Here is a 144,179-nt window from a genome sequence, read left to right as displayed (position 1 = left end):
GGTCTCTATCAAAGTGTACTAAAAATGTCCTGGAAATCTTGTGCTCTTTGTAGGTATGGTGTTTATAGAAGCAATTAATTTTTGGTAACTCTGGGGATGTAATTTCATCAAGAATGCTGAAGAACACACTGAAGAAAATGCAGTCAAAAGCAAGAAAGTCTCCTGCATTCTGTGGAATAATTATTAAAGAAATTCTTGCAGACCATTGCCTGCATGTTACTTCTTCACATTTCCAAATTGTTCAGAGAAGCTGACAACTGGGATATAAAAAAAATACCAAGAAAAGGCCTACATCGCTTGGAACTTTTTTCCCTACAGTTCTTTGCCTTTGATGAAAATGAGGAATACCCACAAACTCTCAGAATCAAGATTCTTTGCCCTCTTTATTTCTTTTCCCCAATGAGACCTATGGACCTTAAGTTATGCTATTTACACTTGAAAGAAAAAAAAAAGGGCAAAGAAAAAAAAGCTAAAAGAAACTTACATGAAGCAGAGTCATGACAAATCTTAGAGAATAAAAATAAATTGCTTCATTGCAATGATAAGCTCCCCTTGTATGTAATGTAATTTATGAAAAGCCAACTGTCATGAAAATTCTTAATTTATAGTGTTCAACAAAATGCTACTAACTGAAAAGCATTAATCAACATTACCAACCTAATGTGCTTTGTCAAACTTCTCAGTCTCTTCTGCCAAAGAAGAACACTTTTGACTAGTAGATTGATTGGGTGAGCTAACAGTGTTTGACTGAGGGGAGAGTGTACAACAATAACCTTAAAAAAAGTTGTTAGCAGTAATTCTATTTGCTCATACAGAACCTGTGTACAATACTATTATTTTGCAAAATACATGTCAATAAGACTGGTAAATTATTATGTGGTTATAAGAAATTCTTTTTCAAATAGGATTTCATTCTCCTTGTGAAATAATTCATAAAGAGTGAAATGTACAACTGATATGAAAGGTTCCCATTAGACCTGAATAATAATCAACTACACTGCTTAGCTAGCTCAAGTGGTTTAAAAAAGTCATAGAGATTCTGGCTTTCAAGCTTAAGTAAGCAAAGTGAAAAATCATATACTTGCTTCTACTTTGTTAAGTGCAATAGATACTGAAGATAGAGAGCAGCTCCTTTTAAAAAGAAGGCTTAACTGGGAATCCCATACTTTCACAGGAAAAAAAACCCCACCATTATGTCTTCTTTTTTCCTAATTTTCAGGTATTTCATCTATTGCAACAAGACTTTTTTTTCTGAAAGGGGGTAGGAAGAAGGAACTAAAATTTTAACACAAAAGGATTATAAAAGGATATATTTTCCATTGAAAGAGAATGAAAAGTGATAGTTTTTAGAAGCAATTTTCACAGAAAGCTGAAATGCATATATTTGATCTTTTTTCTCACTGTAAGAGCAAGTAAGTTTAAATACTGCTAGACACTCAAGAGGAAGGCTTCCATTTATTTATGGGAAACACTGTTGATTAAAACCATACATATACCTAAAAAGAATAACAGTCCTCTAGCTTTCATAAATAGGAAATCAAACTATTCTCCCTTTCCAAAATTAACTTAAAAATATTTGATTTTAAACACTTGGGAGAACACTTGTCTTCTGAGGTTTTCTACCTCTCGTTAACTTGAACGGTTTTTTAAACTTCTCTTCTGAGAACGTCCTTAGGCATTGGCTTTAGGAATGAGAGGTTTCAAATTATTCATAATTGTGTAAGGCTTGCAATAATTGGTGACAGCAGAACTTAAAACAAGGCAGAACACTCACATTTCTCACTAGCTCTAATGGTCTCCTTTACTCTTTTCCAGTATCCTAAGCCTGCTAATAGTTGCCTAACATGATCTCCTGTGAGAGATGTTTCTGTTCCTCTTGGGTAACTTTGAGCTTTCCATTATGACAATATGTCTTAATTTCTTACAGAAACTCCCATCTCGCTAAGCCCTTAAATCTGCCATACAGACTATGTGGTTTAGGATTATTCCCGCCTCCATACCCAGCTCAGTCAAGGTATTTTAACATTTTGTTATTGCTGTTGCTATACGTTGTACCTTGTAGGCCTTTGAATGTTTCTGATGCTTTTGTTAATTGCTTGTACTTGGATCCTGTAGTGACTCAAGCTCTTGCTAATATTGATACTTTACCTGATGAATTCTTTCCTGAAATAAATGAATTAGTGTTGCATGCCGAAACTGTGTTACAGCCTTATGATTGTGATTCAAGGAAGAAAGTGCATGTATTGTGGGCCCAGCAGTATCTGGAATTAATCAGAGACTTCTTGGACACTACAACAGCTATAGGTAAATTAGCAGTTGCTACTAGACAATTGGATTAGGACAACACACCAGTGCCTTCAGGTTTAGATGACGGTATGGTTCCAAGAAAATTATGACGATTTATTTGATAGGTTATTAGAAGGTGCATGATCTAAAATTCCTAACATTTCAATACCTGCACATTTTAATATAGTGGCTGCAACTTTAGATAAAGAGCAAAGGACCTCAATTAATAGGGCTGCACATTTGCTGTGGTGGCATATTAATGCCATCACTTGGGGTGAGTCTGCTGTGGCAGAATATGTGGCAAAATTGAAGATGTGGTTATTAACTCCACCCGCCTTCAGAGGACGTGATGCCCCTATCATTGAAGCAATCACTAGGAGTGTTAGAGTGGTACCAACATCTCATTTTCTTAGGGACCTAGAAGAGAAGGTGGACGTAGCAGAAGAGGTAGACCAGAATATAGAACAAAAGTGGTATGAACTCAAACTAAAACCACCTACAGAAAGAAAGGAAATCTAAATCTAAATCAAAAAGCCCCTGTCAGAGACCTGCTACACCATCTCATAGAAGATCCCCCTCTCCTAACCAATAATAAGAATGGTGCTCATTCCCTGCAACCTTTGCAGGGGCTTTATAAACTAGCAGGGTGTACATTTAATCCTAATTGGAAAGTACCTGACATTACTACCACAGATATTGATGTTGAAAAAGTTAAACAAGAGATTCCTAATGTCAGAGTGTGGAGATATTTGACTCCAGCTAGGTTTGGCCTAAGGGCATCTCCTACTTTCCAAGAGAGGAAGGAGTTAAGGATAAGTACCCAGAGAACAAAAGCAAACATGCTGAAATTGTAGGTCAATATTTTACTAAGCTATTCAAGGCAGGAATCTTGTACAAGCAATTGACAAGATGAAAGGTTGCATTCCTGGGCAAAGTTCATAATCGGGAGCTACAATACCTTGCTGAACCACATGGGGGCCTCTCCTGTGAAATCAATGTCAGAAAGACGGGCAGAGGGGCTCAGGGGTCTACTGGCAAAACTCATCCCTACATTCATACCACCGGCCAAAGCATCACATGGCCAAAGGGATGGTTACTTGAGCAAGCCACTGCCTTCTCAAGGTTTTTTAAACCCACCTGGAAGCCTGCCCCAGCAATGGGATGTAGCCGGGTGGGAGGAAGCTATACGAAAAATAAAGCACAGAGACATCATCCTCTGCCCCACCAAAGGAGCTGTTACCCCTCACCGAACCACCAACAGGTCCATCTTCCATCGAACCACTAGAAGAACCCCTAGCCAGAGGACATCAGGACAAGAACACCAGGGTACCAGATATCAACCTTTCTTCCTCTCCTCCTCCTCCTCCTCGAAGGCAGAAAAGTGCTCGTGGAAGATCATGGTCACATCCTTGAACTACATCCTTGTTATCCTCGGAGGCCTACTGGCAGAGTTTTTCTTGTTGACAAGAATTCTAGAAACACTGCGGCAGCTAGACTTGTGGTGGACTTTTCTCAGTTCTCCAGGGGTAAGAATGCATTGTCCTTTCCAAAATACTTGGCACCAAACCTCACAGCATTGTCAAGGATATTGCCCATGGCAGTGTCCAGGATTTCTTTGGATGTGTCTCAGGCTTTTTATCGTATTACTATGTACCCTCTTAGTGCTTTGTGGCTTGCCGTATCTGACAGACAACATGTCTATTATTTTAGAAAAACTTCAACGGGGGTCGGTCTCAGCCCTTTTCTCCTCCATCTCCTCACAGCCGAAATTGCTAAAAGATTTAGCATTTGGAATTTCATTTATATGGTTGACTTCTTACTCTGCCACTCACGCCATTACTACCTTGTTACAGCTAGCAACTCTATATGCCATTTTCTCCAATTAATAGGCAAAAGAATTAATTATGATAAAGCTACACCTGAACCTGTTAGAGACATTAGATTTTTAGAATACAAGATCAATCAATCTGGATTCCTGATGAACAATGGACAAAAAATCAGAGACTTAATTAAGAAAATCAGCTCTGTCAAAGAATAGGATTGGAAGATTCTTCAGAGATTTGTTGGACATTTAAATTTCATTGTACAATTTACTAATCAACATGCTGTTTTGTTTCAACCAATGTATTGTGCAATCTCTGCAAAATGTAATTTTGTGTTCTCTAAAACATAGAAATTGTTGTTGTTAAAAATGTTGAATCAAAGGTACAAAATTAAGTTGCAACCTAGAGCATCAGTGTCAATTCCTCAAGTAGCAACAGATGCTTTGTTAGACATTGGAGCCATATCCCATATCACCAGCGGGTGGTCTCATGTCAGATTTAAGAAATTAAGACATATTGTCATAATGGAAAGCTCAAAGTTACCCAAGAGGAACAGAAACATCTCTCACAGAAGATCATGTTAAGCAATTATATGGCTATTAGGAGGCTTAGAATACTGGAAAAGAGTAAAGGAGACCATTAGAGCTAGTGAGAAATGTGAGTGTTCTGCCTTGTTTTAAGTTCTGCTGTCACCAATTATTGCAAGCCTTACACAATTATGAATAATTTGAAATCTCTCATTCCTAAAGCCAATGCCTAAGGACATTCTCAGAAGAGAAGTTAAAAAAACCGTTCAAGTTAACAAGAGGTAGAAAACCTCAGAAGACAAGTGTTCTCCCAAGTGTTTAAAACCAAATATTTTTAAGTTAATCTTGGAAAGGGAGAATAGTTTGAATTCCTATTTATGAAAGCTAGAGGACTGTTATTCTTTTTAGGTGTATGTATGTGGTTTTAATCAGCAGTGTTTCCCATAAATAAATGGAAGCCTTCCTCTTGAGTGTCTAGCAGTATTTAAACTTACTTGCTCTTACAGTGGGAAAAAAGATCAAATATATGCATTTCAGCTTTCTGTGGAAATTGCTTCTAAAAACTATCACTTTTCATTCTCTTTCAATGGAAAATATATCCCAGTACTTCTATGCGTAAGAATTAGGACAAGACCTCAAATATTAGGACATGGCAATAAGTCATATTGCTTTTTTAAGATAATTTTCTTAGTTTCAATATGATAATTGTAAAAGTATTCACAGTCTAGGAGAGATAGCTACATGAGCATAAGGAAAGCATGCTTCACATACACTATTCAGCATTTTTGATGTGTCTTCTGAGCTGCATCAAAAGAAGCATGATCAGCAGCTCAAGGGAGGTGATTCTCCTGTCTACTTGACTGTTATGAGATCCTTCCTGGAGTGCTGCATCCAGCTCTGGGGTCCCCAACACAAGAAGGTCATGGACCTGTTGGAGGGAGTCCAGAGGACAGCTGTTGATGTCCAGATGATCTCAGGGGGTTGGATCATCTCTCCTGAGAAGACAAGCTGAGAGAGTTGAGGTTGTTCAGCCTGGAGAAGCAAAGGCTTCAAGGTGACCTTAGAGCATCCCCCTGTACCTAAAGTGTGACTACAGGAAAGCTGGGGAGGGACTTGGACTTTTTACATGGGCCTGGAGTGATGGGAGAAGAGGGAATGGCTTTAAAATGAAAGAAGGTAGGTTTAGATTAGATATTGGAAAGAAATTCTTTATTGCGAGGGTGGTGAGGCACTGGAATAGCCTGCCCAGAGAAGCTGTGGATCTACCATCCCTGAAAGTGCATAAGGCCAGGTTGGATGGGGCTTTGAGCAACCTGGTCTAGTAATAGGTGTCTCTGTTCATGGAAGGTAGGTTGGAACTTTGAAGTCCCTTCTAGCCAAAACTATTCTACAATTCTCTGATATAAAAACATACTGGGAAAATATGGTAATGACAGGAAACACAGGAATTATTGTTTTACTTCACATTACTCTACCTGAAGCACCGTAAAAAGAAAATTTATTGAACTCTTTTGCCTGTAGCACTTCATACATCTTATTACTCTACACATTTTATGTTTCTTATAATACTCGAGGGGACTTACTAACTATGAAAAACACATTATCCTTAAAAACAAAGTTATGAAGTACTGAACATGTACAACTAAATATGGAGTTAAAAGTAGCAGCAAAGACTTCCTTCTTCAATCTTATATTTAAATAAGAACACCAAGTGGGCAGCAAGGAAGGATCCTGCAGTATCTTTAAAAGGGTAGAGCTTTCACAAAATTTTCGTGACTCACAAAATTACAGTATAGAAAAAAAGTAACCTTATGATTCAGACTGTAATTAGCAGCTTAGAAAATGCAGAAGAGAAAATGAGTCAAATACCACAGCCATTCAGGGCCTTCAAAATAAGGACAAGAACTTTAAAATCACTGCACTAAATTTACAGTAAGCCTGCAGTGAAGAGAATTTTTAAAAAGGAGATATTTATGGAAAAGAAATCATATTGAAGTTAGAGATGAGAGACTTTACATTGAACAAAAAATTTCTTTTTCTACAAATAATATGATCAGGAAATCCAGAAAAATAAAGCAATCCTTTCACTGAACTTTAACACTGTTAATGTTTACATTAAGACAGCAAAATCAGATATCAATAGTTTTTCCAGAATCAGCATTTCTTCTGCCAAACAAATACCATTAGGCTGCACAGAAAGCATGACACAAGAGTTTTATATTTGAACAAAAAGAAATTGTTTATTAAGGAGTGCACCTGTCATTAAAAGTCTGCCCCACTAGCAAAATAAGGATTGAAAGCTAAAGCAGATCATTGAATTGTCCAACTGAAGACATGCAATTGCTCAGCTCTACATCTGAGTCTGAGAGCATACACCCTTGAATGCTGTTTTGAAATCCTCAGCACTGAGAGGAGATAGGAAACCAAGGCCTGATGCTCACCTCATTTAAGAGTAGCAGTCTTTCTTCATTGCAAGGAAGCCGTTCCCTCAAGGCCCTTCACAGCCAAGACACAGAAAGAGATTGTCAACAAACAAACTAATGAAAAAGTGTCCTGCAAGCTCTTTCCCACTGCATTCTAGGGCTAGACCTAGACTTTTCTTTATAAGTAATCCAAACAGCACACTTCTGTGCCTGCAAAACTTTACACAGTCTTTCTGTACAGTTAGTTTGTCTGTCCCTGAGCTCATCTCCCAAAGCTTTGCTCTCCAACTTGTTTTCAGAGGGCATGAAAACCATTAATCACATCAAATAAACAAGGGGTGTTGTTAACTATGTAATCACTTGGCATATGTCAATTCATACAGGAACATGTAGGCATCCATGGGATGGGAAAAAGCATTTTCCACTGAGTCCTGATTTTCTATGCTAACTTATTCTTTAATCTGTTTCCCGCATCATCTTGGGTACTAGATGAACAGCAGAAACATTTCCCTGGTTTGCTATGAGTTGCTACCCTCTGCAACTAAAACCAACTATTAGTGACTACAAAATTAAAAAAAAAAACACCACACCCTTTTTTTCTTTTTTACTTTCTCTTTTCTTTAAAGATGTCCGTGTTATTATATGATATGCACTGAGCTAGGGGAAGCTGGTGATACTATTGCAATGAATTCCCTATAATGATGGATTTCTCTTCCTGAGACCAGACATTTCTCAAAAATCTTAGTACATTTTTATGGGTTTTTCCCAAACGTGACAATGCAAATTTAGCATAGCATCATTATATCAAAGAGAAATAAGAAACAGGGGTTTTTTGATACAACATTAGGCCTAGAAAATATTTCAAGAAAAGGAAGCTCATATACACAAAATGCTCCAATTTTCAGTGGGAATTTCTAAAGATATAATACAAGATAAATCTAATTAGCTTCAAGGAAATGACAATAAGAGATCAGAGGAGAGAGTAGACTGGTTAAATCTACATGAACTTCAAAAGATTCTCAACAGAAAAACCCAAGAAAAAGACTAATGAAGGAAATTAGCAACTGTGATATAGATAGTAAAATTCAAATTGGATTCGAGAATACCACTGTTAGGTTAATGATTTGTTGTATAGCCCATGCAGGGAACAAGGGTTTCTGAATATAAAAGGTCTAACATTTAGCTCAAAGCTGTTGTAATTACCTCGTGTATATGCTGCTTTTCCCCCTTCTGTTCTAGTGGAACAGGGTTGTGAATTTACCTATCTTGGTTCCTGCACCTGCTTATTAGCTGTATGCTAGTATTACTGGATCAAAACTGGAGCCTGGCATTTACAAAAAATATCCTGAGGAACCTGAAGAGCTCCAAGTTTAAACAGTGATGTGATGGCAATTCTGAAAACTTGTTAGAGATGAATGGCTGAGAATGATACAGATTAGCGTAAAATGGAAGATGGAACACAGTCAGCCAGGGAAAGAGTCCATAGAAAAGACAGAAGGATATAAAGGAAAGAAAAAAAAAGACATTTTTGCATGTTCTGCCTAAAGTAAAATATTAAAAAGTAAAACAAGTAACAAGTAAAACAATAAAAGTAGCAAGGAGAGGAGATAGTACAACATGGGTAAAAAATAGGATTGTTTATCAAATCTTACTTCAAAATTTAAGAAAAGAATGGCTGTTTCATTACAAAAGCTATAATGAGGACTCCTCTACAGCTATTATTTTGGGACATAGAGCCACTAATATAGGTCAGGCCATTCCATGGGAGTCCATTGCCATGCACTAAAATCTCATTGTTGTTTCTGTCTGAACAAAATGAAAAACTGGTCTTTCTTTTAAGTTTAAAATTCATATAATCTTCAGTCCAAGCAGTGCCTGAAGAAAATTATCCAGTTGCCTGAATCTGAATTGACATACAAGAGCACCTGAGTTTCAAAGTGCTAAATAATGAAGTAGAGTTATACTAACATCAGCATTAGTCAACTCAAATTATGAAAGTGGCTTTAGATTTTTGGTAGTGGTCTGCAAGCAATATTAAATTATGTGCATTTTACATATTCTGGACCTATCACATTCCCAGCTTTCCAAGGTGGTGCTGCATGCAGAGGCAACATGATCTAAGCAAAGGGGAGCACAGTGACAAAAGGAATGGCAAGGTGCGAGAAAAAAGGATCTAGAATCCTACATGGTGATCCCTGTCTTCAGCTCCTGGACAGGCTATAGCTGTAATTCGTCAAATCAATTTTTGATACCTGAAATCAATCCAACATTTATTATACTAAAGTAAAAGACAACCCTAAAAGTAAACATGACAAATTCTCTTTCAGGTGTAACCAAACAGTTAACCCAATGTGATTAACCATATCAGTTGTAACTGAAAGCCTGGGTGGAAATTTCCACCTTTCACTGGTGGCACAGAACAGCATAATATAACAGCTTATCCTGGAGAATGTCTCCTTTTAGCACCACGAAAGAGAAAGAAGCTCATCAGATGTACATTGGAAAATGCATATAATAAAGACTTAAAAATAATAGATAAATAGGCAATGCCAATTCATAACTGTTCTGGTAGACCATCATGGGAACAAAAAAAAAAAAAAAAAAGAAAAAAACTTTTCTGGAGTGAGATACATTTAATCTTTGATATATAGAGACAGCACTTTTTACCCCTACCAAACCTTGCCATATAAAGACAGAAAAAGTTAAAGACTCAAATATATGCTTAATTTTGATGGTACAATATTTAAAAACATACAGAGAATATTGACTCAGTATTGACTCAGTGCATGAACCATGAAATATCCCATGAAGCCATAGTATAATTGTATATGAGCTCTGTAGAAATGTCAATCAGCTGAATTCTGTGGAAGCTAACAGAGAAACTCTCTTGAATGTGCTATTAGAAGTCCTCAAGCATTAAAAAGTCTCTAAACCCCTCAGCTGAAAACCTGTCATGCTTGAATAACTGTAACAAGCACAATAATAGGTGTATAGTCTCTGAGGCTGTTCAGAAAACTACAAGATAATTTGTTATTCTTTTCTGTGGGTGATAAAACTCAAGTAATGTGTTGTAGGCTATTTTTACCACACATAAAACAAAGAAATCAGTTTAGGAACCATGCTTTCCACACAAGTCCATTAGCAGAGAATAGATGGGGAAAGACATAACAGACTCTTTATGACACTTTACCTGGAAGAAAAAAAGCAGTTTTCTGGGGTCAAGCAACTGCATTAAGCATTGAATAAATACAGACAGCCTTTTATTGCATCATTTTCAGAACACCACACACCCTGACCTAACTAAGCTTCACAGTTACTTCTTCAATATCTTTGGGCATTTAATCATTAGTTTATAAACACAGAACAGAGATATAATGCGGACAATATCAGTTTAGGAGTCTCAAATTAAAAAATTTTAAGACATCATGAAGGATTCAGAAACACAAATCTCACTGAAAGCCAGCCCCTTTCACTGACAAGCAACCATACTGTGGTTGTCTAGCTCATAGATATTTTATTGACATACTCCAGGCATGTCTTTTTGGATGCTGAAAGGTTTACAACAAAAGCAAGTAACTTTACCCTTTTGATTCCATGGTGTATTTCATTCTCAGGTACTACATTAGTTATAATACTGGTCTTAATAAATCACACGCACAGAATGACTAAGTTGGAAGAGATCTTTAAGACCTTCGAGTCCAACCCATGCCCTAACACCTCAACTAAACCATGGCACCAAGTGCCACGTCCAATCTTTTTCTAAACACATCCAGGGATGATGACTCCGCCACCTCCCTGGGCAGGCCATTCCAGAACTTTATCATCCTTTCTGTAAAAGCTTTTTCCTAATATCCAACCTATGTTTCCCTTGGCTCAGCTTCAGACTGTGCCCTCTCGTTCTGTCTGGTGCTGCCTGGAAAAAGAGACCAACCCCCACCTGACTACAACCACCTTTCAGGGAGTTACAGAGAGTGATAAGGTCACCTCTGAGTCTCCTTTGCTCCAGGCTAAACACTCCCAGCTCCCTCAGTCGTTCCTCACAGGGCTCGTGTTCCAAGCCCCTCACCAGCCTCATTGCCTCCTCTGGATGTGCTCAAGCATCTCAACATCCTTCCCAAACTGAGGGCCCCAAAACTGGACAGAGCACTCACATCTGTCACAAAACACAGTGCAACTGAACAAACACCTTTTACAGCTTCATTCAAATGCCCTGGATCATCAACACTGTGAATGAATTTAGAGGTTACTAAAATCTGTTTAACTGTTTAAAATCTAGCTTTAACCAAGTCAGAGTATCACATCTAATAAGCATTGGTTGTGTGTGTGAAGAGTGCTACAGAAGAAATACAATCAATCAAGAAGCTGTGATTTTTCAGTTTATTGTTCCTCTTCCCATTATGTCAGCTGCTCTGCAATCACAGAAGTGAATCACGTCTGTCAATGCAAGTGAAGTCTGAGCAATCATCTCAAAGCATCTGTCTGCAGCATTGCTTAAAGGTTGTTTACATATTTATACATATGATATCAGGATTAAAATTAGATTTTTGTCCTTTACAAACATTTCCTGTTGCATAACAACTTTTTCTCTCAGTATATCTCCCAGGATATAATGTGATGTGTTACAGCAACCAGCTGTAGAAACTAGAAGTTTGCATTGCTCCTATCCCTAATGTATTTTGTTCTGTAAATGAGAAAATTAACATTTCAGTAACAGTAATCTGACAAAGCTTTTTATTACTTCTATTACTGATACATGTAGTCTGGAACTGTAGATATGGATTAATTACACATTTTGGAAAAGCCAGATGCAGATACATAACCTCCCATGAATGAACACCCCATTATAAATGTTTAACATGATACAACCTTGTTCATAGTCAGCTTTTTACATTAGGATTAAAATTCTGACATGTCGCCCACCTTAAGTAATTTTTTGGTCTTTTTCAAACTGTGGGTCACATATAATAAATAGTTACTTTGGAATAATCACATGTTGGATAATGGGCTGTCAGCAAGATGTGCTGGTTCCAAGTAACTTACATCTCAATGTTTTCATGCCTACATTAGCACTAAAATCAGCAAAAGAGATATCTGGCCTTGCATAACTGACAGTAGTTTAAATACTCAGTATCACTATTTTACAGTATGGTTAGTTTCTTACATTTAAATATTTTCTTTTTCATAAACATTTAGGTTTTTTCAATAAAATTTTTACATATTAAGCTAGTGTCATGAGGGATGGTAAATATATAAAACTTTGCTCAGCTTAATATCTACAATGTACAAGTCCAACAGGAAGCTAATAGCTTGTTAGCACAACACTTAATGAGAGAGTAACAGATCTCATCCTTTCAAGGGGTTTTATTCAGGTAGTACAGGGAATTCAGTCTGTGTCTCCCATGCCCTATAAAGACTTTCAAACTGCTGTATTTCCTCTTAATATGATTAATGGAAAGTGTTTCTTTCTAACAGAAATACCCCAAGATATAAATTACTGTGTTAACAATCTTAATTACTATTCCCAAGCAAACAGTTAGGCCTATTTGGACTCATTAAGTATATCAATTTCAGATTAGTTCAAACCCAACACAATAAAGTAATTCATCTGCTCAAAGCTACCACAGACAACTGTAGCATTATAATAGAATGGACTCAATCCTACATTATTTTCTGCTCTGCATATCCAAGGCTTTTCAAGCTGAATAAACAAATCTCTATTGACTTGAATGATTTTCAGGTTACCAATGGCAAAAACCTTCTGTTAGATAACAATACTAAATTTGTATCCAATCCTGTTTTCCTAGAACCATTGCCATCAATGACATATTTCAGCCAAAGTTCATTTATAAGATTTTAAACTTTTAAAGATTAACCCTGATATTTCACTTGCTCAGATTTTATCCTGTACAGTACTTGCAAGCTTTAATCTAGAACATGATATGCCCTTATTTCCACTCATTCTTAGCATCTTAACATTAGTGTGACAGTAAGAAAAGAAGGAAAAAAACTACCAGTCCTAAATTAAACTTCACAATGTTTTAGAATGTAAGAAAAGAAGTAAAGTTTCCACACCACATTAAAACTCAGCTGGGGAGTTTTGCAAGTCTGAGCTCACTCATTTCACACACATTCCAACAGTTTAGCACTTTCCTCTCATACGTTATCTTTCATCAGAGTTTTTGCATGTACAAAAGTCAGGGATATATCCCACCTGTACTCTAGGCTAATATGAATGTTTATGGACTAAGGAAAGTGCTGGGAACCTACCTACTGTATAATACATACTACACCCTGAAAATCAAAAATAATTTCTATTTCCTCAGATCTGTGAAGCATTAATAACAGAGAATGAATAGCTACACAATTGCAAAAAAAATGCAGAAAGACAAATAATTATATGAAACATGGGATATAGGAGTTTCAGAACATATGTTGAGTTCTGATTATATTAAAATAATCAGATTTAATTAATCAGAATAGCTATATCATATATTATATTATATATATTATATTACCTATTTCTATATATTTGGAAAATGAAATTGGATGAAGTAAACAGAGGACTTAGGAGATAATTTTGGTGTGATTGAAGACTCCTGCATTTGTTTGACAGTCTTATTCTCACTTTGAATAGCATTCAAAACACATCTATGTTGGTCACACTTGCTTTGCTCTTTACTGCTATTTACTTTAAAAGAATAAAAAATTGTTTCCACCATACATTCTATTCCTTTTCTACTAATTTGCTTTTTTCAAAACATTTTTACTGAATTTCACTCCTTCATGGTCATTTTTCTTTGATGTTCAAAATTATCCACTGATATTTTATTCTTTTATTATATGTACAAACATTTTCCATTTAAAAAATTACTCTTTGTAATACACCCAGAAGTATCAAGACAGCCATTGCCACATAAAATTTCTCATAATTTCAAACTAAAAAACATTAACTAGTCCATGTTTATTGTGGCCCTCCAGCAACTCTCATGGGAGGTCATACAGAACTGCATGACAGCCATGAAATTATGCTGTATCATTAATAAATAACTTACTATAAATGTCAAAATCCCTCAGCTTCTAAAGACTGCTTTAGTAATTATGCTACATTAATCTTAAAACAATGACATTCTGTCCTTCCTTTCTTCTTTCCTGTACCTCTATTTGGTGGAATATCTCCTACTTATCAGCAATTTATTATGAATGAGACTACAGAGGTTTAAAATTGTTAATGCAAATCAAGTCACTTGATAGCTTCAGAGTGAACAAACACTAATATTTTTTTCTAATTGCCTAATACTTTCTCTTGAATAACTTGCAAACATTTGAAGCAAGCTTCTATCATTAGCATAATATAATCACAATGCTCCCACTTAATTACAATTTATTTGAATGACTAATCATCAGTTTCATGTTTTAAAATAATAGAAACATTTTACAAACTGCAATGTAGTATCTGCCTATCAAAGCATTAGTATAAAGGCAAGTGCAATACACATAGCTTTTATTAGCCATTGTCTTTAAAAATATTTTCTATTTCTTTTGCAACCTCTGTGATAGACTTTAAAAAAAAAAAAGTAAGTTTGATGCATGCCCATGAATGATGCAAAGAGAACAGTCTCCCAAGAACAATTTATCCAAACTGCTGGGTTTTTTCCAACCTATGCCACTAATAACCTCAGTTACTGGCATCGTCCCAGTAAGAATGAGTCATCTTAAATTTGAAGGATATCAACTGCATTTTTATAGCCATGTTGAAAGTGAAGGACTTTATAGTCAAACACAGCATCATTTCAATTGCATCTTCACTAATTTATTTAAATGATAGAAGAGTAGAACATAAAACATCAGCTAGGAGAAATGAAGGAAAACTGTCAGGATCAAACCTTCCATACTTTTCATTCAAGCTGTCACTTCTGTCTCATCTTACATGTGTGTTCATCAATGCTTGTTTTTTGCCACATATTCCATATGCCTATGTTTCCACATGCAAGTGAGAAAGAGCACTGCAAGTCAGCACTTTTTCCCCTACACCCCCTTTCTGTCACGTCCTTCTCTCTTCTACATTCTCATCCTCTTCATTATCACATCTGTGGTGGGACATGCACCAAGGAACTGTCAGCAAGCTTCTTGCTAAGAGAAAATGCCACTTGTAGCCTTGTTGTCAAAGCCAGGCACAAAGTCTGTTCATAGGAAAAGTTTACCACAGTGACTAAGGAAGCAAAGAATCGCATTTTTCTTATTTATCTAAAGATTTATGCATGTGAGAGAGAATATTAAAGAGTGGTGAAAAAACTCTCTCTCAGTAAGAGATTCAAATCCAAATCTAGAATCTCAAATTATTTGCTAAAAGTGAATATCTTTGAACAGAATACAAGCCAGAAGCCTGACTGTTATTCAAGGATCTTCCAAAACCTACAGTTGAAAAAAGACAGGTATCTACTATATCTTTTAAAACTACTTAAGCAGTTAGTTGGTGATAAAGACTGTCCTTGCTGCTGGTAAATATGATTTCAATGTTCAAACTCTCAACAATTTTTGCTACACAAATGTCTTTCCTACTAAAAATTAAAAATGGAAATGAATAATGGGTGAACAGTAGGAAAATTAAAGCAATTTATATACCTGAATTATATAGGTCCTCAATCACTTAATGTTATCTTATTGTGAATTGCTCATTCATACAACAAAGGCTGTAGAATTACAAAAGAGCTTGCTATAGTGCATTCTCCACTAGTAATTCAGACTATGTCCAAGCTTCAGCCATTACCATAAACTCTTTTAATAAATCTGCCAGTTCCATATGGCCATATGGCATCTATAGAGGAATAATGGTTTCCCCTTAAACACTACCAAAAAGCTATTCCTCTCATTCTTTCATTCTTTCTCATTCTTCTTATTAGAATTAAGATTTCTCCCCCCCCTTTTTTTTTTTCTTTTTTTTTTTTTTGTGGCCAGGAAAATTCTTATAGACAATTTTTTTGCTGGGGTAAATTTTCATATTATGCTTGTGTGATAAGCAAGGACAAACAAAGCTGGTTTTTTTGCTATCGATCTTTGTTCTGTTTCACTGACATAATTTAGTTGCTTTTTTCCTCATGCATATCCAGATCCAAGCAAAAGCTGATCTGGACTTCTCACTCACTCTCACCCCTCCTCTACTCCCTCTTTTGGTATATTTTTATTTTAAAGGCAAATACTAATAGTTCAGTAAATTAAAATGATAGCAATGGAACAAGAAGTTCTTCTAAAATAATTGAAAGTATTATTGTATCTGTTAGAATATACAGGGGCATTGTCCATGTTCAGAGATATAAAACTAGAACGAAAAATAAGCTAAAGCATGACAGCAAATGACATGTGTTAGAAACAGCAAAACAAGCCACTCCAGGTTCTTCAGACTCAGCTTCCATTTACATAGATTCTAGCAGAGAAATCTTCCCATTTAGATCTGATTGCAGCCAATACAACTGTCCTCTTTATGATTTTTGTGGCAATCTAGAACAACGAAGTTCTGGACTAAAACAATATTTTTTGTTGGAGGGTCATCTGGATGTTAGCTTCCTGCTCAAAGTAAGATCATTAAAAGATCAAAATTGGATCAGGTTGCTCAAGGTTTTGTCAACTTCTGATCTCCAAATATAGAGATGCAAGAATCTTTATGAGGAATTGTCCCTCATAAGCCAGTCTCATTGAAAAATAAAGGTAGGGATGATTTAGCTAATTTTGAGCATGTTTCTGAAGTCTAATGACAGTGTTCAAACAGTGTCTACTTTGGCACAGATATTTTGGTACTTACTATTCTTGTGGATAAATAAGAATGTGAAGCCTGTAGCAACTGGAAATAAACAACTATAATAGAGAAAATGGTAAGAGGAAAATACAGAAAATTGTACACAAAAGAGAAAAAATAGAAGAATAGGAAAGCAAAACCAACAAAGAACAGAAATACCATTATTCTGATAGGATAAACATATACAGAAAAATATTTTTATTGTTTAAGAGAAAGCAACAGCTGAAATACATAATCCTACACTGCAGCAAAAATATTTTATTTCTTGTGGAAACTTCCTAGAGCTTGATTTTATATTCAGGATATTTTAAATGTGTTGGAACAACCTGTTATAACCCATTGTTTGAGTCTGTTTCCCTACACTAGCCATACAAAGCAATATTTTTTTCTGATCCATTACAGAACCTTCCCATGGTCAATGACGTCACCCTCCCTACCAACCCAGTCACAAAACTCATCACTTATTTCCTAAAAGCCTAATTTTGAACTGCATTTTTTGCAATCAAACTCATTTGATTCCAGTATTTATCCTTAGCCTCCAGGAAGCCGTAACTTGACACAGAATGACTTTAAGTGTCTACCCTTAATAGTGAGATGCAATGCATGGCAGTCAAAGTAGCAAAATGGTGACTTCTCTTTCTGAGTGCCTATAGTACCTGTCCGAGGTGAGTGAGTATCTCTTTTGATGGCTTTGACAACTCTGATTTTTCCCTTCTGGTGTCTCAGAGATGCAAAAGCAAATCCATCCGATCACATTCTCCTTTGTAGTGCCATTGACTCTAATACCTTGTATCTATGTTTCTGCCATATTTGACTTCAAAAGACAATGAAATTGTACAGATGAAACGCTTCTACAAAGCTTCCCTCACATACCTTTTTTGAAGATCAAATCAAGCTCTAGGCATTAGTATTACAATTTTGATATACGCTACTTGCAAGAAATAATGGAAGAAAATCACCACTTCACTGTAATAGCTTTTTCCCTTTAAGAAAAAATAGCAGGTCTTTTGTTCAAATGAACATGGTTGCTTTTAAGTTTGAAATGTCAAACCAAATCTAAAATAAATGTATACACATCATGACAGGCCTCTGCATTAGCAGAAACTCAAATATTCCAGCCAATTTTACTTTTTGTAGAATTTGGCTTTCATGTAGTCACTATACTGATTGTATTTCCATAGCTACCTCTGCAGCCTGTGGTTCTGCCTAGTTTTTCAGAACAAGAAAGAGCAGTTTACATATTCTCCTAAATTCAGCTACAGCAATAAATACCTATGAGTAGGGTAAAAATAGTGAAGATACATACATATCTGGATTCTTTGAAGGAAAGGATCAATTTGAATTTTGGTTTAAAAAAAAATTTGCTTTTCATTTTTCTCATAGCTTTGTTTTGCCTCCCATTTTTCAGTCCTCATTTCTAATCTGCAACATTGCTGCTGCAACAGGACAAGCAAATTGCAACATAAATGTATATTTCACTTGGTAAACTATTCAAGTTGCAAATATGAATCAGTTTGTTAGTAGTGACATTTGAGGTAGAATCTCACTTCTGTGGATACAAAATATTTGTCACAATCATTAGATACAAAGCAAAGTATAAAAGTTTCTGATATATCTATTTGTGACATCTCATCCTTGGGTACAAAGGAATACCACCCAAGATTCATAGATGTTCATGGTTGAAAGGAACAACAAAGTCAAAGGGCCTGCAAAAGCTTTTTTTTAAGTTAAATACACACGTGGCATGGAAATTGGAATATTAGTTCCTGAACTCCTAGTATAACCAAACAACAGTGGGCTGTGGATCAAAGGCTAGGGTGAAAGAGAAAAAAGAAAGAAAATATTAATTAAAGATGGGGTAAGATAAAGTCACTGTATGAGGGATGGAGAGCTCTGAAAAAGAGTATTGCCTGTACAGCTGTAAACTAAACAAGTAGAAAGGCTATTCAAAGTCAGATTCTTCTTTCTGTTCGTTCAGACATGGGGGACTACTGAAATAATATTAAGTGCCAAAGAACACTGGATGTACCATTCCCCTCACAAAATGTAGAACAGCAATGACCTCAAATAATCCTGATCAAAAATAAACAGGCAATAATTGAGATCTATAATTGCCTTTAGTGGTTTGCCTTGTAACAATATGAAAGCAGGATAATTCACTCAAGAACAGGTAATGGGCTAAAAAAATGGTTAGTCACTTTAGAACGAGTAAAAGCCTGCCCAGCAATAAAATATTTAGAAATTAATGAAGAAACAAAAATCAGTGCAATCTTAGAAGGCAGAGATTTACATTCTGAAGCCATTAGCACAAAGATCCTGCTTCCTGCTGTGTGATTTCACCACTGAACAGAATAGAAAACTGCATTAGTCTACTCTGTTCAGATGAAGAAAAAAAAAAATTGCAGGAATCAGATACCCTGTTTAAAAAGAAGTCCAGTCAAAATAAAAAAAAAAAAAAAAAAAAAAAAAAAAAAAACCATGTGATAATGTTCTACCATCATCAACATGCTTTCTTGAAGAAACCAGTCATCATAGCATCATACTTTGGTGCTTTAAAAACTACTTCTATGGTACAGTCTCCTTCTAAGAGCTGGGACGCAAATTAATCTTACTTTCAAAAACCTCTGTCATTCTAACAATTTTGGGAACAAACCAAGAGACCTCACCTGCCAGCAAACTTCCATCCTTGAAATTGCTGCCGAAGATAACCAACAGTGACACTTCCCTGCTATTGTCAATGACAAAGTCAAGGGTCCTGCTAGAAGATGACTAGAGGTCATGCACTCTGTTACAGAATGACAATTCTTGCAGAACCCTGCTGCACATTGTAGATAAGTTCTGGATTTTTGCAAGTTGCTCCTCCTTTGTCAGTGTTAATTTCAGTTGAAATAGCATTAGACCAGTATGAAGGGCTTCTATAACTCTCATACATCAATACCTCACAGTTTATCTTGCTCTTGGTTCAGATGAACCTTACCGAACTCTTGCACTTTGTTTTTGTTTTTTTTTTTTCTTGTCCACTTCTCCTTCCATACACAATCTTGATTTCTGCCAACAGTAAAAAACTGCTCTGAAACTAAAGGTATAATTACAGAAATGTCCAAGCTGACTCTATTCTTGTGACCTCATCTGTATAATAAAATAGTAATGAAGTGTGCAATTTTTGTTCAGATGTGTTTATATTCAGCAGGATGTGCTGAATTGTGTTCTATATATTTCATATTTACTAGTAGCAAAGTAGCTGGACTAAAACTGGATTTAAATTGCCCAACCAACTGCAGGACTTACCTGTCCGCGATAAAAACAAACAATAGTTGTTTCTGGAAGCTGTTGAAACAATGGAAAAGAAATCCAGCCATCCTGACCCCTGGTAACATTGTGAAAAAAATAATTCCTGCACTGTGAAAAACGATTCAGAGTTTATTGGCTGTCATGTCATCCATTACAGCTTCCTATACCCTTCTAAAGATTAAAAACTTGTCCATTCCCATCATCCTTCTTTCAGTCAAAACATTTTACCAAGCCTTCATACTTCAGAACTATCTCTCCCAGAAATATAACAACAGCATAAATGTAGGGGGAAAAAAGCAGAGATTTGGTGTCAGTATAAATAAATGTAATAAAAAATAGACCCTTTTAGAATAAATAAATTTTAATTGCCTTATCCACATAAGGGACATTGCATAATGCAATTTTCCCAATTTTCACACTCTGAAATAGTTTATGAACACATATAATATCTCTTCATGTTTGTTGAGGCATAATCTTCTCAATATTAGGAACATTTATTTTAATTAGACTCCACCCTCCCAAAAATAGATTTGCTGTATCACATATTCCATACTGCATTTACAATCTCTTCCAATTAAATATTTTTTAATAAATCAGTGGTCTGATTTGTCATTATGAATAATACAATGCTGTCTGTAAAATGCATAGATCAGATTTATCTGCAACTTTATACATTTTGTCCTTTAAAACTCAGATAATTGCTACTCATATATGACAGAAAGATTGGTCTCAGCCACCAAAATGCATATATCTTTCCCTTAGTTCAACCCCTTTGTGTTCCCAGAGAATAGAAACAAGTTCCAAATGACACTGGTCACCAGTACCAAAACCTCTTCTACAGATCACTGGAAAGTCCTCTCCAAATATCCTCTTCATTTCAGATACAAGACCAACAGAATGACCAAACATGACTCCTGAATGACCTCGATAAATTTAATTTGAATGATCTCCACCGCCTTCATGTACAAGCTGCTTTCTATATCATTCAGATAGCAGAGCTGAAACTCTCCAGACAAAGACTGGGATGCATCTCACATTTCCTACTCTATGGAGTAAACTGCAACTCCATAGGAATCTACTGCCATCTTCCTCTCCTCCAGTTGACTGCAATCACTGTATCTAATCCTGCTGTTCATGTAATGATGATCATGTTTTCAATCCCATGAAGAAATAGGAAGAAAACCAGAGTTTCTGGATTGCAATTAGACTAAGGCATTAAGCCAAAAGCTTTACTATGCATCACTGCTAAGATTGGAGTTGTTCTGCAAATGTTTACAGGAACAGCCCTTGGAATCTGGGAAACTACTTGTGTCCAGCATTAAATGCCAACTGAGAAAACTCTTTCTAAAATTTGGCTTGAGGCATAGACATCTACCTCCAGTAAAAATTCTAGCCATTTTTATGCTATAGCAGAAGTCTGACTTGAAAGGCATGAATTTGTGTTATACACGTGATAATGCATCTGGAAGAACATGGCAAGCAAGTGGACAAGAAATGTACAAAGCCTGTACAGCAGAATAGCACAGAACAGGCTTTTTAGTAACACTAAAGAATAAACCCTCTTCGTTTGGCTGTCTTTACAAATACAGTAAATAGGACCTAAGACATCCTTATAGGCATCCCTTTCCTAAAACATATATGTTTACATCATCCAAGTAGTAGGTATGCACATTTAAAAATGTTGAGGCTGAAACTTCATCAGAAAAAAAATATTTGAAATTAAATATACATGATTGTTCACGCAACGTGTTTAGAATTATGCATATTTATATCCATCATCATTCATTCACATATATTTAGTGAATATTTATGGTACATTAGTTGCATAACAATACTGAGCATTTAACTCCACTTACATGATCACTTAGCTGTAAAAATATTGACTCATTTTTATCAAGCAGATCCTAATGACTGGCAAGAAAATGATGTATCATGAATATCTGCTTAGGAGACCTGCTATAACACCACCTGTCCATATTTATCTGATTTATCCAACACTTCTGACACCTGGAACCATGAAGCAAAACCAGAGCATTGTAAAAGAAAAGTTTATGATGCATTACAAAAATTCTATTCCTACCATTGTCCATCATCTACAAATAATTTGCTGGCTCAGTTGTGTTCAATTGTGAATCACTTCATCCACCAAAGGTACATTGCAAAATAGATATATCTAGGAGGATGACTGCAGATATTCTTATTCTTTATTCTTTAAATTAAATTTGTATACATCATTTTCCTCTTCATTTCACAAGAACTTCTAAAATACAAGAAACATGAGAAAGAGAGGTAATATTGTGGTCCACATATGCATTGCTAGGAATGCCAAGTTAAAATGAATGAAAGTGCTGGGAAAAAATATTGAAAACTACATTTACAGAAATAAGTACTTTTCTTTATATTTGACACCCTCATTTTTAAGGAATAGTCTTAATTTTTCTTGGAAGGTGGAGAAGGATATAGAAAGGATAGGCTCATGCTTATATGCTTCATTTTAAATACCATCATCCAAGGCCTGTTTAAAATATATTAATTTTCTTCACAGCATGTTATTTGGTATTCTCATTTATATCCTGCCACTGTGACGGCAATCATACTTGCTTTGCTTTAAGCATGTGACTAATGGAATTTTGTAGCTACTTAAGTAACTAAAAAGAATAAAGGATAAAAGACTGAGTCTTACTAGACTGTCATGAGAAAGGTAATACTAGTAATGGTGCTGAAAAAAATACAGTTAACTACTTAATATTAACATGAGCAGAGTTGAGGCTCCAAATCTCATTATAATTCTACTTTGTCTTAAAGCAAAATAAATAAAGTGGATAAAAAATTCAGTTATCTAAATAACCAACAAATAAGATGAAGAAAAAGCATGGTGCTGGTACTAGAACTGATCTCCCACAAAAAAAGCCATTCCCCTCTCCCACTATTCATGTAAAAGACCAAAGGAAAAGCATTTCCAGGAAGCTTAGTTAGAGTTCAAGTTCAAGCAATATTCTAAGTATTTTCTACTAATATGGTAGCACTTGCCCAGTTACTCATTTCACTTGAGTGTTTTGTGCTGCCTCAGAGCTTATTATCCAGTCTGGTCCCCTTCCTTTCTCTACCAAGAAACAGAGTGATTTGCTCAAGCAGCAACAGCAGCTAGGCTACTTTCACACTGCAACTAAAGGCAAAGTCTCAATTACCCAGCAATCATATAATTCTGCTCCCAGAGTGCTGTCAGTACCTTGCTTTTCCTGGAACTGCCAGAACAAATGTGTTGCATGCCCAATATAAACCTAATTCGTAGATATAAGCTCTGGAAACAACCCTCAAACAGAATGCAACTCTACATAAATCTAATTAATTTTCCTACAGAGAACAAAAATTACCTGTAATTGCCAAAATGAAGTCTGTGAATTCAGAACACCCAATAAAATTATATATGCAAGACTCTTATTATACAGTCTTTGCGCATATCAAAATGCAAAGAACAGCCTATCATAGGCAATCCTATTAAAATTTATTGGCATGTTGTTTCAAATACATTAGGTGACAAGGAAAAGCTCAGGCTATATATAAAATGTTTGAGACATTCATACAACATACCATTTTTCATTGATTTTGCAATTCCTAAGTGGCTTAAGCCACTGAGGACACACACTAACATGCCAGTGAAATCATGGCTGCATTAGTACTAATTGTGACTAAAGTGTGATCAAAGGATTTTTTAAATGGTATAGACAGTGAAATTGTTCCATAATCCCAGGATACATAAAGAATCTCTATCTTTAAATGCACTTTATACACACCAATGTGAAGGGACTGTCTGTTCACAGTTCAGCCATATTTCCTTCATATATCATATGCATGAGAAAAATCAACAGAAGGAGGAAATAAAGGCTTGAATTTGAGCACTGAAGTGAATATGCAAAAAATTTCACTGTTGGACAATACAATAAACTTCATAATTCCTAACAAAAGTATAAGAAATTTGTTACTTCTGGGAAAATTTACTTTAAATATCATTGCATATCATAATTTAAATATCATTTCACCTTATATTTTGGTCTGTCATTTGAAAAATTGAATTGACTATCCAGTAAAGCGTTAATGGGACTATTCTATCACTGTCTAAGTGTCTTTACTGATATAAAATGAATTTTGTACTGGATGCATAAACCTTAATTTAAAAGATTGGCAAAGATCTCAAACAATTAAACGGTCCAGACTTCATATAACATGTCTGGCATGCTTTCAATGAATCTTGCTTTGTTGTGCAGAGCTATGCATTTATCAAACACCACACACATGTTTCACCAGTTCTGTAAAAATTGATCTTGTCTCTTTGTTTTTGCTCCTAAGCATCTTCAGTGTATGCAGAATTAAAAGTTGGAAGAATCCAACCATAAAGACATATGCCTTGGAACTGAAAAGTAAGGAGCCAAATTGATTCTAATAAAAATCTAATTTAAAAAAATCTCCAGTAAAAATGTTATGCACTGTGCTTTTTAACTGCACAAGCTGAAGTTATCAACCATGGAAAGAAAAGGAGGGAGAAGTACAAAAGCAGAAGCTGCTGAAATTTGATGTTTACACCAGAGACTAATCTAAACCATATTACCTTTACAAAACCTGTTTTATTGTATTTGCATTGCCCGTAGACAAAGGAAGGAATGATGAATCTGACTCCATGTTCTCAGGAGGCTAATTTATTATTTTATGATATTATATTATAATTAAGAATACTGTACTAAAGAATACAGAAAGGATACTTACTGAATGCTAAAAAAGATAATAATGAAAACTTGTGACTCTCTCCAGAGTCCCAACACAGCTTGGCCTTGATTGGCCAATAAGTGAAAACAACTCACACCAGAAACCAATGAAACAATCACCTGTTGGTAAAAAATCTCCAAACACATTCCAGGTTGGCAAAACACAGGAGAATCAAATGAGCTAATAATTGTTTTCATTTTTTTCTGAGGCTTCGCAGCTTCCCAGGAGCAAAATCCTGGGTGAAGCAATTTTTCAGAAAATGTGAATGCCACACTATTTAAAAATTTTCTTTCCATTTTCATCAACATATTTAAACCTCCTACAAATTATAGGCATCTGGAGAAGTTATCATCCCAAAATAACTTTAGTTAGTGAATTTCAGTTACAGGGTGCTGGAGTGCTCAGACACCCACTAAATGCCCTTTAGTTTTAGCCTGTCTCTGAGCCTCTCTACTACTATGTCAGTTCAGAACAATGATTTGCCAGAGAGAGAGGGAGAGGGAGGGGAGAGGAGAAAGATTTGAGCTAAACAGGATATACAGTGATCATTTACTTCAACTGTCTGACAACTTCATGTCTGACCAAAAGTTGTAGCATTTTGTTAAGGGCATTGTTCAAATGCCTCTTAAACACTGTCAGGCATGCGGCATCAAACACCCCTCCAGCATTTCAACTCCCTCTCAGAAAAGGGGCAAAAAACACCAGTTCTGTAGAGTTTAAAAAAATGAAAGGACTGCTTGTGTAAAACTGCAGGCAGAATAGTGCATGATTGATTCTAAGCTACGGAGCTTGAAGCAATATAAAAGGTTTCACTTCAAGTGCCAGTGATGAATCATGCTGAGCCTGGCCTGGGCTCCCCATCTGCATGCAGGGGAGAGTTTGTGTTCCCTGTTCTGCAGAGCTCTTGTGTCATTTCAGCAGAGATCTGGTCTCAGAGATGGAGGAAAGACAGCGTTGTGAACCATGTCAGATTTGTATCTCCTGATGCTGCACTCAGACACCACGTACTGTCTTGAGGCAGACAAGGCTGCTTATTGTTACACAAGAGGTGTCTGTCAGAGGACAGGAATGTTAAAACTGACTCAGAGAAGTATCTATATAATTTTCTCTGATGTACTACAGTAATCCCTGATTTTCATTCAGTGTTTCCATGTACATGCAGGAAAAACACATGTTCCAGGCTTTGGGGGCACTTGGGTAGATTTGTGTGGCAAGGTTTTGGTAGCACAGGGGGCTCTAGAGATGGCTTCTGTGAAAAGCTGCCAGAAGCTTTCCCTGTGACCAACACAGCCAATGCCAGCCAACTTCAGGACCGACCTGCTGCTGGCCAGCAGCAACAGTGGTAACACCTCTGGGATACTGTGGCTAAGAGCCAAAACTGCTGTGCAGCAGCAATCACAGCTGGAAAGAGGAATGAGAATATGTGAGAGAAGCAGATTCCCCTGCAGGCCATGATGCAGATGATGGTGAGGCACCTGTCCCACTGCAGTCCATGGAGGCCCACAGTAGAGCAAAGATCCACCTGTAGCCCGTGGAGGATCCATACTGGGGCACATGAATGCCCAAAGGAGTCTGTGACCCTGTGGGGAGCCCTGCTGCTGCAGCCTCCAGGCAGGAGGTAGAGTAAATGGGGAATTAAGTAGAGCCCAGGAAGAGGGAAGGGGCAACTTTTTTCTAAGACTTGAGCTTTTTTCCCATTACCTTACTCTGAATTGATAGGTAGTAAGTTAAATTATTTTTTTCCCAAGTCAAGTCTGTTTTGCCTGTGACGGTAATTGATAAGTGATCTCTCCCTGTCCTTACCTCAGCCTTCATAAGGCTTTCATGGTATTTTTTTCGCTGTCATGTTGAGAAGAGGGAGTGATAGAGCAACTTTGGTGGGCACCTGGCATTCAGCCAGCATCAACCCACCACGGTCCTGTTAGTTAAAGCAGCAGCAGTTGCACAGAATTAGTATACAATACATTTTCTGGAGAACACACACACATACTCACAAAAACAGTACAGTCCCTATTCCTGGAAGTCTGCAATTAAAGGTTCTAATCCTGCACTTAGCTTTACAGAGACAAATCGTAAAAAAAAAAGCAGAAAACCTCCTTGAACTCAGCAGCACTCCTTGCAGCCGTGCAATTCCAGCCACCTGAAAATTGCTGCAGGTTTAAGGGGGAAGGCTGAAGAGGCTTCAGGAGTCAGTGAAATATCACAAAAGGAATTATATTTACAAATGTGACAAGGAACAACACAATACGATTGGAATGAGAGAGAAGACTGAGAATAATATTAGGTGTTAGAAGCCAAAAGAATACTGCACATAGGCAAAATGTAATGATTCCAAGGAGAAAAGATAGAAGATGGAAACCCCAGGGCATAGGAGATTATCTTGATAAAGTAAACATGTAGAACATGCACTGAGACACTACATCACTATGATATCTGGAGTAGAAAGAGAAATGAAAAGCTCAGGTTGACTGGTGAAGCTGTAAAAGGCCCAGAGGAGGTTAAGAGGAGAGCTACCAGTCTAGGCAGCAGGGAAAGAAGTGATGGAGAAAGACTGCTAGTTACCCTTTACATAAGGATGCTGCTGTGATAAACTGTGGGAAAGGGGAGCCTGCAGGGAAACCCTGGCAACCCACATCAGGCTGTGATGATGTTTCTAATGTTTCCTTCATTTCTATGATAAAGCAGCAGCAACAGAGTCAGAACTGCTGAGAATGAACATGAAGAACAATAGCATGTCACTGAATCTGTAATGGATCTAATGGGTCACTGTCATCACTGAAGGAAGTAACTTCACAAGAGAAAGAGCCCTTTATCATTCTGTTGTTCCTCCCAGCATCATCTCTTGTATGAACCAAACTGCATAGCTCAACACATTTTTGATCTAGCCTTACACAGCTAATCTCTTAAACTAAACGCAAACATCATAGGCTAATTTTTGAACAACTAAAAGGTGCACAACATAGACATGAGGCAAATAAAAATAACAACAGTGATCAAAGGAAAGGTTTCAAAGTGGAGGAAAAAGTCGACCTTCCCCCCTCCAAATGCTTTTTGAAGCTGAAATTCATCAGCTAAGTTAATGCAATGATAAATGTTTTCAAAGTACAGTTCATAGGGTGATGGAAATAAAAGAATGTTTGAAAAAACACTTTAAAAGAAGCTAAGACATAAAATGCTTATGACTATTCTACAATTTTACTCAGAATAGAAAAGGAATGAAGACTAAAACAGAAGAGACAAAAGAAGTATATTTTTCTTCAAAAGGTCATTATGGTATTTTGTTACATTTTTATTCAGAGGCAATTTCCTGAGCAAATAATAAGTTTTGTGTCAACTCCTTAGCAAATTGAATTAAAGTTCTTTCTGTAAATGTAGTTATTCACATTAAGTCAACTCATTACAAACACAGCTGAAGAGTTTCACTAGCAATGAAAACCATTTACAATGCCAAGTTTGTGAGCTGGGCTCAACCCAAAAAAATGCTACCACCCTAACTCAGGTATTTGCATTGCTTTATTGACATGGACACTTCCCCATACTAGCTAATGTTCAGCACCTGTGACACAGAATTGATAGGAAAGCAATTTGCTATCAACTGTAGCTGAAAACATTTCCTTCTTAATTCAAGAAATAATGAAAAAAAAAAGATCTAAATTTCATGAAGTGCAAGCAATGTCTAATGCCAGGACACTAACAGATGGTCAGATCTCATTACAGCAATGTAAGATGTTACTGCTCTCAGCTCTCTTTCCTTTGCTGTTGAACAGAAGCTAGATGGAGTTAAAGAATAAAGTAGGTGTTTATTAAAAGTCCTCAATGGCTCAACCTTGGGCAGTACAAAAGAACCCAACCAGGGCTACACCCAAGATGAACTCAAAATGGGCACAAAATGGACGACCGGTCATGAGGTCTCTCACTTTTATAAGTTCTGATCCATAAGCATATTGGAGTTAATTGTCCAGTTATAGCTTTGGCTTATTAAGTCCCATCGTTCCTTTTTTTGTCCCTTCAGTTCATGTTGTTTATGCTCTTGGGCCTGAAATTGGGATCAGTTGTCCTTGGTCCCAAGCTAGAGAAGGAATTGTTTTGTCTACCTTCTTTGTGAAGAGATCTTACCATCCCTTAATATGAAACTCAGAACTACACATTAAAGCAGTACAGAATCTGAAAAATATAAAAACTAAAACCTAAGGCATCATCACAGCAGAAGCCCAGTGCAGCTGCTCAGCCTAGTCAACTACTCACAGGCTAAAGCAGCATCTAACAATCAAGCTGGAAATTGAAGGCCAAGAGATGTTTTTGACCAGTGGACTTCATGTGGCAAAAAGAATACTCAGAAGAGTGAACCAAAGTCCCTTTGTTGATCCTGAGTGAAGTAGACTGTACAAATGTTCTTGCACATGTATTCTATAACAGGATTATTCTCATGTTTAGACTAGAAATCCCAGTGCCAGCACATACAAAGCAATCAGGGCGCTTTCTAGGAGTAGATGGACATTTGGGGAATGAAAGCCTTAGACAACTGAACCTTAGAAAACCAAAACTAGAGTTCAAAAACATACTACCAGGAAATAAATAATTCTACAGAAACAGGAGGAGACAACTTGGCAGGAGGGCAGGAAATGTGGAGGCAGTGTGTGACATGATTCATAAGAAACCTAAAGAAAGGTTTTAGTACATCCACAAAAGGAAGAGACCAAGGTGTGGACTGCAGAGCTCCAAGTTTGTAGGGAAGAAAGTCTCAGTTCATGATGCAACATTGCCCATTTACTTTCTGCTGGATAACTCACTCCTTTTTTTCTATGTACTCTACATAAACCCTGTGCTGATGAAAATTGGTGTTATTCCAGTTGATGTAATCTGTTCTTGTTATTTGCTTCATTTTAGTACAATTGGCTATTCCTGTTCCTTTTGCTCAGATCAAATTTCTAGTCTTTATTCCAAGAAACTGCTACTTGCTGAACCATGTCTTTAGAAAGATAAAGAGTAACTTTGATATTTTTCTGTTCCATTAGTGCAATAAGTCATCCTATAAACAGAAGCTTGTTGGGTGAAATTTGACAAATCATTCTGTCATTTTAATTTTAGTACAAGTTATTATACCATACCTATTACTGAACAGTTCACCCTCCATCTGTGTGATTTCTGTATTAGATATTGCCAGTTTCACATGGCTGTCACACAAAATTGTGCATTAAAACAATAATTTCTTCCACTTACTGATGCCTACACTGGGATATTTTACCCCCTCCTTCCACACCCCTTTTAAAAGACACAGATGCCCTAAATCCATCCGTTTCTTCCCTTTCCATTCCAAAAAAAATTTCTCAAGGTCACCAATAAAGACATTAAGATTACTTTTCTGTCTTAAACAAACCAGCAGCTTTCTACTACTATGTGAAGAGGAATAAATAGGACCAAAAATGGTTGAGAATTACTTATTACATTCAGCAGCTCTGGATTATTTTACTACCACTATATTTAATATAAGTGTTACCTTTTTTTTTTTTAGCTTGCTTAAATTAATATTTTTATGATTCTGCTGTAGGTTTTGGTTTTAAGGGTTATAGTGGGGTCTTTTGTTTTGTTTTAATAAGGTAGTTATGACAATCCACATTTATAAAGTAGCATACTCTTTCATCATGGCCTTCTTAAACAACAATTTTTCTATTGATTTATCATAGAAATTACTGGAAAAAAATTCTAGGCTTTTAGCAGAAAATGTCAGGTACTGTATTAATACTAAGAGCTGAGAGTTCTCTTCCTGACTGCAAAGTTTCTGTTGGTTTATTCTTAGCCATTGACTTCATCTGACTGTGTTTGAGTTTATTTTAAGGAATACTATTCATCCTTGAACTTCTGCTTATGATCTTGAGAATTCTTTATAGAAATGACCACAGGAGGATACAACAGCACTGATGCATATTATTGGACTGTGGCTCCCTCTGGACATGCCATTTGTTTTGCAAGCAGCTAAGTAAGCCATACATTCTTTTCATGTCCCTTTAAGCTCACAGGTGCTCAAAATATTTGAAGAATTCTCAGGTTCAGATCCCTACGCAAAGAAGCTATTTTTATATATATAATTTCTATTGGACAGATGAAAACATAAAGCACTGTGGCTAAATCCTTACAGACACTGAGTTAAAACAGCTTCTTGCCAACTTCTTTGAATAAGTACTCAGACTAAAGCTCACATTTTCCTTTGCACTGTGAAAGCAGCACACAAAGAAACTCACTAACAGGCCTCAATAAGGTAGAAGAGCAGTCTCCAAGTACAGAGAGAAAATACTTACTTTTATTTCAGTAAATACCACATTTAAATACCCCATTTTCAGGTTACGCAGCAGGAACACCAAATCAGCAGCAACGTATGTTGGATGTCTAATTGTCATCCAGAGGTCAGCATTATTCTGAAGTCCCTGGAAGAGCTCCCCAGATCTCCTCCTCTCTGCTAGCAAGTGGTTCCCTGTCAGAGGACTCTGCAATCAGAGATAAAAAGAGAAAGAATCAGGAGTGCTCCTGCTGTACTAAGTAAATTAACTCAGGAGAATATTGATGAGATTACTAATTTATTTAACATATAAACTGAATTCAGAATTGGAATAAAATTTCATCTCTTACCATTCATCAGTTACATATTGCCTAGGGCCATGAGCCTGTTCATAGCCTCTTCTTCATTCTCCTTGTTTTTGCCTAATTTAGTTTCACTTTTCTTTTTCTCTCCATTCCTGTACTTCATTTTGGACTGAAATACTTCAAAGAACGAATGCTCTGGTTTGTAACAGCCAATAGACTGTCACCACAACCTTTACAATGATAGATGCCACTTTTTTTAAAAGTAGAGACAGGTTTTTTATTAGCAGCTCTAAAAGTCCTCTACCCTGTTAAAAGAGCTCCTTTCTGAAAAACAGCTGTGAGAAAATGCATTTTCACTAGCAGCTGGTCTTCTTGACTGCCTACATAACCTTCCTCAAGGAGGAGAGGTACTGAAGTGAGTACTTGAGCTACAACTGACCAGCCACTCCTTACCTTGGGATTTTCATCAGGTAGGCTGGAAGTACCTGAAGAGAACCATGTCAACAAAGGCAAAACAAGAAATATTCAGTCCTAATCCCTGCAGCTTTCAATGTCCTTTTTCTATTCAGAGGTCTGCAGAATAAATGATCACCTGGATATGTAGATCAGTCCTCAGCTACAGGTTTTAATTGATAAATTATTTAGTTCCCTCAAGTACGATGGTAGAGGAATCTTGAATGTTTTTCAACTTGGGAGTCCTGGAGGGCATGCAGTGTGCAGCCAAAGTGGCAAAATTCACAGAGGATTGGCATATTCAGGGAAAACAAGGGAAACCAGCTCAGACCCACTTCCTACTGTGTCAGATCAGACATTATTCTACAGGCACAGTTGCCATACCAAGTGGGATCACACTTCTGCACAGAAAGTTTTGTGCTTCCCTCACCTGCTATTGTTAATCTAGTAAGTCAAATTGCAGAAGAAATCATTTATCAACAAGTGCCTCTACCCAAAATAACACAGTTTTCTGTTGAGTGGAAAAGGAACTTCAAACTGCAGAGAAAACAGGAAACAAATCTGAAGTCTGAAAAGTAGAAAAAATAATTAAAAAAAAAAAAGATATGTAAAGGGACATAAAATAGAAAACAAAGGGGGAAAATAAATAGCAAGCAACTGAATAGGGTCAGGACAGAGCGAGGAAGGGAACACAGCTACCTGCCAACACAATCAGGCATGCTGAGAAAGGGCAGAGCTGATCAGCCTGGCCCTTCTTCTGCCACAGGCATCCTCCCTTAACCAGGAGCTGAAGGAAATGAACTTTTCTCCCTAGTATTATTGCTTTCAGCGAATCAATGTGAATGAAGTACCACTCTTTCTAAGAAAGCACTTCACTCAGAGGGTTTATTATATCTTTCTTGTGCTCAACAGCTGCAAAGTTTCAATTTCTTTGAAGACAGTCATTTTCTGATAAACTTTTCAATGTTTCCTTTCCCTCTGCTTCTTTTACAGCTGCTTTCTTTCAGCCCCTCCTTGCCTTCTTCCTTTTCCCTATCTTCTTGTGTTTATTCCTGAACTCCCAGATCTTTTCCACGCTGCTTCAAGACAGTATTATCAACTTATCTTGAAACACACACACTTGTGACAGCAACAAGAATTAACTGCCTGTTCTACCACATGGAACAGATTTTTATGTAGCACTAAATTTAAAAGGAAATCAGAACACAGGCAATTCATTGAGAAGTTTACTTTTCCAATTAAATGGAAGGTTAATGGAGATAACATTAGAAGGAAACATGCTGAAGACAAAAAAACAGTTCACTGAGTTCTGGTTATTGCTTTTTATGCAACCTTCCCCTTCTCAGCAGAGCAATTAAGCTAAAGAGGTCTGTGGGTAATATGTGCTTATGTGGTCTATGTGATTCAGTTCAAGAAAAACCAATGTAAAGGAGAAGGCTTTTGCTTTCACTCTTATTCACGGGAGTGAGGTATTTTTGTGTGTGGGATTTGAAAAAGGGAATAGATTAAATCAATAACACAAAGGTTATTTTTAAAGTCTTGTCACTGCAAATTGCAAAAATTTAAAATTCAGCTTGAATGAATATTTACCTAAAACCTGTTTCTGAGGGCAGTAGAAAAGTTTTTGAAAATTGTGAAGGATTTCCTTTTTTTTTAATGTTTTAATATAAAGTACCTTAAATCAAACAACAATCAAGTGACCTTGGTGATTTCCCCAAAACCCTTTCACTTCTATTCAATATTGGCAGAAAAAATTGGAGTGCCATCATCTCTACATTTCCCTAAATATGCATAATTTCAATGATGCTGGCTTGTTTGTAATTTCCTTGGGTTTGCATTATTTTTTGACAACTTCATGAGAAAAAACAATAGATTCCTGAATTAAAAAAAAAGAAAAAAGAAAAAAGAGAAAACAAAACAACACAACAAAACCACCTACATTTCTCAGTTGGAACCCATTACAGAGAATGCATTTTTTTTTTACCCAAGAGTTCTAATTTTAGTCATCATCCCTGGGTCTGACATAACATACAACTTATGAAATCCTCTTAATCCATCTGAGGAACCTGCACAGAAACAGATTGGTTCAGTTGGTGATAGAGAACATGTCCCTCTCTATCTCCATTAGCTGTAGAGAGCCCAATAAATGTAGGCTAGGGAGACTACACTGAGACTTCCCCTAGCTGGGTAATATGTGTACACCTGCCTCTCGACCCATTGAGTCAGAACATTTTGTCTACCTCATCTATTTACATCTGCAATATTCTGAAATGAAAGATGTCTTACTATAGAAGTCTCCAGTCCTGCAAATAAATACACCCCTAACTCCATACTTGGTATACCTGGTAACCAGTGCAGTTTCTAAAGATAGGAAAACACAATGGGCCAATACAGAGAATTCCTGATCTCGGCTGCTGCTTTTAATACTTTATCTCAACTAAGACAGCTCCCACCCCAAGTTTAACATGGGACTTTCTGTCACAATAGCTGTATGTAACTCTGTATTGTTGCTGCATTATCATTTTGATTACTTCAGTTGTTCTAGAATTGTCACAAGCATTTACTCACTCAACGACATTTAGTTTTTGCCTTTGTGATTTCAGAAAAGAAGCCATGCTCTACTCAAGTACATTAAATTATTAAAAAGTAATTCCTCTCCTTCCTCCCACGATATTTAATGTTATTTTGCATTTGACAAGACCTCAGGCTAGCTCAGTGATTGCCTTTGTACCTGCCCATGACTGGGAGAACAGAAGATTTTCTGATTGTTTTCTCTACCAGTACTTACACTGCTGAGGTGGGACCACTTGAAGTTTGGCAAAGAGACAGCAGGTAAGCCTCTGTATAGAGCCCCAGAACAGATGCACTGTTGAATATAAAGTGATACCAAAAGATAAATTTATAATAAAAATATTAAACCATCAGATTAAGACCTCTTTCACCTGCCAAGGTTTTGACGTATAAATGGAATGTTTAATGGGCTGCATTAATGTAATTAATTTACCATCATTATAAAAGTACACTTAGTTTGTAGCTCCATTTTCTAATCTGATTTTTCCTATTAAATTGACATCTCCAGCTGACTTTCATGTTCCCAGTTGTAATAACTAACTTCTTCAGGCTTTTAACCTTTAAAATCTTAACACAAATTAAATTCTTCATAATCCCATAACCCCCAAAATTATTTTTTCTTCAGTAAAAGTATGAACAGGAGGAGAAAAAGGAAATGTCACTTTGCTTTTTACTGCAAGAACTAGAATAAAAAGTTTAGTAACATATGTAACCTGAAAGGCTTTCATCATGCTCTTAAAACAGTTAATTCAACTGGATCTCATGCATGCATTACCCCTAGATAGATTTCCTTCATTAACTTAAATAACAGCAGACATAAATCTTGACATAATCTTCTCTCTGAACTTTACTGTCCGTAAAACATATGGAGTCTTCTTTGCCAGAGAGAAACTCAGTCATTTTTACACTGCTGGTGTGGAGCCAGGTTTTTGTATCAGTGTGGCTGGCAGGATGAATCAGCGAAATAACTCTACCTCTCTGTCTTTTATTGAATCCTATCAGATTACCAAGCTTTTAAAGGCCTCATGAAAGGTTCACTAACTAAGCCATAAATTTGTAATTGAGGATAAACAGACTGTCAGTCACCATCAGTGACAAACCCATACTTGGGTACCAGTGTGAGCATGACATGACGAACAGCATCAAGATCTAATAGTCCCTCTCTTGAGATTCTTACATAACCTGAATCAGGGGTACCAAAGGGGTTGCAGCCAAAACATTAATTTCTTATTGTATAACCTTTCACTGCATTGTGTACCTGAACATGTAACTTATAATTTCCCTGTCATGCAATTTGGAGGAAGAAGCAAAGCTTTCTCATTTGGAAGAGGTAAGGAATTCTGCCTTCAACATTAGTGAAGGAAAGTTGTAGCATTTACTGTAGTCATCAGCTAGTTGCACTGTGGGGGAATTAAGTCAAGAGTCCACAAGTAAAAGGCATTTAGAAGCGCAGGGGAAAGGCTAGAAAAAAGCAAGTCCAGAAAAAAAGTAAATTTTAAGGCTTAGAGACACTATCTGGAAAATACTAAGAAGATACTCAAAGCAGTCGAGGATTTCAGTAATATGGTACACTTGGAAGTCAGCCAGAAGCCAATCTGCAAGCAAAAACAGGGGCTGACAGACACTCACTGAGGACAACCTTTCATTATCAGTTCCAATGGATTACCTTTCTCACTGATTGGATGGCCAATCTTAATTTTCCACAGGTTTAACCATCAGAATCCTGAAGACATCTGAATTTCTTTAATCTGTGACATCCTCTAGATATATTTCTAAATTGTTTAAGATTCCAGACAATGATTGAGACTCTGGAGTATTATTACCATTTAGTGGGAAAGACTATCATGATCCTGTTACCTCATATAAATAGACAGATATATGGGTAGACATTTATATCAATTGTAGTTTTCCTTCCACATCCCCACAGACCACCTCTTAAGAAAACTGTAAACTATATAGAGGCAGCAGATAGGCAGATTTGTAAAGAAAACAAATTAGACAAATCTTTTGTTCATGTCTTCTGCAGCTCAAGAATGCTCACATCATCAGTGCTCTAGGTAAAACATGTAGACAAGATAATTTTTAATTTAGTTTATACCCCAAGCCTCTGGAGACACAGAGAATAAACAGTAATAAATGAGCATTTCTCTTCTCAGTAAGACACAGACACACAACAAATCACAGGAGGAAAGTTCCTTTGCAAAAAATTGGAAAGTTAATAGGTTTTCTCAATGTCCTGCTTGAAAATTAATCTTCCACTTAATCAAACCCTTATGGATAGATAATACTTTTCCTGTCAACAAGACTAGATTTAATAAGATTTCTTATCTGGAAATGGCAATCTGGAAAATGTAGGCACTTTTTTTCTATTTTTATTGCAACTTAAACTTTTTTGTGTTCTTGTCCTATACTTTGGCCAGACCTCTTAAGCAATTTTAACAGATAAAACCTGCATGATCCTCAAGCCAGAATGTTTCAGCATGTGTGGAGCAGAATCAGAGTGAGGGACCTTGAGAAATCTCATGAGTTTGACGTGCCCTTGAGTAGTGGGCCTTTCAGCAAACAGCTTAAGACTCAAGTCCTTAAATTCTACCTGGTTTAGGTGGAAGTCCTTTTTTTCAACTGGTCCTCACTAACAACAAGATATACATTGCTCTCTCTAGCTGGTAACTCCCTGTTGCAATACCTGATGGGTATTGCAAACTTACCAGCATTAGAAACTCTTACAAGTTTAGTATTCACCATTCTTGCATGGCTTGAAAAGTCTTGTTTCTTTTCTTCCTGTCCAACTTTCTGCGGATCAAACTGCCTTCATTTGCTTTGATGCAGATTTCTGCATCTCCAAATGTGCTTTATGTGGTTTCACAAGGTTGAAAGACAGAAGCTAAATTTGATTTTTCAGATACATGCAGTGGGGATCCATCCCATCATATTTTTGAATCTGGAATAATCAGAAGTACTTTCACTCAAGGATATGGTTCTGAATAAAACTAGACTGTATGCTTATTTAAGATAAAAATACTTAAATATAAATGTCATCTGTGTGCATGTAAAATGTTAAAAGGATTCCATTCAAAACATAATTTTAGACTACAAAATGTTTGTCAAATTTTTGACTGTACTCCTTAAATATAGAGAATAAAGGCATCAGGAACAAAAAGCATGAGCATGACATTGATTCAAATAATTTTCCTCCTAAAATTTTTCTCTATATGATATGAAATGATGAAATGATAAATATGATAAATATCATAGATATGATAAAAACTTGAGAGAAAAAAATCAACAGACTAGCTAACTGAAATTCTAACCCTATCCAATAAAATACGTTACAACAGCATCCCAGTAGATATTTATTTTCCACAAGCAGTTTATAGATAAGGCACCAGTCTCTAAAGTGAAACAGAGGGACAGAACTGTAAGTCAGGAACAGATTAATGCTAACAACAGTGATGGAGGAAATACAGTAAAGCTCCCACTGAAAAGGCTTTCTATATTAGTTTTCTTGGCTGTAATTGTTTGTTGTCATACTCACCAAGTTCCCAACCAGAAAAAGAATAGATTGAAAATTTAAGCTTTGGTCTCATGATAGGCTCTTAAAACTTTAGATACATATTGCAGAATTGAACTTAAAACACTTGTTATTTTCCTTTCAGAATTCCTCATACTTTTCCAGTTATTTTACCTCCTGCATAGACAGAGTGACAAGCAATCTTCAGATATGACCTCACATATAACTTCCTCTGCATTCCTGTCTCATTTAGTATACAGGGATTGGATTATAAATCAGCTCAAAGTTTACAGGTGTCATTTAATATTCCTGAAATTTTATCTGTCTGGTACTATAACCAAAGCAACATTCTTTCAAATGCCTCATACATATGTATCATAATTTGTATTTGCCAGTAAATATTCATCATGAAAGAAAGGGATTTTTACCATTTTTTCATGAACATTCAACTTAAACATATTATCTTTAAATGTGAAGAAAATTTTCATTTTTCATTACTCTTCAGTTACCTGTTGAATTATTACAATTACAACATATCATATTTCACATTTCACATACAATCCTGAATACAATCTCTATTCCTTTATCAAAAAACACTTGGAGTGTTTTACAGAAACTTCTGAAAGCACCTATCATGAGAAAAAATAAGCTAACTATGAATTAAAAGTGAAAAATGCAAAAAAAAAAAAAGAAAGTAACAATCAAAAAAAAAGACAGCTTTTATCAGCTCACTTAGAGTGAGGGTTCAGCAGAAAAAAAAAATCTCTTTTAATTGCAGCTCAGAAGACAAGTTCTTCTCAATAGAATTGAAAGAAACTCTGAATCAAGCAATTATCTAAATTTCTGTAGCAGGTCAGCATTTGATTTTGTCATTTATTTCTCCAAGATGAACAGAATAAACTTTAAAAACGAGGCTTTCTGAATTCAACATTAAAATGCATGACAGTCCAAACTGTATGCAGCAATTTCACTCACTTTAATATTTAATACAGCACCAGAACTACATTGCTAACTGAGCTCATTCTGCCACATAAATTTCCATTCACTGTGGCATTTATCTTGGACTATACTTCATTCCTCTACAGCACTCATCCAAATGCAGGAGAAAGTCACAGAATCCCTGTAATAGGCAGGATATTGAGTTTATGCCACAAGAGCAGGAATTATCTGTGATTTATTTATTCCTGTGTTGGTAAATTAGTGAGAGGACTGCTTGTGTGGATCTCCACTGGGGAGACAGCAGAGTAAGACCATGGAGGCTTGGAATGAAATATTTTACATGGAACACATCTCCCTCTACACTTGAGCAAACCATCTATTTCCCTCTGTCTTGATTCCACTCTCTTAAAGACAGGGTAAGTGGTCCCAAGTAACTTCCAATGCAACAAGGACTTTAAAAATACAAAAAGAAAAAAAAACTCATGATTCTTTCTAACAGAGATAAGAACGATACACAACTTGAAAATAGCAACAATTGTTTATATCACACAAAAGGAAGAACAGTGCCACTGTGAGCTGTTCCAGGCAAAATATATCCCCTCTGCACTACTTTTTACTTCAAAGTCCTTCACAAGTATGCAGCTTCAATCATTTAGTGTAAACTGGAAAAAATGACAGGAGGATGTGAGCTGATGGGTTAATATGTGGGAGGCACCATGTCCTTTTGTTTCTTCTTCTTCTTGGGACTAAAATCCCTAGGTATCTATTCTCCTTCTCCCCTTTCCTTTTCTTCCTCTTCCATTCTTTCTTCCTCCTTATCACCTAAAACCCTTCAAAAGGGCAATTTTCAAGTCTTCTTGTTTAAATTGGCATTAGGTTGGGTCAGGCAACCTTGGCCTCTGCTCTCAGGTACAGCTCAAAGCATGTTGCAGACACTCCATCTGCCAGTTTGCCCGTCCCAGGGCTGGGAGCCTTGCAGCTGCCTCGGCACCACTCCACACTTGTGTTCATTAACCCCGGCACACGCTGGCTGATGAAGCTGTAATGCTTTCAGAGCCTGACAAGTATCTCTGCTGCCCTGTGCAGTTAAAGCTGTTATAGTCTGTTACTCCTCATTGTCACAAATATCTCTGCATTATAATGCTTTCATTGATTAGTTGCTACATGACTCACTTGGTTTTATCTTTATTTTTGTAGTATCAGTCTTCCTATTTTTTTCTGACTTCACCATTACATTTCTTTTCTCTTTTATGACTTACCCACAGTCTTCCTTCTCTAGTTTTGGTATTTATTTTCTATTGATAGCTCACTCCTTTTTTTTCTTCTTTCAGCATTTAAAAAAATAATTTATTTTATTATTACTAATTTTAGCCTTCTCTACACTCTGGCCTTTCTGAGGAAAAGGCTGAGTGCAGAAGCAAGAATGACAAAAGCAGCAGTGTTTTTCAAGAGGAAGTCAGCACTTGAGCTCTATAGAGCCATTAACCACTGCAACACATATGAGTTGACAGTAACCTTTTTTTTCTCATTTTATATTTATGAAACTCAGTTTCTGCTTTCCTGAAAAGTGAGTCTTAAGGCTAGAGAAAGAGAGGAAGTTCTAACACTAGACCTGCTTCCTTCCACAATTTATAGGCTAAGACAAAACATTCCTATTCCCTGGTACCTTATGGTCACAGACAGAGAAAAGGCTTCTGGCAGCTGCTTCCTGTGTTTGCACCAGCTCTAGGCAGTTCTCTGCTCCCACAGAGTGTTAGTTGTATGTATGACTCTCCACACACTTTCTGATGATGGAAGAGCACTGCTAAAAGCACAGCAAAGAAAGCTGTCTCTACGGGCCCTGTACATCCAACAGCTAAAGGACCGTCTGCAGCTCCTTTTATGGCTGTTGAATTAAGAATTTCAGAGAAATTCTTAATCTCTCCTAGCAATTTCCATTTTCCTTTTGCTCTACATCTACCAATCTTTCTCTGCATGGTTCATGGACCACTAACATGGCAAATCAACAATTTCTTCTTTTTCTGCACAGGTATTTGTAATCAATATGTCAAAATTGCTAGGAAGGGAGAGTACATGGGTGTGGAGGCCCCAGAAGGAACAAGAAAAGAAAGGGATAAAAGGATGACAAGTTGGGATGGCACAGCCCACCATGAAGATCCCAGAAAATCTATCTACACATGATTTCTCAATAACACACAGTGGGAAAACAAAGGCCACTCTAAGAGAAAGGATAGACCACAGCCATTGGAGAGGATGGCAGGAGATACCAAGAGAAACAAGAGTTTGTCAGCAGTGCTGCATAAAGAGGGGGTCAAACATGATGGAGACACACCAACCACAATTCACATCCAGGAACCAGCCCATGGCTGCCAAACACACTAATCAAATGTTTCTTCTCTCTTCCTCCTTCTCCAGCCTATTCCACACAAAAGGAGCACAGTCACCTCCAAAGAGACTGCCTGGCCCAATGTGTTCACCATCTTAAACACACGCAAAAAAAATATTTTAAGGAAAGCCATCTATCAAGACACAAATCCAGAGACAGCAATTTAAACCAGCACACTTCCACAGGCACTGGCACTTTCCAAATCTTAGTCCCCTTGGAGCAAATACAAAAGATATAATAAGAAGTCTGAAGCAAAACTAACCAAAACTTTGTTTACAAAATGTTGTAACATTACGTGGAACAGCACAATGAGAAATAAGTTCAATTCTGAATATGGCCAAAACAGTCTCAAATACGAACACTTTGAGAAAATATTTCTACCAGACATTTATAAATTCTCTCTAAAAGTCAGGACTCAGTCAACCATTTACACAATCACACTACAGTTTCAGAAAAGCAAAGATGGCTGGCCAGTAACTTCTGGCACAGCTCTTACACTGCAATGAAAAAAATTTCCAAATGGTTGTTTACATGGTAGATATCATTCCTCTGTGCAAATATTATACAGGATATTTTTTTTTCCCTAATCAACCCCTGTGGCTGATTTCAGTAATTAATATCAGGCTGAAAGACAGGGTCAAACTTCAGCAAAGGTCTGAATGCAAGGTTTTTAACAAATTTACAGCTCTAAACTAATGGTGAACCTATAAATAATGACACAGATATTCAGTAATATCTGTGCTTCTCAGTTTAGGCAAAAACTTTTATGTGATGCTCTGGTGCTGAATGGATGCCATGTTGCAGGATTCTGACTGGGTCTGTTTCACAGATACCATTGCAACTCCAGTTGCAATTCTTCAGAAAACTTCCCTGAAAATGTGTTGCAAATAACAGAATTTGGACAGCAGGGCAGGGGTGGGTAGGTGCAGTTTTGAACCTGCGTTTAAGTAAACTCTTCCACCACAGTGCAAGATTTTGATGGGACTAAAGAAAACTTGCATCACATAATGATGTGACTTGCCTGGGTACTGGAGATGCCTCTTGAAAAACACCTGTAAACATATATCCCCCAAAAGACCAATTATTGGGCATCTTCAGAATCAAAATTAATTCCCCCATATCTTTAGCCAACTCACTAGCTGCTTTGGAGGTTAGAACCAAGACTTAAAATTATCATCAGAAGCTTGAAATCAGTTACAAATAAAAGAAAATGAAAATTATAAAGACAGCATTGTAGAGAAATATGCAGAATAATTACGGATTAAGAAGGTCTTAAAGACTTGAATATTTATCAATTCTCTAAAATTGTGGTTATAGAGAAATGAAATCTGAAAAGGACATACAGACATCAGTAACAGAATTATGTAAAGTGGAGGAAAATTTCAAAGTACTGAAATCTTATAATTAGACCAGGGAAACTAGAATTCAGCTTCCTAAACTACTTCTGTGAGACAAGAAAATGTTAAAAAAACCCCAACACTAAAGAGATGAAACAAACTAGTAGTCAAATATTTTAGTAAGCATAGTAACAAATTATTTCCCCATTACCAGGGAGAAGACTGTGCATCTCACACTTCTCCAGGTTAAAACCAGTTTGCTTTTTCTGAAGTTTTTGCAACTAGAACCACCAAATAAACATTGAAAAACAATCATTCACCACCACCACCTCCATCCTCAGTTCCCAAGGATGGCACTACCAACGTGAGGACTCCATAAGGAAAGCTTCCTTACATGTATATTGTTTAAGGGTACAAAGCCTCCTGCTCCACACACTTTGGACAGGACCTTGATGGTCTGTTGAGGCACTGGGTCACAAACTGCTGCACAGCAAAAAGGAAAGTTGCTAAATGGAACCCACTCCCCCGCAACATTTAGTACAAGTTTTACATCTCATTGGGTTCTCCCTCTTTCTATAACAACAGAGCCTGGTACTTCTGAAGAAAACATTTACAACACAATTGGAAAAGGGATTCTATCAGCTATGTAACACAGGAGTGTAGTTCCATTTGAGCTCCTTACCTTAATCTACCAGTGAGCAAGTTGCAGCTGTGGGACTGCACATATGGGTGCTTCTGACTATGCTGAAACTGAAATATGTACCCTGGCTCACTAGGTATACAGTTTTAGAGAGGAAAATATACTTAATTCCATTTGCAATAAAGTGTTCCCAAGAGACAAGTTATGGTTGAAATGTTGACTGATGGCCCAAATCTTAGGCTTTTGGGATAATTTGGAGAGGGTACTACTTCTGAATTCAGAGGAGAGAATGTTTTTCCTTTTTTTTCTCCTGAAGCTGATGAGTCAAAGGGAAGTAGAAGATATATTAACTCGACTGAGTTCTTATTGATTTACACCTCACAACTGACCCTAAAAGGTAGATATGTCCAAGTGGATTTGGCAGCCTCGGGCTGAAATAGTATGAATTCACCTGGAAACAGCATTTTGAAAAATATTGGTTAACAAGAAATCACCTTCAAAGAGAGTTTTCTTATTCTCTGTCTCTGTAGAAACAGAGACAATATTTACAAGTTCAAGTGGTAAAGTGATATAAAATATAAATATGCAAGCAGTCATATTCATTATGGCTGGTTTATTAATATGAAAACTTCCCAACACCTCTATGTTTCTTCTTCTAAGAGAAACATTTAACACTAGCATTTGCAATAGTTGTCTAAAGCGCTATCTCCTGTATAAATCTACCAGATTGACAGAAAAGGCAGCTCTTCAATTTGTTTCAGGAACTGTAGACATATTTGAAACTTTAATATGTACTTAAGGTTCTTTTTTTATCCTCTGTGTAATTCTCTGATATTTCCCTAGCTTGTTCAAAATCCATTACCTCCCAGAACTACCAGAATCTTCACAAAGAGATTCATTTGTTTTGGTCTGATTTTTTTTTTGTTTGAAGTCAGTACACTCCAAATCAGTTGAAATATCAAGGGGAAAAAAAGGTAATTGCATATAGCCCAATATTTTAGGATTTATTTCTAGGAGACTGGTACAATAGATCCCTGAAATATTAGTTTTCATTAAAGACTGCTACAGCAGAAATTTAAACTCAAAACAAATTATGCAATACATAGTGGTGACACTATTTATTAAGCTTAAGTTTCATTTCTTTCAGTACTTTTCTGCACTAAAATCAGGCAGAAATACACAATATCATCAGTAGATAGTAAAATACACATGACAACATTTTACCAAATTTTCATGCATACTTTTCATGGCAATAATAATGGAGAGAAAAGGTCAAATTCAAATCTATTTCTCACTGCATATTCTGTTGATATTTATCTCCCTTTAATATTTAGGCTAAATTACATAGTTGGTTATCTTACACCATAGAATCTTTGATAACACGAGTTATTTTCCTGCATAAATACTGACTACAATGACAATGTACTTGCAGTCATCCCACACAAGTCATTGTGTGTTCTGAATTATTGAACATACTGTTCTCCTTACAAGTGTTCTGTCAGTAGTTTTAACAGGAGAGCTTATCCTGAAAGGGAAGAAACACCCTCTGAATAAGGAAAAACTAAGGCAGGGCTGGAAGAGGCCTCAAGATCCACAAGTCTGGCCTTCAGTAGGAAAGGAAACTCATGTAGATCATCTCTGACCAATGTATTTTTTTTTACTCTGTACAGCATGAACTGAAGGAGGTTCCACACTCTTCCTTGGTAGGCTATTCCATAAACTCATTGGTTTATGAGCCTCACACCATTTAAAAGTGGTTTCCTCCTTTGTCAGCAACATCTACAGATTATTTCTATTTTCTCCTAGTACTACTGGGGTGTGGGGAAGTAATTTCCATCTTTTTATTAGGGATTTGCGTATGTTGCAAAAATTATCATCTCTTTTTAAACTTGCCAGAGTGGAACTCTTTCATTATTTTCATTGTTTTCCAAATCTGTTGGATTCTTTTCTTCTGGATATATATTCTTTTCTTCTGTTGGATTCTTCACTTTGGCTATGCATTCATTCAAGGATGATACTTAAAGCTTCACACACTGTTCCAGCTGAGAGTTTTATTCCCATCAGAGAATAACAATTAATCCCACGTGTCACAAGCAAAACTCCCGCTACTTCATTTCACTATAAGACCTGTGATTTTACTCCTACAAGAAAAGGAAAAAAGTTTATGTGACCTTTTTTCTTTTTCCAGACATGTGGCTGACCATCTGCTGCAATCCTCCACTGCAGTACCGGTGATTAGCTGGTTCATCATTTCTCAGAGTTTATTCTGGTGTTTTCCTGCATAATTAATATATACCCAACACAGTTAAATCCAGAGATGTTCTAACTGTATGTTGCATTCTAAAAACAAGCCTTAATTTTAAAACATTAGATAGAGCTGTACCAAGGAAGGCCCTTTCGATTTGAGAGAAAACCACTGAGTGTGGGTGGGGGGCACAGAGGATGAGCCAGTTGCACATGTACTCATCAGCAGTTTCACCTGGGCAACGTCACTGGTCATTTTGCTCATATCACATAAGGGGATATCAGAATTCTTACAGGGTAAAATGACACAGGCTGCTCTATTTCTTTATCCACTAGATGAGCGCTTTCCACTGAAGAAAAGGAACAGATTTTTTGACACACTTTGCTCTTGTCAAATTCATCTAGTTGTTTTCTTCTTATTTCATTATCCTCTAGTTTCTATAAATTGTTTCATAATTCATTTAGAGCATGTTTTTTCTTTTCCCTAGCACTGCACATTCTGCTCATTTTTTTCTTCACCCTAAACTACATTTTCTAGATACTGTTTATTCTTCTTCAGTCCCCTAGGATCTAACCTGTCCTACATCATTTCTCAAAAGTAATTAAAGACTCAAAAAGTGTCTCTTTCTTATTTTTAGGCCCTTGAACATAAAAAGACAGTACAGTTTCCCAATTAAAAACTGCCAAGTTAATGAAAGAATCTCCAAACTGTTCTTTCTCTGCCCATATTAAAAATTAATGTATCAGAAATCTAATTACAATAAATCTTTATTCTTCCAAAACAAATGCTATCATTTGTCTGAAGAGTGATGGATGCTTTCCTTTATTTCTCTAATTTTTACCTGAATCTTTTCATCTTTTTGGCCAATTAGGCAGTTTACATGCTAGTTTGGTTCTCTGCATTATGTATTCACTTATACTATTCCTTTTTATTGTCTTTAGCCCTTCTTCTGCTCCTCACATACAGAAAAAAAAATTTGAGTACACAAAAAGTAAAGTACCTTCTCAGTCATTACTGATTAAATTGGAGAAGCAATGGAAGAAGGGTGAATGGCCACAAACTCAAAAAGAGTACACAAAATATATTGAAAGTATAATCAAGAAATGAGTACCACAGGAAGCATTGCAGAAATACTGAAAAGACAAACAATCAACCAGAAAAGCCATAAAATAAAAGAGAACAAAACAAACCCAAAATAATAAAAAAACCCAACCTCCCATATGCTTTCATATCCCTACTTCTGCACTAGTATTTGCCACTGTTTTTTAAGCATATTCCATTTTCTCATAACATATTTAGAGAAGGTATGAAGAGAGAGCTTTATTACTTAGCCTTTTTTCCCAAGAGACCCTGTCTGTCATTTCCAAAAGACTGATTTTCCCAACTTTATTAACTTTACTCTGCCACTCTGTTCCTTTCTGTGAGGTGGTGAACAGTCATTTCAGAAACCCTTCCAATACCTTGATAGGTCACTTTAACTTCTCCCTGCATTCTCCCTGTGGAGTGAGAATATAACCTAAAATAGTCAAATTCTGTACCTCCTCCACCTTCCGAAACAAAAGCCTGTCAGTGTGCTTTACAGTGCCACTCAGGCTTGCAGTGACCTGTCAGGCTGTTTTCCCTCAATAATTGCAGCCTGACATTGTCATTAGCTTCTGTGCTTTGGATAGCTCTTTGTATTTCTCAGGATCAGACATATGAAAAGTAGAGGAACTTCTTATTCATCTAATGAGTAACCAGTGACATTGTGTATTTGAGTAAGTTTGAAAAACAGCCAAAGTCTTGATGAGCTATTGAATATAGCAAGTGGGAAAACTTGTAGTTTAGTTAGACAGACTTTTCCATTTTTGCTCATGCTGCTAATACTTTATTTCAAAAGCAATTGCATTGATTTAGCTCATTTCTCCAGGTTTAGGGATAAACATTGCCAGAAAGAAAACTTTGGCTGAAACAACAGGGGGAGGGAGGAGCGTGTGAAATCAGTGACATGGCACTTAACTTTACATTTCTTAATTAAACAGTTCTCTCTGTAGCTACAATTATGGGACTTGCAATTAAAGACTGTAAAACCACATTAATGATTTATTCATGTCCAATGAGTAATTTAAACTGCTTAGATTAAGTATTTTTAATAAAATACAAATAGAGGATGAAAACACATCAGATAAAGCAAACCAAGATGGATAGCTACTGCTATTTACATAAAAGTATGCAGCAGCACAGTTGATAAACGTGTAACAGACAATATTTAATTAACAATTTAATTGGGGAATACAAATGTACACTAGAGAATTCAAAGGTAGGATTTTCTTCAGTGTGACTTGGCTCTCATAAAGTATAAGAGAATAGAGATCAGCTTGGTACCAGAATGACATATATATTAGGACGCATTGGAGACATTTTTGTACTTCACTGCCCAATTCCTACAAATAGAAAAGAAATAGAACACTGTCTAAAATGTTTATCTAAAATTAAACAATAATTTTGAAGTGCTCTTTTCTCTCTATTCACTATAAAAGAATCTAAACTAGTTTCAGTGTGGACATGAAAGTCCTCCAAATTATAGTGAAATCAATCCTCTACAAATTAGCAGTTTTACAGGTGTCTTCCTCAAAGCTCACACATAACTCAAATACTAATTTCAACCCATAAAGATAATTTCAATTGCATACATGATATAAAAAAATTAGAAGACTGTGTAATCTCAGGAGTATAAAGACTCCCACTGGGTGAGCAGCAGTGAAGCAGCATGAAGTAAAAATTCTAAGGTGCAGATGTCAGTGTAGGCAGGTGGTTGAGAAAAAGAAAAGAACAAGAAAAAGCTGCTGATAAATGAAGAACACTTGGTCTGAAGCCTTATCTATGCATCAAGTCTAACTAGGACAATCTGCAGTTTACTTCAGTGTTTGTTGCCACGATCTGAGGGGCAGTGCCCCCCCATCTGTGTGCAGATCCTATCACACTACAGCTGCATGTGAAGATTTTGCTCACAAAGAACAGATCTTCTCTGCTGCCAGGACATGGCAACAGCCACCTCCTGGTTGTTCTCTTGCCTGAGGGCCCAGCTGACATGTGAAAAGCCTTAATACAGTAAATGCATGCATCATACCATGAAGAGGAACCATGGGTGCACCAGGAATGTTGGAAGCAACATTCATAACTTGCTCCTGAGACTTATCTGGAGCACCACGGAAAAGCAGCAGAAACAAGCTGAGTTTGGGCTTTTCTAGCCCAACATTTTGGGCTAGAAATAGCCCATGGGCTAATGGCTGCTCCTCCCTGTTCTCCAGATTCTATAACACATTAAAGAAACATAAACAACCTACTTTGAGAGACTTAAATGTTATGATTAATCACTTAAACATTGTTATAAAGGACTTTTTGCCCATTATGACAAAACTTTATAAGCTGCGACCACCAAAGTCTATCCTTGCCCGGATCTGCTTCCTTTTTGGAACTTTGGACTGTGAATTAAGCCACCTAAGGGAACTTGCCACTATTGTCCAATTATCTCAGGTCTGGGGAGAAGTAAACAAGACTGAAGGAGAAGAACGTATTCACAAGAAAGCCACGCCCAGCAGCTGTCCTGAGTATCATCTCTGGCTGGGTTCAAGGTGGGGGAGTCCATAGCCCATGGGCTCCTCTGCTGAGGCCAGGTTTGCATGCACTTCCCCCCGACCAAGATGGGGAGGAGATGTTGTGTAGGGGATTGTTTGAATTATCAGAAGTAAATAATATTTTCTTATTTTCAGTACTGGACAGTAGAATATAGAACAGATAATATGCAGAGCATAAAGTAGTGAGCTAACCATCATTAAGATGGTCATTAACAAGACTCGGACACAGGGCAAGGGACCAAAGCAATTGTGTCAGAATTTATAAACATCTTCCATAGGTTAATGAAGCTGTTGGAACTTGTTGCATATGACAGAAGCAAGGGCCAAGCTAAATCCTTTTTAATTTTTAAGGTCTTAGAAGTAAGGAACATTAATATTGACAGACATTTGAAGAACAATAGGGCTATTTAAGAAAATGTTTCCCTTAAAACATTTCCCTTAGATTCATACACACAGACTTTGAGTTGTGCATAATACATAAAGGTAGAACACATTAATGAGCTAAGCTGATGGATTGATATTTATGACAGCTTATATCAGCTTTCACTGATATAACCACACTGTTACGTCTCAATTTCAATAAAAACTGGAAAACCACACTCAGCCCATACTATAGTAAGCCATGATATTTTCACTGCATGATCAAGTATAGTGCAGAGATCCCTGACTTAGCAGAGTCAAAGTGTTGACAGTGATTCAAACAGACATTCTTAGCTTGTACTGAAGATAATTATCCTTTAAGAGCCAATAGCACTTGTGACTCTTTGGAATTCTAGGATGCGTATTTCTACAACCTGTTTTGGAGAAAACTTCCAACCAGGCATCTACAACATCCATAACACGGAACATTTGAATGGGCAAAATTAGGAGATCCATAGAGAACAAGAAGCTTAAACACCTTTTGCCTACTACTATCAGCTAAATTCAGAGCATGTTTAAAATGCAGACTGCTTTTTGAGTCTCAGCTAACTTCCACCTCAAATGCAGACTGCTTTTTAAGTCTCAGATAAATTCAACCTTGTAGTAGAATTATATTGAGACCTACCAAAATAAAACACTCCACTTCCAAGTGAACTTAAATAGTCTGAATTTAGAATTCAATGAATTTAAATTGTGATAGAACTTTCAAAATAAGAATAAAAAAGAAAAAAAAACCCATATAATGGACATCAGTGCAGTTACTCTGCATACACAACTACCAGACATAAAGGTACTCTTTCAAATTTACTAATAATCAAACCTGAACTGGGGTATCAGTACAGGCTGAGGGATGAAGGGATGGAAAGCAGCTCTAGGAAGAAGGACACAGGATTAATAATGGATAAAAAGCTGGACATGGGCCAGCAATGGGAAGTATCAGCCAAGAAAACCAATATACCCTGGGCTGATCCAAAGCAGTGTGGCCATCAGGGCAAGGGAGGTGATTCTGCCCCTCTTCTCTGGTGACACCCCACCTGGAACACTGCATCCAGCTCTGGAGTCCCAGCACAAGAAAGACATGGAACTGTTGGAACAGACTCTCTGTGCTGAGACAGTTGAGGCTGTTCATCCTGGAGAAGAGAAGGCTCTGGGGAGACCTCATTGCAGCTTTTCAGTGCTTAATAAGAATTTAGAAAGATAGAGACAAATTTTTAGCAGGGAGATAGAACAAGAGGTAATGAATTTTTTAAAAAAAAGAGAGGTGATTTAGACTACATATAAGGAAGAAGTTGTTTACTGTGGGAGTGATAAAACACTGGAACAAGTTTGCCCAGAGAGGTGGTAGATGTCTTATCCCTGAAAACATTCAAGGTGAGGTTGGACAGGGCTTTCAGCAATCTGATGTAGTGGACCATGTCAGTGCCCATGGCAGGGAGATTGGACTAGATGATCTCTAAAGGTCCCTTCTAACCCAAACTATGCTATGATTCTGTAGTCTGGTAATAGTTAACTTCCTAATTGTTGGCCTTTGCTCAAGTCTCACACTCCAAAAACTGATTGCTCTCCATATCTTTTCTCCCATGAGAGTTCTATGGTTCTCCTGTACTGTTTCAGAGGATACTGTAAATCAGTGGATTTTATACGAACACGACAGTAGTGTTTCCTTGCATTTTTTGGTGTGGCTGGTTGTAATAGAGATCTGCCTGGTCCACCCTGTGTTTATTCTTTGTCTGCCTTACCTAAGAAGCTGAGGACAAAAAAACAAGGTGAGTGAACCACAACTAACCTTCATGTTAATCTCCATGAGCCTTCTTCTCCTACTTCCCATAAGATCTCTCCAAACTTTCTTGAGGCTTGGCAGCAGTACAAAAAACCTGAAATACATACATTAGTGCCTACACTACTTCAGTAACCAAATGAAGAAAAATTCTGTACCATTTCTGTTGCCTCTGAGGTGTTACTTCAACACTCCAGAGCAGGGTACTACAGCAACTTAGCTAATGACCCTGTTGGGCTGAGTGACTCTGTGGCTCTTTGTGTCACTACCCTTCCTAGGTTTCCACCAGTGTGAATGGATGTGCCAGACTCTGCAGCAAAAGCAGTCATCATTCCCTGTTTACCTAAAAAGGTTTTTGTGCATTTGGCTGTTCACACATAGACCATATTATTCTTAAACCATATCTTTGATTTCAGGCTATAAGTCACACATAAGGGTATCATTTATATTTTTCAGAGTTTGCTACCTATGAAAATATTCATACATCAAATTTCTCATTTAGCATCCTCCAGAGATGTTCAAAAGTGTTGTCCTTTGCTGCTGGGTATGTCAGAGTTTAATGGGAGTATGTACTCATTAGTAAAATTGCTACCTACCAAAAACATTTATAAACCTTCAATCAGACATAGTACTTCTCTAACAAAAAACATACTTCAAAGCCTTAGTGGTTAGTTAAAAACCTTACAATTACAAAATCTACAATGAGCTTTGCAGTACAGCAATGCAATTTGTTTGTTTTCCTCCTTCTGTGGTCTCCTCATGAATTGCCTGGCATTTGAGAAAGACCATAATGGTAGCAACAGCAGGAACACATTCTGTTTTGTTCTTTTTCTGAAAGCCATTCATTCTTCAGACACAGATTCAGAGCTAAATTTCTATTTTACTCATAACACTATCAAATGGCAAAAAAAAAAAAAAAAGACATTGTTCCATGAAATTTGAGAAAAATTTGTCAAGACACAAAAAAGTTGTAGACAATCCTGTATTTCAGGTCTAACACAAGTTTGTGTATGTTCTGGAGCAGTTTGGATGAGCTACAGTGATACACCAACAGTTTAACATATTAAACATGAATAGGCCAGTTTGTAGATTACATATTATTAACAGGAAAAAACAAGGGAGACCTTTGTATGCTTAGCAAATCTAGTAAATATGAGTAAAATAATTAGCTCCTTGGAACATAATTGGCAAGGTAATTAAAATATGTAATATTACTTGGTATTTCTATATCATAACTTATCAGCCATGCCAATGAGTGTGTACCATATTGCCTTAGGGCCATCTTTTAGACTGAAATTTTTAGATACTTAAAGTGTACATGCCTACCTTCCTCACGTGTCATTCTGTGTTCAACATCCAGCTCTAAGTCCATTAATCTAAATTATCCCAGAAGTATTATTTAGTGACAGAAGGACTGGAGATATTTGTTAAATCCACCTTCCTCTCCTAAAGTGTCAATGAAGATAGTTGAAAGATAAATGGGCTCAGTTAAATCATCTCTAATGGATACATTTAAATTTTTGTATTTCCTGCTGAAGAAGAATATTAATTTAAATGAACCAAGAAATATTAATGTAAATATGCTGAATGTTCATTGAAATATAAAATATTAAAATAAAATTCTGACTTCATTTTTAAAATGTTAGTGTAAAAGACATTCCTAAAAATAAATTATGATAGTGTTCGAATCAGTTCCAAAATGTTACTGAGATTAATAGTGAAGCCATTTATCCATGTCTATGTCCCTAAACAGTTCCTTCCCAGACTTGCTCAAATAGAGTAGAATTGAATGGAAATTGTTCCTCTGCCATGCTTACACTTACTAGGAGTTAAGTATGGTATCTCAGAGTGACAAACCTCTCTTAAAATATTAATTAGATAGAAATGCCAAAGGAAGGTTTTGCTCTCGCTAGAAAAGATGAATCTCTTAGCTAAATGCACATCTTTTGACATCCTTTAAAAACTTTCTTCTTTTCCAGTATTTCTTTTTATTAACTTTTGAATCTTTTCAGTCAAGTCTGGCTTCACGGTCCCCACAGCATTCACGGATTATTAGAAGTGCTTCTGGGTTTGATGCAAAAAGCATTGAAAACATGTGCACCTCAGACCGTTTCTGTGCTGTTGTAATGACATTATTACCTTTTTAAGAAGTCATTGATGTTTAGGCTGCAATTGATCAATTTTATTTTTAGGTCATATTCATCTGCAAAGAAAAAGAATAGGAAAAAGCCCTAAAGAGTCATTTGAGCGTCTCTTGCGAATAACAAGGTGAAGCAGACAGAGTTAATCATGCAAAAACTATATCTTATACTCAAGAAGTTCATTGGAGAGGAAACTATAAGCTGAAATCTTCACAATCACTGCAGCATATTAAATATGGGTTTCTGAGATACCAAGAAATAGATAAAGAATGATGAGTTTGGCAAAAACACCCCAAACATATAACTCATTTTCATTCCATCTCTGAACACTCTTAAATAGGCAGAGAATATCTAAATCTATTGTTTCTGTAAATCACTATGATTAGTGAGTATGCAGTGAAATACACAGATATACAGCCATGTTTTTTCTTCTTTTCCCTCCGCAAAAAAAAAAACCAACACAAAACAAAACCAAAAACAACAATAAAACAAAAAAAACTGCCACCCACACCAAAAAAAAAACCCACCAAAAAACCTCCCAACTCAAATGACAAAAGAATCTTAGACTACACCCAAAAGGGAACCGTGTTTATTTTGTAACATATTTGCATCATACAAGTAAGCTGAGAGAGCAGCCCAGGTAAAGTTTGTAGAAGAGTTAATTACACACTATTAGCAAGCAGTCTCAGTCTAACAGAAAAATTATTGAAATATCAGAAAACTTTAACAAGAAGACAGGTTTCAATAGGTTTTCTCCGAGGCTATGAAAGACACATTCATGGATGAGCTGCTAAGATTTCCTCCATGGATTTCAACTGTTATTCTCTCCATATTCCCATTTTCTTTCCTCTTATCTTTCTCCCTGGAGGATTCTCTGTATCATTCTTGTTCCTCTATGGACCTCGTACCTCCATGTGAAACAGAAAGACGTTGTTCTTACTGCTGCGCCAAGCAATTCATCAGTGCAAGCTTCGTTACCAGCTCAAATCTTCACCCAGATTTATCAGCATGCTAGCCAAAGTTAATGAGCCTACATTTTAACATTTCCAGACCCAGCCAGGGTTTGAGTGTCAGTGCAAAAGGCGTGCAAGGATCAAGAAGGAAGCTTGACTGTGAATGAAACTTGAGTAGTTTCTGAATTGTACTTCCCTCATCTTTCTAGACAGGATCTGTTTCTCACTCAAAGATTTATTTACTTTAAAAATAAAAAAAATTATTTTTTAAAAAAAGTAGCAATATTGCCTCTTATTTATGAGGCATCATAAATCATTCAGCTGTCAGCACATCACATAGTAAGAAGAAAGCACTGAACTAGTCAAACTGTATCAAAAGCCTTCTTTGTCTAGTGCTCAATTGTCTCTGCTATTGTAAAGTCAGGACAAGTCCCTAACACAGACCTTTTAACTGAAAATGTTGTACTTTTCCCCTAGCTGCCACAAAGAATCAGATGATTGTTCTAAATGCTCACAAGATGACTATACTATGGCAGTTTTAAAAGGGCATTTCCAACCACAGAGCAAAAAAAAAGTTAATAATTTTAGTGTAATGTGTTCATGAGCAAGCTTTTCTGAGTTTATCTGAGTCGCATTAATGTTGACTCTTTCAGACTATCAACGTATATGAGAAATCCCAAAGAAGTATTTACTTAGACATTATATAACTTCACTGTGTACTTTGGGTATCTCTTTAAAGTAATAATAGTGCTCCCTCTAAAAGGAAAACTTCTACAAATAGAGACCTCAAAAATTCAAACATAATAAGTTATACTAAATATTCCCAACAATTAAAAGAAGCTGCAGAAAGGAATGAAACTACACACACTCACAAACACACACACAGTCTGAGGGAGAACTACCCCCTCAGGGAATGCACTCCAGTATGCTCTCCTAAACAATATAACATTTCCATACAAGAAATAGATTGCAAGCCTTCCCAAAAATAACATTTTGGCTCATTTCAGAATTAAATTAGATAAGTATGCTTAAAGTATTTGCCTTGACAATGGCATTTGTTAAGTGCACTTTTACGAGACAGTTATCAGAAAAAAAGATATTAATTTTTAAAAGTGACTTTTTAGAAAAATATTTTACCCCTGATATTGGGAATTTTAAGCTAAGAATGACTGGGGTTTACTTCTTAGTATGGGAAGGAGCACCTCCTGCTTATTTAGTCTGACCATGAATGCTGTGATCTGGCTGCTAAGCAGTGCCAAATGCAGTCTTTTGCTTCTGGAGGACTTCCATTGAATACAATACAATACAATATCCTTTCCTGTAATTTCCTTAAAAGTATTTATTAATCTTGTGTCAAGAGGTGCCAGTATCAAAGAGCTAAGTGGCAACATGCACCGGTACCAAGCTGTATAAAGTCAATCTCCAGTGCTGAGTTATAAAATCTTCTAATACACAGGATGAACAGACTATTCTTTGAGATTACTATTGACACATTATTTCCAAAAAAAGGAATGATAGATCACTTCCATAATTATAGAGACACCTGACTTTAATCAATAGCAGGCAAATTTCATCCAGACTAATGCTGAAGTTCCCATTCAATCATAAGAGCTGTCATTTCACTTGAAAATTACTATGGATTCCATGATAAATAAAGCATCATGGGGAAGATCCATTAAACTTGACAAATCCAAGAGGAGTGCCAAGAAAACAACACAAATCAATATTTGATATTTATCAGTTTGACAAAAAGCATGTGATAGAAGGTACAGAAGAAGCTCATGAACACTCATTGCTTGATCCATTTTTTTCTTAAAAACAAAGCAATATAATAACTCATCCTCAAATGTCATGTACAAAAAGATAATACTTGAGAAGAAAATCTAAACAACATGTCCTGCTCTCAGCAGTGTCAGGTATGTCTGTGTTTTTGCCCTATGTTTAATATCTTTTCAGTTTTGGCAAATAGCAGCAAGATCAGACCTCAGTGCATCTGCTGTCTATGATTCAGATGGCAGACTGTGTGAACTTTGCAAAGGGCAAGTCAAAGCCAAACACTACAGCATCTATTAGGAGTGTTTTGCTGATGACTGTGAAGTACAAATAGCCTATTCGTAGACAGAGTACTCTTAATCATTCCTCTGAAAGTGCAAAGCACTGAGCAATTTATGGGCCAAATCGTGACTGGCTTGTAAGTAGCATGAGGGCACAAAAGCCCCTAAGGCTAAATAAACCAGCTTTGCTTTCAGCTTTGTGATCCTGAATATAGCCAGGATCCATAAACAAAGTTCTAGGTATAAAAGTTCAAGTTGATTAGAAGCCAAAGATTTTATTCAAACAACCTTCTCCTTCATCAATGTCCCTTTTCTCTTCCTACCAGTGCCCCAAGCTACAGTTAAACCTCCTGTGGCTGCTTTAAAAAGAGGAAAGAACAGAGATCCTCTTAGAATCATAGTATTGCTTAGGTTAGAAAAGACCTTGAAGACCATTCAGCACACCCTTTAATCTAACACTGCTGGATTCACCACTAAACCATGGCTCTAAGTGCTACATCCACATGTTTTTAAACACTTCCAGGCATGATGATTCTACCCTGAGCAGCTTGCTCCAATGCCTGGCCAATCTTTTTGTTCAGGAGTTTTTCCTAATATCCAAGTTATCTCCTCCTGGCCTGTCACTTGTTACCTAGGAGAAGAGACCAGGCCCCACCTTCCTACAGCCTCCCCTTATGTGGTTATAGAGGATGATGAGGTCTTCTTCTCTCCAGGCTAAAAACTCCAGCTCCTTTAGCCACTCCTCATGAGATCTCCTCCAAAAGAACAATGAAGGAGGGAACTTTGGTGTGATGGACTCCACCACTGGCCCTGATAACCACTTTGACATCTCATACATTGGGACATTAAGATCCAACAAACTGCAATGGTCTGCACACAGCAGGTCCTCATGACTCAGCTGCTGTGGTCAGCAGTCCACTTCTGCAGAGTGGCAGAAATGTGAAGGACAGGCACTGCTTTGGCTATCATCAGTCTTTCTCCTTCCTCTTCAGGGTGTAAAATGACCTACACCACTTCATACTTTATATGACAATATGATGCAGGGGAATTAAAAGTGTCTAGTAAAGGCTGGGTGCACAGGTAATATATGCACATGGTGGTTTGATATAAATAGCCTGATGGAGTTTCATGTACTTGGGCCAGGAGGTACACTTAAGCACTTAAGCTTAGTAGCTGCACAGCCCTACTCACCCCAGTGCAACTCCTCAGTACCACAGCTTAGGTGCAGAGAAAGCACTGCAACATTGCAGTGCTGTGAGAGAAAAATTTTTGTTTGCCACATGAACTTCTTGGAGTTCTCAGTCAGACATAGGCAAAGATATTCAAAAAGGATTTCTCAAAACCAAGGGAGTTTGTAATAAGTTTTAGTCTCTGTGAGTCAGTGTTGTCTAAGAGGTGCATAGCAAAATGCCTTGCCAGCTTCACTTGGTCATGAAGGTTACTTCCTAAGAAATCCCTACTTTTACTGACTAAAGACTAGATGAATTCTCTTGCTCTTTCTATGTTGGGGGAAAAAAATGCATCATAGTGGTGAACTGTGTGTGGTAAGAGTGGTAAAAATTCAATTTTCATCCCACACCCAGCCCCATTTATGCAAGATTTCTGAATCATGACAGTGCTTCTCAAAACTGAGCATGAGCACAGGATTCTTTGCTGAGCTTAAAACCCACAGATGGATCCAAAGGTCAGGAAGTTGTAATTATAGAGGTTTGAGCTGTCCATCAGCCCAAAGCTTCACAGTTTCACTGAGATACAGCACAAACCCTGTTTCAAAATGCCGCATTCTGAAATTAACACTGACAGTATTAATCTTTGCATATTTTTGATTAGCAAACAGTTAAGCGAATGTCTGAGGGATGAAATTTTTCCTTTCTCCTGTCTGACTCCTTTTAAATTTTCCACTCTTCTTCATGTTTTTCCTTTATCCATTGCAAATGGGAGAAAGTAATGAAAGAAAGAAAGAAAATAAAACTCTTTTAACCTACCAGTGAGTCTCCAAGAATATAAGCAAGCCTTTTACATGAGTTAAAGATATCCAACTGATTTTTAATTATGCATGTATATATATAAATTTATATACATATATATATATCTCAAAGACGTCCCATGAAAATAATCTTATTTTAATATTTTGCAAGATTATTCATTGTGTATAGTTGCTGGAAGATATCCTGTTCTAGATTGTGACAAACATTTTACTGAGTCAGCAGCCAACAGAAATCATAGAGTCCAAGCAGGCATAGTGACAATACCATACTGACAAACCCTGCCTCCTTCTCCAAAACCATGTCACAGGAAGATCGATCACCTTACCAAAATGTTGCTGTTTCTGAATAGCATGAGTTTCATATACAACAAGCTGCTTTATCTGTCACTCTTGTAATTTAGCACAGAATATTTGCTAAACTTGTAATTTAGCACAGAATAGCAGTACTCACCTTCTGCAGAGCAGCGAATCTGAAGTCAAAATTTTACTTTGAAATTTTCTTCTGGAGAAACCATAACAAACTTTGTGTAACCATAGGAACACTGGAAACTAATTTAGGGATTGGTTTGTTATTTGACGCTCAAATGTTTTGGGGTTGAAAATGAAGCAGATCTGCAGAATATAGATCTGAGGTTGGCTTCTGTCTCATCAGCATGATTCTCTTCAGCATTTTCTCATGGCTTCCTCAGGCAGCCGGGACGGAATGTTCTTTTACTAAAAATGATATACTACATGTCACTCTAAGTATCCTTGTAAGAGCTTCCGTTGGAAGAATTTCCAGCAATATCTGCAGTTCTTTCATGTTCTCAAAGGCATTAATTGCCCATGACTTCCCAGACCTCCAAATTCCCTAGAAAGTGTAATATCAGCATATCTTGACCTTGAACTTCATAGCAAGACAAGAAGGTAAATGGTTGTTCATCATTATTTGAGTAATCTCAGAGTGTGACTTCAGGAGTGAATCTTGCATATTTCCTACCTCTTCTGGTATCCTGGCTTACAAAACCAAAATATTTACTGTAGCATTGAAATAAAAATAAGTAAATTAAAACAACTAAGTAAAGCAGAAGAGCATTCCAGTGTGCATTGTGAGAGAGCATTCCAGCCTTTTGGTTTACCACCCATATGAAGAGAATGTTTTAAATAGCCTTGGCAATGAGCTTTTTTGCACCTCAAATTGAAAAAAATATTTGAGGAAAACAGGTCAAAAAGAGGAACTCCAACTTTGAGGCAGAAGCAATATTCTCCTGGGTATAACAACTTTTCATTAAATTTCATGGCCTGCATACAAGCTTCTATTGCTTCATTCTTTCATCCAAAAAGTGTATATCTATATCAGACAAAGGAATAATTGATGTCAAATCAATTCTAATATTTCCTATCTTATACACCACAACTCAAATCTAAAATGCTCTAATACTCAGTGGTCCAACTTGAAAACAACAATTCTGCCTAGGAAAACCCATCTGAAAAGTCACAATACAGTGTAGAGAGGGCTTTGCTATCCTTCACTACTTGTATGATCTCCCTGTCCTGTGCAGTCACCTCTTAGAAGAAATGCTTAGGATTCCATGCTGGCTTAAAATGAAGTGTGAAGTTAAGAGAAAGTGTAGCTATAGCAAAAATCTATTATTTTTTTTTCCTGACAGTACCAGAGACAGACTCAAATTTGATTATTGGATAAAGAAAAATCTTAATATGCCTTTTTACTTAACTCTGTACATTAATTAAAAAAAACTTAAAATCACTTTGATGGTTAATTTGCAGCTACCTCAAATTATCAAGTTTTCATTTCTATCAAGTTTTTGGTGACATGAACCTTCTTAAAGACCTTAAAAGCATTTAGAGGAAATGTTAAATTCATTAAACCCTGGTACTCCATAATCGTGAATCTCTTCACATTAATTGTTCCTTTCAGATGGATGATGTTCTACAAGCCTTTGAAGTAATTTAACACCCATGATGCAAGTTTTAAAAATTATTATGCTTTTCATAGCTGCAAAATTCATATTTTAATGAGACAATTCTGCTTGTACTCCCTCACAGTATTTAGTTAAAATATGAAAAGAGGAAGAAGACCTTACAGAAAACCATCATGCATGTAATGAAAAATGGCTGTCTTCACTATAAACAACACTAAAGTTTTCACACAGAAGTTCTTGGCATATTTGGTATTGTTCACTAAAAACAATCAAAGAAAACAACACTGCATGCTGATAAGACTTTTGTAAGCTTTATAGTGAAAAGACACTCACACAAAGCATTCCCTGTATGGAGCAACATTTTTTTGATAAACTCTATCTTCAAAAGTGAAAATGTAAGTGCATGCATCTCACAGCATTTTATGACAGGAAAGATATTTCCAAACTAAGGACTTTTGTCCAGAGTTCCAAAAATCATCACTTCACCTTTTATCACAAAATTGAACAAAATTCAGGATATGCAGTGCTATCATAAAGAGAAGCCAAACATCTTACTACAAGGCTTTGTTTACAGAAAGAAAACAGGTGATGATGATGATGATTTAGAGAGCAAATGAATAAATTTTCTGAAAATTTTCACATATAAGGGACTCTGAGAAGTGCTTATTGGTTCTTTAAGTTCTGAAAACCTGCATAGCAAATTTTGAATAGAATTGCTAGGTGGCATACTTTCAGCTTTAACTTTTTTATTTTGATTTTCATAGTTTTGTACAATTTAAATTTCATTGATTTGAAATTTTACTCTCTGGAATTTTTAGAAAAATTCTATTTAGATGCAAAAGAACATTAAGCCACAAAAACTGCATGTAGCTAAAAATAAATTGGAATCAAGCTTTGAAAGAAACAAGCCTATTAGCAGCCCAGTGATGTGCAGTATTATGTATTTAAAGTGTAAATTTTACAAAGACGTGAAAGTAATTTAGATAATATCCATATAAATCTTCCTTTGTGAAGCCTACTCAAAAATCCTAATATTTAACACTGAAATGTCTCGAAGTCCTTTTTTGAACTCCAGAAAACCAGAGCAAACACAAAACTTGAGTGTCTTGGCACATTTGCAAATGGATGGATGGATGGATGGACGGATGGACGAACAGACAAACATTTAAAAGTGATAAATGCAAATGTAAGTAAGGGTGGAAAGGTTTGTTAAACTTTGGAATAGCCGCCCAGGGAGGTGGTGGAGACACAATCTCTGGAGGTGTTCAAGAAACCAGTGGATGTGGCACTCAGTGCTATGCTCTAGCTGATAATGTGGTGATCAGCTGATGGTCTTTTCCAACCACAATGATTCTGTGATTGTGATCTCCTGCATTCACATGCTGGTTAACAGTAAAGCTGCATTATATTAAATTTCCAGAACTCCCTGAATACTTTCTCTAACATGAAACTAACCCAAATTCTTACCTTTGCTTCTAAACAATTTCCACAAGTCTGCTCTATGTCTTTGATCTTCTCTACCTTTACAAATATTGGCAGGTACTTTTTCTTGTCTATCCAACCAAAGCAGAACTTAAATTAGCCTCTTCCATAACATTTCTTCACAGATGGTGCTACAGTGTCTCTGGGGACCAGCGGCACATTCATTCTCGCTGCTCTGGCACACACATACCCTGTGGTTCACCAAGGAAACTGGAAACTTTCCAGATAGCATCCCACCGTGTAAACTGGATACAGAGTGGACAAGTCAGCCATGCCGAAGACTGCAAAAGAAAGTTAAAATTGTCGCCTTTTAAAGAGAGATTGAGGTCAAGGAAAGGTGCATTTAGTGGGAATCACACTCAGAAATCTTTAGAACAAGGAGATTTTTGTTGCTTTAAAATGATTAGAAAAGCTAATGGAGTAGAATATATATGGGGATTTCATCCTGCTTATCAGCAGAGACAGTATTGTCACTTTGGGATTAAGCCCTAATAATGAGTAAATACACAGAGCACATTAGCTAGGTATCTAATTATCACTAGCTAGAGAGAAATGCTTTTTGCAGAGTGGCAGACATTAAAAAGCTGAGTAGAAGAAATATTAATTTAGTGAACTGAAAGACAGTGAGTAATTTTGAAAGCTGCACATGATATAACCATGTAGACACAGCATCTGTTCAGCCTAAGCAAAACAACAGTAATAGCATGTGTGACAAGGTGAGAAAAATCCATTCGGCAAGGGCTAGACCTATCCTGAGGAAGTCAGTGGACAACATCCAAGGATAGCAAGTTAACAGCTTCACACTTATTTTCCTCATGGTACAAAAGCACTACAATAATTCATTAGACAGATGGTTTCAAAGCAGAACAATTAGAGGGGAGAGAGAGGAGCCCTGCCTGAGCTCACAGGTTTGACTACACAAGCCAGAAGAAGGGCTGGCAAGAAGAGCTAGACATGATGGAAGCTATTTGCCAAAATGCAGGTAACAAACTGCTAAGAAAGCATGAAAACTACACAAGAGGCTCCTATCACTTGTTTGCAGCCAAAGCCAGTAACATATCTTCCCCATTATTAGCACTTCTATATTTTTCTGCAAGCCAAATTTCATAAGGGAATTTTTCAGGCTGGCAGATTGACCTAATCAGCTCCAAACCACCTATTGATCCCAGGTTTTCAAGGGAAGCAATTTTAGCTCTCTCTGGCATATCACTAAAGATAGGTAAGGAAATCTTGGCAAGAAATTGCAGAGGTTGTTTATATATCAGAAACTATATGTGAAGAAAATGAGAATTAATGGAGATTTTATTGTTTTTTAAATAACTATAAGAATTGATTTGACCTAATGGAAAAAATCCCAGTGCAAAGATCCATAAAGAACATTTTTCAAAGACATGGCAAAGGATTTTTCGACTTTTTTCCTCCCTTCCCTCTAATTAGCAGAGAAATCCCTAATAAAAACAAGTCAGAAATTGATGTTGGCTAACCCTGGCCACTAGCTTTAACTAGACAAGTTGGTTGTCTCTTCCCTCTTACAAAGGAAGCACAGCATATTGATCATGTTATTGATTAGATTATCTTTATAATCTGTCCTAGAGGTAAAATCTACATCATTATACAAAAGTTTTAAAAACACTGACATGAATGGAACAAGAATATAAACAGAATGGAAGAGACAATCCTCCAAAAACTTAATGACATCTTAAAAAAGCTTTGTTACTCAAAGATTACTCAGTGTGATATCCTATGAGTGTATAATTTGATTTTTTTTCCCAGCTTTATAGCCATTCAAAGAAGTAGCTAATTTCTGTACTGACTCAGGAAACAACACAAAGTGGGACACTAAGTTTTACACATTTTTGTTTGCTTATCTTGCTCTTCCATGATGCTGGGGAAATATACAGCAGGTTGGATTTCAAGAAGAAACATCAGTTTTGCAAAGTAGTTCCAGAAACCAAGAAGAGTTTGAGATTACTTAGAAGCTTCTTGAAGAGGTGAAGAAACTTCTGAGATTTTTTTACAAAGTTTACTAAGATCAAGCTGAACTAAAGATTCAAAGCCTTTCTTTTCTTCAGTGCTTTTCTTAATAGGCTTCCTTTTATTTGAAATTAGGGACATTCAGGATATAACCAGTTTTTCTGGTCACTGGTGTTTAACATCACTGGGACTATCTCTCTAAATTAACCTGTCAAAAAACTCCAAAGCCAAACCAGAAAAAAAAAAAGGAGTTATTCTCAGTAAATACCAAGCAGACATGATTTAACTCATAATTGTGAATGGCTACATTAAAGGAAAATATATCAAAAACATTCAGCAGCACGTTTAGTGGAGTTTAGTGCTATTTCATAGAGTCATAGAATCCTTTATGTTGAAAAGCCTTGCCAAAGGTGCCTATACAATGCATTGCCTTGCTCAATAAGGGACACAACACACCTGGACAGCACTGGGTAGGGGTTGCTGCAGCTCTGCCCACAAGTTGTAAAGAATTATATTATGTAAACTCTGGCTCTGGGCTGATACTCAGTATTCAGGGATATTCATGTATTTCATGAGAGAGAAGGGAAATAACCCACAAAAGTGGGAACAAGAGAAAATTCTTTAGTTTGAAAGGGTGAGTTAGTGCGCATTCTGGATGAGAAGCAGAAAGGTGTTTCTGTTTTTTGGCTGAGGCAGAATGAGGAAGGAAAATGCAAGGGAGTAAAACCAGTTTGTTGCATCTAAGACAGCAGGAAACCTATGTCCATGTCTGCTGCTATAATCTTAGGATCGCAAACTTGGATTTCATTCAAAGTTCCCTTCTTAACTTGTATCCATTAAAATTCTGTGGTTTTAACTAGGATCATTCCCACATTAATACAGTACAAATTAAACATTACAAAAATATTGGTTATCTACCTTTTCACATAATACAGCTTGTCCTTCCTTCCACATTACCCAGCAATAGTAACAAAATGTACGAAAAAGGTCAAAGGAATCAATTCAGAGGATGAAAGTAATGTCAAAAACTTTTTTTTTTTAGGAATAAATTTTACTCTGAACATAACTCATTTTTCTCAGATGTTAAAGGTTAAAACTACAGTATAATATTGAATCAGATGTTAGAAATCCATGCCAATCTGCAAAAGAAAATTAAAAAATAAATCTAAAGCAATTTTAGAGGCTTTGGATTCTAAGATTAGAGGTAAACCCTGATATATATGGAAGAAAAACAGAAGGATTATTGCTCAACAAAAATCAATCCCATGGGGAAAAAAACCAAACAAACAAACAAAAAAGCCCACACATGGACATATTTTCTACATCTTTCTCTGAATATTTAATCTTTTCGTATGAGAATCAGTCACAAGCACAGAGGAAAGTCTTCAAGATTGTTAAAAAAATGGAAAGAAACAAACTAAGCATACAAGCACTATTATATTAAGGCTCAAATCCTTACATTTACATTGAGAGATTTAAAACTAAGAAAAAAAGAAGCTGGATAAAAGATTAAATAAGGGATTTAAATAGACAGTAGGTTATGTATACAAATTATGACTTGTGAAGTCCATTCATATAGTCTTAGCATCAAGGGCAGATTAGTTCATTGGGAAACCAAACCAACCAAGCAGAAAACCTCTAGTGAACTGCAAGTCGAGGTACTAATATTTCCTTGCAGGGCTTTGTCCCCATCCTCTCCCCTTTTTCCCTAGGGATAAGACAATATTCTGAATATAGATTTCACAGCACAGAAACACAAGTAAATTACTCAAGGCACCATGTGCCCTTTGATATGCTACTGCACATTTCAATTGATAGTCACAGAAATTGTCACATACTGTTGAGGGCAATTTAGGAAATCTTAAGGACAGTATTTGCTTCTTATCACACTTTCCTGCTCTCCTCAATATAAAACATAGTGAGACATCCTGATGTACCAGCTTCTTTTTATATTTTTTTTTTTAATGCCAAAAGAAAGAAGATGGCAGCAGTTAAAAGCTGAGGAAAGGGGAACAGTTTGGAGAAGGGTCTTACCAACCAGAACTCCACAATCCTCTCTCCATTCAGCTTAGTCACTGTGATTTCAGGTCCATTTTTATGAAAAGAGTTTTCCTTCACCTATGTACTCATCATAAAGAAATAAATCAATTTAACTATTGCACAGAGTCCATAATCAGAAGGATATTTTTCTGTACATAAGGTAAATTCAAAGATTAAACTTGAAAAAATCTTGATTTGGTGTCTTGATGCACTGTTTACCTAGATTTTATTAATGAATGTCCCTCACTCTTTTTACAATTTCCTTTCTTTTGCCAGACACATAACAGTATTCACAAGAGATGCTCTTCCACTAATTAATAACAGAAATTCCTTTGCCTATCACTCATAGAAATGTTAATTAAAATTAGTAGTAACAGAGGACCGGTGTATATGTGTGTATTTGATTAGTTGAACTGGAAGGAGCTAATTAGTGCCAGATAAAGTACATCTACATGTACTCCACATGCTTAGGTTGATCTTTTTGACCAACAGCAGATGCACAGGAAGCCAGAAGGTCAGTGGTCAGATGCATAGCGGTTGCTAAAGGAGCAGCTGTCAAGGTCCAATGATCATGCCATTTTGAAAAAGCTGGAAAACCTCTCCCAAGAGAATGAAGTGTTGAAGAAAGGGCTGCAAGTAGGGACACAGTGCCTTCAATTTGGAAGTTAGAGCTGTAACTCGACAGCTGGTAGAGCAGCCTGCGCACCAGCCATGGTGCCTGCCTGTGGAGAGCTCCTACTCGGCCTCTTGGCCTTACAACATGTCAGGAGTGTGGTTCTGCTTCAGGAGAGACTGGAATTTTCTCTAGAGGCTTTCAAGGGCATTTATTAAGCGGGAAATTTTAGTATAAACTACTAGTGATAAAGAAAAAAAAAAGAAGAAAGCTGAAGTTGACTGTGGAGTGTCAGTGTAAAAGGTAATCAAACATGCTGGGCAGTCATATTAAGAGATTTCCAAAATTTCCATTCACCGCTCATGGATATTGCCAGCACTTAACACTTCTGGTGGTGATGGTCTAGTCATGACTGCGTGGACTCCTGGCAGTCTTTCAGCAAATGGTAGGACACTTAAGACAAATAGCATTATAAGAACAACAAAAATAAAAACAAATAAAGCCCAAACAAACAAGCAAAGAGAAGAAACTTTCCTTCAAAAACAGTAAGAAAAATCTGCATTCATTTAGCATAGAAGATTATATCATCATTACCCATATCACTCTAAATCACTCTCCAATAATCTTTCTGTTGATACAATGTATATATGGCTACATTTTTCAAGAAACATAAATATTCAGGGTAATGAAGGCACATTCCCTATTGCATCATGATTCCAGCATAAGTGATCAAATAAAAACACAATTCCAGAATATAAGTAACATATGTTGTTATGCTGTTTTTTGGCAGGAGTAGACTTAATCTTCTTCCCAGTGGCTAATGTGGGGCTGTGTTTTTTGGATTTGTGCTGAACACAATAGTAATAATGTAGAGATGGTTTTTTTTTATTTCTGAGAAGGGCTTACAGAGATCCAAGACCTGTTCTGGATTTTTCTACTGCCACACTGTCAGGGAAGTTGGGAGTGCATGGGAGGTTGGGAGGAGACAGAGCCAGGACAGGTGACCCAAAGTGACCAAAGGGATTCTCCAGACCACCCGGCATCATGTCAGTGTATAAAGTGGGGAAGAAAGAACAAAGGGGAGTGACATTTGGAGTAATGGCATTTGTCTTCCCAAGTCACTATTACACTTGATGGGGCTGTGCTCTCCTGGAGGTGGTTGAACACCTGCCTGCTCATGGGAAGCAGTGAATGAATTCCTTGTTTTGTATGTGTGGTTTTACTTTCCCAATTAAATTGTCTTTATCTCAATACACAGGTTTTCCAGCTTTTACCCTTCTGATTCTCTCCTTGGTCCTGCTGGTGGGGGGAGTGAGTGAGTGAACAGCTGTGTAGGGCTTGGTGAATGGCTGGGGTTAAAGCAACAGAGCAGTAAAATGCATTCAACGATAAGGCCATAGATTCAGCATCACTTTAAACCTATCTGGGCATTGACAAATATGAAATTCACACTGACTCACCTCTGCTTTTCTTCTCTCTGTAGCTTGCACAGTTTAAAAATGAAGCAAAATAACACATTCAACTCACTAAAATCTAACATTTCTTTCTATTCTGATAAAACTGATTATTGTATTTCTTGATCAAATTCTATGCAACCTTATGAAGAAGAACAGTGGCAGAAGTGGCAGAACTACCTTTTTGGAACTTGATCAAACTTAAATCTCCTTAAAGCAATCAGAAGGCTTCAGCATTGCAATATAAATCTTAGAAATGTTAGTGGGATTTTAACATCTGAATTTATTTTAGAATTGCTTATGTACGTGTACTGACTCTATGTTAACATATGCATTGCAGATATATTTCAAAATATCTTGCTGCCTCCTACGTATTTAAAAATCATTATATTTACATTAGTTCAAGTAAATAAAATATAATTTGGCCCATGATTAAACTAATTTACATTCTTTATAATTATATGTGAAATTACAGCTCAAAACAGCAGGGAGGAATATGGAGAAATACACAGTTGAAGGATTTTAGACAGTGAAATATCTGTATAAATATTTCTGTGGAGAATCCACAGCAGCATTCTCTCTCCAAACAATTTAGGTGAAAGCAGAAAACATGCTAAACACACCACAGATCTTAATCTTCCAATGCATTCATGAACCAAATTTGGAAGAGCTAAGAAGTCTCTGTTTTTTCAGTCATAGATTTCAAAAGCAGAGCTAAAAGGAAATTGTTCTCATTACAGCAAATTTATCAAACTTTGACGTGAAAATGTGCATTTGATAATTTTTTTGCTGCTTGTGAAAAATTCCCCAGAAAGGAAATGGAAAAGGAAAGGTTAAAAAAAATTAACTCCCACAGGGAAACATCTTAGATTGAACAGAAAACTGTTTTCAAATGAAAAATTACAACTAACTGTAAAAATAATGTAAAATCTTTCATTAAGATAAGAGCTAGAAAGAAAATACTGTTTGGACAAACCTAAAATAAAAGTTCACTTCAATTCTCTCTCAAAGTCAGGTTAATGTAAAGCTTTTAATATCAGTCTAGCCTTGGCAGTCTTCAAATACTTTTCAAAAATTGACACATTTATGTCAGAAGAAAGTAAATTATTTTTGCTATTGGTTGGTCCATTCTTGTCAAAATCCAGCTAGCTTTCCTTTTCCCTTCATTCTTGGAATGTCATTTCTGCACTTGTCAAAAGTTAAGGTATATGGAAAGAATGAAGTTACTGGAGTACAAAGCACACCTTTTTTAAAAAAGGAGAGAAAAAAAACCAAAAAAACATAACACCATACCCACACACCGACACAGAAATTTAAACTGTTCACAAAACCATTATGTAACACTGTAAATTACCATCTCCAAGAAAAAACTTTAGGAGTTTTGATGAAATCCCTATTATAAAAAAATCAGTGATTAAAAGAATGATGAGAGAATAACAAAGGATGAATCAAAAGCAAAGGGAATTTTACGTATGAGCGAGAATTGTATTTTGTATTGTCTACTAAGTCTTCCTGTCTCTTGGGTTGGCCGAGAGAAGTATCAGGAGAAAAATGGATCCATCACTCTTTCTTCTACTCACTTCCAACAGAGCTACCAGCTGTTAGAAGATGATTCTCTATTAGCACAGCTATAACGAGTTCTGGGGATGGAGACAGTAAAATTTAATTCTAATAATGGACATGCAACTAGAGTCCCCTTCAGGAAAATTATTAATAAAAAACATGCAATAACTGCGTTGTACTGAATGTCTACTACTACTAAAAATAGCCAAAACCTTTACAGCACAAAGCCAGTTCCTTTGTAGCACAAAAGATGTAATGGAAACAATTTTCAGCTTATACAGAAAGTGAATTTAGTACTTATTTCATGCCATCTTCTACATCATTAGCAAAGATTAATATTAGTAATAATGATTATAATTATTATTTTATTATTATTTTATTTAGAATCAAACTTTCCAGTGGAATAAAATACTTTGACTTTAAACATATTGGCAACATTGTTTTAAGTGCTGTAGTACCTGGCCTTTTTTAGCAGCCCTGAACTTATTGTGGCATCATACACCAAGCTGGATTTGAGCCCGTTCCTCAGAAGTTTGAATTCTATCACACTAGACTAAACTAGTGCATGCCTAGCTAGCCTGGGATCTTCTTCAAGAGCCTAGATATCCCCATAGAAACATTACCTCTAAACATCTCTGTCTGAGAGACTTACCTTAGGTTAGAGTTTCTTCACAGGTATTAAAAAATCAGAAAGCCTTCACTCAGATTAAGAATGGAGTCCATTATCTTCCTCATATCTGACTGACCAGAAGCCTCAGCCCTGTCCCCCATTCACATTCCATTTAGCTGACCTATTTTGAAGTCTTTAAAAAAGAAATCACTGGATCCCCAATAAGGCTAGATGTATTTTTCACTAAAAGGACCAGCAATTTAATAAAAAATGTGAAATCACCTTAAACAGCCTAAAGGAAAGAGAAACTTATGAGTTCAGACCCGTATTGCATAATTGGACACATCAAATTAATGTACAACAGTTACCCTTAGATAAAATGCAACAAGTTAACATAAGAAATCACTGCAGCACTCCACAGTAAACCGCAATGCAACATGCCATGAAGGTGAGAATCCTTTCTTCATAAGAAAAAAGGGTTTGAGATAAATAAACAGTCTCCTAGCTGCAAAGGTTTCAAGTTTGTTACCTACTGCTGTTTTCTGAGCATGATAAATAGCTTGTTGTGCACAGGATTGAGATATAATTCCACTTCCCATGGCAAAACACAGGCATCCTTATCATTCTAGCATATATCTGGCCTCCACACATTGCTGTTTTCAATATCCTCTAAATCCTGAGAGGTGTGAGCTAACAACATGCTAGGTAAACAGATATGATTCTTTCCCAAAGAGACAATCAAGGAAATGGTTGCAAAGTATCTTCAGTTCCAGTGACTTGCTGTATGCTAATAATCTTTTAATTCCCTCTCACGCCTTCCTCCTTGTTTTTGGTACCATATTATGATCTTTTATTTGGGTCAGTTAAAGAAATATAGCAGAGATGATCCATTAAAATGGAACAGAAAAGGACATCAAGTTAAAGGAAAAGCAAGAACCTGCTTTGCTTTTCTTTCCAAAGAAAATGAATGATTCTCAAAACAAATACATCATTTTAAAAGCTGGGTAGAATAGTATAATTATTCATTAAGATCTTCACCACGTGTTCAAGATCTTAGCTAAATATTAAGTTCTATAACTGAAACCAATGCAAGAAGTCATCAGTGGTGACAACATAACTTCAAAACAAATAGGAGAGAAGCAAATTAATTCTTTTTAAACACTATCAGAAGCTGCAAAGCTGAATTGATTTAATTAGTCTGATTGAGTATCAGAAGCGGAGTACCAGAAAAACACTGCCTTCTAACAATTTTTTCATGCTTTCTCATCAGGAACACATTTCTAGCTACAAATTATAAATTACCATATCAATACTTAAGAAAACTAAACAAAGTACCTAAAATGAAGCTAAATCAGAGTTTGCCTGTATGATCTGAGAAAATAATTTTCATCGCACGTGTCTAAGAGATCTTTGGATGCTGCTTCTTTTCCTAGTAAAGCATCAGAGCCACTAGTGTCTCTTCCTGGAAGTGCTGCCACCTTGCCAGAGGGACACACATCTCACATATCTCCTAGCCACTGCCATGAGGAATACATAAACTGCATGACAACATTGCAAAATTCCCTATCTGCACACACATTTTAAAAAGATCCCTTCCAACACAAAACTATTCTAGAATTCTGTGATTTTAAGGGTGGGCTCAACAGCTCTGTGTTTTAAAATTAGTATCAGTCAGTTTATCCATAAAACCAAAAGAAAGGGGAGCCTTCTTCCCCAAAAGTCCAGAAATCTAAATATTTGCTCAGAGTGCAGATTCTGTGCCATCATTGAAAGAAGAGTTTAAGCCACATCTTTTATTTGCAAGATGTAGCCATAATAATTAGCCAAATACTTTATTCCAAAGTATTTGCTTTCTCCCAGATTTGTTTGCATCTATAATGAAAATCCAACATTTTGCTTTCATATTCCAAGGAACTGGAAAGATGACTAATTTGGATAAAAACTAACAAAACTCCTGTCCTTTAAAAGAAATAACCAACAATAACAAAGCATGTCAAATGAAAGCAGGGAAACTCATAACAAAAACAGCCTGATCATGGAAATTATTTCCTTCTAGTCTACTAAGCCCCAACTACATTCATAATAAAACCCAGCACTGCTATGAAATTCACTAGCACAACATAAGTGACAGCACTGCTAGCTGCAAAGGCCAGTGCAGACTATGCTTATGATCTTTTTGGTGTCTCCTTAAACTTCATCTTATAAATAATTTTTTTCTTCCACCAGCTCGTCTCACAATATTAATTCAAACATTATGGAATTTTAAATTATGGAAGTTAAAAGCAGTAGTATAAAAGCATGCTACTCATTTTGGGCTTCAGTTTGTTTTTCTTCATCTTTTTAAAAAGTAAGTCCATTTCCAGTACACACATATGAGAGCATTTATAGGAGACTACAGAGAGAAAAAAGCAGAGAGAGAAGGCACATATAAGGGCTACCCTAAAGCAGAATTTTCCTTCGAAACATTTGCTGCATTGGCCTTGCTGAGGCACGCAAGTGAAGGCTGAACATTTCATAATTTGTAAAAAAAAAAAGACAATTTCTTAAATCACAAAAATATCCAAAATTTTAAATTGACTCCTGTCAATTTATAAATAATGTCATAGAGATGCATAAAATGGACTTCTAACCAACAGTAAAATTCAGTATTACTGCACTCAGTACAACAGAAAATAAATTATACCCATTGGCAACCATTTACACATCCCCCATAAATCAAAATATTTTTAATATTTTTTCTAAAGTTAATCCCGTTATCAAATAACATCTTATTTTAGTTAGTTTATGAGGAAAAAGAAATGGCAAGAAAATTCTGAGAATTATTTTTAAGGTAAGCCCAAATTAAAGCTGGGTCAAGGGAGAAGATGGAGTCTGTTAGGCTGTGATAGGAAGTAGGGATCAAGGACTTAATATTTTTTCCAAAAAAAATACTTCTGTGGATCCTCTCAGAATTTATAGTGTTACTGAAATCTGTTTCTCATTATTTGAAAAAAAAGTAGTTTGCTATGCCACAGTTTGAGTTCACCTGGTATACAGTATTTGAGAAGGAGCCTTCATTTTAGCCCTCATCCTCTTTTTAGAGTGTTATTAAATTTTCCTTCTGCATGACCCATGCATCTTAACAGGGTCCTCTAAGGAATTAGACAGATACTGGAAATGAGCAGACAGCTCCTAATAGGAGCACACCAGGCAGCGTGGGAGTCGGCACCATGAGAAAATGGAGCAGGTTGTGTAGGAAGCCCCACCACTTTTCCTCACAGTCTCTTCTTTTGCAGAAACCCGCCTGTGACAGACTGTCTTCTCCTCCTCCTCCTCCTCTTCCACACCTGGCAGAAGGGAATGATGCAGAGAACACAGTGCTGCTGTTGATACCATTAATGCCACTGCTCCATCAGATGCAGATACACGTGTTTCCATTATGCACTTCGCCTACAGCAGCACAGCATCAGAAAGAACCAATAACTCTTCAGCCTTACAAACCATTTCCAGACAGTCAAATGAGAAGACTGAATTAAGGCAGGTCAAAGGAAAAGTGCCTTTAGCAAAGCTCCTTCTAAAAATGCCTTCTAAACTTGCACATAGCCTACTACACTCTCAAAGACAAATTTTCTGATCTCCAGTTTCCTTCTAGATTATTTAAAAAGATATTCTAAAATAGGTTTCACTTCAAAGAGTAAGCACAAACACACACAAAAATACAAAATTGTACAAATTTTCTTTTTTGTTGTTTTAAAAATATGAAACGGTACCCAATAACTTCATTATTATTATTATTATATTTTCCTTCACATATCTCGCCACAAAAAGAATGTAGAAATGGAGCTCACTGCCTTTCCCTGCATTTTTTTTTCTCTTGGTGGGCTACAGTTTCAAATAGATCCAAGGATAAGCCAATTTCACACAATGAACCAGAAGAAAGCATAACTGCAAGAGAACTTGAACAGTTTTGTGCTGACGTTAACTTCCTGTAATGGTCTTCATATGGGGTCAGTAAAGAATCTGAATATTTGCAGTGGCTGGTAGTAGGAGGGCAGTAAGGTAAGACCACCACCTTCAGAAGTCACAAAGAGTCTCACTGGCCTGACAGTGTCACAAAATCACAAACTCCAGATATGTATGTGTCCTGGGCTTGGGACAGATTTGGGAGGGAACTTCCCTCCCAAGGGGTCTCCTCTAGGAAGTAAATTTCAGCAGCCCCTTCCCCAACCAGTCTGGCAGAAAAAAGCTGGGAAGGAAGCACATGAGCCATTTTTCCACAAAAAATAAAAGCTCAGAGAAGATGAGGACTGGCATCCAGTAAAACTTGCCCTGATCTAGCAGGGAACTTAAAAGCACTTCCAGGTTCACCAGTCTAGAAGTAAAAACACCAAATTATGTCCTTATCCTCTTTGTGTCTCCCAACAAATCCCAGATTTACAGCAGGAACATAACTGTAGGATTAGTTTGTTTTATTTTTTAAAGGTACTTGTTTAAATGTAATAAATTGTGGAAATAGCAATATCTACATCTCAAAATTGTGGAAACAGCAATATCTACATCTCAAAATAGACTTTTCATATGTAAATGCTATCTTTAGACAGTAATTCACATATCAATATGTAAAGTCTTAACAACTTAGAAAAAATTTGGCATAGATTGGTGATAAGTGACTTTCAGCAAATCTCCCAATGCCTCAGATAAGCTTCAGGTTGCCAATCCCAACCCAGAGCTTTACCAAGAAGGCACACTTGCTCAGTGAGACTGAAAATTATACTGGCATCAAGAAACATGCTCCTTGGGCCTAAATCACAACAATATTGATGAAGGCTGATAGATGTAATGTTTTCCAACTTCTTCTCTGGCATTTTCTATTCTCCTGATATTTGAATTCTCTTGTCCAAACAACCAGCAGAACTTCAAACACTAAGGCCTCACAAGGGGCAGCTTTGTTCCTGCTCCTGTAGCTTTGTTCCTGTGATCATCAGTGCAAGAATGACTTTTCTCTGAATGACTCAGGGCACTAACATGAGGCAAAAGTGTGCGATTATTTTTACAATGGGCATGCTGCCTCTTTACATATGGAGGTAAAGAGGGGAAGAGGGAGAGAGAGACATTGATCTTCAGGAGTTTATTGACTTGGTTCCATGAATCCTGGTAGTTACACCTACTGAAATTCTCCAGGGAGCTGAACAGAGCTTATACCTGATCCTTCCTCTCAAAAAGAAGTGCTTTTTGTACCCTATTCCCTTCATGCATTCATCCAAATAAATCCACCTGATTAAATAAAATTATACTCTTCCTTTTCATCCAGTGAAAGAAAACAGAAAATTGGCAGTACTTGTCCCATTACACTAAGAGCACAGGCATTATTTAACTGCCATTAGTAGAACTAATAGCACTGTACTGCATTCTACCTGTCTTTTCATTTCTACAGTCAAAGCTAACACAAAGTCTTCTCTAGGCTTTCAGGAGTAATTTTATTTCAAAAACTGAAGGACTAGCTACCTCATAAAGCATTTTTCTTTAGTACTTTCCATTTATCATAGCAGGCATCACCCAGCAATGAAAAAACATTTACGCAAGCATTGAACATTTTCTTTCCCACTCTCAGAGAAGTTAAAGAAAACCAAAAGATACATTAAAGACACAATTCTTAACAGTAAATGGCATTTAGGGTCCTCAACTCTTCCATTTTTCTTTACTACAGAAACATTTACTGCACAAAAGTTTAACTTTTGTTAAATCCTCTTCTTCTGCAAGGAAAATCCACAACATAGGAAAAAAAGCCTACTTATTGCAGAAAAATGGGGGTTTTTGTCATTTTTTCCAAATGTCAAAGTTGCAATCACATATTCTATTACAGTTCTGCCTGAGGTGTCACTCAGCAGTTGCCACTATGATCTCTGAACATCAGTATCTGTAAGCAAGATAACTTTCTTGCTTGATGAGGCCACGCTTCTCCCTTGCCATTCACAGGAACCCAGTGTAAAGTGACTTCCAATTTAATTGGATTAGCCTGCAAAAATATCACTTGACACATCCTTTTTAGCCTTCCCACCAGAAAATTCATAACTAAGTAGATTAATTTTAAAGAGGAAACCTCTCACAAAGATTTACAGGCTGAGAAAACAAGGGGCTCAGTAGCCCAGTGTAAGGAATCAATAACAGCACAGACTTTGCAACTGAAAAACTGGATTAACTGAGTTATTTTTCCCTGTATTTACCAAATACAGAGACTGATATATCCCACAGATGCATATTCCTAGGGAAAATGTGAAATGTCAAGGCTTTACCACTTCACCAGAGCAGATAATTAAGTAATTAGAACAATCAACTGTTGACAGAGTACCAGCGACCCCCAGGTGAATTACAGCCATGAATTATGAAAGCATGAGCAAGGGAAGAGGGAAGACTTTGACACATATGTAGGATAGTTTGAATGCAGTTATAGCACCAGGCTTATAATTTCTGCACTTATCTTCCAGATGTGCTTAGCTGTCCACAACTTTTGTTGTCAAACTGCTTATTTAGATGTCAGGGCAAGCTCGTCTGGGTACATTTTCTCTCTGAAAAAAACCAGTGAATCAGAAAGCAGAGTATATATTAATCTACTCTCTCAACCTTTTACACCACATGAAAGGGCTGAAAATGTAAAAGAGTGCTTTAACAAATCTGCATCCATCTCAGTAAATTACATCCACCAGTCAAGGCACCTGGGAAAGGGAATGTCAAAGGGGCCCTTTACACAAAACATGCACAAATTATCAATCACTAAATTATGCCAGAGGCTTATAACCTCCATCACACCTTTTGCTGGGGACTGTCTTCTCATCAGTAACTGCTCATGTGTGACATGCAGAAACACCCTATTTGCTAAATAAGGAATATAAACAACACAACTATCATAGCATGAAGTTCAGGAATAATTTACTTCTCTTACTATTAGGGCAGGTTTGCTTTATAAGTCTTTTTGGGCTAAGGAATTTGGTTTAAAATACATTGGACTGCCTGCTGTGATGAACCAACTCCAGGTAGAATGAGCTGGCCCTGGGGACTGGAAGCATTTTGTAGATGGAAAGCAGGGACAGAAGCACCATTGGTGAGCAGCCTCAGCTGCAGAGTGCAGGGGAGATGGGCAACACACGTAATTCCCAGCAGCTGTGAAAACTTCAACCAGCAGATTTGTTGCAAGTAAGAGTGTGTGAACATCTTATATACTGCAATTCTTTTTAGGTGGAAAGTTGTTTTAAAAATTAAGTGAGAACAGGGCAAAGAAGAGAGACCCACCAAAAAGCCAATAAAAAACATGTCACATGCAGGAGATTTCATACTTTTGTTTCTCAAAAGCACAACTAATATTCTTCTGCTCTGAAATTGTTAATACTTCATTTCATTGCCTTTACCAAATGGAAAGAAATAGTCTAGAGAAAATAAGATTAAAGTATATTAACTATTTTTTTCTAAAATGAATTAAAACATTTTATAATAAAAATAAAATAAGAAAACAGTTGCAATATCTATATTTATTTACTTAAATATTAATGTTTTGAATTTTAAAGCTTCAAGTCAGACCCTCTATTGATATGGTTTAACATATATTACTTAATTTTAAAAATACTCTAAATTAGCTGTTGACACAAAAAGGGTAGAAAGTATAAAAGATTATAGGGTAAGGAACAAACCTTTCAGAATGGTTTCTGTAGATTAACCATGTGGGTGGATAAGTAACTCTCAGAGTTCAGAGAAGAGAACAGAGCAGTGTCAATGTAATGAACAGAAGTAGGTGGATGGTTCCAGTTCCAATCAGAACATCTCCCACTTCATCAAAGCTGCTGAAAATGATTCATTCTATGGTACATTTTACATGCCATGGACATTCTGTAGGTTTTCTTTCCTACTTGTCAAAGCCATGTACATATTCAGAGGAGGTGGCAAAGAAAATGCCCTTTTGATCACCTTCCAGCATTCTTTTCTTTCAAAAGCAAACTAACAAATAAACAAAACACATACATTTGGAAACAAGGAAGAATAGGGAAACTCAAGCCTAACATGAATTCAAGTGAAAAAAGAAGAAAATAAAAATCTAATATATGAAATTGGGAAAAAGATATTTGGAGGGAATATGGGAAAAAAAAACCACAACAGAAAAGGAAATTTAAGAACGGAAGTATTACTGAGAACACTTACCTTTTTATATCAATCCTTAATATCCAGGTGTTTAGCTGCATTATACCTAAGTGAACATTCTTTTAGAGGTTTCCATGGGCAAAGACCAGCATCCATTCCTCAGAAACAGCTAGAAGGAAGAAAAAAATCAACCCTCCACTATTAGCCTCCAGAATCTATGCAGCTCCCAAAAAGACAAGGGTTCTTTGTATTATACTTAACTAACAATACCATTGATGCTCCAACACAGATCATTAGTTTAAAAGAAAGTAGAAAAGAGATAGAAAGCACAAGTTAGTAATTCATAGCTCTGTGAAAGAGACCTCTCTGAACTTGCAATGACCACTGACAGTGCTGAGCTATAACCCAATTATACGACTAAACTGACCATATTCTGCCTCTCATTAAACCTCCCATTATACCTAAAAACCATACTGAAACCTATTTTCACTGAACCAGGAACCTAAACATGTGTTTAATTCTGAGCACATGCTCTGCTAAATGCTGCAGAACAAAAACCCACATCCTGTGTGGTAAAGGAGGTTAAATAGAGTTAAGAGCTTTTTCAGATCATTATCTTCTACCATGCTCATCTGCTGAATGAATTATGAATAGGAAAATTTGATTAGTACCTTCCAGGTCCACCCTGTATTGCTAACAAAGTTATCCTAGGTTTGATAGAAGGCTAGCGATGTTCTTTTGGAATAATTGCAAAAATTAATTTTCAAGAAGAATTTCTCTGTTATTTTTTAGTTGTCTTCCAAACTAAGAAGAAAGAAAAGAAGGCATGTCCTTATTAACTGGAACTGAAAACCAAAAGTATGCTGGTGGCTATGGAGAATGCCCACTGACTCTCCAGTTTTCTCAAAGCTGTAAATACAGGGAGTGGATAAATATTAGCAGCAGTCACTAGCCTTCTAACAGAGAACAAGTCTTGTATTCACCAGAGCAATACAGCCATGTCATTGTTTATTAGAATAAAACATATAGCAAGTACAAGTCACTTGAAATTGAAAAAAACCACTAACCATACAATAATATGCAGGAATATGCATTTCCTTTTTTGTAACAATCCCACTAAATTACTGGTTTCAGCAGAAAAACAACAGATGCATAATTTTAATGGCCAGGTTGACCAAAAGAAAATTTTCAGTTTTACTTTCTTCCACTTTATCCAATGCCGATAATATGCACAAGCTACTCCTTAGTGGTTTATAAATTAAAACGTAGCCTCTCTTTTTGTGCATGCACATGACTTCAGTATAGGTTTAATTTTCTTTTGTGAGCTCCTCACATGTACTGTAGCCAAAAAAATTTCAGTCCACAGGCCAACTTTACAGTTGGATCTAAATTTATTTACAAGATAAAAACTCCACACTCTTAAACTAAAACATATGGTTTCTGCTTATCAGTTCTCTAGTCTCTTTTTTTTTTCTCCTCAACTCTGTCAATTTACAGGCCTCAAACTCCACAAATGTTTTGCATAATTCAAATTAACTGATTTGATTTAGCTATCTATGTAACATGAATCTTTACAGAAATCACTCTTTTAAGGATTGATCTGAGCCTCCTACAGGTACTTGTAAAGCTTCCTAGCAAGGGTCCTGTGTGTTTCACTTGCAATTTTTCAGTTTTTTCAGACCACCATTCACATCTTCCCAACTTTCTGAAAAGTGTACTCTGAAAGGGTACTTAACGATAACTAGATAGAAAAATGGAACACCATAAATAGCCAGAAGGAAAAGCTGATATTTTAAAGTATGAATTTTTATTATTTCTTTTAATTTTATGCTCGCCAGGTGAAAAAGACATATTCTACCACGAAACTAAATAACTTTTGCTTTTTTGAGCTTTCCCCAGGGCAGGTTTAAATCTCTGGCATTAAATCTGAAAAAAACTAAGAACTTTTGCAAACTTTACTGCCTTTTAAATGCAAAGTGTCCTCTTTGATGTAGCCTACCTGAAAGACACAGCAGGATATTTGTTTTCTAAAGGACTTGTGTCAAAATGAAACCTACTACAAAAAAAAGACCTCTCCTTACATGAAGAAGATAAGAAAAGAGTAAACAACATATGAAAGATAGGAGTTGCACTAGTAATATACTTCTGGAAGACTTTGGCATATTCCAGAGAAAAATAGAAGCATATATCTTGGGAGGGGAGGAGGAGTTAATAACCCAGGGGGATAAGGGGGATACATTTGGTGTATACAAAGATACACATAATAAATAAATAAACAAAACCCAAATATCCTCTCCAGCCAACCTTTATCCTTTTAGTCAGTGATGACCTTTAGCTGGTGTTAGTCTCAACAGAAAGTTTTACAGTAGCTACTGCAGGTAAGGCTCTAACTGTAAAATCAGTGGCAGCTCTTCCCTTGGGAAGATCCTACCCTACCAAAAGTCCATATCCCTTGGTAAAATGTTTGAGGATTTTTTCCCCTCTTGCATTAGGCAGGGATCCCAATGTGCTGCCAAGCCAGGCAGTCCAAGACAGAAGCACAAGAAGCTTCCTGTGCCTGCACAGTGGCCCTCAGTAGGGAGCTCCCTGACTGCCCACATGGCCACAGAGTGTGACAAGTGATAACGCAGGATAAGCACGAGCAGGGGAACTTAAGAGAAAATTAAATGGTTATTCACAAGCTAACAGGCAATTCTTCTGTTTCCAATGGGTGCCAAATGAGTATTTCCAGCTCATTATTATTATTTTTTCACAATTAATAGCTTATATTGATCTTTTGGAATGAATGCTCTACTCTTAAAACTCTTTTACAAGACTACTACAAAATTTTCTTTAGAGATATCCACCAGCTAAAGACATTACAGACAACACTGGTTAAAAGGATCCTTAAAAGTATCCCATGATAAGGGAGGATATAGGGCTATAGGGACTTAATATCTCTGCTTCATTTCTCTTCATTAGTTAGTCAAATTTCACTTAATAGAGGATAGGTAATTTCTTAGTCATGTCTCCTGTGTTGAGCACAATAGAGGGAACTTGGTATTCCCAAACACTGTGCTCACATTAAAAAGAAAGTATACAGCAGGAAAAAGAGGCATTTATCAGAGCAGCTACGTTTATGCATTTTTTGTTCTGTGGATTAAACATATTTTCCTGCTACATGTTTTGGAAACTTTGTATTTGGTGCTTGAACGCTAAAGAAACAGAAGCTGCCAGAATTATACATACCATTTGCACAAAGCTAAAAAGTTACCCTTTCCCATCTGAGAGCAGCTATCACCATTTTTTGAAGCAGTGCAAGCATAATTTATATAAGGCTAGACCTTACAACCATTTAAAAATATAGATATTATCTAAAACATTTTCACTTTCATCAAGTTTTATTCATGTAGGAAATAAATAACCAGACTTTCAGTGTATAGAAATCTATTGGCTTGTCCAGGATCTTTTATAAAGAGATTTTTCTGGTTGGCTGGCAACTCCCTTAGAAACTGTACTTTTACACTGTGCAAAATGAGATGCAATAAACCAAGCACTCAGGATAACATCTACCTACTTCAGCAGGATAGGGACAATAACAAATGCAGCTTTTGTTATGATTGCAGGCTATTTTTCTTTGAAGGGTCCTTTCTCAGAGCATAAGATAAGTACATTGTAAGAATAAGTAAAGATCGAAAAAAGCTTCCATTTTTAGAGCTCCTGCTTCTTTGTAAGAATTAGAAAGAGAAAGTGAATAAAGGGAAACTGGAAGAATTTTCACTCAGTTGCTATAACTTTGTGCCCTCTGGAAAAGCAGATCCCATTCTAGCACCTTCCTAAAAGATCCTGGGTGGTGCTAAGCAAATCACTTAAGCTGATTTCACTTTTCACCACGGGTAATTTACAGTGCAGTCTTCACAGCTGACCAATCTCTAGAAAGTCATCCACAGCAAGAGCATACTGTCAATTGATTTTGTGAACTCACTGTGAAGAGTTCCTGTGATTTGTAAGAGAGATCCAACTGTTCTAGCTGGTGACTTTCAACAGCACAGCAAGGCTCCTTAGAGAGCTTTGCCAATGTTATTAGCCATGTTACTGTGCTCAGTCTCCTGCAAGAGACACCTGAACTAATTCTTCCACCTGATGGGAACAGAAGTAAACTGTAGTCCTCAAAGCAATCTGTCACAGGAGACTCAGCTTCGCCCCTTCATCATCAATATCAGCCAGCTGAATAAAAATTATGACTAAATGTATAGCCTAGATACACTGCAAACTCTTCTGTATTTGTCACAAGGGGTCACAGGATACCTGAGTTAGAAGGGACCCACAATGGTTATTATCTGGCCTGTGTTAAAAACTTCTGTGCTTGGAAATTTTGGATGAGGCAGCTGAAAACAGATCTCTTATCTGGTAGCTAGGGAAGATTCAAATTGCTGAGAATTAGTCTTTCTTAACTGTAATATGTGTTCTGCTTGATAATGAAGAGTCAATTTGCTCCTTAGAACATGTACTGCTGCCTGTTCATCTCACTACCCTCAGCTGCAGCAGAAGCTTATGAATAAAAACAACACCAATTCAAAAGCACCATTCAAAAGTTTGAAATGTAACAGTTCGAAAAACTAATTCAAAACACACAAAAGACAGATTTGTAACAGCACTCAGATTTCATGAGGATGTACCAAGATGTTTAAACAGCACCATGAACTTGTATGAATTATTTCCTGTTGGAATAAGCAACATCTTGCGGAAATAACAAGCCTTTAAGCTCAGTGATGGCTATAAATGCAGTTCCTTCTAAGCTGTACGCAACTTGGGGTGAAATTGGAAGAGATACAGGTAGAAAAATCCAACCACCCACCTTTCTTGAAAGGTAGAGAAATCCAATCCCATCAGTCACTTCTCCTCTTGAACCATTCCACAAGCCTGTACAACACCAACATAGTAGGAAGTTTACCCAGGGAGAAAGAAATAAAAATAGTTTTCTACATCACAAACTGAAATGACTCACAAAAGGGTTTAACTAGTTTAAAAAAAAAAAAAGCATCAGCTTAGTTTCTAGTGAAAATGCAGTCTAAGCTTCCATGTATCTCAGTTTCTTCTCAGTACAAGAGGAATATTCATAACATTGTACCTCAGAGGAGTTGGTTGGAAATGTATTCAAACACATGCCTCAGAAGCACTGAGAAAAGTATGATGCACTATACTGAGTACTGAAGCAAAATCCATGAGGAAATTAATAATTCCACCTTCAGTGCATGTTCTTATAATTTGAAATAAATAAATCTAAGGCCAAATACTGAATGAAGAAGATAAAAGTGAAAAATTAAATAGATGGTCATGAATGGTGAGCACCATTCATCCTGTATGCTAAACAATTCACTGGTCCTATTAAGCTAACAAACCAAAAAACAAAACCCAGATAAGACTAATTAGAACTTATATTAAAACCCAATTGTACTCACTGTTTTTCTAAAGAAAATATGAAAAGACAACAGTAGATAAATTCTGCAAGTGGTGCCAAAGCTAATAATGCTGAGAACATTAGCTGGTGATGCTCAAACTGGCCAGCCTAGATACTCTGTAAGGTGGGGCTTAGCTGAAAAATAAGCCCTTGGGGACTCCCAAAACACAAAACTAGGCAGTGTGAAATGAACAATACATTACAGGTATAGAGTCCAGTTGTAGAGACCTACAGTACAGATATAATACAATGGAGTGGCAGATAATGAAACCAGACTGAGAATAATGCCACATAATCAACAGAAAACTAGTCCCTAGCGGGGTCTAAGGCTGTAGCTAAGAGGCCAAACATGAGTTTTTGGTGTACAAAGAAGGGAAACACAGCTAGGAGATGACACTGCAGAGGAGGGCACAGAGCAGGGAGACAGCATTGCATTAAGAACAATATATTACTGACCTTGTGCTTCTCGACAACAGTGAGTAAATTCCTTGGGCATTCCATGTCCACAAGTCTTATGCCAGCAAAAGACTTGTATGAGCTTCTACAGCAGAGCCCTCCCACCTCTGCCAAAGAAACCGGTGGTCCCAGCTATAAGGTTCCTGTTTATCAGCTGTGAGGGACATCAAAAGACTGACTCAGACTGATTTGTTATTGTTGGTGTTTTGCTTCCTACATCAGCAAGGTTGAGTCTGGGTAGCTGGTTGGCAAAACCAAAACTTAAAGAGAAAGGCAGTTGTTAAATTCAAAAATATTCAGCAAGTGATGATTAAAGTAGTTCGATGTGTGACCCCACTGCAACAGGAATGTTAGAATCTGACAGGCTCTACAGAAAGCAAATCTGCAATGACAGATAATATCAAAGTGTCCCAGCAAGGATATGGCTGAAGAAAATCTTCTCAATCCTCATCTGGTTTTTCATCTGCAGGGTCTGGAAATACCTTTGCTTCTGGATGTATATTTGTGACAATATACTGTTTGGTCTTTCTCTTTTTTTCCTGGGCAACCTCACCAATATATTTATTTTTCCTGTTTACCAAAAACTAGAAGTCATATGTTTCTGCAGGTCTATGCTGATTTGCACAGGAGTAAGAAATTTACAGTTCATTTACATTTTGGGAATAAAAAGATAAAAAACTATTTCCCCAATTATAGAAATTCTACCAGGTGCCATTAAAAAACAGATTATGTATTCTGGTTCTAAATGTATCAATAAAGACAAATCAAGACAATTTTTACCCCAGAGGAACATATAACAACTAAATTTTTAATTGAAAAACAATGTTGAACTAGAGAAAAAGTGGTAGAACCAATTACAAAAAAAGTTAACCCTATATCAAATGCTATTTTATATTGCCCTAGCAAAGGAAATGTTGGCAAGATATAAAAACTCCTTAAGGAACTAAGCTATCTTAGTTGACCAAGAGAGAAAAAAGAAAAAATTATTAAACCCATTACATCCTATGTCAATACCATGCCAGAAATCATTTTGCAGGCAGGCAATCTTTTTTTTTTTTTACAGAAAACAAGCATGTGGCATGTAATAATGTTGACTTGGACTGAAATTCCCACTTGAAAACACTGCAGCTATAGAGAAATTATCTGTCAGAATAAGAAAAAAAAACATATTTTGCCATTTAGAATAGTGGATTTCAGAAGTAAAAGAAACTTCAAGATGGAAAATTTCACCCTTTGCATCAGTCTGAGCTTGATTGAACAGACAAAATCTTGGTTCAGGATGCGTGTTTGCTGTTTTTATATTGAACTACATGTTATTTTTCACTTTTTACAGTTCAGATGCTTTTATTTGAAGTATTAAACCCAGAGAAAAGTTCTAACAATTACCGTATCAGCTTAAAACTTCTTGCTCACCCTTAGTTTTTCCTTTCATGAGTAAAAGCACAAGGTTTTAAAAAGAAACCAAATTAACAACTTTTTGAACTCTTGAGGAACTCTGATAATCAGAGTACAGTTGTTTTCAGTAGCATTATTATGCAAAAAGACTAAGAGATAGTAAATCCAATCCAAATCTGAGTACATATTAGTAAAAGTGTTAGGCTCTAGACTAAGTGCTTAAATGTCCCTAAGTGTCACCCTATCAGCAAAAATTCTTTAAAAGCTCTACGGAAATCAGACTGAGTTGATTGGTGCAGGTAGAGCAAGTGACTGGACAAATTGAAGAACAAAAGACACCATGTCTGACAAGATGACCATTTACAGAAAAACATGTTGCACACAGAAGAGCACATGCTCCAGACATGCATTTTCAAATAGACACACTGGTGTCTTTCTGGAAACGGAGTGAGCAGAAGGACATCAGCTCACTTGTGTTTTCATGGTTTGACATGGAAACTCTGCTGTCATCGTTATATAACTGTGTGTGTCAAACATAACATAAAAAAATTGTCTATACTGCAAACAATCAGTTGTTCATTAAAAAATTAAATAACTCATTGTACATCTCACAAAGGCCTTTTTGCCTCCAAGCCTGATCTGTACTCAGGACCCTCCTGAAGCCAGAGAAATAACTTGATGATACAAATAGGATTTTACCAAAAACATCTTATTTTCAAAGAACAAAGAGGAATCCTTGTTTCCTTAAGCAACGGAAGACTTAGGAAATAACCCTACTTCAAAGTTTCAGTTTCAAAGATGCCTTTCAGCCTACACAACTCCCTGCATAACTCACAACTGTTCCTTTCTGGCCCGAAACCTTGCAGGTGGGATTTCTGCTCAGATATCCACCAGTTGCTTCAGAAGTTGAACCCCTGTGGTGAGGTATTTGGAGGTCCTGACTGGGGAGCTGTGGGAATGGGCTGCCAGAGGATCAGGGCAATGGTGTCCATGGGCCAGGAAATGGCCAGCAGTGAGAGTCAGGCAGAGAGGAATGTGGTGACTGATCTTACATGGCCCTTACACAGGTCAAAAAAACAGGCCCCTCAGAAAATGGTTTATTTTTATATTTATTTTAAATGCTTTTAGATAATAGATAATACTTTGCTAGTCAAATATTTACTCAGAATGGTGAAGTTTGGTTTCATGTCTTGTGAATTCACTTTCCATTTTGAACTGGGTCTCTCACAAAGGGAAAAAAAAAGTGAAACAAAACAAAAAACCCCATGAAACAAAAAAACCAACCAAAAAAACCCAATCAAAACAAAAAAAAATCCACTCAAAACCAAAACAAACAAACAAAAATAAAAACAAATGAAAAAGGAAGATAAATAGGCCTAGAACTAAAACACTAGAATGAGTAAACCCAGTCCAAGTTGTCATAGCTGGGACACCAACTGAATATCAACATAGGATGAGGAAGCCCTGATTCAGATTTGTGCTTACAGAACCATCTCCATAAATGATTGTGAAAACAGAACTAATAGACAAGATTCCCCACTATCATTCCCCACAAAGTAAGGGTCCTAACTGCTGGACTACACAGCCAGTCCTACTCTCCTCCCTTCTGCACGTCCTACAGATCATTAGGTAAAACACGCCACATTGGCAGAATGGTTGCATTGCCTAAGTCTGTCTTGATGGATAGAAGGAAGATCTGCTCCATTCTTTCAAAACTAATGCCAAAGTGTGTCTTAGGATGGATTTTAGTTTCCATACCTCAAAGCAGATAAGTTTGTGACATCTGGAGGGAAAGGAGCTTTGAGACATACCCTTGCACTTGGCATTTTCTCTGGCTTTTTGCCCAGCATTCAGGATTTTATGATTATTTTTCTGAGCCTTTCAAATACCACAGTGCTGTTTGTGAATCTGGGTTCACAGGATCACAGAATGGGTAAGGTTGGAAGGGATCGCAGTGGGTCATCTTGTCTAACTTCCTTGCTTAAGCAGGGTCATCCTAGAGCACAGGATTGCATTCCGATGGTTCTTGAATATCTCCAGCAAGGGAGACTCCACAAAATCTCTGAAAAATCTGTTCCAGTGCTCAGTCACTCACATCACTCAGTAAAGAAGTTCTTCCTCATATTCAGGTGGAAATTCCTGTGCATCAGTTTTTTTCCATTGTCCCTTGTCCTATTGCTTGGCACCACCAAGAGCCTGGATCCATCCTTTTGGCACCCTCCCTTCATATACTTGCATACATTGATGAGATCCCTCCTCAGTCGTCTCTTCTCAAGACTGAAAAAGCCCAGCTCCCTCACTTTGGATTTTGTCCTTCCTTTGCCTTTCAAACAATACCTTAAGTGTGGGTAATGTCTAATACATTAGCATTTTAGGCCATTTTTTTAAATTCTAGTTCCTAGCACAGCAAAGAATAGCTTCTATTGTCTCCAGGTCTCCTATTAACTATTTACTTTGCACTCCCATGAGCTTTAGCAAGATCTGAAGACATTCTGTAGACAAAAGTCAGTCACATTTTTCTGGTGTAATGGAGTACATTAGCCCTCTTCACCCATGCAAAGGATTGAAATGTTCACCAGTAGTAAAATGAAAGTAAAAACTAATCAAACTGGACAACCGATATACTCCAAATAATATCCATAATAAATTCTCTCTGAAGATTTTGGTGCCTTTTTCTATCAAGTCCAAGTGAATTTGCCAAAATATCTGAATGGACTATTCACCATATATATAGTATTCACTATGCAATATCTGTCTGAAAGTGAAACAAAAGAATTCTCCAATTTAGTTTAGTTTGTAAACAGCTGGTGTTACCTTGATTAAATTTAGTTTTCAAACTTTATCAAATCTGTCCTGCCTGAGATAGGTTATCCTGCCAAAACAGTCTCCAGTATCAGTAAACTGAACTATACTCTCATCAGCAGGAAAGTCATACTGATGACTGCATGTTAGGTTAAAGCAATTGTTAAGCATTCACTCTGCAAGAGAATATGGAACTAATGGTGCAAATTTGCAGCATTTTCTGCTTGCAAAAAAGCTGATCATATATTTATAAACAATATTTTCCATTTTCCCCTTCACACTGTTTTAGCTCTAATGTCTTATTTGTGAGATAACTAGAGACATCGAGAAAATTGTGGTTTTACTTCCATGACAAGCATAACATAGAGGGGAATAATAAATCCAATTTAACTTAACTTACTTTAGCATATAAATTGAAATGTTGCCTGTACAGTTAATCATTAGACCGTCATCTGTATCCATTCTTGCCTTCGTGTGTTTATGAAATTAACCAGATTTACAACTACTGAAACTATCACAGCTCACAAAGTGCCATCAAACTACCAGCAAAAGAAGTTTTGCCAGCTTTGGGACACAGAAGCACTGACTGTGAAAAAAACAGAGGTTCTAGTGTGTGGCCCTAGTGTGGTCTCCCTCTGTCAGAGGTAACATTCAACTCTGATGTGCTAAGCAGCCCCCAGGATGCCTGTGAAGCTGAGCCACTCCAGTTGCCTGCCTGCTGAGACCCTCCTAGGGGCTTTCACAGGCCAAGAGGATATTTTCCAGCTGCAAAAGAAAAGCAGACTGGCACAGCAAACAGCTCTGACCCATTCTCACAATATCCCTTAAACTGTAGAGCAACCTGTTCTTGATATCACTGTTTTTTTCAGCTACAAAAGACTCCTGGGCATTTAAAAGCAAATTACATCATTAAGCTACAAATTACTTTATCTTCCTGGAAAGGAATGTAAAAGGGGTAAGAAAATGCATAAAAAATGGAGGGAGAAAAACATTAATGTAAATTTTGTTTAAAAGAAAATAAATTTATTTTAATGTGATTGATATATAAGCCTCTGCAACTGACAAACTACAGTCAAGACACATAAATTTATGAAATCAGAATCAAGTGAATTTCTATTTCTAAGCAAAACTAAATCAACCAGTTATGACAGGTGCGAAATGACCCCCTTAACTGCATGCATTTAGTTCCTGCTAGATAGAACACTGATGTTAACATAAAGAAGAGAAATATTATTATGAAGGAAACTGGAAAAGTTAGAATGCTGGAAATATATTGAGGAGACTGTCAAATAAAATGTCAGTGGGAAATGAAATTCCATTTTATATTTCTTATGCAAAATTATTTGTATCGTGAAAGGAGAGGAAATGCTGGGGAGAAATAATATTGACAGTAATTTATACACATGTAGAACTTGACAGAATGAGAAAACCAGAGGAAGGAAATGCCTTTTAATGACTAGGAATAAACACTGCCAAGAAAGTCATCAAAATCAAACCACCCAAGAAAAGAGAAACATGTTATTACTGAGACAGGATGATCTTCTGTTGTTAACCTTTTACTTTTCCTCCCTCTACCGCCCTGAAAACAGGCTGGCAACCTGTTGCAATTGTGTTTAACACTACTTCTTGAAACAGAAGTCCTGGTCTCATTACAAAAAGTTCCTGCTCACATTTGGCATCAGGGACAGCAGCCAGGAAGGCCCAGTTAATATTCCAGGAGTGAGAAGAGTCCTTAGACATTCATTACCATTTGTTATGTAAATACTTCGAACTAGAGACAAACAAAAAGAAACCACAAAAAAAGATTCTGATTAAGAGACAACATTAAGATAAGTGCTTGTTTTTAAGGTATAATGATCAAATAGAAAATCACTTGCTTACAATTACAGGAACAGAAGTTAGAGAATCAAGAAAATCAAATTTCCTAGATTATAGGTAATTAGAAGTAGCTCAGTTAGAGAACAAAATTGATACAATATGTGCACAGTATAAATTTAAGCAGTTCATAATATGCTCCCTGAGGAGAAAAATCAAATTGGAAAATTCAATCTTAGAAAAATCTAAAAGGTGTAGTCCAAAAAGATTTTCTGTTTCTAAATCATATGGTTCACAATTGTACAAATAGTGGTTTAATGACATTCTTTCTCTGATGTTTTGCAGTATAAAGGCCAATATCATTGGTTATCTTTAGAGGGGATATGAGTACTGTGCACAATTAAATGGTTAATAGACAACTCTGTTAATTAGATCCTTTTCTATTTAATGAGTGGTTAATAATAAAAATGGCCCTGTGACTTTTTGATTCTAAGGAAAATAAAGGACTCCACTTTGAAAGTTTTTTTCTTTAGCAAATTGTCTGTTGAGCAACTTCAATCAGGATGTCTGTGTACCACTGGAAGGCAGACACTAATAACAAAGATGGGAATATACAGGCAGCAGTGTAACCTCCTATCAACTCTCACTAGTCATGACAGCTTTTGCTACAATGAAAAATGTAATGGGATACATAGATAATACTGGATTTCTTATTTTGATTTTATGTTGTTTACTTGCTCAGTGAAGTGCAACAAAGCCAAGAAGACACAAAATGAGTGACAGGGAGAGTTCAAATTCAACTAGTTCTTTCAAAGCCCTGATTTCTCTCAAATATCTGCAAATAGGGAAAGCAGAGAAGGAAAATTAGACAATGTTTTCTCTCTGCCAAGAGGCAGTCCCCAGGTCAGAGAATTTTCCTTTATAAGGCAGTATATGGTGCAATAAGAAAAGTAATTTCTAAAGGCACTTTCAGGGATTCAGGTTGAGTTTTGTAGTACCCACTGTGGGAACAGAAGTCACACTAATAAAGCCCAATAATGTACATTGGAAAACAGGAAAGAAAAACCTAGAACTCCAGTTTTAAAAAGCCAAAATACTGCTGTTTCTGTGACCCAAGGGATATGCAAACTGTGACCCTTATCACACACCCATGGCCAAAGCTCTAATCCACAGAAGAGATTAAAAATGACAGGTTTTTATGAGAAAGAAAGTGTGAAAAGCAAAGGTGGACCCTCCTGTGGAAGAGTGGAACTTAAAGGCAGTGTGTTTTTCTAAATCAGCCCTGAGAAAAATAACTTCATGCAATTGACTCTCTTATGAGCTACCACTACACTGGAGGTTGAGTAAGGAAAGGAGTAGAAGAGCATTTAGTCAGCTCTGTACTACATTTGGTAAGCCTGTTCAGAACTCAGTATGCTCCTGCTGTAAACCAATAGCTTCCCAGACATCTTTCCAAGTCACAATTTTGCACATTACCTGACACATTACCCTATATCATGTGCTGCTGCCTCTCATGACACTCCAGGTGCACATTGAACATACTGCCCATTGCCAAGTTAATTCAATTAAACTCAGCAAACTCATTTTCCCTAAGGAAAGGGAAACAAACTGAACTGGTTCAAAGAAGAGCTGCCAGTGAGTTGTCACTGGAAGGGAGTGAGATTGTCCCTTTTGGCTGCAAGGAATCATGAGCTTAGCTCAGCTGCACATACCTTCAGCTGGTAGTGAACTCAGCAGCAATGCCTGTTGCAGAGAAGGCAATTTTAGGGCCTTTTCATTCACCTTAAAGAACCTTTACTCAGAGAAATAGAGGAAAAGCAGTAAATCAAACCAAGCCCAAAGAGTTTCCAGAAGCTCTAACCAAAAGACTTACCAAGGCAATCTTTGCTGCTGCTGACCCCAGACAGATGACAGCCTGCAGCTCGAGTCCTTTTTCTTGGTCTGTAAAAAAGGAAAATGCACTGGACACTACTTTGCTTTTAGCTTAGAACAACACTCCAGAATCTTGGTAGACCACAGCTACTGAAATAAGGACTAAAAAGTAGCTTAAACTGTTAAGTTTCTTCTTTACAATCAATGAAGTCACCAGCCTCCGGTGTGTCCACCTCTCCGTTTAGTAAATTCTGCAGTAATGGAGTGGCACAGGTGTGTCCTATATATTAAGCTCTAGATATTTTTAAGTAAAATCCCTCAATACAGTTCAGATTCAAGCCAGGAGAAATTATATGAACAAAACAAAATGCTAATTTTTCCTCAAAGCTCTCCTTGAAGATAATCATGCTAAAATCTCTTAGATAACATCACATCAATAAAAATATTTAAAGTACAGATATTCAATGTTATTGCTATGTAAAAATCTTATTACCAAGAAAATATTTTTCATAAAAACTGGGAAAGAAACCAGAAGGTAAAGGGCTATAAATGTTATTATGAAGAAGAAACATGTAAATGTAGACTTTGAAGATAAAAAACATCTTTTCAAGTAACTCATCTGGATCAGTTAAAGCCTAGCCCCCAATATGTTTACAGATTCACATACATCAGTGAGGCAGCATTTCCTCTGTAGTAACATCAAAGCAGACAAAATTGGCCACGTGCAGCAAAATAACCACATGTAGCACCAGTCACACTGGTGCCATTTGCTTGCATGTCTCTATTCCATGAAACCACTTCCTTTCATTCCTGTTAATGACAGCACTTATGCATGTACACAGAGCCTATCAAATTACTTGAAAGCTGGAATCACTTTCCTATCATCCTGTAAAGATCATTACAGAGAATTATGGAGGGTTTCAGCACCAAATATATATAAACACAAACATTTCATACATGTTTGTGTATGAAAACAAAAAACAAAACTCCATAAATCTCACTGAAGTAACACCCTATGGGTACTCGAAGTCATATGCACATGCAGCCAAGTGGAGAAAGCCCAAATTCAAACCAGCAGACCCGTGAGTGGAATGACCTAAAATTGCTGCCATAAGAATCATCCTGTCATTGCTCTTCTTAAAAGTCATGCTCTGAGGAGGCTGTAACAGCTGCAGAGAGGTAATCAAATTGTTCAATCTAAAATAAGTTAGTCCTGTACAGTGAGAAACTCTTTTTATGAAAAGGTGTCTATGGGAATGGAACATAAAATCCAGAATGGCCTTGGAAAGTACAAGCAGAGTTCCACATCATTATGGGGAAAATGGCCCAGACAGCAGGGACTTTAGATCCTGCAGTATTCACATGCATCTCCTCTCTATTCCTCCTCATGCAGCACTATCACTGCCAAGGGCAGAGCAGGTCATGGACAAAAGACATCCACTTGAAGGACAAGATAAAAGTTTTGCCGGTGGATAAGGAAAAACACATGCTGGAGCACTTCAGGCACTTTTTTGCAGTTTACTGCCATTGAAACACCTTCCAAATCTGGAGTTTAGAAGTGCTCCCAGATTCCTCTCCCACACTAAGCTAACACATCCCCAGCTACACTTTTCTTTGGCTGAAAAATCTATCCTGTAGTAACTTATCAGCCTTTAAACATGTGACAACAGGAGTGCTCTTTCTCCTCAGTTTTGCATTTGATCAATACCACAAATTGAGACTTTTATCTACAGGATTTTTACCCTAGCATTACACAGAAGTATGGAGACAAAGAAAAGTGTTGCAGGTAACAGTGGCAATCCCAAGGTGAAACAGGATGAAGATGTGGATTCCATTGTTGCAGCATTTTAATGGACCAGATAAGGAGGTCACTTATTCTGGATTTTTCCCACATGGTCAGTAACAGCACATTAGTTTATGGATGTTCAGCTTGAGGCATTAAAATGTGACTAATTTCTTAATATCCCAAAGTATGATCTGAGTAAAATTAGGATAACAAATTAAAAGTGGTGGATATCCAACCTGGGCTTCAGATGCTCCATGTTCCCATTGTGGTTTTGTGTGCATAAGCCTCGATGAGAATTTTGTTTGAATTCCAGCTTCACCACTTTAAGAGCTGTGAAGTTTCTAGAACACAGGGTCTTGACAACCTCCAGTTACCAGAGGGAAGCCATCCCACTGCCCCAATCACTTATATGAAGGGAAGTAAGAGAAAGTGCTTTAGGGAGCTGATCCTTATTGCTATTGAGTTCTTAGTTGTTGTTTTTCAGATATAGTCGTTCTTCACACTATGCCTCTGGGCAATAGCAGACTTTCTCTCCAGTCATCTGCAATTGCTGCCTTCTCCCAGAGTCCCCAGCACTTCAAAGCAGCATACTGGAACAAAAGATTAATATGGAAAGGTACATATATTTTTATGTGACACCAATGCTTTAAAACATTCCAAACAGCACTCCTGAAGTCCCATTTCAGCTGCTGATTGCATATTCATTACGATAAATATATTCATTGTGGTTGTAGTATGTTCCTCAAAGTTTTAATATTTTTTTAATAAATCCACTTATACTATTCTAGAGATAATTAACATAAATTCCCTTTTTCCAAATTTATGAGAGCAGTTACTGTCAAAAACAAGCTCATTGAGCAGTCCCTGTCCCTGATCCTTCCACACAGCTTCTAACTTAATATCAGAAACAATAACATAGATATACTGCTGCCAGAGTCCAGATAAGGCAATGTTTTCCTGATCCTCAAATTCATGGTTTGATTGATAAGCTGATAGGTTTCAAAGATTTTTTTTCTTCATGCAAACTTGAAAAAAATATTTGACAAAAAGAACTGAATGGACAATACATCTTCCTGGATCTTTCTCACACAATCTCCAAAATTCTGATCTAAGGTTCTATTCAAATACCAGAGGTGTTACAGATCCAGCAGCACATGCTGCTGAGGTACACTTCACAAATGTTTTCTTTGTTGATCTTCACAACCACTTCACTTTTGGCTCCAGATGCCTCAGGATAAGTCAGGCTGTGTTAAGAAATTGCAGATATGGAGACAACTGACTTTCTACTAAGATAGGAAATAGGAACATGATCAGGAAATGTGCTTCAACGGTCATCAGTGCTATAGATTTTCAGTCAATTACATTGCAAGCTCTTGAAAGATAAGCTCAGAAAACTGCTTAAAGACAGGTACTTGCTTTAACATTTCCTTCATGTCAGTTCCCCTTGTCTGTCAAATGGAGGCAACATAATTTCATTGCAGAGACCTACAAAGGCAGTTTTTCAAGGCTAGTTCTTTTCATACAGTCATTATGTTTCTTCAGCTAACCTGAGGGTATACAAGTAATCTCCATGCCTTTTAAGACTGCTGCACCTTGCATTCAGGAAACTATTGTTGAACAGGTAATGGGATTCTAACAAATAGGGTCTCATAATTTCTTCTTAAACAAAGAACATGGTTTCCATTTCCACAAGGAACATGCATCTTCACAGTGTTAGGCCAGGGTCTTTGAAAAGCTATAAGTAAGGCTCACTTATTCTTCTAATCCCATCTCAGAACATCCTCCAAAGTTTTCAAAATCCTAATATTCTGTTGGACTGTGGAGAAGAATTTTAGAACTGAAATGCTTGGATGTGATACATTCTTACAATAGGTATGAATCTGGACTGCATTTTAACTACCACCTTTGCCATCTACCAATATGGGCTCCCACATACAGATACACAGAGTTTATAGATATGGCCAATGCACATGTCTGAATAATGGACAGACACAAACCATGTTATCGTCCCAAATTGTCCCAGTGGGTGAGAAGCAAGTAGGCAGATTTTTTTTCAGATATTGGCATCAGCTGGAATTGTGAGGAAAATCTGTGATAGTGCGGGTGATTCTGAGTCCATTCCTTTCCAGCTTACATACTAATTGTGAGCTGAGGAGGTTTTCAGCTACTAAAATATGACCACATAGCACATCATAGGTTTAATTCAACATTTCAAAAGTCCCAGCAAGATTATTTAAAGATAAGCACTAAGAAATGTACATTCCAAGTCTTTCTATAAACAGGAACATTATAAACCAACAGTTTCTGTAGCAGATTTGTATCTGATCTATGTATACCTATGTATTTCTATGTGTACTTCTTCTATTTGTTATGATGTCCACTAATCCAAAGCGAGGGAACATGAAAGAAGAACGTGAGACATTAATCTTAGGGCTCCAAATCACAGGCATGACATTGAGTTTTAGTATTTAGAGGCTATGGAGAACCTCTTTCATCTCCATAACTCTTTCCATCATTCAAAAATAGCATAAAATTTATAACAGATGACAAATAGACATGTGCTACAGGAATATGCCACTAAAGATCGCAGGCAACTTTGTGTTTTCCACCCCTGCAGCAGAGCACAAGGACATCAACCTAGACACTACTCATTCTCCTGTAGACTACTGAGAAGGAGGAGGAAGAAGAATTTCCTATGCTTTTTTCTTCTAGCCAGCTCCTAAAAAGTTTTCATAAGCCTTTACAGACATGGAAAACTATGGTCCAAATGTCAAGGTAACCAAGGAAGACTCTGCCAACCCATAATGAAATCAGTCATGTCTCATAAAAAGATTTGCTTTGCAGTCACACCCCGTACTTACTGCCTAAGTCTGTGCAGTACAAAGTATCCAAGTAAAGATGCTGTGAAGGAGGAGGCTGGATACACTTGCTTCTTCCATCTCATTTCTCCTTCACTGCTCAAAAATCACACTCCTTAGCTGTCAGACATTTTTTTTCGGTATTTGGTAAATTTACTGCATATTTCAGTATTACTTATAAGAAATTCACCTGCAGATTTGAACTCTCATTTTTCTTCCTAAACTTGTGTGTAGGAAGTGTGCAAAAGATTAAAAGAAATCGAAACCATTTCCCAGGCCCTGATGGGCAATCACCTCTGAGGTCAAACAATAACTGTTGAGACAACACAAAGTACATCTTTGCACATTAATTTAGTCTTAGTTAAAGAAGATCTCTAGAACAAACTACAATTGTAGGGAGAAAAAGTTATGTGTAGCATTATTATCTATAATTAATACCCTGAGAAGTAACATCAGCTTTACTTCATCTTTAAGATCCCTTCTGACACAAACCATTCTATGATTCTGTGATCATCAATGGGAATCTCACTGTATAGCACAATCCTAAGTGATGTGACAAAACTTGTCATTGTCAGCTCTACTTCAAATATAGAAAATAAACTTGGCTGAAACTCTAATTGTTTTTTGATCTGAGAACTTTCCAGTTTTATCAACTGCAGAAATATGGATCGATCTGGATCGATAAGAAAAGAGAAGATATTGGTGCATCCTAAAATTACCATATATCTGACAATCCAACTCAGATATTATGACTTATATTAAAGAATAGTTTAACATGGAAAATTACGTGTCACAATTGATGTATAACAGCAAAATGATGAAATGCTTGAACTCAAGTCTCAAGGGAATGCTTGCCATAGGCTCTAGATAACACAGATGGTTCACCGCTGTCTTTTAACTTCATTTTTTATATTCCATGCTAGCAAAAAATAGTAAAATTCTTTCCTTTTATTATTCCACTGATACTATTGAGCTATCCTATGAGCCAAATCCTGTAGCTTGAAATCGAGAAGTGTGTACAATCACTATAAGGAAAATTTTATTTTATCATAACATTATATGACAAACAAAGTGATGTAAGTGGAAACAGGGAAACATCACAATTACAATGTACAGAAAGGATAATTCTCCCTTACAGATACAGAATTCCTGAATCTCTGATGAGTAGTGAGGAATTAAACTACACTGTCTTCCAAAAGATCCCATCCTAAGTAATGGTATTCCTCTGCAACAGAGAAAATACATAATCTGAAAGAGTAATTATTTCTCTGTTTAAGTGCTCTTCTTCATACCACTTCAAGTAGAAGTTAAATATTGGAATATAAGATAATAGAAGATAAATTTATGTAAGATTATATAAGACATGAAATACATATACACATTGAAATCTGTATACACTAAGAAGTAAAGAATATCTTCCCCGTTCTAAGATGTTGCAGAATAATTTTCTATACAAAAAATACACAACAAAATAAAACAAAACCAAAACAAACAAAATATAAATAAATAATAAATAAATTTAAAGTACCAAAAATTAATTTTGGATTGATAGGAGGGCTTAGTATTAAAAGAGAAAGAAAATGCCTTATTAAAGATTTACCAATTTTTATTTTCACTTATCAGTACAGATACAGCCATCTTGATGAATTAATATATACAGAATATTCCAATAATACTTACCTGTAAGATGACTGCACAGAAATCAGAATTGGTATGAATAAAAGTGGACCAAAATTATTCAAGTAATGATTGGAGTTGTGAATGTTGCACTGAAATTAAAAAGAAAAAATGAGCCACCTCAAGGAAACAAAAGAACTTCATCTATTGTTAGTATATTGCATATGAAGTATTTTCTAGGATAGAAGAAAACATTATAGCACAGCTCACTTGAGAAAATAACCCCAGAATGCAGCTAGATGCCCAAGCCAATGGCATCTAGCCAGTGTGAGAGAGTTCTGCCAATGTTGTCTGTTTATTTTTTTTAACTTAACCACAACTCAAAGAAACTAAATGTTCCTCTTATCTCACTCTGAAAATACAGTTAAACATCAAAACCAAAAATTGTCTCAAAAATCAGTCTTTGCCTTCTCTTATATTCTAGAAACTCCAGGTAAAACTGCAGTTTCAGGACACACATAAGAATGGTCTACAGATCCTTCTTTTGTCATTTCAAGAATGATTTGCCATATTCTGATGATACTCATCAAATTATTTCTGCCTTGCAAAATACATCTTCTTCACATACTTGTTTGGAGTTGTCCATTCACAGGGAACACAAATTGAGAAGGAAGAAAGTGAACCAAGAAAGCAAGCCAAACTCTACTTTCTTAAATCAAACTAACAGGCAATCCATCATTATCAAGTTAAATTCCCTCACTGAAAAATAAAAACTTTATTATCTGGTGTAGCCCATATAAATTAATTTTTAAATTGCTGATTTAGAGATACCAGTTTAAACACAATGAAATATTTATGGGCCCATTACAAAGCAAACTATTTACTTGGAGTTCCTTTCACTGGAAATAGGAGAGCCTTTACAACCATTGCACATTCTGATGCTGTCTTTTCTTATCATATTCATTCTCTTCATTTTTTACATCTTCTTTTCAGATTATTTCTATGTTCTCACTAACCATTAGAGTATTAAAACATTTCCTAGTCATCAACAACTTTGTAAGCAGAGCTACTCACTTGTGGGACAGAATCTAGAGATTTAAATGAAACACGCTTGGAAATCATATGAGAGTCTTCAGTTAACAAAAGAATAGGTGGTATTTATTAACATATGTCCTCCTACAAGCCTCTTTTCTGGAACAGTCACAAAAGATATGCTAAAGAAGCCCCAAATGATGGATGCACTGCAGGGACTAAGGGAACAGTTTTCATCACTGTGTTCCTTAACTGTTTTTCAATGCTACACAGAACTGAACTTCCCTATCAGAGTTTTGACCTTCCTCCGTGCTGGGATGTGCATTTCTGTCAAGCAGTGCCACCAAAGAAGATGCTCATCAGAGAGATCGTTCATGTTATTTTGCCACAGATGAGTCTGAATTTCTATTTCTACAAGTGAAAAGATAGAGCTGCATAACAATTTTGTGTATGCTCAGCATAAATACTTGGAACTCATTGTCTCTCACATGTTGATACACTGGGAAGAAAGGAAAAAATGTGAAAAGATAAAAGCTTGACTTTTCACAGTACAAGCATCCAAAATCACAACATTAGGATGCAGAGAGGAGTCTAACTAGCAAAAAAATAGAGCTACTGGCTGCAGCTCAGGTATCATATATGTTGCTGACACAGGCACCAAGTTTAAAAAACAAAAGCAGCAAACAAAACAAGAAACAACCAAAACAGTATTTATTCACATGGAAACACTACTGGACCACCCTTTCTGCACATTCTTGCTGTATCAATTTCAATACCAGGAGTTTGATTCAATCCTCCATTCTGAAAGCTCTCTATATATGCAGAACCTCTGTACATGTCAAAACATGGTTTGAAGAACAGGGCTTGAGACTGCCTTGTTTCTAAAACAGCCCACTTCAGAACAGCCAAGTGGAATTCCCTGGTTACTCAGGTTTTCACAAACAGGATGTTGCTCAGATGCTGCTAAAGAGTAATGCTGCAATTCATCAATTAAAAGGAGTTGGTGCCGTCAGCCTGAGTGTTACTTGGAGATGTGTGAGCAGCAGCTCTGCCCTAGTTGATTACAAAAAAGGAAGCTTTTGCCACCACATTGATGCTCCAATTGCAGCATTTCAGTCTTAAGTGAACATTGAGTCATGTCTCAGGAACTGTAAGAAACAGCCAAGCAGATGCGCTCAGTCAGCCCTGTCAGCTTTTCCCTTGTGCAAATCCAAATGTATCAAAGTTTGATTAGCACTGTAGAGAAAAAAGACCATCTGCTAACAAACCAAATGCATGTCCCACTGCAGAAAAGGAGCAAAGAGTTATTAGATACCTGCAGTGCTGAAATGCAAAAGAAGCAAGAAATTGTCATTTCTCTCAAACAACTGTGTGCCCAGAATAATATGGTTAACCATGAAACCAACATAGGAAAGGTAAAATCACACAATCAGAGCACTTTTTCTTACAGTCCCTTTTCGCTTTATGCCAAAACACAGGAAGTACTGCTGCGGCATCCAGTTTTCTAATCAGATTAAGGAAATCCATTATTCAGTGGATAAAATGATCATGATTATTTTTTAGTTAATCCTAAACAATTTAGATTAAATTCCTAAGCCTGCATCTGCCTAAATTCCTGCTGAAAAACTCTTGGAACACCCTTTATAGCCATATGCTTAAATGGATAATATAAGGTCACATTCAGTAGAATTCTTCAATGAAAGGTATAAAATCTTTTTACAACTCTGATGCTTTTGAAACATTGGTTTGGGGTGAACAGGAAAAAGAAAAAAAGGTCTTCACATCAATTTTGTTTCTGTTTATCCAATAGCTACTGCTCCATAAAGATTGTTAGGGAAACACAGAATTTGGAGTGATATTTCCTTCATCCCTGCAATATCTATTACTTCATGAAACAAATGACCCTGCAAAACTGTCGGTTTATATATTTTGAAACAAGTTTTAATTTAGGCCTCTTGTCACAGTACAGAGCAATATCATAATTAATGATGTGAAACTGGTAGCTAAGATGTCATTACACATGGGAATGTCACATTGAATCAAGTTAAACTAGCCACTAAAAAATTCAGCACTGGAATATTAGTTTTTATACACACAGTATATCAAATAAATCTTTGACAAGCCACAAAAAAATGGTATGGATTAAATATGATATGGGATGAGCAGATTTGGAACCTAGCTGGCCTGGAATCTCAAAGCGCCAGCAAATCAAGGCCTGTGGGTAAGTCAGGCTATTTATTTGCCAAGCTGACCTACTTCTATTACCCTTATCATTCTTCTGAATACCATTTACAAGTCTTTCTGTCACAGCAAAAGACAATGTTAATTCATCAGAGCTCTCATGTAGTTTCTAAGAAGGCTGCATGACTCCTGAAGCTGTTTTTACAAGGATTTCCAGGAAGTGCTCTGAGCTGCTCAAAACACCTTTATCCTGTTACCAGCAAGCTTTTTTTAGATCAAAACAGCATTATACATAAGAATTAGGTGTAAAATCTAATTATGCCAGATTTAAAAATCCTTTTTGTTTTCTTTTTTTCATTCAAGAAATACACTTGTTAGTGCTGTAAGTTACTCCTCATCTAAACAGTCACTACCGAATTTTTAATACACCATAACATAATTGCATCTGCCTGATATTCTGGAAGTATGGAATCTGCTAGAACTAGTTAGGAGCCACATAGTCCATTCCCCTTGTGGCTGTGTCCTTGGGGTTCCTATGGGTAGGCAAAGGTGTTGTGACATGCCTATCCAAAAAAATTCCCAGGCCTAGGGACAGAAATGGAAATTACACTGCAATCAGAGCTGTTGCTTTTAGTAAAAGTAATTTGTGGCTTACCTTTATTCCATTGTATTCAGTACATCTTCTCTCAAACAGCACACATTATTCATTGACTGACTAGAACAGAACAAAGTCATTAAAAAACAAACAGCTACAAAATCTCCAAGTTTTACTTATTGTAGATGCATCAGCTTATGGCAGGAGACAATTACCTGCCTGCTATTAGCATGCTCTGATATATAGCCTTTCTTATAGCAACAAATGAGCACATATAAGAGCTATTGCAGCACTTATACATGTTGGTGGTTTTTTGTTCCATTTTGTAAATGAATTTTTTCCCCTTTAATAATCCTCCTTTATTAATCTTCTTTTGTTTGAAGGTTATTTGTATGTTTGAATCAAAATTTCCCCCACAAGTGTGGACTGCACTCCTGTGAACAGTTTCTCTAGCCACTCATGCTTATGCAATCAGACATTGCAGCTACTGGAAGTCCTGGCTGCTACCTGGGGGTGTAACCAGGCTCATTTTGAACTGGTTTTTTGGATAAAAACTTCAGTGAGGATTCAATCTCATGGGTTTCCTCCTGACTCTCGCCTCATATTATCCAAACATTTCCACAGGCTTATATTTAGAAGCCCACACTGCTCCCACTGCAATCATCAGCTGCTTTAACCAGAAAGAGCTGTTGGCTGCAAAGCCAGGCATACAGCAGTTGCTTCTCCACTGTTTTATAGATTCACCTTTAGGCAGTATAAATATTAACAAGGATGTTTTGGAAGCTTTCCTATGGAGAGTGCTTTCTCACCTCTCTCTTCCGCAACAGATATTTAACTTTCCTCTCACGCCACCCCAGCTCTCTGCATCTTGCACCCATCACTTAGCTCTAATGAACTCTTTGGTACAAACACACTCAGGCAGGACTTGTGGCTCAGGGAACATCTGAGAATCCATCTGTTCCATATCACTCTTTGCTGCCTTGATGCACAGTTCAGCTCCTGAGTTTGTGATGTGATCATAGCTTTTTGTGGGAACTTTGTGTAAAATGTCCCATTAACGAAATGCACAACAGTGCTAAGTGATGGTATGCAAGTAAATGTACAAATAGATGCTTTTCATTCTGTTAAAAGGTTAATTGCTGCTTTCAGCAGCAATTGTATTTTGGTTTGCACGTTGTCCCATTTTGTTATGATCAGAAAGGTTTCACCACTACGCATACAGTCCTGTAGATGACTGAGAAGAGAGGAGAAGTGAGAATTTCCTTTTCTTCTAGTCAGGTCTTAATGTTTTTGCAAGCCTTTAGAGACATCACTGCTATAAAAGGTAAAATAAGAACAGTTGTATGCATACTTGAAAAAAGTATTTCATGCTGTGCATGCTGTCTCAGGTCACCAGTTATCTAACTTGTACTCCAGGGGACTTTTCTTTTATTCTTTGTTTCTGTAGGAAGGAGCAGTTAAAATCAAGTAATCACAATTTTCTCTGGTTTTAGCATACTAGCACCAAAGTGGGGGCGTAAAGAAAGGCAAGGGGTTGGGATACAACACACATCACCACTAATATCATCTCTGGGGAAGACTTGGTGCACTCCTGTGGCTTTGCTCTTGCCTCTATGAATATAGGAAATGTACATTTGTAGGAAAAGGATACACCCAAAATGTAAGGCATAGCCCTGTGTTTACAGATAGGATGCCAAACTCAGTTGATGTTCCTCTTCATATCCCACAGTCCTTATTCCTTAAGTATGTAAGGAGAGGATGATGCCATTACTTCTTTCTGAATACCTTCTCTCTAACCTTTTAAAAAGGGGAGGCCAGGAGGAGGACTGGGGATGTTGGCAAGAGAAATGAGCCATGATTTGCACTATAATGGTTTTCATTCCTCAAAGTAGTGCTGGCCAGATATTGGACAGGCAGGTTTTTAGAGTAGTCATTAATTCTGTACCTAAAATATCTCACTATGGAGCAGGAAAATGCAAAAAGCAAAGAACCTCACTGCTCACTGCAGTAAAGATATCACAGAAAGTCTCAAAAATCAGCAAAATTTTTAGGGCATGCAAGGGATAACAGATCAAAAGAGTGTGCTATGCATTATGCAGTGTGCCTTGCCCTCAAGTACTATACAATTGTCAACTCTAACAAAGGGCATTTGGTTCAAGTGACTAGATGAAAGTGAGGCAGGTCACCTTGCCAATCTGAAGGCATTTATGGTAAAGCAGAACAATATTGAAGGTGGGAGAGGAAAAGGAAGTGAACACATTCCCTTTGAAATTCCATCTTATTTAATTCAAATACCCAAGAGAACACGGACGATGTATAGAGGTCAGCTCCGTGTCAACCACTGCAAACTGGAAAAGGCTCAGAGACAAAATTATTCTTTGTCTGCTGAGATGCAGAAGCTATGAGGAAATATTTAATAGTTATAAATAGGGAATAAAATAATATTGTATCAAAATATTAACTCTTTCAAAAGGCATCTGTTGGCCAAAGTAGGCAAGTTTGAATAACTCCCTACAAAAAAAAAAAAATACCAGCCAAACAAACAAACCAAAAAAAACCCCACCAAACACAGAAAATCATGCTACCATGGTAGTTTGAAGAGACTGAGTAACAAGATCTGAGCCTCCAGTCTCAGCTGATACCTATACAAACCAGGACAAGGAAATGGAAGAACAAAGAGGTGTGAGGATACACATTAAGTATAATTTCAAAAAACAGTAGAAGGCCAAATATCAGTTAACTGCTGCTGAATGGAAAAGTCCTTCTCTACCTGCTCTCCTCCACAATTTTTAGCTCGCATCCTTACAACCGATCACCCCTCCTGCATCAAATTCTCTTCTGCCAGAATCAGAAAACTTGGAAGGGACCTTTGGAGGTCATCTGTCCCAGCCCATAAATCTCTCTCCCCTCCTCCCTTCGAGCTGATTTGGCATATTGCAATACATAAAAACTACTTTTAAAAACCCACAAGTATTTTTTATCATCTTAGTGAGTCAGACCACATCCCAAAAGAAACCTCTGTGGTTCCTGCATCTTGTAAGGGTAGGACTCCAAAACTGGGAGAGGAAAAACACAAGCAAGATTCCTCCTTCCTCAGGCAGCAAGGCATTGCTTAAGTTCAACTACACACACATTCATCCCATTCTCTCTGATCCAACCCTTATGGAATGTTACTACATTAGTTTCAATTTTGTATTTTTCTTCTGTTTCAAATAAACTAGCTGAGTAGGTTCAGGGAGATAGTTCATTGTGTGTCTCTCTGAAAGCGTGCTGTCAAAAGCATTTTTATTTTGCTCTGCCTTAGGAACTCTTCTCTAGCAAGGCAAACAGACATCTCTTGATGCTGCTAAGACAATGGCAAATGAGAGATTAGAGATCCATGAACTTGTCCCCCTAATGCCACAGGTATAGTTCAAAAACCCTACTGTATGACTCTTGAGGTTATTTTCCTCTAGCACACATTTCTATATCTAAGCTCATTGCTCTTTAAATGACCTCGCTAGAATCACTTCAAGGGATTTTCTCTGGTGCTACACTTCTGATGAAGCCAAACCATGAGGGATTGCACTGGGAGCCAAGCCAAAGTAGGTGCTACAACCAGCCACTGCTACATGCTGCGGACTGCATGACTCTTATCTGCTGTGAGCATTGCTTTCCTTTTGATTCCTCTGCTTTAAAGATGTGTGGGTGTTTGCTGGCTCGATGTTGTTGTTGTTTTTATCAACACCCACTGCTATCTTACTTTTTCCATAACCAAAATGTATTTTAAAGGAAGTAGAATTATAGGCAAATAAATTTAATTCTGCCTTGCCCCTGATTCAACATTTATTTTCCGTTCTTTTAAGGGCATCACTCTGAGCTCTCAATTCCATTTTCAAGCCAATCTCAGACAAGTACCAGTTCTTACCCTTTTCCAGACAGGTGGCCAGCCAAGAGATTTTAAAGCATTAGTGCTCAACTCATTTAGACTTCCTTCAAGACTGAGTGATTTCTGGGAGGGAACTCAACCTCTATGACCTCCCACTACAGTGTACTTTGCTGCTAATCACTCGGCCATCAGTCCTTGAAATGCAATTTTACATAATCTGCACTGGGCAAAAGGAATTACAAATATTCCAACAAGCCTTTGCTCTACTGCAATCAAGTTACAATGTTACTTATGTTTTACCAAGTATTTTCATCTGCATCTATGTACAGATAAAGCTCTATGTATTTATGCATTTTTATGTGCATATATATACATATGCATTTTTATGTGCCTGAAAAGACAACTAGTCTAAAAATTATGGTGATAAATTCAGAAGCTAAAATAAAATCTATTAAAAAAGTCAAGGCATACAATAATATAGAATAGGAAGGTGAAATTTGAATTGAAAATATTTAAGCTTTCTTCAGTATGTCACATACACAGTATGTGCAATAATCATACATACAATATCTGTAATAATGCTAAAATCACAAGAATGACATTAGTGGTTTGAATGAATACTGACCTCTGACTCCTACTTTCATAAATCCCAATTATAAACTGCACACTGGAAGCTCTGGAGGCTCCAGATGCAGCAGCAGTTAAAAATGTATGGCTCCCTCTAACCAAATTGCCAGCAGTCCCTTGCAGAAGGGATCACACCAGTGTCTCAGTTGCCTCCAGCACATAGGGCACTGCCACCTGATAAGAGGTCACCACAGCCACACAAACACTGCCAGCTCTAAATTGGAGCAGCTGAAAAATGAATACATATTACTTCAGCTGCTCCTGCCAGGGAGATGGTAGCTTTAAGCTGAGAGCTGTTTGTCTTAAACTACCACAGCTGGATTCCTCCAGCTGCAGGAAAAGTGACTGCAGTTTTTGGTGGTGTTACTTTACAGTGGGTGACTGGTGATACTCAGGCCTGTCAAATGTCACATAAGATTTTAAAGATAACATATACAGTAGCTGTGCTGTATTTGAGGATATTTTGCAATTTGAAATCAAATATGGAAAACACTCCTCTGGCAGAAGAGCTCAAGGGTCAAATAGGATCACATCTTTCTTGAAAGCTTTACACATCTCTCTCCTGTGTGCATTACACTTCAGCAGAACTGAGCTGAGTCTTGCATGCAGGTATCAGGGCTGAATTTGGGGTTGCCAAAGACAAGTTGGAAAGGAATTGAAGGAACAGATGTGGTCTGTAAAGTAAAAAGCAAATGACCAAGGAAAAAATGAGAAAGCATCAATGGGAAAGTGCAAGTCAACAAGGAAGAACAAGCTGTCAAAGGATTGTTTTGTTTTGGGGTTTTTTTGTGGATCATTCTGTTTCCACTAGTTTCACCAAAATGAGTCATAAATGGTCAGCAAGAATGATTCTCTCTCAGGTTTTGTCACCTAAGTTCAGAAATCCAGACCAGTGCTACAGCAAAGAAGGCAAACTCACCCTCAGGCTAAGCATTGCATTTATATTCCAGCCACCTCCTTTCACGAGGAAAAAAAATTGGTGTCTGTCTCGAGTTCAACAGTAAAACTTAAATGCTCTACAACTAATATACTGCGCAGTTAGAGCTGCAAAAGAAATATGGGGACCCTCACACAGCTTTGGACTGATAGTGGCAGCACCCTGTCATTTTACAGTCCTGATGGAGAAAGGCAAAGCAGAGAGGACCTCTTGCTTTTTTTGGAAAAGCACAGCTAGAGAAGGGGTTACCACTCAAGAGAAAACAATAAAAAAGTGTTTGTAATATATGCTGGTAATTGAAGAACTGCTTAATCCTGCTCATAGGTCTCATAGCTTCTAAGGGAATTTAAATAAGTTGGTGAGGTTTAAAATTCTTCTGGGAGATAAGCCTGTGTATAACCTTCTATTTAATAATTAAAAGTCTTTTTGATATGTAGGACCCAGAGAACTGATTATAGTAAATTGCAATCTGAACAACCAACCACTTGATGCTATGAATAATGCAGGAAAACTTCAAGACCAGACTTCTCATGTCTGGATGGTCTACTGAGGATATGGGGCAATGGAGGTCTTGGTTGAATAAATGAGAACCACATGCTCTTGAAGAAGAGCTTCATCCTCCTCCTCATTAGCACTAACCAAACAGTTGCAAAATGTGCATAAATTTATCAATAATGTGAATGGTATAATAATAATAAAGGAAACTTAATCCCTGAACTGGGCTGAATGTCTAAAGAAGAAAAAACCTGCCAGAAAACTGAGACCAAAAAAACCACAAAAGGAGCTGGACAAAAAAAGGAGATTAAATAGGTAGAATGAACTGGCTTTATTGTGCCTAAGAAGTATCAACTGGGTCAAAGGAAGGGCAATTCAAATAAAATAATAGCTCAACCTAAGACACACTAACATGAGCTATTTTACTTCAATAACATATTAATTTATTTAGATTAAATCTTTTATATGTTATTTCAGTAACTGAGCTAGCTATAAACAAATATAGGTGTATACAAGTGGAAAGAATATTAACATTTAAACATAAAAACCTTGAATCTCTACCCTTCTATCCCTCATTACCCCTCTTCCAGAAATCAATCCCTTTATTCCAGAAGATATTATTTCAAATTAGCAAGCAAAGAGTTTGCCAGTAATGTCAAAGCTGATCAAAGGGAAACATTTTCGGGGAATACAGAAAATAGAATTTCAAAAGCAATAGCAGTGTAAAACTATTTTAGTGCAAGAACATCTCAGTATTCTATCATATGAAGGAAAGCATTTCTACATCTCAAACCACTCTCAAGTCTACTAACACAATAGCTGTCCTTTATCCTCAAGCCCTACTCACACAGAAAATACCACATTCTCAGCCTTTTTGCGTTACTGAGCTCCAAACCAAAAAGGCGTACCATAACTTTCTTCATACAGGGAAGTGATAAAACAAAATCACTCCATTCAGCCCTCTTTCCATTCCCAAGTAGCTTTTCTATGAACCATCATGGACAATGTACACCACAAACCCAAAAAATACACGTAGACAATCAAGGCAAGGTGTAAAAAGTATTACGGACAGAAGTCACGCTCTATCAGCTTTACTAGATTTTATTTCTTAGGCAGGTTCTATTTAAGGATCTGTCACAGTATAACCCCAGCTGTCAACTAAGCACCACTCAGCTGCTCACTCACTCCCTCCAGCAGGATGGGAGAATAGAATTGGAAACACAGAAGTGAGAAGACTCATTGGTTTCTACCACAAATCCAAAACATAATCCCAAAGTAGGTACTATGAAAAATTTAATTTTACTCCAGCTCAAACCAGCCCAGGATGTTTATAGATGATTTTTCTGGACAAATACAAAACCCTGAAATATAAACTATTGGAGCTTAGACCTAGTTCATAAATAGAAAGCTTGAGAAACACCCTGGTTTAAGTGACATGAAAGCATTAATTGTTGGTTCAAATTTTGTCAGCAGTTGAATATCGACTGATTAATTTGTAAGAGATTTTTCTCTAAGTTACTTTTATAAGCATTTAACTGAATTTTCCCAAAATTTTTAACATAAAGAGTATCACAGGTTTTGGGGGTTTATGGAGTTTTTTTTTTAGTAATGGTAAAACAGGCAGAGAGACCTATGCCAATCATAAAAAGCAAGACTAAGATGAAAAGTCACCCCCATGTTTTCTTCAATTAGAATTTTATACTTTGATAACTGTTTTCAGTTGGCTTTATCAAAGGAAATTGTCTTTAGCAGTGAAGATATGGCTGTTTTATTAAGCAGTTCAGTTTACAGAATAAGTTCCATAATCTCTACAGCAACTTATATATAAGGAGTCATAAATCTCTTTCTGTACATGTCATTTTACTGTTGACTCCAGTAATAACACCAGATAAAAAAATCTTTCAGAGTTCTTGTGGTGTCCCACCTCAGAGGGGAAGGGAGTACTGAGGATTCCTAGATGCCCACAGTTGAAAAGGAATGTCATAACCTCACAGGGTCTGCAAAAAGTTACAAAGTTCTATTAGTAAATGATACATACAGAATGGAAATTGGAATAAGCTAGTTCCTTGTCTTCTGGTATAAGCACATGGTGGTGGATTTTGAATAAGCACTAGGGCAAATGAAGAGAAAGAAATTAAAGAGAGAGAGGAACTAAAGCCAGTACTGGACTCCAGAAAAATTACTAAAATTAACTATAGGTAATTTTTGTCTGGTAAATCATATCCTGTGTTTGCTAATTACATAAATATTCTGTATATGTGACCAGAATTTTCGATCATGAGGCATAGCAAGGTCAAACTTCTACTGTAGCCTTGCATTTTTTTAAAGTATCTGTTACAGCAAATTGAATGCTGCATACACAGCACACAGACAAATAAATAAGAAGAGCATTAAACAAAAGCTGGATAAGACATGATTGCTGAGAGCTGTGAACTAATAATAATGCTTTTTTTCTGGTTTTCAGTTGTGTACTCAGTAGCATACCTGCAATGACTAAAGTAGCAGATAATCCCCCTATCTTCTTGTAGAATCCCAAGGATCCCAATTATTGTCAGAGGGCTACATTTTTAGCCCTACAATTGGATTCACTGACTTCAATTTTTCCTTCTTAAAAGGGCTGAAAATAGTGGCATCTCTTTTATACTTTTGTTGTCATTGCAAATCTATGTCTGCCCATACTACATCAATATGATGGCTTTTCTAATTGGATCTATTTGTGGGAGGAAGAAGAATCAGTAGCAGAGAGAGACATAGAGATACATTTTCAGAGTTGAGCTAGGAAAAATATTGAAGCTGAAGTTTCATCAGTATGACAGGAGTTCTGCATCTGATTTCCATGAATATGGAAATATAGACAATCTTTCCTTATAAGAGCATATTTTTAGAAAGAGATGAACATTTAACTAAATCAGATGCTGTAATTATTTTTTTAACCAAAAAAAAGGTCTCAAAGCACCCACTTAGAACATTTAACTAAATCTCTGAAGATTCACTTATATTTTTATGAAGAACAATGGAGAGACAGAGATAAAGCCCATGATGGGCAGCAGAGAGCAACCCAGTTGACCAGAGGCTGAGCTCTTCATAGCCTACAGGTCTCTTCACTCTCAGTACCATGACAGTGAAAAGTGTAGTAACTTTGCTAGAAATACAGATTCTGTGCTGGCTTATTGCATCAGCCATTTTACAAATGCTAATGTCCAAGTATACAAAATGTCTTGAACTCATCATCTCATTTTAATGCAGTAGAATAAAATCTATAGCCTTTTCCTCACTTGTGAATTCACATGAATTACAGGTATTTGGTAAGGAACCATAGAAATGGTTCAACTCATGACTCACTGACTGTATTACTCATGGATCTGGGCTTCTGCCAGTCCCTTAAAAAGAAAAATGGTATGTCTCTTTTTTTTTTGTCTAGCGTCAAGACAGAAAGATATTGGTACCAGAAGTTGTCAAAACAAAGCCCCAGACCACTCCCTTCCCTCCCTCAAAGAAATAAAATATTATGAGGCAGGGTGGTGTATTTGTCAAAATACAGTTGACTTGAAATGGCTCATTGTTTCAACCCAGACATACCATAAGGTTCAAGTCATTAAAAAACCAAACCTACCTTTTGAAATTATTTTACTCAATGAATAAGCAATTAACGGTTTGGAAATTATAGTTTTATATCAGGTTATTGGAGACAAAGATCCTATTTACTGCTCAGCCTGAGGGATGGAGAATTCACAGCTCATACTTTTCACTGCCCAAGTGTCTTGACTATTGGCTAAAAGAGGATGATCTCAAGCTCCTGCTGTGAAAGCTAATCCATTCTATAAAAGCTACAAGTTCAGTGGCAGCAGGACTAGTGCCCAAGTGGCCCAGCTTCCAAGCAAGATATTTTTAGCTCACAGCACCTCTCAGATTGCATAACACGAATTTTGACTACAAAACTCCATAGTTTTTGCCCTATCATCTCAAAATGACAGGACTTGAATTAAGTCTTGGAAAGTCAGAGAAGAATAAATTAAATTAAAATGTCTTTCCTTTTTCCACCAAAATACATAAACTAAAAACTTTAAAATCTATCTATTGTTTACCATAGTGAATAGAAAAAATAATTTTTCAAAATTTCTGTATAATATTTTTCAACACATGGCAGAAGGGGGGAATGATGTTAATAATTTGTGAGTGACCTTTCTAGTTGCTGCTGCCATTTTCAAACAATAGTTATTTTTGGTTCAGGTGTTTGAAGCACGAAGGCTTTGTAAGGTCAGTCTGAACACAGAGCTACTGCCTCCTTGTAATAGCATTTCCATGACACTGTCATTTAGTTCCCCTAAGTGACTTCACAGGGGGATGTGTTAAAATTCTTGTCTCACTGTCTGTAGTTCTGCTTCATGCTAAAATGGGTCTTGAACTGCAGGATTCCTCCAATACTGCTTTTCCTTACAACAAACATCTCCAAACTTACAAGATGAAGTCTGGCTGCTTCAGTAGGGCCCCCTGCATTTCTGTTTCAGACAAGAAACTTCTGTATCTGCAAAAAAAAATTATATGTAATTACTGAAGTCAAGTTTTGGGGTAATATCTTCCACAGAATTATATTTATTGCTTTGATTTTTGCAGCTTTTTAACCTTCTATTAAGAATATGAATTATGGGGAAAAACTTATTAGGGCCTATTGCAATAGGACAAGGGATAATGGTTTCAGAGTGAAGGAGGGTCTATTTAGATTATATATAAGAAAGAAGTTTTTTACAGTGAGGGTGGTGGTGGTGAAAACTGGAGCAGGTTGCCTAGACAGGTGGTAAATGCCCCATCACTAGAAAAATTCAAGGTCAGGTTGAAAAGAGCAACTTGATCTAGTCAAAAATGACCCTCCCTGCTCACTGCAAGGAGATAACCTTGGAAAGGTAGTGACAGCTTCGTGTCCCTGGCTGGGTAAAGAGCCTGCTGAGAGTGGGAAAGTGAGAGTTCAGGTTCAGCTGTTCCTTTCAAAGATGTTTTCCAGTACACATACATAAGTCCATGGGTCCTAATGGGATGCACCTACATGTGCTGCAAAAACTGGCAGATGTCATTGCAAGGCCATTTTTTATAATCTTATTGATTATGTTGTCTGGAAGAAATATCTAAAGACTGTAGGAAAGCCAGTTGTCATATTGCTAAGGAGGGCAAGAAGGACAATTAAGGGAACTACAGGCCAGTCAGCCTCACCTAAGTCCCCAGAAAGGTGATGGAGCTGCTAATCCTGGAAAATATTTCTAGATATATGAAAGACAAAAAGGTCATCAGGACTAGTCAGCAGGAGAATGTCCCCCAAGGGGAAACCATGCTTTGCCAATTTGATTAACTTCTGTAATAAAATGTCTGGGTTTGTAGATGAGAAGAGAGCAGTAGATATTGGCTATCTGGACCTCAGAAAGGTCTCCTGTAAGATGCTCACAGACAAGCTGTTGGAGTATGGACTGGACAAATAGACAGGGAGGTGGGTAGCAATGGCCAGGCCCAGAGGATGATGATCAGAGGCATAAACTCCTGTGACAGATCTTATTAGTGCATACAGAGACCCAAAAGGAGTTGGCAAAGAAGATGGAGCCAGGCTCTTCTCAGCGGAGCCCAGTGAACAGGACCACAGGCAATGGACACAAACTGAATTACAGTTTGGGGAATTTTTAGCAAAGTCAATGGAAAGAAGGAGAATCGAGAAGAATTATTTCTCATTATACTTTATTTAATTGCTTATTTGTTTTCCTCTAGGTACAGGAGAAGGGAAAAGATAAGCAGTTTACTTTAATCAAGTGAATTACCTTTAAAGTCTGAAATTATCCAATTGCTTCCCTGATGATTAAGGCAAAACTATTGTCAGTATCACTACTAATATGTTTTAAACTGTTCTTGGATATGTTTCTAAACTAAATATAGAACTAGTGCTTCAACTCCAGGGTTTATCCCAGCACAATTTATAAATCATTACTGTCTCACCCAAGTGAGATCTCTGACTGGGTTTTTCCTCAGCTGCATCAGTGGCCATCAGATTTCTCTTTAAAACAGTGGCATTCATGAGATTTATATGAAATCTTTGTTTTCTTTGCTGCTCTGCCCCAATGTGCAATCAAATGGTGAGAACAGAGAATGGAACACAGATGCCCAAAGTTGGGCTAACATTACCACAGAAGAAAACAGGACCTCTCTTAATTAGGACAAGGACCTGTCTTAGGTAGAGGACACCCCAGAAGGAAACACAGTGCCTAGAAAAGCTTGCTGAAGAGGCCTGTACAGCCTCTGAGCAAAACATATGCTTCTCACTACAAAAGTCACAAACACAGTAATAGTGGGTAATTCAAACCCAGCTGGGGTAAAACATGGTACACCCATGGACTGCTTACAGGAATCATTGGTCTCATTGGTGCTTCCACAAGCCCCTTTGCTGAAGGACTGATGACTCAAATCAGCAAACTTAGTATCAAGGGAGATGAGAATGAGCAGGTTTATATGTTCAAAAGGAATTTTAAATCATTCTAGCTTGATCGAGTCACATACATTTATGCCTTCTTAATCTGAACTGATAAAGAAGTCCCTCTTTATCTTAATACCAGCCAAGGTAACAAATATTTTTCTATTTATTTTTCATTAATAATTTCAAATTGAGCATTTATCTATTTTCTTCTTTGTCAGGACCACATACCAACTATTTTTTTTTACACAGCTTTAATGATGACTTCGAAGAAACTCTCTGCCTGCAATTCAAAAGCTCAAGAGGTGCCATGTTTTCAGGCAAAGTATCATTATAATTAGTGATTAGAGATTCTTAAAAACAAATGTGATAGAGATCAAATTATAAACTTAATGAAAACCACATTTACCAAACCATCTAAGTTCAATCACAACAGCCACAGTTCATGTTATAGCAGACTTAATATACAAGACAATGTATTTAAAATAAAAAATGCCAAGTTTCAGCCAAGGTTCTAAATCCTCCAAAGTAAAAAGCTTAGCTGTGTCCATCTAGAGAAATAGAAGTTGCAGGGTTTAAAATATCTTCATTTGGTCTGTACCATCTCAGCAATTCTAGAAAAGTATGGACCCTTTTTAAGTCTCATATAGACCTTGACTACCAACAGTGTTTGGACAGGATCTTTAAAATTTCTCAAAGGAATAGAAATAATATCAAAAGACTTTTAGGCAAAAGTTTCAAATGCATGCATTTTATTTCCTATGATATCCCTAGATAAATGGTATAATTTTAATTTTCGTATCTTCGTACATAAATTTTTGGGGGTTTACTATTAGAAAGTAACTTAGAGCTGAAATCTTCAATATATTAATTTCCTGTAGCATGAGGCTTCAAATAATAGTATTTTATAAATAATTTTCACACCAAGAAAATTTTTCTCCGATTTTTCTCAAGATTAATTTTTTGTCTTCTAGCTCACCATCCTTAACCGCTTTACTACTCTTCCCCCAACCTTGCATGCTTATCAGATATCAGTATTTGTAGGAATGTTTTCATGTCTCTTAAGCCTTTAAATCCTCTTGTCTATTAATGCACCAATCTATTGCAGTTGTGTACACAATAAGTCCACAAAGGAGATTTCAGTGCTGTGCCAAAACGAAAACATTTCTCTAAGAGGACAGGGGGCCTCCTGACTAGTAAATTTTATTTCTCTCACGACATTCTTCCTTCTTTAAAACCCTTTATGTCCCCTACGACTCAAAGGAGACCATTTCAACTATTATCCAATGCCCTGCATAGTTCTTGATGATACAAACAGGAAATTATACCCAATCTCAACACCCTTAAATCCTTTTCCAAAAGATCTTAGAAGTCTAAATCTAATATGCTATGTTTTCTCAGTAATAAATATCAACAAAATTATTTCATGACATTTCTCTCACACAAGAAATAATCAGGATTTGAATTTTCCGTCTTCACAACACATTTTACCAGTGTCTGAAAACTAGTATGATAACAGCTGCAGGCTTACCGGGCTTGTAGATTTTGTTTTTCAGCCAGCAGAAAGAACTACAAGTACTGTAATTATGAGAAAAGAAAAACACAAAATTTGAAGAAAACACTTTGAATCTCAATTCCATTGTTCTGTTCCAGCTACTGCAGGGAGGATATACTCTCATGATTATAAATAATGTGAATAGCAAAGAAACTCAATTATACATATTTCTTCTCACATTTGGGATCAGTAAGTGTGAGTTTTTATTTGGTTTTTCATCTGATTTGTAAGATGATTTTTTTCTTCTAGATAAGGAACAGGATTTCTGGATCAGTTAGAAGTATTAGCACAATATAATAAAAGAAGACTTGACCCACTAGGCAGTTACCACCTCCCTAAATTATGCGGAGAAATGCCAATTCTGTGGAGAAAGGTGAAGTCTTCATGAACAACAAGACAACAAATGCAAGGTCTCACACCCTCTGAAGTGGAAAATTCTCAGAAAGGGAATCTACACGGCAGCTCCAAGAAACTTTTTTAATGAAGGTGATCTGTAGTCTTTGAAACCTTCCTTGCTATAAAGTCTCCCGACTATTTGCTCTGCCGGAGTGTTTATGCAATAAATACTGATATCTCTAAGGGTTTCTTACAGCATACAGAAGCCATATTTTACTACCTTTCTGTACACAACCACTAGTATTTATGATTCTCTATTCAAATAAGAGACATATTTTTTTATTTTACATAGCTTTGCTACCAATCAAGATTCTAGTAATAAAAATTTGGAAATGTCTAGTAATTTGTATTTGCTTTGACCTCAGCATGATCTATCTTACCTACCCGTGCTTACAATCCTTTCTGCTTGGCCACCTACTGATTTCACTGATTTCCTAAATTATGCAGTTAAAAAAAATAAAAAAATCTCTTTTTTTTTAGTTCATTCTACCTGCAATCTTTTTTACCTCCTTTAACCTTGAGACTCCAAAGATGACAAGAGAATGCAAAACTCCCAGAAATTGAATTCTGAAGGAAATACCTGAAACTGGCCAAAAGAGAGAGGTGATTTCCAGTTCTTGAATGAAGGAATGGTGAAGGCTGCAGAAAGTAAAGAGCTCAGTTAAAAAAATTTCAAGATAAAATATTATTTCAGGTGGTTTTGTATTAGAAATACTGGTTTACAGAGAATTTACAGTCATCTATCATGTTTTTATTTCTCTGATGAATATCTCAAAAGTATTAGTAATTTTTCATGGACATAGAACAGTTCTCAACAAGAACCGATCAAAATACTCTGAAGCATCACCAAACTCTGTCTTCAGGACCTCTGCTGCATTCTGTCTGGCAAATGATCTCAAAGTGGAAAAATAATAGTAATGTTCAAACACCAAATAAAACCTAAACATCATTCATATCAACTGTCTCTCACTTGGCCTAAGAAGCAAATAAGACCCTCTGAACACCAGCTGGGGACTAATTGATAGCTATCAGCACTTTCTTTTGGTAGAAAAATGCTTGATTTTTGTTGATATGGCACCACTAAAATATTATAGCATACCCATACTTTAAATTCACAACCCCCAAAGAGCTTGCCATTATGCTCAAACAGAAGTCATTAACACACTAACAAGGCAGCAAGAATACTACAGGGAAAATAAAATTTGACTTTGTTATCAGCTTCATAAAGTACATCAAAGAGTACAGATGGAATGGCTGCTCCTGTCAGGGCATTCACATGGCCCCATTTATTACTCTTTTCATAGCCTTTCCCTACAGTATTTCTTACTTAGTTCTTAGCTCAAATCAGAGATCAGCAAGCAAGGTACACCATGAATTCACAAATTTATCTCTCTGTTGATACAAGAAAGATATTGCAGAGAATCTGCCTGGGTTGGAGTTATGATTCTTCACAGCAGCTTGTACAGTACTATGCTTTGCATCTGCAGCTGCAAAAGTGCTGGTGCTACACCAGCATTTTGACTGCTGTGGAGCAGTGCTCACACACCATCAGGGCTCCCCCTCCAGATCCACACCACCCAAAATCCAGGAGGCTGAGAGTGCATCTGTACTGTGTTTGCTGCTGTTGTGATGATGTTACGCTGATTTTGGTGTGAGGAAATTTTTGTTGTTGCTGCAAACAAAATTCATGAAAAGTATGCAATGAATTTAAATGTCATTGATTATTCATAAATGTGTGTTTCTAAGAGATGGAGAGTAGAATTAACTGGATACAGGTGAGGTGGGGGGGCACATCTGGGAAAACATATTTTTAAAAAGGCACAGGAGGTGTGGGAGATAGGAGTGAGAAAAAACGTGGGAGAAACAACTCTGCAGATAGCAAGGTCAGTGAAGAAGTAGGAGGAGGTGCTTCAGGTTCAAGAGCAGAAATTCCCCCCCAGCCCAAGAAGAGACCACATAGATCTATTCTGAAGGACAGCAGCCTGTGGGAAAGACCCACACGGGAACAGTTAGTGAAGAACTGAGCACCCCAGGAAGGACTCCATCCTGAAGAAGGGGAAAATTTTCCCCAAATCAAGACTGTTTTGCCCATGATGGTAATGGTAAGGGATCTTCCTGTCTTAATCTCAACCCACAAGCTTTTCCATCTTATTTTCTTCCTCTGTGTGACTGAGGACACAGAATGAGAGAGAGGCTGGGTGGGTATCTGACAACAAGCCAAGGTCAACCCAACACAGCTCATTAGGGTAATAGACTTCTCAATCCCAAATGTTCACTGTGACATTAGTCCATGTAGCCTGTGTGCATATTATCTGACTAAAAACAGCTATGAGAAATATAACAGCAAGAAATTGTTGTCATTGCACATTTATTTCCCACTCACAGTTTGAATAATAATTTCACTCTGCCATGAACATAGTTTCAAAGGTCTAAATGTCACCAGTCTTCTTCCTTAGAAATAGTGATAGTGAATTCAGTATCTTTCACTTCATCTGTCAGTAGAAAGTAATATTTTGTCAGTAATTTAAGCAATTCTAATTTCCAAAATCTATTTTCTTAATGTGTGTCAGTCAAGCATCATAATTGTAAAATCATTTTTCACCAGAATCATCAGTTTAATGTAATGAATAATATTGCAGAAAGGCAGCATAAGGCACAGAAGAAAATTAAGTGGTAAAGGTGAGGAAAATTTTGAGATTCCCAACTTACTGAAAGACAAGTGAATGTTTAGTACCATATCAGTTACAGAAATATTTGGGCATATACAATACATATTCTGTTTATTATACCTGTTTTGTACTTAGCCAAATATCCCTAAAAGAGGAAAATTAAAAGGAGAAAAAAATTACTTAAAATTAGTATTGTATTTCTAGCCCGTATATGTTATATTATTATAGTATATGACGTAATACATGTAATTTAAATTCTAACCCATAATTTATAGAAACAGCACAGAAGTAAGCTTAGACAGTGCAATAAGAGCAATCATTACCTTATTGTACAAAATTTATTTAGTGTTCAGTCTAAAGTTCAAGAGAATTGCAGGAGGATAAGAAGGTTCTGGGAAAGAACCAAGCACATGCAAATTTTTCAATGTGTTTTGTGTTGCTTTAGGTGCAGAAAAAAATCACTGAAACAAGTCACCAAAATGTGCTTCACCCAGATCAAGCCATTTTATGTATGCACCTTGTACTCAAAGATATTTGTACTGAGGTAAATTTATAGTAAGTTTAAAAGTTTTAAAATATAGTCTCACCTTTAAATTGATAAGTATCTCAAAACATATGTGAGGAGCATGCATTACATGTTAACTGAGAGTTTAAAACTATGAAAAAAGTAATCTTTATGATATTACAATAGCAATTTTCTTTCAATGGGTTAATAAATCTTGCAAATACATGTTTGTGTACTCTTAACTGGTGCCTTAGTAAATGAAAATAATGGAGTTTAGAATGAGATTTTGCATCTCTATAGTATTGTCCTAGGGCTAATCCTAAATCTTATAGCTGCTTAAAATACTGTATGTGGTTTTAATAGAAAATAGCCACTTAATTCACTTTAATAGCTTACAGCTCAAAAAGGTTTTTGCTTATCTCCTGAAAAATTGAAACAGCGACAGTATATGGAAGCTCCTTTTCTATATCTCCTAGATGACTCTTAATATGAATTCAATTCAGATCATCCTTATTGTCAGTCAAACAGGAAAAGCAAAAAAAAAGTACCCACATGCCTGCACCCCGTAAAGAAAAAACATTCCACAGAAATCAGTAAGTGAGCTTCTCCTATTCCTAAAAGTTATGGTGAAAGCAAGAAAACCAAACACACACAAAAAAATACCTCAATGTCTAATACACTAAATAAAGTAGAAACTATATAATCAGGTGAACATCTTTGCTTGTATTATTTATTACTGCCAGGAGAGTACTGCCTGGAAAATCCCTGATTGGACAATATATTCTTTAGTGCAGACAAATCTGGCAGTTTACAACCACGCTTTACTGAGGTTCTTCTTTTTTAAGACCGCTTCATTTTTTAAATAGGAACAGTTCTTTTGCATGCCTCAATTTACTCCACACTGGGTCTGAAGAAAACAGAATATGGGAAGCATAGCTTTTTATGTGTTTCAGTCTCACCTCAGAAATTACAGTGACAAACTTTCATAAACAATGACACAGAATGTCATTGGACTGAGTTATTGAGTTGCATATTTTATTATACATGTATCTATTTTACATTGGCTTAATTAGGTCTTCAAAAGACAGTTATTCTCTACCTTCACAATTGAAGAGAACTCATTAAAATACAGTGCAAATCATTACCCTGTATAGAGCAAAAACACTAATCTAGAAAACACTTCTCTTTCACTATTCACTTTGATATTTTGATCTCAAATGTGGAAAGTAACCCTAACTCATTTTTTCTCCTCGTTCCTTCTTTAAAAGCAACACAAAAAGTACAATACTTTGTCAAGAAGGACTACTTCTACATGAACTCTAATATGTGGTATATTTATCATCTTTTACTTGCTTAAAAACTGAAGGAACAAAACCCAGAATATTTAATCACTGATTGAGGAATTCTGTTGTATAGTCTCCCTCCTTGCAATACATTATTTAGTTCTAACATTTCTCTGTGAAGTTATTAGACAAAGGAATTTGTATAACTACCAGTAAGTTCATTTAAAAAAAAAGAAAAAAAAACAAAACAAAACTAATACATTTCCAAGCACAACAGAAAGCTATGCATTAACTGCAAATTTGTTTTTAGATATATTCAGCAATTTCCTCTGAAAATCATTCCCATTATATATCCACCGTAGCCATTCATCCAAACTGTTGAAATATTACAAGAGATAAGAAAAATTTGTTAATTTTAAAGGAAAAAAAATGTTGATTTTAGTCTTAGATTTTCATATCAATTCTACATGCTCAAATCTTGATCAGAAAATAGTACAAACTTAATGAAAGATTGTTTCAAAGCTATAGTTTTTAAGACTTTCTTCTTAATCGTATAAAATCTTTAAACCTATTTTTAGTTCCCCCTCTTAAGAAACGCATAATTCTTGTATCAATACTAAGCCAAAATATTGAAAATATTAACAAAGTAGACAAAATGTATTTTTTAAATACAGATACTCTTTTGTCCCTTCTGAACCCTGGACTACAGCTGGGACAAGCTCCTCTCATGCACAGAAAGACCAGAAACCCTTTTGAACCTGTTGAGCTAAGCTTTAGGCTATGTCCAGGAGCGTGCTTGCACTGAGGCACACATCACCTTCCTGCACACTCTCCTCCAGGTGAAATAAGACCCAGCCCTGCTTCAGCATCTATATCATAGTAGCAGAGTGCCATGTTGCTAAAGCACTAGAAGAAATGGAGAATACTAGCCTGACCTTGCAGCTTCTTAGTTTCTGAATAAAAAGTTATTTTGGAGCATCTTCTGATTTGACTCTCTCTGTCCAAATACCTCGTAACAAGGCAAAAAATTAAAAAAATCAAAAATCTTTAAAACACATGCTCAATTTTCTCATTTAAAATAAACAAATTTTACTATCAGACTGCAAATTTTTATACTTTGAAGTCCACTCCTCTATAAAACAGTTATCAAAAATAGTGTCTATTTTATTTCTTTTCGACTGATAATCAAACGCAAAATCTCATATTGAGCATGTGGATTAGAATTTGTGTTGCCACTGTCTCTCTTGCCTAGGGATGACAGGTGAGATGAGCCCTCAGGGGCCAAGAGGGAAAATGCACCAGACTCTAGTCAAAACTCCAGGCAAATCACTTGAACTCTGAGTATCTCAGCCTAATGAGTAGCTAAAACAGAATTAAAGCTCCCACAAGTATACAACAAGAATATTATATAAGAATAAAAAAATATTTATTTTTCATGACAGATCAAATTATTACAGTCTGTTAAAAGTATGTTTCCTCAGTCAGTGAAATTTGGTTGAAGTTTCATTGACAGATGCACCTAACTGGGACAACAAAAAAAATGTTACGGACATATGTGGTCTTCAAGCAGACCAAATGGGTTATTTTGAATGCATACTGCAACTGGAAAACAAGGTTTTCAACTATTTTTGGAATGCATTTGAGTTAACCTTTTTGTTCCACTTCCTGACTATTATTGTCCTTCTCATGGTAATACAAAGTGCCCTATCCAGCAAAAATACTCACATAATAAATATAGACTACCTATGACCCTAATATATCTATTAGACTGTAAAATGGCCTTTTCTGTCAGTTTGGCTGAAACTATTTGGGTCAAGTGCACTGTGGCAAAATAGGAAATATATTTTCTTTTTTCCCTGCTCTATCAGAAAGGTGAAAGCTGTATTGCTACTTTTTGCCCTGGAACAGGCCACTTTTCCTGTCAATCTAGCATAAACTTCAGCAAAAAAGAAAATGGAACCACACATTTAAAAGAGAAAAAAGTCAAGGACAGAATTATTTTGTATCACTTAAAGCATGACAGGAATAATTGAGTGAGTTATTTTTCTCTTTGGTGAGAAGACAAAAATGTATAAAACCCATCATTCAGAGTGAAACACTACCCCCACTCAACAGCTTACAGATGTTATTAGAAACCATAAAGTCAAAATCACATGCCTGAAAATCTATTTAAAAAAAAAGTTTGTGAACTTGTGAAGAGCATATATTAATTACACAACTTGCCTTGGCCAGACTAGAAATTTTATATTAGTCTATGAAGAGTAAATTTTTTTTTTTTTTGGTTTGGCATAAAACTTTAGACTTCTTTAGTTAGTAATTATATAAAACACTAACAGACCAGAACTGTATAATGAAATGTTATTGCAGAAAATCTAAGGAATTATAGTGTTGTATTTTACTTGTGTGAAGAGGTATAATACATAAAAAAGAATTCTGAAATACTTGCTTCAAAAATGAACAATTTACAACCTGTGGATGAATAATTTGGAAAGTACATTATAGATGCATTTGACAAAATGCATTTATACCTAGCTAATCTGAAAACCATTGCTTAAAGCAGTCCCAAGATGCCCATCACCATCAACACATGAATACTAAATAGCCAGGCAGTTTTGTTCATAGCTGGAGTTTTGTACATCAGGCAAGAAAAGCTTTTTACTAAAGCGACCCTGTCTGATTCAGAATGGCCCCCAATGCTATCCAAAATGATGGCTCAGCCTTCATTACACTAGGGAAAATACAAGAACTCACACACAGAATACTGCAGTCTGACATCTTAATGCAGCTGATTCCTGCACAGTGTCACAGCTGTAGCTCCAGGGATTGAATTCCCCCATTGTTGGCACTGAGTCCTTTGCTAGACTGGCACAGTGCTGGCCAGCTGGTGACACAGGAGCTGGACCAAAGCCCACAGGATGCTCCCAGCTGCCAGCTCCCTAGAGGACACTGCCTGAGAAGCCAGCCCAGGAGAAAGGGGCTGCCACCACAGCCCAGACCACCAGCCCATGGCACAGCAGTGACTTGGCAGCAGGAGCTGCCACCAGTGCCTCCTCCATTTCATCCCCTTCAACAGTGGCAGCCCACCTCCCCGGGCCAGACAGAGCACACAGGGACAGACCTGGCAGTAGGAAGAGAGATTGAAGAGAGACAAAGGCAAGGGAAACCTTTATGAAGTGTTTGTAACACTCTTGTAGCAAACGAGGTTGCAGTATCAGGCAGGAAGCAATGCTGCGTGGCAGAAGTCTGTACTTTCCCTCTGCTCCAGGAGAATCATCAATATAAGACAGGCTCTTAAAAGTCTTTACATGAAGGCTGGCCTTTCCTGCAAAATTTGCTCAGAATTCCTCATACCTGAAGTATGGGTGTGTGTATATATATATATATATGTGTGTATGTATATGTGTGTGTGTATATATATATATACGCATGCACATACATGTGTGTATGTGTGTGTATATATATTTATTTATATACATACACACACACGCCTATAGGTACAGGTATACATAGAGAGTGTTCCTATTCCTGCAGAAAAAGGGAGGAAAGGTCAAATTTTCCATCCATCAGAGAAAGATATCATTGGAAGTACTTACTTTGGATGCATATACATTTCTGAATGGGGATGAGTTTTCTTAATCCAACTTCACTGCCCTGGATTCCCAGCAACAAACTCAGATCGGGGACAGAGCATGACTATTAGGAAAAAAAAAAAAGTATTTAAAAGGTTTGTCTGAAGGGCTAAAGAAGCCAAAGATAGGATCAAATCCTGATAGTCTCTAACCTTGCAGAAGTTTGAGGCACTTTGCCTGCCCTAGCATCTCAGTCTTGAGCCATCTCATGAGACTGACAAGCCCTCCTTTCTCTCTCAGTCACACATAATTCAAGGTTTCTTGCTTAATAGTTTGCTGTATCCAAGCTCAGGATAAGTAATAACCAGTCAATCTCAAAAGGTTTCAAGGTTTAATTCACAGAAACATCTGAAGTGCCTAATATCCCTTCCAGCCTAATGAGCTGAGTAGCTCATGAGAATCAGGTCTCTGTTGACATTTCCAGTAACTTGTTTTTAACAAGGATTGAAACGGTACAACAGCTTCTCCTGCTCTTCCAATATTTCTTTATATTTTCCTAAGGAAATTCAGACAAAATACACAAGGGATGTGAAGGGGGGTATAGGAAACAGAGGGGAAGTATGGACATTATGAATAGCAGAGAATTAAAGGAAAAAAATTTAAAAGTACCTCAAAGCTTTAATCAAAATATTCAAAGTTTTTTAGGTAGCTAGCTAATTATCTATGGTTTCCAATTTTATTGTCAATTTTTCTCCCCAAACATTTTAATCAAGAGACAAGAAACCATCTGACACTGAATCATAAAAATATCACACCTTGGCAAAGATGTCTGATCTCTTCTTCAGTATTGTTTTACTTGAAATGTGCTTGTTTAAGCTACCAAGCCAGGCTAAATCTGAGTAATTGTCCTGAGGTAACACAATCCTTGTCTATAAAGAGTACTTATTTTCCATAGGTCACAGCCTGATACCCAAGTTCTGCTTTAGTCTCAAGTATGGACATAAAACAAGATAGCCAGATGTGTCACTGATTTGCTATATGCAACCTTGAAACTCAGTAACAGGTTCTTATAATAAGCAAAGATTCTGTTCAAATACACATGTAAGCTTTTTAGAACAATATTTTCTAACGTAAATTTTTCTTAAGTTTTCTTTGCAAAGTGTCATCCTGAGTGATTTCCAAATCATGTGATAGAATTACTCATTGGCCACATATCTGCATCTTTGATAATTCTACCCCCCTCTCAGAGTTAACTTATATTACCAGTTTAACTTATATAGAGTTAACTTATATATAACCAGTTTTATTCCTGTTCTCCATGTAGTGGTTGTCCTCTGCAGCCATGGCATTACATCACCCTATGACACAGTTAAGGTAAAAACACATTCTGGAACAAATTGTTCCCTGCCACAACTCCTCCAAAGCCAACTCATGTTCATCAAGGGTGAACTCAGATCACAATCTTTTGAGATGAACTCTACAGTATTTATTGAAGGCAATCCAAAGAATAAGCTGTTTCAAAAAAATTCTCATGAAAAATTTTAATGTACCACTGGGTACTGTTTCAAGGCAGGAATGGTTTATTTACAGTATTAGCTTAATCTAAACCATACAATACCTTCTCAACTTTCCAAGACACAATTATCTTTTAAGTACCTGAAATGAAAAGGTCATAGCAAAGACTTCCGGAGTGGATTTAATAAACCAATAATAGGTCTAGGTCCCCAGTTCTTAAGTAGGGCTTGTATTTGGTTTTTACCTGTAGTTTAGAGAGTATAGAAAATTTTACAAGTATTACTTTATCAAATGTTAAATGAGTTATTCTTACTTTTCTCTTAAGAACAATGTCCTTGTTCCATTACCTTTCATTTTGCCTCGTGTTGCTTAATTTTTTTGACATCTGAATACAGAGGACAGTAGCTATTCCAATTGTATTTTAATATTTTATGCTTTGGAGGTTTTCTCTGTATCTTAATCTGTCTCTGAGATTAAGAGATTGATGCAACCCCCTCTAGACTAGAGGGTTGCATTCGTCTCAAGAACACAGAAACAGTTAAAGTTTTATGAGTGCCACATCAAATATAATACCAATAGCTGAATATAATACAAATGTAATACCAATAGTCAAAGAAGTTTTGACATTTTATGTAATGTCAAAAAATGAACCATGCCACTCCACTTGAATTAGAAGGAGTATTTATGTAGTCTCATAACATCCACCATATTTTGATCCACAATACATTTAGTATTTCAATGAACCAACAAGGAGGTGATAATCACACAAATTGTAATGTGTGATAATCACACAGATACAAGACAATATTCTTCTCTGACAGAATATAAAAATAACAGGACAAGTATTAAAACCCAAGGAAGGTCTAGCAAGATACAGCTGAAATTATTTATATTATTGGAATAGTTTTCATCTTGAAAGCTAGATGGTTTATCCCCAATAAGACAGAAACTTGTTTTGAAATATTCTCCTTAATGTTGGTCCAGCCTCACTTTGAATGTTGTATGAAGTACTGGGGCCCACAATTAAAAAAGGATATCAAGGTACCTAAACTCATGCAAAAGAGAGCAACAAAGTTAATCAAAGAGCTGGAAGGAATGACCAAGCAAGCTGAAGACTTTGGAGAAAAGGAGGGTGAGGGGTGACTTCCGTTCTCTCTACAGCTTACTGAGGAGGGGGAGTGGACAGGAGGGTCCTGAGCATCCCTGGCATCCAGTGACAAGACACAAGGGAAGGGATCAAAGCAATGTCAGGGGAGGTTCAGACTTGACATTATGAAACATTTCTTCACTGAGAGTGTGGTCAAACTGTGGAGCAGGCTTCCTAGCGAGGTGATGAATACCTCAAACCTGTTAGAGTTGGAGAAGTATTTAGACAATATCCATAATATACTTTAGCTTTTGGTCATCCTTGAAGTGGTCAGGCAGATGGAGTAGGTGATAGATATTGTAGGTCCCTTCCAACTGGAACTATTCTACACTTTTCAATTCTGGATCTTGAAATTTTCAAACCACATAGAACAAGACAGCCATCTCCTGCTAACCTACATTCAAAAAGGGTTTTGTTAACCATTAAAGGGGTAGGACTTGACCTATTTTTATGAAGCAAAGAATATTACAGATCCTTCTTCACCCAATAAAATAGCAAGAGCTGAATGTTACTTTTTCAGCTCAGTCATTTTCCCAAACATGCTGCAATTCTGGGTCTGCCAAACTTGTCTCTTTCTTGTATTGTTCCCAATGCAACTTGCCCCTGAAGAGGGACACAAACTTCAACATATTGGTACTGGTCTGGCAGAGGAGTGGAGCACTATGAGCAAACTTCCCTTTACTTTCTCAGCTAATTCCTCTTCTTAGTCACATTGCAAAGGGTGTGAATCAATTGTAAACAGAAAAGGTCCTTACACTTTGGAAAACATCCAGGTGATATCCACTACTTGTGTCCCACGGTCTTTAAAACACAGACTTGAATAAAATACTACTATTTCAGACAAGCTATGCTTGACCAGAACAAGCTACATTTTGGCTACCTGTTCCTGTCCTTGGTGATTATCAACAGTAAGTATCTAAGTACAAAAATTGAGCAAACATACAAAAATACACTTCCCAAATATTCTCACAGCCCTTAACTTCCAAAGAAAACTCTGGTTCTGCCCAGTGAAAGAGTGTATTCCAATCCCTTCTTAGAAAAAAAAACAAACAAAAAAAACAAACCAAGGGAGACTGAATTGTACTGGCCAGAATTAATAACTGTGTTGCTGAGGTAACAAAAGGTAATGGTCAATGTACCTCCTGTATTGTACAGTCTCTAACCATTTTTACCATCAGTCACACAGCTTCTGGATCTCCATAGTTCATGTTTACATAAAATCAGGAACCCAATAAAATTGCATATCCATTGTAATAACTGATTGTTTCATTTATTTGTCTAATTCAGTGGAAGAAAATATAATTTTTAGTGCATCTAAGGCTAAAAGCTTTTAAAAACAGATCAAAATATGGTTTTTTCCTTGAAAAGAACATACCATTAATAGAAACCACTCTGCAATTAGGAATAGACTAGGTATTTAATTATTTGGTACAACCTTAAAAGTGAATGCTCTCCAGGCAGAGAAATGACTCCCTGATACTAAGTCACATGCATCTTAGAAACTTGGCTTGAATTTTGTACTAAGGTTGCACAAGTAATTATCATAGGTCTTAACAAGGCGACCAGTTCTTATGTACAAATAAAGTATTGAGACTCGCTACACATAGCATTATTTGGGCTTATGTCAAAGTTCCAATTGCAGCTGGCTGATTACTGTATGATTTTAGATACTATAGCATCAGTTTTTAATTTTTTCACTTGTCTGCTGAGCCAAAGTCACTCACAGGAGAAGAATGTACAATTAAAACTTTTGCAATATGTAACAAGTGGCAAGAATGTGAATAATGCATATGTCACAGAGTAGACTAGGTCAGCCTTTGGACTACATGTTTCCTGAATTTAATTGCTCTGCAACAAGGTTTCATTGCTTTCCTCCCACAACCTCTAAATGTAGTCACCTGTGACAAAGAATGAGTTCACTCCCACAGAAAAAGAAAAGGAAGGAAATAAAATTAATGTTGCTGTATACACAAGACACTTGTACACCGTCATGAAATCAAGGTAATGAAAATGCAAAAAGCCTGGCATTGTCCCTGCCTTGTACTTGAAATATTCCACAGTGTGCTTTTACACTTCTTCATCAAACACCCAGCCTATTAGGAGTTAAGGAACTATATGAGAACAACAACACTCAGTAATTTCTAAAGTCTCTGCCTTCATAGCTGAAAAAACACTTCAATACACCACACCACAGGAGAATAGTTTAAGAAGTCAAAGTCAGAATGCTTATTACCCTTTAACCCACACGGCAAGTTTCCTCTCTGTATATTTCTTTCATGGTACTACCACTCCTGAAGGGGCAAAAGAGAGTTTGTGAACCCAGAAAGGCCAGAATACTTTTGTGATTTGTGCTTACTCAAGGTACTTGTAGCTTTGCTCTTGAAGAGGCTGCATGGCAGAGTTTATCATCATGAAGAGAAGTCCACATGTTCAGGCCAATTGAAAGTGAAGATATTTTTGAAAAGATAAAGTTATAATTTCTTCAGAGATGATTGAATATTTCCATCTCTGCTAAGAAAATATCAATTACAGGCAACTACACCATCCTTGAGAATGTTTTGATCATGTAGAAACATCACAACATGCCACAATACACTCCTGTAACAATATTTAAACATATACCTTGAGAATAGTTTGTTCTGTTCTTTCCAGGCTCTAGCCTGAAGATCCCTCTTTTTCTCTAAGGACTGCACGCTTAATTGAAGTAGCAGCAAAACTTACAGGAGGAAAATGTGACCCAAGGACTCAGTCTTAAGTATGACACTGGCTCTGATCAATCACTAGATCTGAAGAAGAAAGAATCCCTAGGGCAATGATCCTCCAGATACCATTAATTGTTTGCTGGAAGAGAAGATAGGCACCAAAGTGTCTCTAGTTGAGCTGGTGACAAACAAGCAGAGCAAAAATATGCATAGGAGAAAATCCTTCATATTAAGATATCAAAAAAATAGGCACTTCAAGTTATGTCATGCTTCACTCTGCAAATAATTCACCTCTGTAAGCCCTAATTTATACAGAATGTGCATTGCCTATATGGTGTTCATCACAAAAAAAACCCAAAAAACAAAAAACACATTTCAAAAGAGTATTTCTAGCATTAAGTGCATATAACAAAATTCTAATGATTTGTGGTGATGGTATCCCCTTTCCACAATTACTAATTCTCTGGGCTCTTGTTCTTATTCAGATATTTGATACTTAGGTAAACAAAGCAGTGTTGTCCTGCATTTTTTTCACTTAACTATTTATGAGCCAAACCAGAAAAACCAGAAGAATCTATCAGCAATAAATTATTTGATAATCAAATAGTTAGACCATCTTAGGTGCTGAGGGAGCAATGGAAAATACCTAAGAGATCGTGATCAGACTGTCTAGAATACATTCTTACATAGAATTCAGAACTGCCCTTAGATTTGCCCATTTTTATTTTTAGATCTTTAAAAGAAATAATTTTTTTTAAAAATCCCAGGTTATGAGTAAGATAGGAAGAGAAGCCAACCAAGAGCTTATGGGTCAGGATTTAAGCAAGGACAGGAAAGAATGGGGGGACTGCTACAGGCTGACTGCACATGGAGACTGAGCAGGTGATCAGGTGAGCTGCGGCAGATAGGAAAACCTCACACTCACAATCCTTGGTCTCCATGAGGGATTTCAGCCACCTCAGCCTTTACCAGAAGGACAACACAGCAGGACACAAGCAATCCAGTAAAGATTTTCTTTACTGGAATGGTGGTGAGGCCATGGAGGCCCAGAGAAGTGGTGGATGACCCATCTGTGCCAAAGGTAGCAGGGTTGGAACTAGATGACCTTTAAGGGCACTTCCAACCCAAGCCTTTCTATGATTCTATGACACATCAAAAAGTCATTGCTGGGTATAGCTGCTGTGGAACAACAACAGAACTTAATGCTTATAAGAGATCTCAGTATCAGCAACTCAACAGGTCAGTACCAACATATTATTGCTAGAAGTAATGTTTTTGAAAAAAATCTTCATTTTCTTTTTCAGTGATTATCACCTTATCATCATAGCAGAAAAGCAGACGGCAATACCCCTCAACAGATCACTTGTGATCCTGATGAAAAAGACTTAAAATAGCAGAAGAGTAATTAACATTAAGAATTGTATATGCTAAAATCAAACTTCTAGTACTCTACACTATTCTTCACTAGACTTAGAAGAGCTAATTTCCATTGTCAAGTGTTTTTGTGTCATCCATTATCATTTTGGGATATGATAACTACAGCTAACACTACATGAGAAACAAATTGAAAACATAATATTTTCTTTTCTAACTAAAACAATAAGAATTATTCTTCCATTACTGCAGTATCCGAGAGTCAACAAAAAAGAATGGGTTCCAAAAGCTGAGATGTAGCAGGAGCAAACTTCTTATTTTGAGTTCTAACTTCCACTGAGGTTGAATTCCTTCTGAGAAATTCAGTTCTACCCATATTTTCCTATTGAGCTCTGACTTGAAAAGGTACAATGTTGTCATCCTATCATAAAAGTTCCATACCTTCTTGGTGCTTTCTCATTGGCATCTCCTCACAGCACTGACTCCTTCACAGCACAGCCAACAAACTCCAGCTCTCTCCTTGACCCACTCTTTTGTAGCACTCACCCTTATTGGACACAGCTGTGGCCTATTAAGGGCAGGCCTGTTCTTAATCTTTGTAATTAGTACAGCTGCAACTCTTCAGGGGTGAGATTGCCTTCTGCACTCTCTCTACTCTTACATTCTATCCCCCCACAATTCAACAGATTATTTTGCATAAAAATACCTTCAGATTATCTCCTAACCAACTTCTCAGAATTTAATCATCGAGTATTTAGTCATTTACTTAATGTTTTGCCATGATAAAAGTTTGCTTTTTTCGTTAGATTCCATTATTTTTTATACTTACTGCACCTGGAAAACCCACTAAAATGAGCTTAATTCTCCTTACTATAAAACTGAGCTGTCTGCTAAACCTATTTCAGAGATAATAACTTGCTAGATTTACAGTGAGTCTGTTCTAAATCGATCTAATTTGAGTGTCTTGAGAATAAAAGTTGGAAGACCTTCATGATTAAAGCATCAATTTTAGCAATTTATGTGGGGTGTCTTTTTGTCAGATAAACTCCTTTGGAACTGCAGTTGTTTATTGGTTTGTATCAGCTCCATAACTTGGGGAAGGGGATGGTACAGTATCAGTTAGTTATCCTTACATTTGTCTTTGGAAATTACTGGAACCACTACAATTTTTTTGTGATATTCTAAATAGTCCCAATAAATGTAGAAAAAAAGCTTCTGTTTCACAACAATAGTATATAGTACATAGGAAAAGTACATAGAGTACATGGGAGGGAAAAATTACTTATTGTTGCTTTTTAAGAAAGAGATCTCCAAATTACATAAGAACTGCTACAGGTCAGTTCTTTTCTTCAGTTTTGGAAAGGCAACAGCTCTTTTTTTATTGCTGCTGTAGAGTGACAGCTAAACAGACGATGCCATGTGCCTGTGGTAAAATTGAGAGAAGTTGTTTGGCAGGGAGTGGATCAGGAAACAGGAATGATACTACAAAGTGATAGCAGTCTGGGTGAATTATCTTCCCAGGATTGCTGTGCTGCCTCACTTTGTCAGGGACTTAATTCTGTAGGGTACAGAGGATTTCAGGGACTGATTCAGCAAAATACTGTGACATCAAATATGTCTTTAAATGTATCTACACAGAACGCCCAATTGTAATATTATACAAATCTTGAAACCAATTTAATCATCAGGAAGTGTCTACGAAGGTCATATTGTTGCACGTAATCTCAGTACACAAAGGCACCAGACTAAGATTATGACACCAGCACAAATATTCAAAAATACACTCTGCAGGACAAATTAGCCTGAGCTATTTTCCACACTGTGTCTGAAAATACTACCACAATGAGATCAAGTACTCTTATACTATACTCCACTGTCCACTATAAGCAAGACATGAGGTAACAACATCAAGTAGTCAGGAAAAACATGAAACAAAGCAAAACAAACTCTTGAAGTGTGCAAATCAAGGCTTTGCCTTGTCTTGATTCTTAGATCCTTGCTCCACAACCACAGCCATATTGCAGTGTAAGGATGCCTGCAGGCATGTTAACTATGCCCCAGGGCCCTTCAGGATCACTAATCATTAAAATTCAACACACTGCATCAACAGCCACTCAACAGAGAAAGAAGGCACCAAATGCAGATGCCCTGAATGCTGACCATACAAAGTGTTGATGACATACACAAACCCAGAAAAAGCAAAGCAGTTGTGGGGTTTGTGTGAACAGCCACATAACAAGGCTACTCTTGTGAGTGTACATGGCTTAGTTGGACAGAAGGCTGTTTAATTTTCTATTCTAAAAAGCAAAATACTTACTAATCATTGGTGACATATCATCTGCCACTATATAAGACCATCCTGCATAAATGAGGATATACATTCACTTGCAAGTGGAGAGACAGAGGATAGACTCATAGCATTTAAGGGTTTCAGACAGGGCCAGGATAGTGAGTGAGTTTTCTGTAATGAAGAAACTGAAGTTCATGGGAGTTTTAAGAACAGGCAGAACTAGAAAATAATTTCAATATTTCTCTTTTTTTCCCTTATCTCCTGTCATAAGCAAACAAATAAAAATCCTTAACTCTTCCCCATGTATTTCAATGAGGAATGGGTGAAATGTAATAGACCAACTTTAGAGAAAATCTGTTGAAAAATAAATCACCTTGAACAGAGAGGATGCAAACAAGAGGCTTCAGTATGAAACACTGATAACAGGATCCTGGTACTTGTTTACTCTTAAAGCTTATCAAAGTTATTCAGGGTCTCCAGCTCTTACTGAAAATTGAATTATTTAATCTCAGAAAGTATAAACAGGAATGAAATCTGTGAAACAATTTGCTCATTTACATTTCCACAGGACTTCAGCAATTGCTTTCTAACTCAAAATAAAAGGGCTTTTAGGTCATGACTTGAGCAAGTTTTTTTGTTGGCTGAAGAGATGATGGATGGATGAAGCTCTTGTACAATGATCTGCTGTTGGAAAATCTAAATCACAATACCTAATTTTAAGAGTGGCAAAATTGCCATGCATTAGCCATATTTCCAGTCTCACAGTCAGTGCCCAGGATATGGTGACAGACATGTTTGACTATCTTCATGTCTATCAACCTCTTCTTTATTTCAGAGGTATAAATCTTGGTAATATGGACACATATTACCTTGGTAGCTGTTTAAAAAGTTTTCTTGGTCAAAATGGTTCCCCCACAACCCATGCTGCTCCACAACATCTACAGTACCAATATAGCTCATGTAAAGTCTACCAAGATAGACCTATACAACCTCCAGCCAAACCTTGCAACCTGAGCAGTGATGGGTTATTTAGCCTATATTAGTTTTGTATTATGAGAGGTGTTTTCACAAAGATCAGTCAGATATTCTACAAAGATTTTTTTTCTAAAACAGGTATAAGAAAGACCTAGCAAAAGACCTAGAAAGACAAAGACAGTGCATCCCTAATGATGTAAAACATTACCACTTCCATTTTGTTAGATTAACACATAGAGCAATTTCTAATATCAAACCACTCAGCACATACTACACAGGTTCTATCACTGTTCTTTTCACTCAGATGGCATTTTTTAAAATAAAAATTCCACATACAACAGGTCTACAAGGGAAGAAACAAGAAAATAAATATCGCACCAGTTTACCAACCAGATTTGTAAGTTCATGAATAGCTCATGACACTACTCACCTTCCAATGTTAATAGTAGAAGACGAGTGTATGTTTTCAGAGTCATATGATATACTTTTTTTTCTAGAGTATAGCTCATAAGAAGCTCTACTAATAAATAATTTGGAGCTGAATTTCCCTCCAGTGAAATTGTGCTCTGAATACTGAGTGCATTAGAAATTGGGGTTTATTTCTTTTCATTTAAGAAACGTGCCATATTTCAGAAAGCAAAAATTCATCTCTACAGCTTACAATCTTTTAAAAACACAAGACTACAGAGGAGAAAGAAATTGCTCTTGGGTGACCTCACATTCTGGTGCATTAACAGTGAGCACAGTCAATACAGTGAACTATTCTTAGTTAGCAGCAAATTTGCAAGCATCAGCTGAGGAACAAAGAGACATGCTCCTCTTTAACTGAGGCACTGAGGCATAATTGGAACAAAATATTACTTTGCTCGAAGAAAAATCATAGGTTATAGCTGCATTACTGTTTTGAGTCACCAGTTAGACCCTAATAACAGGGGTGAGTTTTAGACCTCGATTGATTTCTGGGTGCTGTGCTGAAAAGAAAGTATTGGAGCACAGTCCACCCACAGTGCACTTAAAGTGATTCAGAGCTGACAGGCAATAAAAGAAATGTTGTTCCTCTTCTCATTTAGTAGAGCAAGAATAGCAGTATGCAATTTTATTTCTGAACTTTATAAGTGAAAAATGACTCATTTTATTAGATAAAGACCATTTAAAAAGCTTGTTCCTATAATTTGCATATTTTTAAAATTAAATTAGTTCATCACGAAATGGTTAAATATAGTATTATGAGATAGGTGAAAGCCTGTAGAATATAATAAAAATGGTTACACACAGGAATAAAAAGGGAATGTACTAAAAAGGAGAACCTGTCTTGAATTTTATGTCCCTTCCCTACATTTACAAATGGATGTGCCAATCAAAACTGCAACTGTAAATTACTTTATCATACATGCAACTCACAAAGCTCATAAACAAATGACCTTGTAGCTCTATTGCTTTGCTAGTTCTGTTCCACAAATCAGGCAAGCAATGCAGATTTTACAGGTTGAGAGGATGTCATGGAATGCATATACCGTTATCTCTCTCACATACACACACACTTTTAATTAATGTATATTGGATGTAGAGCTGTCTTTCTTCCCTCCATCCTTTTCCCAGCTTTGCCATCAAAAAAGAGTGAGTGGTGAAGAGGTAAAATATGATTACACACCCAAGCCTAAAACAGTTCTGTCAGGTTGTTTGCCTGGCAGCTAATAGATATGTAATGTAAGGTAGATTTTGAAAAATCACATTGACACCATTAAAAACTCACAATAGAACTACCACTTTGCTGTGTACAGTCAAATTATGAATATCCTCTCTGTTGCCAGTTGTTTAATTTTAAAAGTTTAATTTAAAGGGAATACTGGGGGAAAAAGATTACTTCTGTGATTCAGAGTAGGAGTCAGAAAAGATGATTTAGTTTTTAAGTCACCAAACTAGAATTCAGGACATGCAGTTCAACCATGTTCACTGCAGAATTTTTCATGTATTTTTAAAACAATCTAATTGAATCTCTCCATACATATCTTTTGTCTACAGCTTATTCAGATCTCTTTGGGGAAAGAAGCACAGGTTTTTGTGTATGAATTGTGCACGTAGCTCACAGGGCTTCTCAATGGCCACTTCCACCTGGAAAATCTATAATGAGGTTGTATGACCTTTCTGCCTTCCCCATTACTCATGCCTGAGAGAAGACCCCAGTGAACATCTGCAAAGCAAATTGATTATTCTTCTCCCCAAAGCTCCATCCCTCCAGATGCTTACAAATAAACACAATAGCATCCAGAGGTGGCATACTCAGAAACCAGTGTTACACCAACCAGGATCATCTTGTGTTTTGTTTTACTTTCCCATTTTCTCCTTGCTTTTAAAAGTAGATATTCTATCTTCGTCCTGCGTTTTAACAATGTCTACAGCAAAGGGAATCCTGCTTCACTGGGATTATGGCACTCCTCTGTTAGCAAAAAAGCCCAGGTCCAACACAGTGCCCTCCTGGTCCCTGGGGAGTCCCTGTCCCTCCTCACCCCTAACAGAGCCCCCAAATTATGCAGCTCCTGGCTGTGATTTTGGTACATCATGTTGCCCAGAGGGGTTGTGGATGCCCCATTGCTGAAAGTGCTCAAGGCCAAGCTGGATGAAGATCTGGACAGTCTGGTCTGTGGAAGGTGTCCAGAGCTCCATGGTCAGGGGGTTGGAACTAGATGATCTTTAAGATCCCTTCAAATCCAAACCATTCTGTGATTCTATGATTTTTTTTACTAATCTGAAAAAAAAGCACTACAATGGAATCCTGTTTAAGCCTCATAGCTTTACAGTAGTTTACATGAAAATAATTTTACATTCTATATAAAATTGGTAATAATAAGCACTACAACTGGAAGCAATTGGCTACAAATTATTTGGCAGTATTATTCCTCTGAATTTTTCTTGATATGCAACCTCTGCTTCTATTGAGTCCCTCATTGGAACTTAATTCAAAGTACACCTATCCCTACTTCTCTAAGAGTGTGGCAGGAGAGAGGAAATTGTAATCAAAATAATTAGAAATTTTTAAAATTTAATTTTATATTTCTTTCTAAATAAAAATCATTTTAGTGCTGTTTAATCTAGCTGACAAAGTTAAAATTAGTGCAAAACCATAATGGAAGAAAATGAGCACATCTAAAAATAAGCAACAGTGAACTAAGAACAAGAACTGAAGAAGAACTGGAAGGAAATAGATTAATTTTTTAAAAGAAGCTCATTTTCCCTTGAACACATTTTGAATCGTTACTACATTGAGAATCATTTTTATTAAAATATTAGTACCTTTTTTACTGCCCAAGTGATGCAACATTCTAAACTTATAATTATGGAAAAGAGAAAGTACTGTTAAATTTTGTAATGCAAAACCCTTTTCATAAAAAATGAACTTAGATGCTAATAAATGTATTTTTGTTTTGTTTTCATTTGGGGAATGTTATGTATATTAAACCAAGTCAGTGGTCGAAATGTCCATAAAATTCTATGAAGGAAAGATCAAAACTCTAACACCCTGAAAGCCAGTCTAGCTTTTCCTGATAAGACCTTGCTGATCTGAGTAATTTTAGGAACATGCTTGGCCTATGTAAGAAATTGCAGAATAGTTATTGAATCAATGTGGAGTCCAATTATTTTGTGTAATTTCACGTGTGATCTCGTACATCCACTTAATGACATATAAAACATGTAAATCTGTACACCAGCACAAAGTGAGGTGGAGTTCTGTATCCAGCACAATAACCTACAAGTCAAGAGTTCTGTTCAGAAAATGTCTTTCTCCTTACAACACTTACAGAAAGTGCAGCAGATCTGAAAATAGTCCCATTCAAATTTGGAGCATGGATGTGTGGTGATATAGGTTCTGTCTGTACAGTTTCCATTTTAAAGGTTGGAAATGAAGGCTTGTGATTGGCACCAATTATTTCAGTAGTATAACAAATAATTCTGATTGTTAATTCCAGCTCAGTAGATGATAAGAATTTGACTTTAAACATCATACAAGGATTGCAGGTGGTCAGTAGATAATGAAATTCCTGTTTACAGAAAAGAAAATCTCTTAGTACTGGTGAAGTGAGCTTTACCTTAAATTAAGAAGCAGTGGAGTTCTTTATTTATTGTGATAGTTCAGAAAATCCTCTTGTGATGTTAGAGATTCGGTTTTGGGTTAGAGCAAACACTGCTGAGAAAACCTCAAAGAAACCCTGCAAGTCATTCTGGAAATGCACAGCCATGCCTCTTGCAGCCTTGCTCTGTGTATTCGGCTCCTGTCAAGGACAGCTCTGGGCACAGATGAAATCACAAGCTGCCCAAGGCAGGGCACTACAGAAGGCAGCAGAGTACCATGGGTGCTTCTCTCTCATCAGTCTGTGACAGCCCCATAGTGTGCCAGGCTTGCTATTCCACTTACCTAACAGAGAGGCAGAAGGTCTTGCCTTTGTGGGGGAAAAAATAATATAAACACATACATATTTCCACTTCTTCCTCATTCTTCACTTTGACAGTATGTTTACATCAAGGGAAAATGTTCAAAGATTGTTAAACATATATATGTGTCAATAAAAAGGAAAAAAACCCAACTGAACAAAAACCCCTGAAATTATGAAATACAATTTTTGATCTCCAAATTAGGGTCACAAGCTATAATTAGGATATTATATTAATTATAATTAATTCCACACTTTTCAGTGAGGAAGATGTTAAAATATTTGACTTGATCATAAAACGTGCCATTTAAATGTCTATGTGCAAGATACAGGTCATACATCTCTTTTTTTCTCTAATATAGTCAAGATGCTTTTGAAACACTAAGTTCTGTGAAAACTTCTCCACCAAAGGTCATCTCATTTTAGATTAAACCTATCTTTATTAAATCAAGTTCTTTTAAGGACAAATTGTTCACTATTGACCCAATTATCTAACTTGTGTGTGTACTTACCTGCCCACATGTACTCTGGCAAGTGCTATAATTATCCTGATGAATCACAAATAGAATTTACATTTTACCTTGCAAGTACTGGAAGGCAGTGACTAGAGCATGACTTGATTATATAAATGGTACCTTATTCCCAGGAATGACGACAGAGCTGGTAAAAAGTGTTGTTAAATATACCTCTAAATGAGCCACTCCGTTTGGCAGATAGAGAGAAAACAAAAATCAGAAAAACACAGTCAAAGAAAATAACAAAAGAGGAAAGACTATAAAAAAAGGCACCATAGTCTGATGTAAAAGCTGGAAGACAAAGAAAACACACCAATAAGCTGGAATTTTTAAAAGCTTCTGTAGGAAGAATTTAAAAGTGGGAAGACAGAAAAACTGTTACATAATATAGTACTCAAAAGGCAGGAAACACAACTGTGGCTCTTCCCCTGCAGTTTTCTAACATACTTACAGCCACTCATTTCCACACAGAGTATACATATGAAGCCACTGGAAAGCCCCAGCAATTTCTGCCAGTGTTCATTGAAATTTACACTCAGCAGATTACCCTTGCAGAACCCTAAAGGGCTCTTTTTCAAATCCCTGCGGCTGAAGGACACTAAATATTTTTTCTTATAAATATGTAATGTCATGGCAAAATTGAGCTATGTTATGTCTTCTGACAACTTTTCAACTTGTGGAAACCAAAATGCTAGAAGGAGATGAAATGTTTACAAAGCTATTAGGAGAAGTGTATGAGACTGCCCTTGAGTTCTGTGCAAGAGGATCCTGTGGATAACACCAGCTTTGCTTTCCTTTGGCTTTTCTTTTTTGAAAGAAATGTTAGAAAATACTACATTTTAGAAACTGATCAGTGAGCTTCCATCTCTGGCTTAGCTGTGGCTACACCTCCTTACAGTGGCATCATGATTTATGAAGGCATGTTCATTTAGAAAGATGGTTAGGCAAATACTTCATAGGAATTTTTCAGGGAAATAAACATTTTTTCCGAAACAGCTACTGGTGACCATAATAACTTCTAAACCACCTCCAGGTTATTAGGTTCCCAATCAAAATCTTTATTTTTTTCTTAATACAGATTCACATCTTCTAATTATAAACTTTGAGAACATCTAGAAAAATAATATATATTTGAATATAGTTTAGGTTCCAATGCATGGGATTGAACTGAAGCTCTGTTTCTTACTTTTTAAATGTTGATTCTCTCTTTCTTAATCTTCCTTAGAATATATTAGTGGGGAGAGGGTTTGTTTTGGAGGGGTTTTTGTTTCTTAAATTTTTTATTCTTTTAGGAGAAGATGGTACTATTCTACCTGGGACAAATCCAAGCCTGGCTTTGGTAAGAACACAAAAAAGCAAACAAAAAAAAAAAATTTCTGAAAATTAAAAAGACTGGAGCAGCAAACTAATGTGGCTTTGGCAAGAACTAAGCTTGTTAAACACATCTAAATGCCTTTAGAGCAGCGTAGCCAGCCTTACAAAGAGAGGAGGTGCTGTAGGTGCCATGGACCTCAGACTCTGCCATTGTTTCATGTGGCATTTACAAAGCAAGCTACAGAAAACCAGTCAAGCTAAAATTGATGGTAGGTGGGTGCAAAATAAAGGAACAAAATCACTTGCAGAATATCAGGAGTTCACAGCAAAGCCGTGATGAACTGTGTGTGTTAGCTCACGGTGGTTTCTGGTACTGTTCACTACAGACTATGGTAAAGGTAATGGGCTTATGAGTTTGAAAGAAGTGAAGCTGGAGCAGACTGCAAATTCACTAAGGAAAAGATTTCAACCCCAGAGAAATCAGAACAATGACCTGAAAAAGAGGAATATAAAAATCATTAAAAATGCACGCTGGTGGGAATAAACAAACTGGCACAAATAGAGAATGGCAAAACTGATGTTGAAATTTAGTCCCTAGTGAATTCTGACCTGAAAACAGTCAACAGGGTGGTGTAAAACAACTGCAAAACACAGTGCAGGGTGCATTAAAAGGAGTAATGCATCTTCTCCAGTCCATACTATTAAGTCTTTAATAATAAGATCTTACCCAGTCAGGATCCACAGCTCAGGAAGGGCACAACTGATGACAGAGTCCAGAGAATGATCCAATATCTCGAACCCATTCTCTGAGAAAAAGTTAATAGGAAGGCTCCAGAAAATGTGAAATATATAAAATCTTACTTCTTCCATACCTTTGTTCAAAACAGTTGAAAACTGATTCTTCATTGGGATTCTTTCCACCCAACTTTACCATTATCTATTCTTCACCTCTAGTAAGGTCATATTTTTGTAATGAAAAGAGTTTTTATTAAATGCATTAGAAAAATCCAACTCTTGCTGAATGCAAAACAGACTGAAAACACAATTTATGAGTAAGAGGAGAAAAAATCCAATGTTAATGGGTGCTTTAAAGTATCTATCCACAAATCATAACAGAAAAGATCAGCTAAATGTTAAAAAATTTAGTCATATTTCTATTCAACAGTGAGAACAATACATATACCAAAAAAAAGCCTGAAACCCTGATGATAATGACATTTCAAATACAGCCAAAGATTCTAGTTTACTTTCTAAACCTGGAGAGATTTTCTTTAAAGTCAAAACCAATTAAAGTTTTTGTCATCACCTGATGTTAATTAATGATTTTGTACTGACCTCAGTGAGCACAAATGTTTTGCAAGGTGCATTCTGTTAAAAGCGATTGATGGTCTAAACAGTTCACAGTAACTACCTCTGTCTTCCTCCTCCCTGTCTTTCACATACCTTGAACTAATTAAATCTAGTAGTGTTTACTAGTAATTTAATCAAAAACTCAATAATCTTCACAAGCACTGAAATTGCTTTGACTTAGCACGACACTTGTGTTTTCCAAGATAATCGGTGAATTAAACAATAAAGAGCACTCAATGTGAGCAAGCTTGAAATGTGAATTCCAGAGTGAATACAATCAGAGGAGGTGTAATCATTCACAGGTATGAAGAGAAGCTGTGGGAAATTGAGATGAATCTGTGAATTAGGCAGTTCCATTTCATGAAAGGAAATGAAATCTCAGGACAGCAATGAGGATCAATTCAGCGAGGATTGGTCCATTTCCCTGCTCTTCATGTAATCCTATGCAATTTTATTGCTTTCTCTTCACTCCAGAATATTCCCTTTCTATTTTAGTACTTCATTACACCAATTTCTTCTCCTGTCTCTTGCTTTCACTTTCTTCCCTGAGTTCAGGATTTCAAGGAGTATCATTTTGGAAAGGTTTAGTGCATTACACTTAAAAAAGGAACACCTCACTGCCCAAAGATTGCTCCCTGAACATCTTTCTTATTAGCATCACTCATATGCTGGGCCCGACAGCAAAAGGCTGGTTTTACCAGTATGCTTAGGGTTAGGCTTGAATAATCCACAAAGCCTAGACTTTCAGGGACACTGGCACTACAAAAGGCATGCCAAGAAGAGCATGGCACTGCCCCAACATTGCTCCCCCCCCACATTTCTCCTAGGAAACACCCTTGTGTTTTGCACCTCAGCAAAAGGCTGGTTTTAAGGCCATGATTAGGGATTGGTAAGCCTAAAGATCAAAAAAGAAAAAACACTAGGCCATCAAAGATATTGACACTACAAAAGCCATGCAAAAGTGGAGTACTTAATGTCATCTCAATACATTTGATTATGACCACTTATTTTCTGAAATTTTTTTATTTCCTTCCCTCACATCTAAATTCCTTTAAAGTCCACCCCAGGTAGTTTTGTTTCATTTTCTTCTGTGATTTCAAGTTTTCATTCCCTTTCCTGAAAGGAAATGCTTCTTTTTCATTTTTTTAATTGCTTCTCTTATCTGTTTGTTTACATTTCTTTGTTGATTTTGGGATTTCAATGCCAATAATTTTAACAATTTTCAGTCCTTTTCCCTACACAACATTTCATCTCAGTCAATGCATTGCCAAATATATTCTTTATTTCCAATTGCAATTGATGTTATCATAAATCCTACCTAGAGTGTTTTTTCCACATTCTTCTCTGATTCCAAGATTTCATTCCTTTTTTTGAAAAGAAAAATTTCCTATCAGCAAGGCAATTATATCTTCAGATTTCAATGAGGATTAGTTGGGCAAGCTTTGGTCCATTTCCCTGCACTTCATGGCATCTGAGTTTTAAAAGTTTTCTTCATTTTCCAGAACTTACCCTTTTATCTATTTAGCATTTTCTTTCTTCAACCCCTTCACCTGTCTCTCAGTTTAACTATCTTCCTGGACTTCAGGATTTCCATGGCAAAAAATATTTGCAAGTTTCAGTCCAATTTGGTGCATCATAATTCAACTCAGTGCATTTGGTTGAAGTCAGTCTCCAATGACAAATTTACTTTCTATTTTACAATTGTATTTCATTTAATCATGTCCCCATTCCAGAGTGTTTGTTCAAATTCTTTTCTCTTTTCATAATTTCATTCCATTTCCTGAAAGAAAGAAATCTTGAAATCTGAGAAGAAAGTAGAACAAACATTCTGGCAAGGAGATATGAGCAAATAAAATGAAATTTTATAAAAGAAGAAAATTTGCGAATGGACTGAAGAAAACCAAGTGTACTGAGATGAAATGAGGTGCAGTGAAAAGCATCAAAGCTTGCCAAAATTATTCTGATCAAAATCCCAAAATCAGGGAAGAAAAGTAAGAAAAGAGACAGGAGATGAAATTGAAGAAATAAAGTGCTAACAGAAAAAAGAGAAAATTCCAAAATAAAGGGAAAAGAATAGAAGTGACCGGGATGACATGA

This window comes from Molothrus aeneus, chromosome 1 (assembly GCF_037042795.1).
Source record: "Molothrus aeneus isolate 106 chromosome 1, BPBGC_Maene_1.0, whole genome shotgun sequence".
In the NCBI taxonomy this organism is placed as follows: domain Eukaryota; kingdom Metazoa; phylum Chordata; class Aves; order Passeriformes; family Icteridae; genus Molothrus; species Molothrus aeneus.
This window is presented reverse-complemented; position numbering follows the sequence as displayed.